Here is a 144,179-nt window from a genome sequence, read left to right as displayed (position 1 = left end):
ATGGCATACACTTCTGGCATATATACAGCAGAGTCTGCACTCCTTGGAAAATACTGAGAATAGCTTCCAATTTGCTGGCAAACAGGCTGCAGCTAGTAGAAAGAAAACTTCATAGAACCAAATCCTTATAAACTGACAGGCTCTAGAAAGAAGTGCAAACAAAGTAAAATATTCCAGGGTCCAGATCACCAGTCCCCAGTCTCCTGATTTTCTCCTCTTTCTTTCACTGGTCTCAAAACATCACATGCATTCTGCTAAAACATCTATTATTGCAGCTGTATGAACTATGATGGCTTAAGTGTAAATTTGTGAGAAAATCTCATGTAGGTTCCCTTTATCATCTGTTTTAAGGTTCCATACTTACTAAAGAAAGAGAACCTTTCAAAAACACCTGAGACACAGAACAGTGTAAAGGATTCTGTAGGAGATTTAGTACTTACAACGTGCATTTCAAAGATGGGAAGGAATATGCACATCTTTCACTAATGATAATTCATATCTTAATATCTCAGTCCTATGGCAGTCAATTTTCCTGGTACTAACAGCAATTCCCACTGACTTTTGTGTGGCCAGGATTTAAAAACTCTTAAGATCTTATTTACACCGGAACATTTTAAAATTGCTAATGGCAAAATGCTAATGATGAGAAAGTTAGGGAGTGCTTCAGAATAGCAAGAACAGCAAAAAAAAAAATATATCAAATAATAAGAAGAGAGTACTGTATACTGGAACTGCAAGCAGCATTTTGATTCTTCTTGTATTCTGTCGGAAAAAAAAAAAAAAAAAGTAAAAAAAAAAAAAAGTATGAGAAACCATGCAGCAGTATTTCAGTATGAATGTATTACACCACGCAGTTTTTTCAGACTTACTGCTTTGCCTTGCCTTATCTACATTTTCCTTTATCCAAATGCTACATCCCTAAACTCCCGGCTGCTTTCCATTCAGTGACATGGTTTGTGGCAGAGTTGCTTTCCTTTGTTTGGACTGTCACACCACCATATGTCTCCAGCATCCTGGTGCCCCTCACTCTCCTCCTCTCCCTCCCTATCTCACCAGTCTCAGAAGGGAATTCACATTACATTAAAACATCCCAATGGAAGCCATGCTGAAACAGTCCCTTGAAATATCTAGGGCAGGCAAATGATTGTTTTGAAAGTAAACTATGTCAGCAGGAGTGGAAAACAGGAGCTCAGTAAGAAATGCAGAATTTTGTAACCCATCTGTCATTCACTGATTTTACAGTTACAATAAAATTGAGTGCCATACATTTGATATGCAGTCTATTACAGACATATAAAGTATAAATGATACACATATATACATGTGCAAATGCATGTATATGCATGTTTTATGATTAATGTCTATTTGACAAAAAGAAATATGAAATAATATTCACTAGAGAATTCCACAGGAATTCCTGTTTTTTTAGGAAACCTCTTCTATAAGATTGCTGAGACAGTTTAAAAGGCCTGTGTTGAGAGGATGCATTCAAATTCCACGTGATTTTAGACCTTCTTCCATGTAAGGCCCAAGTTAAAAGCCATTCAGTTATCTTTTCAATGACTTCAGTTCATGTGGATCAAGAATATATAGTCACAGGTTTGAGAGAAAAATATGATATATTTTCTAGAGTCCATGTAATATTTAAAATAAATTCTTCAAGTAAATTTAAATTTTATAAACATTCAAGAATGATAATTCTTTAGTCTAGAATCTTTAGTTTAGTTTACAGATCTACACATTTTCACTGGAAAATACTGATTCATAAACCCAGAATGGTTTCCCAGAACCACCCAAGCCATGCACATCTGGAGTTTCACAGGTGGGGATTTAAACTGGACTTTTTATCACTTCCACAACTGGTATTAACACATCACATCTTCTCAGTGCTGGGCGGAGTGTTTGTGTTTCACAATTTTTTTTTTGTTAACCTTTCCTAAACAAAAGTCTTCCAGGACATTCCTTAAATTTTCATGTTTCTGTTTCAAAATGAAACAAAATCAATTTTGGAGCATCAAAATGTTCTATGAATCTGAAGTCCCAAATTTTGAAAAATTGTGATTTTGGTATTCAATTTCTTTTATCTCACACAAAACTGAACCAGTTATATAGAGATTTTGCAATAATGTTAATGTTGTTTAATATTCAATTCATAGTTTTCAGAATCTATTAACAATCATGCATTTTTATCTATTCTACAAGAAAGAATTTGTGACAGAAAAAAGAGAAAAAAATAAGTTCATAATACATTGTAGAACACCTATGATTGTGTGTGATTTACTTCTGTGCTTTTAAGAAAAAGAAAAATCATCATTATGCATAATGTCAGTATGGTACCAGAAGTTACGGTTTATTTTTCTAGATAACAGAGAAGCCCACGTAATTTCTCACATAGGTCACAGTTGCTCTAGGGCTGCATTGATTTACACAAATCCTATGCAAATCTGACCTCATTTTTAACCAGATATTTATTCTTTAATTTAGATTTAGAACTTCTGCTTTGTAGCTGTTTGCAACCTCTTTCACACTTCACTTCAGGAAATCAGGGACTCTATTCCTGTGAGGAACATAACCAAACTAGCAGAGATTTTTAGGGGGGAAAAAAAGGTTTTACTTGGTACCACACTCCTTTATTTCCTTAATCGAAAACTGCATCTTTCCTCCTGAGTGGGAAGCAGAGCATGCAAAGAAGTACCTCCCTTCACCCTACGCACACCTTCTTCATGGCATCCCCAAGAGGCTGGGGGGCCGGTGTGGGCAGGCGGGTCCCTGCACACAGCGGTGCCTGGCAGCTGCTGGAGCAGCCCCTGGAAACTGCTCCTGCCAGAGCTTGGTCAGCTCTACAGCCAGCAAAGGATGGCAGAGAACCTGGGGCATGCCATCATCCACCTCCTGCCGGGCTGGACACCTCACATGGCCCCTGAACTGTACATACTCTTGTTTAAAATGTTAGTCAGTTGAACTCTAAAGGCCACAACAGAATGAGAGCAGTGCAATACATTTACACTTGCATGCAAGTGTATGTTTTTATCAACTATTATTTTGCATCAATTAATAAGATTTATTGTAAATATGATTTGTGTTTTTCTGTTTTTCAGGTTTTGAAGCATCTCTGGCATTTGTATGTGTCTGTACTTGCTGGGAACACAATAAATTAAAAAAATATATATTTTTTTTCCTTCAGCCAGTCCCTCCAGAATATCTCCATTTTGCACACAGTTTCCTCAGTGCAGATTCACTCAGTCTGTGTTCAGACCTCCTGCCATGGAATAATAAGCCTCCCTTTCCCCATCCAGATTTACTCTCTATCCCCTTGTTCAGCACACGATGAGACAGACTTTCTTGGGAAAGCCTCTAAGAACTAGTCCATGGAAAACTTGTCTCATCCCACAGGTTTCACTCTGCTCAAAAAGAGATGGGTTACAGAGAGCCAACAAAACAGAAGGACTAGGGCATTTGAGGGAGCGCTGCATAACCTTACCATGGCCAGGCACCGTGTGAGCACAAGCAGGTTTACCTTCCTGCTTGGGAAACCAGGACAGCTTCCAGGCTCCAGGTGACCAGCATGGGTAGTTGGGGGGCTGGATTTGAAGCTAAGCATAGGGGAAATCTTAACTGTAAAATGTGATGACAGCTGCTGCAATTTATTTTCAATCAAGCAGTAAGACTGATTTAGGGATCAGATCAAATACTTGCTCTGTTATGAGCAAGTCTTGAGGATATCTGGGCTGGCCCCATCTTCTTCTCTAAGTTTTAGATTTCATAAAATAATTTAAAATACATTATAATTCCCCAACCCTCAGCATTTTCAGACAGGGATTTCAAGGTCTCTTGTTGCAACACAGCTATCCAGCACTTTCTGAAACTCCAGACCTCTTCTGATGAGAAACAGGATTCAGTAGTTTCCAGCCCTGATTTCACTGTGTAAGTATACCCATCCTAGAATTACAGTGGACAAAAAACAGGCAAGTAACTTCAAGTGCTGATAAACACTTAAAGATTTTACCTGTTAAAAATATGCCAATAAGTAACACATCGAGAAGACATGGATAAATTACTGATCTGTTTCATTAATGTTGTTTGATACATTTCATGATTTCATGTATTTCTTCTGAGCAAAGGATCTGCTTAGGGGCAGAGATTGTGTTATAAAGAGAGAAGGCTTACAGGAAGGCTAGTGCAGTAAGAGAGAAGACGACAGCCAAGTCCTTGTAGGACTTTAATAAACATTTGTGAAGCATATTCAGATTAATTACACCAACTAATTATCAAAGTCCAGTGTCATGCTACCTGAAATGTCAGTGCAAAATGTTCCTTGGGCTTGAAGGCAGTATTGTATGGCAACAATGAATGTGTGAAATCCAAATATGACTGCCACAAAGGCAAACAAGGCATGAGGGAAAACATGAGCTCAAAAATAGATCAATTAATTCAAAGAACACCAACTAGACAGGTGGATGAGTCAGACCTACCAGGCAGGCAGAGTTCCTGTTGAATGGAAAATACATTTAATACAGCATTTTTCACTGTGAAAGACAATGCAACCAAGAATCTAAGCTAAATTTGGTGGCACTGTGCCATGTTGACAGAAACATCCTCAAGCAGAGAACAGGAAATGAGTTTCCCCTTTTATAAGGTTTCTCCTCTTGTGGTTACCCCTTCCCAAATCAAACAGAAAGGTTTTCTTCAGTTCTTAAGATGTTCTTGGAAAAATAAAATAATAATAATATACAGCAAGATATTCTCTTTGATGGGACAAATAATAGATATTTTCTTTTTTTTTTCACTGGGCAGGGTTGGTCAGAAAAATATGTTGAGTAAAATATATCCAAACATACCTAAAGATTTTTAATTGTTCTTTCCTCTGACTGTAAAAAACAAAACAAACAAACAAACAAAAAACCTTTCCAGTACTAGAAAGTGCTAATATCCTCACAACACAGGGCAGAGATGTCTGTCCTGCAGAGATGATATGTCATATCACAGCTGACTGGAGCAAACCAAGTGCACTGCCACAATGGCTATGAATAGCTTATTACAATATTTTTTCTTTTTAATTACATGAATATGTAAATAAGAAAAATCATAATAGAAAAGGCAAATGTAAAGTGGTAAATTACTGTGTATAAATGGTTTTGTGACAGCACAGGATTACATTCTTATTTAAAAGAACACAAGAAGGTGTTTCTTAAATTTGTTACTTATTATGAAAATAATCTTCTCAGAAGTGAAAAAGTGTATTCAGATGTATACCACTGCATTTAATATATGTAAAACCCCCAGCATTTTGGTGAGCGTAATAAACAATTCAGAAGTTGCACACACCAGCATTTATGTTAATTCTCAGTCCCTTCATTGAGTTGCACTAGAACCTGACGCAAGACACACAATTTAAAAAAATCCACTGTCGGTGCCCTTCCATGAAAACAAAGAGTGTCTCTGCTTGACTCTTTTCAGCCACCATATTCAATGGTTAATTAGAAGCCTGTATAGATTTGCAGCATAGGAATAAAAAATAAAATAAAATAAAATAAAAATAAAATAAAATAAAATAAAACTTTGAGAAAATTGTCATACCTTCATCTGCTTTAGATAGTTAGTATAATTGGCTTCAAAAAAAAGAGCAGATCTTCAATTTATCCAAGCTGAGAATTTGGCCTGTAATTTTTTTTAATGAACTGAACAATATAGTGAAACATTCGTTTCTACATTTAAGTTATTTCTGTAATTCCAGTCTTCCAAAGTAATATTTATTGAAGCAAAACACATTCCCACATTCCACTCTTCAAGAGATTTTTAAAGATGTCAACCTATCTATGATTTGGGCAAATTTTAAATGGTTATGAAAATGACTGATGTTGGATGCAGTACCCTCTTTCCCTAGAATACTTCCCTCCACTGCTTTCACCAGGCAAATTTTGTTTGTGGAAATAGCAGGGAATGTGGGGGAGAATGCCAAATGAAGGGAATAGTTCATGTCAAGGACTGACAACAAGGTTGACTTGTAAAACACAAGTTTTGTCCCCAGACTAGGAGTTTCATTATAGATTCTTCAGTGCCATCTGCTGTAACCAGACTTGTTCAAAAACTTCAGAGATGATCAAAGACCCGGTCTTAACGGCTCCATGGCAGGGACATAATGTAACTCTAGGTTTAGGTCTGTCCTACAAAGTGTAAAAGTCAATTAAGGGGTCATCTCAACTGTGTTGTTTAATGACCAAAGATTAACAGCTTCTTCACAACTATAGCCGTGTTCTTTCAGTTTTTTGCTACACTTTTAAAGCTATAGCAAAATACCTTTTACACAACTTAATACCTATGATATTAAGCACTACAGCACCTCCTCCAGCAAGCAGGGACAGAACTGCAGCTGCAGCTTTAAAGACTTGTGAGCAGCAGTCCATTTCATGCTCACCCTCTGAATCTGGAGAAGATAAGTCAAGAAACCATATTTTTTTTCAAAGCGTAAATAGTATCTTGGTGCTGGGGCTCCAGAAATTCAGCACTGTAAGACAATGGCAAAGCCTTTATGACCTCTACCACCAAATGAAAGATTTTTTTTTAGGTGAAGAAAAAATAGTTCTGATTTGCTCATTGTTACCTTAATGCCCTTTCTGCAGTTATTGCAAAGAAAATAATAGTTTATTTATTTATTTATTTACTTATTTATTTTGTATGTCTTAGAGTAAGCGTACAATGTGATTGATTATGTCTGTTCTGTCCTTTGGGATTTAAGCAGAGCTATGGAGCTCTTAAGCTATGTCCAATTTATGTCCAACAACTCTCTGCTTGAAAGACCATTTTTCTAACAAGACTTGCATGTTGGGTTGTTTGTCACAAAATACACAGCATATTTTCCAGTTGAAGGTTTCCTAACCTTCATGTACTGGGCAAACTCCATTTTTTTTGTGTGAACGATGTGTCATGACCTGATTTATATTAGCTTTACAACACTCAAACTCTGCTAGGATATCTATTGCTCTGGAGGCTAGAAACAAGACACAAAGAGACATTTCCTATACAAAAGACCTTTAGGTCTTAATAGGTAAGATAAAGGAAGAGAAAGCATAACAACCTCCTTTTCCATACTCGGAAATTCCTAGTGAGTAATACCTGCAATGCATTTCAAAAGCATAGAGCGCTCCAGGTTTAGTAAAGCACTTTGCACCACCAGCACTTTGTAGGTTTTTTGCACAGCAGCAGTTATCTGTTCTGTGGTATTTGTGGCATTCTCTATACTTAGATTGGCAAATGCCACAAATACCATGATAAATTTAACCACTGTGAGTGATAAATGTCAGGCTTTTAATAGCACCCACTGTCTCCCTGTCACCACATGACCCTATTTGGAGACTGGACAATCACCACCTCATATTATTACTTCTAAAAGAAATAGTGTTTTTTAGCACTTAAAATGATATTATATTTGCTTTGTGTAATGTGCATGGACTGAACAAGCAGAGGAACCATTGTACACTTTATGGCAGAAGAAAGAACCTGCAGGGTACTATTCCTGATCATTTCACATTTTATTTATTTAGAAAAATAAGTTCAAAAGGTAGTTTCCTTTTTCTAGTAGGTATCAGTACAATGACAGAATTCACAATCTCAGTTCAAATGAAAGGGAAGAAACAAATTTGCCCACCCAGCAGGTGACCACTGCTTATGTTATATTTGATCAGAAAGGAAAAGTCTACAAAGTTAGTGCTGCAGATCTTAAAATATTGAATGTGACATCAGATGCAACAAACGTTCCCTACATGACTTTGGGCACTTTTTACACTTCCAGCAGTATGTGATGTATTCCAGCTATATCTGAAGTGCACACTTCTGTGTCCTGTTGACTGCAGGCTGCAAGAAGGATCATTTCACATTATGAATATGATTCTATGATAATTTTGATCTTTTTGCAAAATTCCAACTTTCTGAGGTTTTACCTCAGAGCAGAAAACCAAACTGGGAATTAACTTCAGTCTTAGGAACCAGGCTACAAAATATCCACAGTTTTGTCTTAATCAAATGTCTCTGAATTTTTCTGGCATGGAATATTTGTCCTCCAACCTCCGCTATGCTATATTTCTAGAGGATACTCATATGCCATGTCATACAAACATAGTCTCTGAAACTTGTTTCTGAGTTAGGGGCACTCTTTCATTGCAAAATTAAAGACATATCTTAGGGAAAATATTGGTATGCACATAAATGCACATGTGTAAATATATACATTTTAATGTGCGTATATATATATATAAGTACATATAATTGCTACATACATTTCAGAGAACTCAGAGCCAAATGCAAAAGGCTATCACCAACAATAATATAATTGCTCATTTTCCCATGTATAGGAAAGTTATCAGTACAACATAAGTCTATTCCAAAGACCATTAGTTTTAGCTGCCAAAATATATGGGCAAGAGACCAAAAGCTACTGCATTACTGCGGTTTGCCTGGTTGCCATAAAGAGTTGAGCTGCACAAGATAGCTCCAATTCAATTAAATCATTTCCACACCAGTAAGTGTTGTAAGGCCTAAGACCATTTTATAAACCTGTTCATCACATATTAAAGGCTTTCATTTCTACAATACAAAAAAAGTCAGAATTAAAAAGTATATCTGGGCAGCTTGTAGTATATCATTTTAATGGACTATGATATTTAGTAAGTCATAATAAACATTAAATACCTATTATATATTAATTCCTGCAAATACATTTTTTAAAATATGGATCAAATAAATCATTAAATATTCATAAGCCTATAACCACAAATTGTATTTCTCATGACTCAGACATCCAGCTGCAAGAAACACTTTCTAGATTTCAGTGAACTAAAAGAACAAATTAGTAATTTTATCTCTCCATAGCTTAGGCAAGACATATAGCTTTATGAATGTCAAAGATATTAATATAAACAAAAGGATGAAACTGTTTTTCAAGTAACTGGATTATTTTAAGTCCTTTATTGTGGGAGTTACTGGCTATATTACAATTAAAATAATAAACTACTCCTGCATATTTCTTATTGATTATATCATGAAGAATGAAGGAATGTTAACATTATGCATACACACAAACTATCTGCTATGAGTTCAGTGTATTAATTATGAATGAAACAGTACAATAATAAAGTTGCTTTCATAACCAATTCTGAACTAGTAACTCATTTGATTAATGATATTAATTTACATCATTGGTTACTGAAATGATCAAACTAATGCATCAGATAATGGAGTTAAAAGTTTAGCACAAGAGGGTGTTTTCTATTAAGCCTGTAACAGAATACAGAGGATGAAATGATTCCCTTTAATCTTTAACCCAGACTAAAGTTACAGCCACAAAAATGGCATGATTTAACTGATGGAAAATAATGTTTCTTGCATGTGGAGTCCCTTGTCCCTTGACAATGAAGGATCACCCAGTTTAGCTGGTAAATTCAAGACATAATTCAAGCTAAAGCAGTAAAAAGTGTTTTTTTTTTGTTTGTTTGTTTTTTCTTATGCCTTGTTCAGTGTTTTGTCCTTAAAATCTGCTGAGGTTTCTATTTCTGCAAGAATTCTACTCTCCTCTGGCTTACCAGAGAATCAGAGCACTGCAGTGCATATTGCACTGGCTTTTGAAAGAAACAATTTTGTAGAAAATATTAGGCTTTTCATACTTAAAAAAAAAAAAAAAAAAAAAAAGTACATCTAATAGTTGATGTTTTTAATAACCAAAAATACTTAAATAATGAAGAAAAAAGACTCAAGATGGACAATTTTCTTGCTTTAAAATAACGTTTCTTTTTCTGTTTTGGGTTTGTTTTTTTTTTGATGCAGTGGAGATTTAGCTTTTGAAGACAGAAGCTTATGTCCTGAAAATATTCAATACCAAAATGCATCAATTACATAAACATGAGGATATGGCTTGATTCTCCTAAACTTCTCTTTTTCTTGACATCACCTGCTGTAAACCCCAGAAGTTGACTCCAAAGCTCTCCATAGCTGGCTATGTGTGAATTATTCCCTCATGATGGAAAATAAGATAGTCACCAGCTATGTTAACTTTTTGCTGATGTCTCCTAAATTCATTTCACACACTTCACATGGGACAGCTTAATCACAAAGTAAAGCTATCTTTTAACTATATAGCAGCATAATATTTTGTTCCAACAATTAACATTTCTGTATGCTGAGTTTACAAGTGTCAACAGTCATAGTCTTCCCCAGGAGAAAAAGCAAAGATAACTGGTGTCATGTCAGCTGCCTGAATTGCTTCTTTCCTGAGTACAATGAGCGAGATTTACTAATCATCCTGTCTTATAAATGATTTTTTTTCTTTATCTAGTGTCTTGATAATAACAGAGGCCTGCCCAGACTGATGGGGCTGGGCTCAGCTATCAGCAGAAGAAAGCAACAATCTCTTGCTGCCCGGGCCTCCTATTCAGTCTATCCAACCAGCAGAGAAGGGGGGTTCCCTATTTTTTTTCTATTATTGTACTATTATTGTAGATTAATCTGACTGTCACATATACTTATGGTCACCTAAGTTTTTAAGTATAAAGCTGTCTTATTCTACATTAAAACCTTATCACGCTCTGGAATTCAATTGTTCAGGCTAAACAATATTAGTGCTTTGCCCCAGGCTGGCTTTTTTTAAGCTTTAGCTAAAACAGCCTTTTTAGAGAAGATTTGTGCAAAGTAGACAACTATCAAATTTATGATGACTGTTGTACCAATTTTTTTGAAAGAGCCTTGAAGCACTAACATGAGACTTCTGAAACATCTCCTTATTTCCTGTCAAAAAGCCATCCTATTAAGCAGAAACATCGGCTTTCGGATTCTTAGCATATACTTAATAGAGGTGTTACAAGCTTTCTGTTCTGATCATAGTCCTATCTATCAATACTCCTTAAGTGACAACATGCTCCTAGATCTACAAGGAAAGTTTTCTGTAAGATCTGCGGATCAAGCAGTGGTGGTAGAACCCCAAAGTCCTTGAGTTAAAAGCAGAAGCAGGCTGTGTTGTTCTGGCTGTAGTACAGACCATACAATTTTGTCTTAGCTCTTCCTGATGTATGTTAGTAGTTCTTAACACTTTTTAGCCCTTATTGCTGAATAAAGTCTCTTTGCCTAGCTTGAAAATCAAGTCAGCCTGACTTCCACTGAATGACCTTCATAGTATTTTACATACAAAGCAAACAGGAGCTGCAAAGTTGAGTAAAAGTACACATGGCTGTGTAGACAGGTAGGTAGACATTTTGCTGTGTATTTATACTGCTTTTCAAAACGCATGCATTGAGTCTGTGTGTTTGGCTACAGCATTAAGCTCCTCTCTTGCATCCAATAACAATCTCATCAAGAGTAGTAAAAGTGCTCTGTGAGCCTTCTTTTCTCACAGTTCTGCTGCCTAGTGAATGGCTACACAGGGCTTGGCAGTCAACTTCTGGTGAGCTCTGCCATCAACTTACACGTAATTAGGTCCTCATTACTTTGTCTCTTTACAACGGGTTACTGAACCACTGTGGTGTATGTAGCAGTATGGAATGCTACGTTATTTAGAAGAGTTTCTTTAATATAACCAGACAGAAGTTAGGTCTGGGATAGCACCTGCAGGGACTGCAGCCTCCAGTAGAGGGGCAGGAATTGCAGGTGGAGAAGAGGGGAGGGAAGAAACTTAAGGCACTCACAGGGTGAGTAATGTATGTCGGCATGTCTCCATGCCTAGGGATGGTCAACCCAGAAATAACAGACTCTCACTGTATGTCAGTGTTTCCATCTCTGCGGTATTTCAGAGGTGAATTGTAGGTTGATCTGGTATAGATAACCACAGGCAGGCTTTGGTACATTTGGGTTTTATTTAATTTGTCTTTTTCAGCCAAATTTCTGAAATAATCTTACTGGTTATTGTATAGGTGCTCTCCAACGAATTTCTGTATCCGATTCTACTATCTTCATGTGCCATACAAAATGTATACAACTGTAATTGAGGCTTGCTGTTAAATGTAAACAAAGGATAAACTTCAGCAGTGGCATCTCTTACCAGAGTTTTGAATCCTATCTTATGTGACTTTACACTCAAATTCCTCTCAAACTGATCAATTGCATTATCCATGTTTAAAAAGTCTAAAAAATTCCCAAGTTCTGCTTCCATAAATAGTTATCATACTTCATATTCCATTGAATTACTCAAGTTTTCACTGTGCTGAATGGGAAAAATGGCAAAATACAGGATAACCACATTAAAATTGAATACACCTGGAAACATGCTATAAGAAGAGAAAAAGGGTAAGGCACTGGTACTGTTTCATCATACCCTACATATACTTAAGCATACTATCTTTTGCAGAATCCTTGGTGCTCACATCCATCTTCATAAACTGTAAATTACATCACCAAAAATGTCCATGGAAATAATTTTTCCACCAGTCATGCAGACAGTGGCTTCCTTCAGTTCCCTCCTCGTGCCCACACACTCATGGGTGAACTCCTACCCTCAGCCCCGACGGTGCTGCCAGCCATACGCCTGCCATTCCTGACCTGTCGGAGCCAGTCAGCCAGGAATCCATGGGGTCTAACTTAACATGCCCTTTGCATACTTGCTTAATGTTTTAAGCCCCAACTAGTTACAATTTATGTCCAGTATGACCCCACTAATTCACAGTAAAACCTAGAATGACCTTTTTGACCAGCCAAATATTTCAAATTAGCAAGCCAGATCAAGCAAGAAAAGTGCAATGGTTCTGAACAACAGCAGGCAAATCTCATTAGCAAATCTCATTTAAGTTTAAATATTTAAAATAGTGTTCAAACATTTTGTGAAGTTCCTATATTTTCAAAATATACGAAGTTTCTCTATGATGTGACTTTCAACATGATGATATACTCTGGAAACCTTCTTGAGAACAGTGGAAGATGTTGTCTTTGCCTTAAGAGATTTGCAGGTTAATTAATTTGCATTATATTGTGAAAATTCTTGCTTGTAGAAGGATTTCAGTAATATTGTGTGCAATGTGAAGTATTTCATATTTATGTTTAAAACTTATTTAACAGCTCCATCCACCTTCTATGCCCAAATGCAAAAATACCTAGAAGCATCTAAATATTTCAAATGTAGATCAGTAGTAGGCAATTACAATGGTACCTTAGTAAATTGCCTTCTAAAAAGTAAATTAGACACAGGTACTAAATATATCTTCAGTAGTCAAAGGGTTGATTAAAAAGTTTTGATTAATTGCAGATCACATCAAATGGCCAGTTTTAATGCCTTTCCAGAGAATAAGTGGGAGGAATAGAAAATGTTTCCTTTCAGCTGTGTAAACAGCCTATTTTTATTTTTTTTAATTAGCATTTCAATATAAAATCAGCATGAAATCTCATCTTTCTAAACACATGTAATGGCTTTTAGCTGAGCACATGCTTAGCTTCACACAGGAAGTTTGATACAACTTTTAGGTATAACTTTATTTTAAAAAAAATGCACAGTTAAGTCATAGTGATTTCTTAAAACACAAAAGTCCACGAAAAGCATGCAATTTATGATTGTAGTATCTGGGTCAAATACTAACAGAGAATAGCAAAGACTATGGATTAAAAACTGCCTAAGCCATATGAATAATAACAAAGAATAGCAAAGACTATGGATTAAAAACTGCATAAAACATGAATGATGATGTGAAAATAATAAAAACTGTATGTTTATAAGGCAAAAGTTTGATTCTTTGCATTAGTATACAATAAAGGCTTCACTTATCTCTGGCTTTGAAGAGATAGGAGAAGATGAGTAAACTGTCAGTTTGAATTAATGTTTTGTCATAAATATTTATAGCCCACAGAAAACAACTGCATGACTCTTAAGGACTGAGATAATTAGTTATAAATTGCATTCTAAACATATCAACATAAGCCTTTTTCAGAGGCTTTGGCTTTCAATATGTTGATATTAATATACTTAGGTTGTAAATAATACAACAACAACAACAAAATCTAAACCCAGTGAGTGAATGTGAGAGGTTTCCTTTCCACTTACTAGGTCTACCTTCAAGATTACTTTTGTAAGCCTTCATAAATGATGTTTCTTTTGTTTCAAGTTTCAAAATTAAAACTATGAAGCATGAATTCATAGTAATAGTAAACTGCGACCTAACATGCCTACATCAGTTAGGAAGACACATGCTGTGAAGGCATTGATGGGAGTTTCCAAATCCCAGGTTGTTTAGACTCATTTTTGTAACCATTTGAACACTTAAAAAAAAAAAATAAAAAGTAAGAAGCATGTGTAGGTTGCAAGTCCCAGATCTTTATTTATAAAGCAATAAATATTAGAAGCACAAATAAATTGCACGGGTGTGTAAACAAACTGTACAATGACTGAAGAGTTCAGGAAGGGATGCCAGAAGACTCCAAGAAGCATATTGTCGTCATCCTGAGTGGGAAGTAAATTGAGGGAAAAGTGCTTAGAAGCACTTGCGGTGGACAATGGATGGACCGGCTTCATCGTACTCCTGTTTACTGATCCACATTTGCTGGAAAGTGGACAGAGATGCTAGAATGGAGCCACCAATCCATACAGAGTACTTGCGTTCAGGTGGGGCAATGATCTAGGATGAAGAAAAACAGCAAAATCCCCTGTTAACGATTCCGTTACTGCACAACCAGCCCACACCACCAGCATACCAAGCTGCTAGTTGTTTCTTTAAGTAAGAATCTCTCTAACATAGCATACTGATCTTCAACAGCTGGAACAATTTATGTAATATTCTTTAAGAAAATTTACAGACCAATTTGCCTGTTTTCTAACACTTGCTTCTCATTAATATAATTAAGTTGATTCAATGGAAAAACTTCTCATTTGTCCATCAGCTGATGATCTCACTTTTGAGTTGTTCCTATATCCCAATTTAATGACAAGGACATTTTCCCCGTCCTTATCCATATATTATAGTACAAAGTCCTCACCTTGATCTTCATAGTGCTAGGAGCAAGTGCAGTGATTTCCTTCTGCATGCGGTCAGCAATACCAGGGTACATCGTTGTACCACCTGAGAGGACGTTGTTAGCGTACAGGTCCTTACGAATATCAATATCACACTTCATGATGCTGTTGTAGGTAGTTTCATGAATACCAGCAGATTCCATACCTTGAGAAGAGAAACAGCAGATCAGTAAATTATACATGAGGTCTTCGTGAAAAGAACTCTCAATATTTATCTTCATTACTAATATGAGCTTCTATTAACTTTTCTGTTGTAAAATTACTTACCAGTAAAAGTTATAGAAATACAAGATATGGAATTGCAGAACTAGCTTAGAAAATCAATATTATTTGTTAGAAAAGCTAAGAATCATAAAGCATATGCAAGGGAGACCCACAACATACAGTAAGAGGTAGACACACAAGATAAACTCATTTACTATATGGCAATGGGAGCAAGTTACACATAACAGAAAACATGAGTATCAGGTTATGTCAGAGTCCCACAAAAAGCATTAGTTGAATATAGTAAGGATGGTAATAAGAAAGTGAAAACAGTCAAAGTAGAACTAAAAAAAGACACTAGTAATTTCCTTTCTTCAGCCTACCTGAAATTCAGAGTCTATGCCATTTATAAACATCAAGGCAAGGGATAACTGAGACATGGGCCAGGATATTAGTACTTGGTGATAAGTAAAAAGAAACCAGAAGCAAGTGTCTGTAGGTTGCATTCCAATTTATAATTTTAACAGGTGCTTCCTGAAAGAGTTAACACTAGATATACAGTAACACGTCAGCTGATGAACAACTGCATTTGTTGCTCAGTACTTACAATGTAAGCATTTGCTATTATCCGTCAGCTGCACCCACAAGCAGCAAAGCTAGCCATTTTGGCCACGGCAATGTTTGATTTCAGTTCATGTAAACATACAAATCTTCATTCCATCTTATTCTCTCCCAGACATTTTACTTCTTTGTGGAGTCAAATATTGGTGTAAGCGTAAGCTTTACAAACACAGCACTGAAAGCTGTTCTTGTCATCAGCAACATGACAATATTACAAGTGTACATTTTTTCGCTAAAAAATTGTAACTCTAAAACCTGGTCTAAAAGTTGCAATGAGAGCCCACAGCTCAGCTAATTACCAGCTGGTAATCATATTATGCAGATCCAACAGGGAGCAGAGAATCTAACTCCCTATTGAAGTTTGGTTTTGTGCCAAATTTAGATAAAGAAGAAGGGGAGTGGGGCACCTTCTAGATCTTGTGATTCATTCGTACCTCCTACTGAAAGGAGAATTTCCTGGGAACACTTACCAATAAAGGATGGTTGGAATAAGGTTTCAGGGCAGCGGAAACGTTCATTACCAATTGTGATCACTTGACCATCAGGCAATTCATAGCTCTTCTCCAGAGAGGAGGAAGAGGCAGCAGTGGCCATTTCATTCTCAAAGTCCAGTGCAACATAGCACAGTTTCTCTTTGATATCACGAACAATCTCACGTTCAGCTGTAGATATATAGAAATGAAATTAAGGTTTGAAGAAGCAAAACACTAGAGAAAGAAGATGGGCCAACAGAGACATGAGGATTTTTACAGAAGAGCAAAGCTGGAGGACCGACCTGTTGTCACAAAGGAATAGCCACGCTCCGTGAGGATCTTCATGAGGTAGTCAGTCAGATCCCTGCCAGCCAGATCCAGGCGCATGATAGCATGAGGCAAAGCATAACCTTCATAAATAGGTACGTTGTGGGTGACGCCATCGCCAGAGTCAAGAACAATACCTGGGAGAGAAATTGTCAGAGACCAGTTAGAATCAATCACCTATGAAATGCTTCAAACCTTTACAATACATTGAGCAGTAACACGGAAAACAAAACAGCATTTTTCAGGCAGCATAAGCAGCATCATTCTGTTTTAGGCAGTTACTGCCATACAGGTCTTGTCAACATTTGCTTTTGCATTTGCTTGCATAGACATTGCCCATTTGGTCAAACGTTCCCATAAAAGAGTTGTTCTGTATGGATTTTAAACTAATCCATATGAACAGCCTTCCACTACAACACTGAGCACCAAGTGTGTTTGTGACAGTGATTGTCTTGATCCAGCAAAGGGCATCTTTTGGGCCCAGTTTAAACTAGTGTAATACTCGTGTTAACTGCGGTATCTTCATAGTAATATTTCCTTGTTCACATCATAATGCAGACAAATCCATGGACTGTTCTTTCCAAAGACTATTTTGCACTACCTTTTCTGCTAATGTTATTTTTAGTCACTATAATCTTAAAAAAAAAAAAGTCTGCAAATTTGATTTGTGTTGTTTTTTTTCATGCTTGGAGTGGGAAGGAAGGGAGGGATGGGGGGTCCTGAATGAAAAAAAAATCTAAACGGTGTGTTTATTTTACCTGTTGTACGACCGGAGGCATAGAGGGACAAGACAGCCTGGATTGCCACATACATGGCAGGTACGTTGAAGGTCTCAAACATTATCTGGGTCATCTTTTCACGATTAGCTTTAGGGTTCAAGGGGGCTTCTGTGAGCAAGGTGGGGTGTTCCTCAGGGGCCACACGGAGTTCATTGTAGAAAGTGTGGTGCCAGATCTTTTCCATATCGTCCCAGTTGGTGATGATGCCATGTTCAATGGGATATTTCAAAGTCAGGATACCTCTTTTGCTCTGTGCTTCATCACCCACATAGGAATCTTTTTGACCCATGCCAACCATAACACCCTAAAAGAAGAAAATACAGAAAAGCATGATTTGAGGAAGACAACATTACAGAGCCCAAACAATTACACCACAGACAACTATGCTATTTTCCAGAAAGGTACAAACATTTGTGCCACTGGAAGCTTGTTTAGGAAAAATGTGCTTCACTAAAATATTAAGTCAACAGAATTTGAAGTTCTCTCTCAAAATCTGTTTTCCTTTAATCAGATGAAAGCATTTTTCCCCTTTTTGTTTAAAACACCATTTATTTTCAATTACCTCTTGTGGTCCAAAAGTTTGACTGACAGTAAACTGCACAATATAATGAGCAAGAAAATACAGATACAGAGATACACAAAGAGAGTTTATCAACATGAAAATAGGGAGTGGAATAAGTCTTCTAGTGAAAAAAGACACAGCCAAAATGGCTTTATTGCTATGATTGCTCAACAGCAAAATACTCACAAGAACAGAATATAAATTCCAGATGTTTTAAATAATAATATAAAAAAAGACAAACTTTTTAACATGGAAACTGTAGGACAAAGAGTGCTGTTTTCATATGCTGAAAGACTTGTCACAAAATAGGGGAAGAATGAAATGGGAACAGAAAAAAGGAGACTTAGAAGGTGGTAAGAAGACAAGATCAGAGACAAAGCAGAGGAGATTCAAGAGTTTGGTACATGGGACATTGCATTGGATGGGTGGGAAGGGCCTTAGACAAACAGCTTCATGCACAAATTGAGCCAACAGAGACACCTTTGAGCTAACACCAGCAGCATGTCTGGCCTAGGGCATGGAGCGGGCGGCAGCTTTGTAGGGTGCTGGGTTTGGGCTCATTAGGAGAGAGGACAGGGTGAGAGTGGAGGGAAGCTGGTGAGTCTGAAATAGCTGGGGCAAAGGGAGATGGTGATAGAAAGGAGACGACGGAGAGCCAAAGAGGGGAATTCAGGGAAGCCCCAAAGAAAACTGCAAAGGCATCAGCAGTGCCAGCATAAGGTGTGAGCGGAGGGAAAGGCAGAGTGTTAGGCGCAGGACTGAAGTGAGGAGTGAGGTGACTCCTGGGGAGCGGGGCGAGCCCCGGTGCCGTCCGAGGGACGGGCATTTACCTGGTGTCGGGGGCGGCCCACGATGGACGGGAAAACGGCCCTGGGGGCATCGTCTCCGGCAAAGCCCGCCTTGACCAGCCCTGAGCCGTTGTCGCACACCAGCGCGGTGGTCTCCTCGTCGTCACACATCGTGGCTGAGCGGCGCGGACCTGCAAAACAGCGCGGCGGCGCCTCCAGACCCCTGCGGGCACGGCAGCGCGGACCCGGACCCCGACCCCCGGCCGGCCCCACGCCCCCGGCACCTCCCCGGCGCGGCGGAGGCGGGAGGTCCCGGGAGGATGCTGCGGGGCTCGGCTACGCTCGTGTGCTCCATCAGCCGCCTCGTAAAGCCCCCCTGTGAGGCTTCCAGGCCGCTAACTCGGGGCATCCCCCCGGGGCACGGACCTCAACGGGAGCGTCGCGCCCCGTCGGGCGGCTGGCGCTGCCCGGGGCGGGCGGAGGAGGGAAGGGGGCGGTGAGGGAGCCTCCCCGTCCCTCAGCGCTACTCACCGGAGTGGCGGGGGGGCTGCCGAGCGAAGGCTGGGTGCCGTCCCGGCCGAGAGCCGCCGCTTTATAGCTGCCGTCGGGGCCGGGGCCGCGGCGGGCCGGGGCCGGGGCCGCCGCCGTCTCCTTATTTGGCCGGCGCCGCGACATGGCGGCGCGGCGCGGCCATGAATGGAGCAAGGCGCGGCGCGGCCGCACGGCCCATGTAAGGCAGGCGCGGGGCTGCGCGGCCCCGGCCGCCGCATGGCCAAATAGGGCCGGCACCGGGCCGCCGGGGGGACGCCGACGGAGGGAGGGAGGCCCCCGGCCCCCGTGTGTGGCCCCTGGGCTGGGCTCCCTCCCGCTGCCCGACCCAGGTGGGCCCGCCAATGTCCCCTTCGAGGTGCTGAGGATGCCGGGGTCTTGCCTTTCGTTTATTTCTTTTCTCAGTGAAAACCCAAACCTGGCCAAGCTGCTGCTTAACCGACGGCCCAAGAGTTACCACTTTGGTGGTACCCACTGAGGCACATCTCCTCGGGAAGGAGCAGCGCACGCTCAATTTCTTTTGAACCTTGATGAGCACACACAGGCAAAAAGCTCGTGCTTCTCTTGGCTTTTGGCTGGCAACATCTACAGCACAAAGCGGGAGCTGTTCGTTTACGTTAACGTGCAGATACTTAAACTCTCCGGGTTTGCTCTTGTAATGCACGCTGGGCCAGTAATGCGTAGTGATATGTGTAAGGCAGAGAAGGAGAGATGGGAATAGCTTGGACCAAAAAAAAAGAGCCGTGTTATTAATGTAATGTGGCAGTTGTTTTCCTGCTCAGTTGTTGAGACATCCACATTGATAATTTGTTCCAACTGTGGAACCTAGAAAATCCATGTATCTTCAAGGGTTTTGTTGGTTTTTGCTTTTTGTTCTTTTTTTTTTTTTTTCCCCAGTTAAAAATAGACGGGAGAGGCATCCCTTGAGTGGGCTTGGCCTGGTATGCAATGGCAGAGATTGTCAACGTGTGTCCCAGAGGAGCTGTGTTATAACACAGAGTACAGCGTCCTTCGGGCACGCAGCATGTGAACCACACAGTGCCTGCCTCTGTAAGATACAACGGCAAAAAGAATCGAGGTTTGGGGCAGAAGGCGAGGGTGGAATGTAAAGAGGGGAACGCAGTCAACTGGATCAACTGCTTAAACACAGGTCAAATTAATTAGATGTCTGCAAGGCGTGACATCCATCACATGGTTGTATACATCTTCAGTGCGGTGGAAACAAAGAGCCTGTGAATGCAACCCAACCTGCGATTTGGGAAGCTTGGAGTTCTTCAGTGTAAGAGCTGTCCTTGCACTGTGATTAGGCTCTAACAAAGGGTACAAGAACTGGAAACTGCTTCTCATTTCTAAGCAGTATCCAAAGGGGGCGTCAGAGTCTCTTCAACTTTAATTTCTTCTGAAATTGGAGATAGTGGAATCAGTTTCCTCATTTCTAACACAATTAATGAGGTGGTTAGCTCCACCCCAGCCCCAGTTTATCTTGGGGTTGTGCCCAGTTATGAACACAACTCCGAAGCAGATGTAGCGACAAACTTCTTGGCCATTGTTAGCTCCTGCTTTTCTTTAAATGCCCTGAGGGGAGACAACCTGTTTCAGGTGAGACACTATTTGTGTATAAAGATGTGTGTGTATATTTTATGTATGTATATATATAAATATATATATATTATATGCATTTTATTTATTTTTTTCCACTCACCAACCTGAGAAAGGAAGGTGTAGGACTGTGAAACACAGTGACCTAACAAGGTCAAAGCAGGGAAGGAGTGTGCTCCAGCGCTACTGCTCTGGGCAAACTTTTGCTCTTAGTTTCCTGCTATTGATGAAAAATCATCCAAAATCAATAGTGGTGTGGGATAAGGACTCCAAGTGAGTCTGTATCTATCTAAATTGATTAGACATGGGGTTAAAAAAAAAAAAAAAGTTGAAAATATTTTGTTGATAGCAATACCTATTTATATAAGAATTCATATATATATATGCCAGGCTGTATACCACAGACTATGTATGCAGAGAGTTCTAATTCAGGCCAAAAAATGCCATACTCTGCTTTAAATTAAAAAAGAAGTACATTTTAATCTATCATAAATTGCCACATATAATTTAAATCTCATTCTTTTTTTTTTTTCCCCTAGCACATCTTTTCTACAGAAACTGTATAATGTGAGGGATTGACCAGCCTCACCGGCACTAGCGATTAGTTTACAGTGTTATCTCAGCTGTTCCTCCATTCCGAGGTGTTACAGTATTTACATAGAAGCCCGCTGCTGATAGCTGCATTGAATTCCTCCCCAATCAGACCCTCCCTGCCACATCCTACATTCCCTTTGGCTAGAGAGACACTATTGAAACTGAGACAAAGCCAGCTCTTGCTGCAAAAGTGACACAAAACAGTCTGTATTTTCTTGTTTCCTTCATAACTCAATATTGGCTTTCTCTACCCTTTCCTCCAGTTTTAGATTTCTAATCCAGGAGGACTCACATCTCGGATCCTCATGCACTTGAGAGCTCATCAATCTCTCTCCTCCCATCTCTCTCTCTCTTCTTTCTGTATACTGCAAGGTCAAATGAAAAGAGCAGAACACAATGCACATAAATCCAAGATCACATCTGCTACCACAAAGCCATTTGAAAAGTCCCCAGATAAACAAAGAAACAAGAACCTACTGAAGTGTTTTACATATAATCCAGAGGAAAAATACTGTAGCATCTGACAGACCAGGGTCCCAACATGCTGTATACATTTCTCATGGACACAGCTACCAGGAGGCACCCCAGCAACAAAGGAAAAACCAGCAGTATGGGGTGTTAGGACTGCAGGCAGATCTGCAGTGGACCTAAGCTGCACATACCCTAAAATAGCTCGAACACTCAGGAGCATGAGGTCTCAATGCCTACGCAATATTAATGGTGTAGCGCAAGTACTATGCGTGATACATGCACACAGGCAAAACTGGATGTGTTACTTAACTAACAAGACACTGCTGTGACTAGAGCCAACAGAACACAAATAGTGGATTATTAGCTCTTATCTCTGCATGCTAAAAATACAAATAAAAAAAAATACACTGCAATCTTACAATTCCCCAAAATCCTCACAATCACTATTCAGCTTTTGAATGAAAGAAAAAGAAATATCTTAAAAGTAAAGCCTTGATTCTTCAAACTTCAAAGCATCAAACACTACCACCGACTTTTTTTTTTTGACTACCACTGAGATTTTTTACAGTAGTTAAAACTGCAGTCAGAAAATGGAAGTGTGTAGAATCTTTCTTTCTTTCACATTGTTCTTTTATTTTCTGAGGTTGTTCCAGTAAAAACAATAACTTTTCATAACACATCAAACCACAGCATTATTTTGATTTCACAGTACAGCGCATCCTGACCTAGTAGGTCTTAGAACAGAAGACTTCTGTTCTCACTTCAAATCTGCTATTTCTAGATCCAATGGATCATGACATATAAAATCTGTCCTAGCACAGAGCTGAATGTTACCTCTTTTAAGCCTCAGGCCAGTGTAATCTTTGGAAGAAATTTTATTTTTTCAGAAATAAGAAGCAAATACCACTCTGACAGGTTCCATTTTGTCTCGTGACAGCTGTTTTGAGTGATATGTGCTTTAGAAATATAAGAAGCATTGCAGTATGAGTCTTATTGATGGGCAGGAGTCCTGATGTTAAACATACAATATATATCACGAATATCACTGTCATGAACGAGTCACTGTCATGAAGGAGTCAAACGTGGTTATCTATGCTTGTGTAGCTATGAAGATGTCTCTGTGCTATGCAGATATACACAGAGAAGCCATAATCTGCAGTCACCACCAACAAGCTAAAGTTGTTCCCCGTGAAATCCTCTTTATTACACATTTCCAGTCAGATTTTGAAACTCCAAAGTAAGAAATCTTTCTCCACTTCGGCTAGATGATAGTTTCCCAATTTAATAGCCACACTGTCAGGCAAACTTCTCTAGAGAATTCATCAAATATTTCCTCTTCTCCGTTATGTCTCATTCACCCTAGTGATAGCCTGTGTCATACTTAATACATTCCCTGTCTTCTCAGCATTTAAAGCCTTCGCATAGTTGCAGGCTGTTATCATCTCTTTGCGTCTCTTTCTCTCACTCACTCATGTACTGCTGCACATCTATAATTAACCTAAAACATCTTAAGTGTGCTCTGAAATGATAGAATAATGAGGTGGGCACTGGGAGGTAGAGATGCAGCTAAAGCGTCTTGTTAGGAAGCTGAGAGAAGTAGGAACAGGCAACATAAATGGAGGTGAAAGGAGTTTATGCTGTGGGTCTGACCATCATGAATCATTACTCGCTGCGTGTCACTTACAAAGAAAGGCAGAGACTCTCACTCCCATTATAGACCCTTTGCAGCAGAAAGAGGACTTAGGGAGAGCCCAGAGACTGTAAAAGCACTGGGCCAGCACAGGAGGAATTTCTTGCTTCCCAAAGTGCTGGCTTCTCACGAGACACAGCATAGCAGGTATGACGGGTAGGATGCTAGCTTTTCATACTGTGAAGACTGCAGGCTGCTCTGAAATAAAATACAGCCTGGGGAAACTGCTACAGCTTAGTCTCCTCAGCCTGTTGTATGCACTGAAGGACAAGGAGTAGTTCAAGAGGACAGAAATACATCCCGAACACTTCAGCTGTTTGCAGCATGTATCTCGGTTGCCAGTCCTGTGCAGTGTCTCTGAGATATTACCTGCCTTACATGAGAATGTTGACAGGCAGATTTTCTAACAGACCCTAAGTCTCATTTCAGCTAGTTTTTGTTGTTGTTGTTTTTGTTTGTTTGTTTGTTTTTACTTAGAAAAAAAAATCTGACCTGAACACCAGAAAAGATGGGACATGAAAAACACCTTTGTAGATGTTTGTTCAGTACCACCCCATCACCACTCGATGAGTGTCTGCCTGCTAGTACAGTATCAACAAATAACAAATCCAAAAGCAATGGGCACTTGCTAGATGTAGAAAGGGTGGTTTGAAGTTCTTTTATATGAGGAATATTTCCAAAAAAATACCAACGCTTAAGGCTAAATTCTACCCAGCCAATTAAAACTTGTAATAATTTTTATTTAAACTGCATTTCCTTCTTATATGTGACTGCAAAAAGCTCAAATTTGCAAAACGCTTACCCAGCAAGCATAATGGAGTGACCTGGGACCTTAGCAGGTATTTCATTCATAATATGAATTATGTAGGTTAATACCTACATACTGAAAGATGACAAAGGAGATCAGTCAGAGACAGAGAGAAGACAAGAAAGCAAGAGACTCCAGAAGTTGCAGCCAAATGCACTTCCTCACCCTGATTTATGTCTCAGTCCACCTTCAGTCTCCTCCAAGTTCATTGCGCTCCTGTTTTTTGCCATAGATTCTGCACCTGTCACAGTCTATAGAAAGTGATCAGGACCTCATAGCCTATCTGTGTATTGCTTTTCAAATTTAGTATCACAACTGCTACCATACCACTGCCATGAGCAGTTGCAAATCTATTACCAATGACCTCTTCTGGCAGTGTTTCTAGCACACTGCCGTAACCTTAAATTTAATTTATTTCTCTACTGCAAGTCCTTTAGCAAGGTCTCCAATTCACAACCACTTGTACTAATTCATGTCAAAGCCAGTTTCTAAAAACTTTTCAGACTGTTTCATACTAGGAACTGGATCTCTTCCCTTCTTCACTGCTTCTAATGTTCCTCCCCTTGAGTTCCCCTTTTTTATTTATGATTTTATCACGTTCCCCCATCTTCTATTTCATCACCCTCCTCATGTAATTCCCATCTTTTTACATATTTGAGAACTTTATGCTCTCCAGTAGATTGTTATGTGCAGCCATCTATATAAGATGATAAGAAGATAAGAGAAATGAGGACTCAAACTGTGTAGGGAAAGTTTTCCAGAGAAAAAAGAAACATACTTCTCTTCTTCCCCAACTAATGTGCAGTTGTAAGAAGATGAAATCTAATACATGTATCTTTTCTTTACTGGCATATTGCTTAGGATTGTCTTATTTATAACCCACCACATTACTTTGGTCTCACCAATCTGTATGAGCTGTCATTTGAAATCCACTACAATGCGCAGAGTTCAGTAATCTGAAACAAAAAGAACCTGAATCTACCAGCTGCTGGAAAGCCTTGTGTGCTTTTCCAGATTGCCTCTCAGCTGCCTTCTATTTTTCAGAATCAGCGACAGATGTCTCAGAATTACAGGAAAAGCAACAGCGAAGCTGTCTGTCCAAATTGCATTCTAGCTAAGGAACTTTTAATGAATTTGTTCTCAAATAGGAATACGTAGGGCTCTCTGAATCTGTGGTGTAAACAGAAAAAAAAAAAAAAAGCCACAATTGATAAATACATCCATCCCAAGAAATTCCATTTTACAAGTCTGATGAGTTCTGCTGCTGTAGAAGGAAAAAAATGAAAACTATAGATTTATTTTTCAGAAAGACAGTATCTGAATCATCATAAACAAAACATGTCACAAATAATTGTAAAACAAAATAATAAATCGTAATCATGAAACAAAACATTTTAATCAACAAAAAATATATTTTCTGTTTCTGAGTATTTTCAGGGTTTTTACCTTTTAGCCAAATTCAGTAGAAAAATATTTTTATCTCAACTTTTTCAAAGGATGGAAAAATTACTAAGATTTTGATCATCAAAATAAAGTTTCTCTGGAGTCTTGCTGACCATTCGGATCCCTCAGGTATTAAGTGACTAGCTAGAAATTTGTAGGAGTGTAGACAAAACTGTTCTTTTTTCCACAAAGCAGTCTGATAAAAGGACTTTATGCAATAAGAAAAACATACCACAGATGTAAATGTATATATTGTTGCTACATATCATGGTGCAAATCCAAATTTTATATACTTTTTACAATTTATTTCTCTTTACGTTCAATTAGAATTGAGGAGAGAGGTAAAGCAAACACCGGACCAAAATTTTTTCTTTCATGATGGCATCATAACATGAGTAGATATTTTTGTGCTGGCAACAGATAGGATTTTTTTTTTTTTCTACTGGCTTTTGTGAATGATTAATTGCATAGTATGTTTTAGAAAGAATATACAAATATTTCCAAAAATAATTTCCTATAACATGTTAAATCTTCAGTAATGTAGTCTTCATTTCAGTCCAACATTCTCATAACATGTTGAGTACAATTCAGAAGATTTCATACCAGACAGACATTTGTCATTTTAACAATAAAATGTGTAACACGATAACAGTACTGACATGTACATAACAGATTTTTCAGATCTCAGAGAGCATTTTCTAAGCTAATCCTATTGCGTACACACAGGGTGAAAAAATACCATAGAGAAGAAGCAGAGTTCAACTGAAGTGAAAATAGCAAAACCACATTTTGAGCCATTCTAGAATGCTTGGCGTTGGAAACAATTTGAAGGCACTAAAAGGGGATTACTTGTAGGGTTTAATAATTTCCTAAATAGTATTCTAGAATGACATTGGGGAATGTTTTCTACTAGTATTGTTTTATCTACTGAAGAAAACAAACCAGGGTGTACCTCATTTTTCTTGTAAAGAAGCTCTGTTTTGGACAAGGCTAAACATTTACCAAGGCATTAGCAAGAAGTTTGTACTGTCTCTTCTATACATTTCCTGTAAATAATCAAAGGATTTCACACTTTGCTTAACATGCTTCATAACTATCACAGAAAAATGTAGGGTTGTTTCTGGGTTACCTCTAGAATAGAATGCTTGATTTCAAATGTATTAAAACAATTCGTTCTAGTTAAGCCATCCTTAACACAGGAAGACCCGTTACTGGCTCAGTCAACTTTGTAATTACTTATGTTTGCTATATAGATTTGAATTGGGCATGATTTTTCTTTCACTTGAGTCCCCCTGGCTGTCTTGTTTTCATATTTTCTTCCTTAAAATAGAATGGCACTTTTTTTTTCTTCACATTCTACTGATTTCAACAGAGATACAATGATGTCAGTCAGTCAAAAAATCTGGGCTGTTTTCTTTGTACTACTTGCTAGAGATGCACCTTCATTAGACCGTATGACATTTTGAAAGGTAATGTAAAAAAAAAAAAAAAAAAAAAACCAAACAAACAAACAAAAACCTCTGAAATATTAATCATGTGATGAGATACCAAAATACTGGTGTCACATTTTCAAGTAAAACTCATGTATATTTCACCTGAACAAAATCTCTCAGCCAACATTTGATTTCAATTTATTTATGGACTTATCCCAACTTTTAACTTACTTTTTTTTCTGAATTTGACTAGATATGCAGTCTGTGGGTCTGCAGGCCAGGTCCATAATTTCATACTAATGTACTGATGTTGAAGACAATGAAATTACATAAAATACTTGGATTTTTTCCTGAGTAAATATACATTTTATTTTAGAATCTCACAGTTTGTCCAGTAAACTATTCCTGTGCTATAAACAGACTAGGTTGGTGTTAAAATTCACTGAGACCTGACATTAAATAAAAACAAATTAACAGCTAAATAATCCTAAACTGTTTAAGTCAAATTTAAATTAGTATTTCATATAAAGATGTTCAATGTGTCCTGCAGATAAAGTAAGAGCTGTGGAGCCACATACTCTTGCATTTGAAAAGTCTCTCAGGGATAGCTAAAATTGTGTTTGTTGTCATTCTTCCTGTAAGAATGGCCCAGACAGAAACTGTCCTGAATCTGGGAACAACGATCGACTCGGGGGAACCATTACAAAACCTGGGAAAAAATCTGAAAAAGTGTGTTAGAATTGAAAGGTTAAATGAAGATTTAAAGGATAGGTCACTTACCTAAAATCTCAGTGACTCAAGATCAGAGGAAGTACCAGATGGCATCAATGAAAATCTCATTGGCAAGAAGTTCACCATTTAAGTCATTTGGGGAAAATGTTGCTGAAAATACATTTTTAGTCTGTTGCCTTAAGCACAGTAGGAGTTCAGGAAAAAAAAAAAAAAAAGTTTAATGGTTCATAAAGGGATTACTTCCCCGTTAAATAACTCCTAAAATAATACACAAAACACAACCAAAGGCAGTCACCACAAAAAACATCTAGATACTTTTCTATTTTGCAAAACAGTACCAAAACTACAGGCCACGTTGTTGCCTCCAGAGGAATTACACTACTGAAAAATGATAGTTTCTCAGTGCAAAATGTCTTGGATAGACCAAGATATTGGACAGATATCTGACAAAGCTTGACATTCACGAAAAGTCAAATAGAGTGTACTGCCCTTCAAAATGAGAAAAAATGGCCCTAGAACAAGGAACTCGGTTAAACTCAGTAAATACAAGGAAAACTTGCATGCAGAATGAGTTTGCTAAGTCAGCCGTATTTTACAGAGAACACTGGCACACAGACAGGGTCTGGCACTGACATTATCTTCCACTAGAGATAACCAGGACCAAGGTTTCTAGGGATTCAAACTATATTCAGACTGACTGACAGAGCTAAAGGGAAAATAAAAATAGCATGTTTATTTAACTTTGCTTAACTGCATGACGCTTGGAGACCACATCTGCCATGGCCTTGAGCGCACTTCCAGCCCATACTATGGCTGCCCAGCAGCCCCTGGGTTCCCCCCTCCCTGCCCATGTCCAGGCCCTCACATCAGCCCTGGGGCCATCAGCCCCTGTCCCAACAAGCCCGTGGCAGAGCCAGGCTCCAGCTCCACAGCCCTGCTCTGCCCAACCATGGGCCCCTCCAACCAGGACAACCCATGGGCTGAAGTTGGCACATCCCCATCCCCATGACCCTGCCCAGCCACGTCCCCTCCCAGGGCCATGTCTGAGCCTGTTTCCCCTCACTATCCTTGTTCTTGATCCCCACCTGAACTTTGTGTCTCAGTCTGGCCTTGTTGTTATGGGCCTGCTGGACACCAGCGGATCTGCCCAGCAGATGGACTTCTTGACCTCAGACTTGACTCATCACCATGATATTCCATTATGGAGTGGAGTATGGATACTCCATCTGGACTCTTGCTCAGATCTGGATCAGATAACCACCATTTCCACACCTGGCCTGAGCCTCCCTTAGGCCTGGGACCTGCCTGGCAAGATCCCTGTCCTACCCCACTTGCAATGTTGTCCCCTGTGGCTCCCCATCCTCTAGGGAGCAGCCAGCTCTCACTGCTCTCTGATATGCATGGAAACTACTAGATTCAGGTTCAACTGGCCACAAAACCAACCTGTCCTGAAATACCATAATTACTGTCTTCAACTTGCACCCAGAGAATGTAACCTAATGCGGTACTCATTGCTGGCTGCTTGCCTGTCAAGATGCTAATTAGAAACACCTGACATCATCCTCTTGTCCATTAAGAAAGCACAAGTGTTTTCAAGGTGGCAGACTGACTCATTTGCAGTGCTTTACTCCTTGTGTAGAAGCAAGAGCTCAAAGAAAGAAGCAAAAGCTCAAAGTCAAGTGTATTTTAAAAAAGTCTTGCTTGTGTACCCAATGTATATATTATTTTGTGTCCTTTGTTCAGAAACTGTTGTTGTTAGTCATATCAGATACAGATCATTCCTTCTGTTGTGAGTTCATAAAACAGTATTGGAGACTATTAAACTCAGGATGAAAATGCCAAGTACTTATTTTACTAAAAATAAAGTTGTGTAATTCATGGTTCTGCAAAAAACAGAAATCTCAAAATACACAATAATATAAAATATTCAAATCTGTCTAAATTAAGTTCAAAATGTGTATTTTCAAAACCATACAGGCTCATCTATTGGTACCTATATTTTCACCAAGAAGTCCTCCAAATTTTTACCAGGTTACTAGGTAGCATACCTAATCATACACAGCATTTAAACCTATATGTATCTCTGTCAAGCATAACTTAGTACAAAGGCTGGGCACACATCATGATGGCAGTTCCCAACAGTGTTCAGAACATGTACTGGATTTTGAGATGAAGTTGCTGCCTTTAAATTATTTGGAGTCCCTCTTACTCTGTCCCACTGAAGTTGTTCTGCATAATGACACATAAAAATCAGAGGATCGGGAAAAGAATGTAAAGTTTGATAATACTGCTTTGAGGTTCAAAACACTTAACTGGCAAATGGAGGGAAAGTCCTGCTTTACATAGACATTAGGTTAAAATAATAAAAGAAGATGCCCAGGACACCTGCAGCCAAGTATACCTAATGGATTGCAGAGTCACGTTTCATCTCTTTTGTATTCTCTCCCTTTGCTTTTTCATACCCAGAGGTCCACATCCAACAGAATGATGGAGAAATTTATCTGTTAAGCTTCAAAGGCATTACAGTGCTTAGGATGCTACCTAACAGCTGAAGAGAGCATTAAATTTATATTGCACATCCCAGCAGAGTACTCTAATCTGTAATAAAAGGGAGAAGCAGTTGCCTCTTCTCTACCTCCACCTCCTTTTCTATGCCCAGGTGCACTTAAAAATGAACTCAATGACAGAAACAGTAAAGAGTAAGTCCTGTATAGATTCTCAGGAGGAAAAGATACAGTCAAACTCTTCAAGAATTTCAGGTTCTGTCTCCCAAATGAGCAGGGCTTCTATCTGCCAGATACACCAGCTGAAGCATACCAACTCCAGAAAGGAAGGGGGTTTCAGACACATCACAGGATTAGTGCTTCCAATACATTAGCTCTAAAGGTCTTGTCATTACTTCAGCTTTTTCTAGCACGTTCCAGTGCCTAAACCATCTCGTACATTTAAGGTGGAACCAAAACATCTATGTCAATTCTCTAGATTTCTGAGTGACAGGCAACTAAAAATTAGCTACTTCAGCACCTCAAGCCTTAATTTTAGCATACTGCAATTATTTCATGGAACTAGCAATTAAAATCTATGATGGCTTCAAAATACACTCAATTTTAAAGGTAAAGGCCATTAATACATCATCTCTTGTAAAACATAAATCGTGTCATACCTTTTGGAAACTGAAAAGAAATACTACACCTCCTGTAAGTCATCTGCTCTGTTTCCTTTTTCTCTCGTTGATGATCAAGCTGGTTCCCACTGAAGGCCCTATGACATATCAAATGAAAATTATCTATATGACTGCTGTAGGAATTACATACACTATCTACCACACTGCTATACCGATCATACTTCTATGAGTTCTAAGTGCCCAAATGCAAGAAAAATGGGCATTAATTACAGAAGCTCAGAAAGGTTATTTTATGTATGAGAGACAGTCATGATAAAAAAGCTTAAGGGGTTGATACAAACCACACTGAAATTGTTAATAAACTGTCTTCGTAGACTTTGGAGTAAGCCCACAAATAGCTATCTATAGATATTGCTTTCTTATCAGATTAAGGAGGACATAACTACTATTTATACTTAAATAAAAAGCCTAAATGCCCAAGAATAAAGAAATATTTATTAAGTTTAACCGTAACTAGCTAATTTACTCTGGGCATTATGTATCACTGTATACCCTACAAACCTGTTAATTTAGGTTGTCATCTACAAAGAAAACTGCAAGAAGGCAAATCCCAGCAGAAACTGGACAGTTAACACCTTAGGGCTATTCATATTGAATTAAGTGATTGAAATTATTTTGTTGATAGAATTCAATAGCAACAGGAAGCGAGTGAAATGCAATACAAGCATAAAATACATTCAAGATAAATAACAGGATGAATCCTGAAAATACCATGTCTCAGCATATTCTGAAAATTAAATAAATTGGGCTGCAAGCAGATAAACTAAGTAAGCCCTTAGAGCTTGACATACCAGGAGGAAAAGCTAGAATATACATTGTGTTAGCTACCAACCTGCTTCTATCCTAAAGTTAGTAGCTTTCTATCTATAAACACAGGTCTTCCACTTTGGTATTACCAAGTTCCTAGTTACTAGCAAATGTTAATCTCCCAAAATTCCTGTGAGATTTTTATAGGTAGGCAATGAGACATTATATAAGGCTAAACAGGAAACTTTTGGTCAATCTGAAAATGAAAAATGAATCTTAGAAGTATTACTCCAATGTTTTAAGCTTCTGTCTGGTAGTCCTCAAATTTTCCACTTATTACTCCATTCCTACTGGCGTCTTGGGACATGCAATTTTACAGACGACCATAAAAACTAGTTTGAAAATGATAACATTACACCACACTACCTTCGTAGGCATATCTGTCAGCAAGATCAAATAGTTGTTGTAATGATGAAATCACTTTGCTCAACCAGATTCTCCAAGCTGATCAGCTTGAAAGTCATATAACGTTCTACTGGTTTCAGCAAAGCTATATCCAGCTGAAGCCATAGAGGAGTGAGATTCCAAGTTAAATTATTAGCAAGGAAAGGAAATATTGAAGGGCTTACGTCTTTGAAAAAAATCTCTCTACAATATTTAAATGAAAAGAGAAAAGATCTTGGAATTCCGCTTAGCACAGAAACACGAGTGGGTTGAAAATCACAATAGCTTTACTTAAACTCTCATTTCGTCTTTTGGATCTGGAACTGTTATGAAAATGCAGTTAGTTATCAAAATGTCACTGATGCCAAACCAACTAATATGATGTCACAAGCAGATTAATTATTTAAGCTGGGAAAATGTCATGTGGAGTAGATGAACTCTGAAAGAAAAACTAAAGGAAGAAAAGATCCTGTTTTACATGGTATCATAGAAAATTGAATCATCTAAAAGAATGTTAGAAATTATAAATGTAAGGTTAGATATGCTTGTTAGTAAAATGTAAATCGAGATAAACATGAGGTTGTTCCTTTTGAATATTCATGACTGTGAATGACCTTTTACTTGTAAAGCATATTAATTTAAATGATTAAATATAGCATACACCAGCCTCCATCTATTCTTATCTATTTATCATATTTCACTACTCTTACAGGAAGTTAAAGAAAATGAACTTTAAAGTATTATAAAAGCACAGCTTGTTTAATAATGATCTCTAGATTCACTGTGGCAGACACTACCTATTTTTCTGTTCCTGTCATCTGAGAACAAAAAAAATGTGAAAGAATAAAAGAATCAGTGCTAATCATCCTAAACTACTTAACATCATTCAGAATCAATCCCTCCTATAAGCAAGAGATCATTTCTCACTGTAGAATTACACACCACTACTACTGCTGCAGACCTAGTTTCTAATACTAGCACAAACTGTGTGAAAAGAAGTTCTGTTAGAATGAAGTTAAAAGAAGCTTTGTTACAACATTAGTAATGAAAGATGTTTGGAGTGGTTTAGAATGTAACATAAATTCTTTTTAACCTAGCTGCAGAATTGTATATGGCCTGTATAAAATGGTAACCAGTTTGTAAATGTATTTCAGTGATTAGTTTCAAAAAGATGAGCAAAAAAATACACAGAAAATGTAAGAAAATGGAGAAGTGTAACATGAACATGAGTAATTATTGTTTCAGTTAATTCTAGTGTTGGTCTAGTTATTCCAGAGCTGCTACAAAATCTACTTTTTTATCAGATATGGAAAAAATGATGACGAAACAAGAAGGCTTATAAAACTCAGGTGCTCCTTGGAAGAAGTGTGTTTGGGGATGTTTCGAACAGTGGTCTCCAAAGTGAAACATGCAAGACAATCCACTGGGATGCAGGAATAATGTATTTTTGTACTATTGAAAAGCAAAACAAATTTATTTTAAATAGCATTATTTCATCTTTGTGCCACTCTTTTTCATTGGTACTTCTGTACATTTTATCGTGTAGAGAATATAGTAGTATATTCATATAATTTATATATTAATAAGTATACATATACTGGGCGGAGATGCTTGAAATGTTTTTGATAGGAGTGCATGCTAAAAACAAAAACAAAAACAAAAAAAAAACAAAAACAAAAAACAGTTTGAAGATCCCTGGTCTAGAACACTTCCTTCTGAAGTTCCATTCCCATATGGAAGTCATAAACACAAAGATGGAGTCCAAAACCTGACCAAAAAAAAAAAAAAAAAAAAAAAAAAAAAAAACATTGTAAAGAGATGCTTATAGAGATCACTTGACATTCCAGTTCCCAGTGTGTCTGTCACAAGTCCTTCTGAGATTTGACATCACAGACACTGCCTTGACACAAGAAGTGCTCTGTGGTATCAACCAGATAAGAAACAGAGCAAAATGAGGAGCAAAATAACTACAACTCCACTGTTCCCAGGAAAGAAGCTGCTAGATTTCAGCAATAACTTTAAAATGTTTGTACATTTCAGGTTCCATTTTACCAGTTAGTACAATTGTTGTTGGAAGACAGACAGTAACATTTACGACTGATTTCAAAAAGCTTATTCTGTGTGAGAAAAGAACATTACCACAGACATATTTTAAAAGCAGCTTTCAACAAATTTTTTTTTTTTTTTTCAAAAGTTTGTTTCAATACTGTTTGGTTATTGTGGAGCTATAAACGAGGGAAAAAAGAGAAAATATCCAAGTAATTCTGCTTGTGCTGAATAGGTCAAACACAAAATTATTCTTTTGCTCCAGCACTTTGAAGGCTCCCTACAGGCAATCCACCACATGAACCACAAACTTGTTCTAGGTTTGAGTTTGGGTGCATTTATTTCTCCTTCATCTTCCTTATTCAGAACACATACTATGGTCAGTCAGAATCACATATTTCCACTTTTTATCTTAAAATGCATTTTAGATAGACGTTAAATCTACTCTACATTATGTTACAGCTGTTTGGAATGCCATAGCAAAATTCACATCTACTCAGTTCAGTGATAATACACAGTGGCAGTTAAATGTTTCAGAGAACAGAATTAATAAAAAAAAATAATTAAACTTCTATTTATCATCACCTAATTCAGCATAAGATGATGCTTGATGTTTGAGGCCAACTGGGGACAAGGGTCTTTTTGAAATACTATCCCTGTTCACAGCTTACGTGATCTTTTTTACTATTCAAGATTCACACCCTGAAAACTTCTTCTAAGGATTCAAACCCCTAGCTATTCTGATAAAAAACAAAGACTTCAGTTATGGCAAACTTTATTTTACAGTGTCCTTTCTATTGCAGTAGCTTACTGGCAAATATGAATTCAATTGTCTTCTGTTCTGAAAAGAGCAAAAGAAATTATCAATCATACTTACCCTTCCCTTTGTCAAATTTTAGACATGCAAATGGTGGAATGATTAGAACCTCTCAACAGATTGGCTCTACTTTCTTATTTTTACAGAATACATAATTTTCCCCAAATACATTTTCAAAAATAGCTAAGTAGTTTGGGGATTTTCCAATATCCAACCTGAGGTAGACGTTTTACATGAAAAATCTCTGACCAAATGGCCACAGTTTTGGCAAAAATAGAGGAGGTCTCTAACGATCAAGGCCAGTCTCCAGCTGCCATAGAGACCCATGCAATCAATTAAACCTCTTCAAACTGCCTTCTAGGTGTGATCATTCCTGTAAAATGCAGTTACTATCACCCTGGCAGCTGGTCACTATACAATGTCTTTTGAAGCAAGAAAGAAAACTTTTAGAAAACAAATCTTGTTTTCAAATATTTACTTACTATTATATAAAGATAACAGAACCAGCAAACATGGGACATAAAAAGCAAAATAAAAAATACTTTCTCTATAGACCTATTCAAATTCTTGGAAATCACAAGTATTACAAGTAAATGGTTGGATAATGCTTAGTGTTCAATGGATCATAAAAATATGCCAAAACAGAAGGACAAAGTAGGAGATAAGGAAAGTGTTTACAGAAATTCTTTCTTTATTTAATATACTTGAAATCAGTGCATACAGCCCACCCATCAGCAATGTTGTTCCACTGAAAAACTGTTGTTCACAAGAAATTAATACAAAATAACATCATAATACAAAATATTTCTAAAGTCTATTGCAAAGGAAATAAACTAAAAAGGCACCGAAACATATATATGAAAACACGGACACTCCAAAGACCTCAGATCAGAATTTTACTTCTCTTACTATTGAGCAATGTACACTGGAGATTAAAACATTCACAAAAATAAATTTCCAATTCAGAATCTATTCTTCTTGGGTGTCTTAGTCGCACCCATTAGGTGCATTCCATCATCTCCCACTTAAATAGATTTTGACACTAAGCTCAAATCCTGAGATAAGCACTTAGCTACCTTCTCCATGTACACAGTATCATTACCCATTTTGAAAACAATAGCTGCAACTTGTATTTTATATTCTCAGAGACAAGCCTCTGAAGTGTTAAGGTTTCTAGACACTCTAAAGAGAAATGTAAACACTGAAATACTAAGAAAAAAAATTTGGAGTTAAAAAATATGAGATTAATAGAGTAAACAATGAAATTCCATTGTATACAGTTGAGTGCTTGTCTGATGCAGGGCTGTCCTCATTGCTTAACACGGGGACTTGCCATTGCGCACATTCTGAGCACACTGCCTCCCCAGACATGCACCCTTCAGCAATGCTTCACTTAATTCATCTAGTCCTATTAAAGTAGCCAGAGGAGAAAGGAATCCATGAAGGGCACACATGAGTATGCTTATGGGCCAGCCAAGAAACACCAGGACAATGAGCCAAAAGAATGACCACACTATGCAGTTGCAGTCTGTCATCTGAAACCTAGCAACAGAGGAAAGAAGGGTTAACTTTGATGGCAAATGTATATAGAAATATACAGATAAAACTCAATTTTGTTTGGAAAATCTTATTTTGAGGGGTAAAGGGTATTTTCAGCCAAGAAAAATTTGTTTCCTATATTTAACAAAAGTCTGACATAACAAGCACTAAGTCACATATGCCTCCTGGGAAACTTCCTAAGGAGGAAAGGAAAATATCAGATTCCCTTTAATGAATAGTCTTCTAGACTAGAATGACTTGGATGCAAATTCTTAAAATAGCTCTACAAGTTGCAACGTTCTGTTTATGCATGAGAAAATAGAGCTACAGATGAAAAAATAATTGACGTTTAGAACATAATGCAATACATTAGGAAAATCCTGAGGTCCAGAAAATAGGTGGCCCATGAAGCTGCAGAACTTCACAGGTTGTCAACAGGTAACCAACCTATGGAGGATGCCTCCCACTGCTTATTCTCTGGTTTAATGAGAAATAGTTGCACACAATTGTAACCAGCTTAATTTTTACTGTCTGCTGGTTCTTTTCATTATCACTTACTCTCTGTGCTGAGCTTTGAGAATATGTGCTTTTTTTTTTTTTCTAAGCAGATCCATCAAGCCTATCATCCACCAAGACTATTAACAGACATCTCCCCAGTGACTGAGAAGTGTCATGAGCTGTCAGAGCATTTTATTTCTGCCTTGTTCATTCTTTCAGCAATCTGGGAAAATGCAGATTTAGTTATATGTATGAAAATGCTACACAATCCAAAGCACAACCTGGAATTTCCAGCTAGTCTTGTGAGATGTGCTGCAGCTAAATAAACCAAGAAAAAAAGTGAATTGACCATACATAAAGCACTGGACCATTTCTCAGTACTTTACTTTAATGATTCATAATTGGGATTTTATGGCAAAAATATAAATTGTTGGGATACTGAGGAAATTCTTTTAATATAAAAAAAAATCATTTAATATGTACATCTTGGTTATAATAGGATTACTAAACACCCATATATAAAAATATGTATATATAAATATAAATATATTCAAATATATATATAAACATAAATATATAAATATATATAAAGGTGATAAAGTATACATTGAGGAGAGGGAAATGGAAACAAAAGGTAGAGTAGAGAATTTTATTTTTTTTTCTCAGCCTAGTGAGCTATCACTGCAGGTGGTAAAGTATTATTGGGTTAGATAGGTTGTTCTAATTCAGATGCTAATAAAATGCATGAACACAGCAACAGACTGCTCTGATGCTCAGACTCTCATGAAAGAGTAAGCAGTGCCATGTAACATGATAGTAACTCTGGAGTTGAGGATATCCTAAACAGTTCCACTTAGCATTGTTTCATTTACAAAACATTTAAAATATATCCAGAAAGAATAAATATGACCAGAAATATTTTTTTTATTGAATAACATAATTCTACCTAGATAGTGACTCATGGACTAATTTCATACTAATGTTTCATACTAACATCCTAATGCTGTTTCTCGATTACTATTTAGGTGAGACAACAGTAGCATACAAGCAGCACACAGAGAAAGGATGACATGCATTTATCTGCTGAATTTACCCAGCCTTATGATATAGTTCTGAAAAGCATACAAATGTGTCAATTATCAGTAAAACCAGAAAAATATATGGCTAATAGCCTTACCTTTAAAGCACAACTCTATGGTCCTTTAAATGAGCAGAATTTTTCTTCCAGTCATACACTAAAGCAGAAAAGCAAGATAAACACCTTGTTTGACAAAAGCCCTTTCCTCCTCCTTTCTCACCTTAACTCAACCAACCCCCAGTAACCAACATGGACTCTGCCAGTGGCTTAAATGCTAGGCCGGGTACTGAGAACAGTGGGCTGCTTCAAACACCAAATGTCCCAAATGTCTTCCACAAATTGAGGCACCCCCATGCCTGGCCTTCCCTGACAGTCCCCCACAAACCTTCTACCTTGGGTGATCTTTGTGTGCAAAACACACCGCAGATGAGGACAGGCCCTCACGGCTGTGCATCAGCCTCCTCCTCGGGGCAGGGGATTTCACACACACACAATCGCAGAATGGCTGAGGTTGGAAGGGACCTCTGAAGATCATCTAGTCCAACCTCCCTGCCAAGCAGGATCACCTAGAGCACGTTGCGCAAGATAGCATCCAGGCAGGTTTTGAATATCTCCAGAGAAGGAGACTCCACAACCTGTCTGGGCAACAAGATCACACCAATTTCACCACACCAAGGCCAACCTGGTGTCACCTGGGCCAGCAGCCAAGGGCAAGGTGTGGGACCAACGTTGCCTCACCTGGGGCAGCGGCTCTGCAGGACCTGGGGTGATGTGAAGCAGCCAGTGCCTCTGCTGGCAGGGGTGGTGGAAAAGAGCCACAGGGAGCACCAGGTCCCACCACGCCTTCACCTCAGGGCAGACCCCTGAGTAACTCCTCACGCCAAGCCCTGGTTACAGAGAGGGAAATACAAGCTGTTTTCCAGCCATCTCTTAACCTCTCCTCCCTTCAGCGCCACCTTCCAACGGCCAGGCCCCAGCCGTTGAGGCTGAGTGGGCCCAGTGGGCCAAGGGGTGCCAGCCGCCAGCGGGAGCTTCGAGGTGGCCTGGGCCTGGCTGTGAGGGAGGGAAACACCAGGAGGGAGATCCCTGGGGCTCAGAAACCCTGGGCAAAGCAAAAAGCAGGCGGTGGTGGAGCTGTTGCTTATGAAGAGGTGGTGGTACAATCACGTCCACTCAAAAATAAGTGAATAAATAAAATAAATATAAAAAAAATCAGCACTGAAGCTGCTAAGCAAGTGTTATCATTGAAAATGTAGGTGTATGAATGTTGTGATGTTCCCAGTTGTAATGTTACTGGTATTCCAGCTGAAGTTTTAAACACCCAGTGAACTTAAGTGGAAGAATGAATTTAAATAAACTGCACAGGACATAGCAAAACACTGGTATTAAATCTTCGGTCTCTTCTTCACTGTACAGGTCCTTACTGTTGGAAAGCTTATTTTTTTTTCTCCTGATAGAAAACAGACTAATCTTCACTCTGAGCATGTACTCACTGAATAATGTTGTAAAGTAGTGTTCAATTTCTGATCAGCTTTGGTAAACAAGCTAGCGAATTAAAACTGTCTTCAGACATCTCAGGTGTCAGTATAATCAAGCTGTCGTAAATCTGCCTTCAAGCCAGAAAAAGAAAATACAGTCTTTGTTGTTCTATTGAATGACTTCCCTATTCTGAGCAGATTTTACTATGTTGATAGTCCATAAAATTTAATAATAACACTAGAAATATGTTAAAGACTTTTCTCAGAAATATCAAAAAGATCATTGCAATTGTTCCTTATCCCCAACATCACTGGTTTGAAAAGGGTGTTGTAAGACTCACTGCTTTTTCTTCAGCTATTCTTATCTGTGCAGTCTAGAGCTAGACCTGAAAAAAAAAAAAAAAGACTTTTGAGACTGTCATGGGACGTAGACATAAAAATCTAAAACTGTACCCTGAAAAATCTGCACAAAATCCTGTCTAATCCCAAGAGGCTGTATGGCTCATGAGAGGCCTTGATGTATATAGACCAAATTCAGAGCCAGGAAGCAGCAAACAAGGTCACTGGAAGTTTGGCAATTTAGGCAGATTACCTTAATACACATTTCTACTTACATGCACAGTGATTCCTTTTCACATTACATCTTTCACAGGCATACTATATCCATTCCAGAAAGCAAACATGGTTGATGTCTTTTCTCTCAACTCTGTGTGATGTGATCAGATTGCAAAACGCTGCAGCAAAAACCAGCAAAACTCAGGCAGCTAACAGTTACCAAGTAGGAAGAAAAAGGTCTGGTCACCAGCAGACTGAGATAGTGAACTCATGTCAGAAGGTGGAAAGTAAGGGTAAGATTCCCACTTAATGCTTAGCTGGCTGACTTGAGAAAGAAAGCTTTTTCTCTGCTTGCATGAGGTTGAGAAGAGTCATAAGCAACAGCCTGTTCCCTACCTTCTCAAAGGAGAAAGGTAGCCTAAGGTGGAGACAGGTGCCAGCTGGAAGACTGTTTGATCAAAGCAGATGAGGGAAAGACTAAGGATATCCATGACAAGTGAGTCCAGTAACAGAGATCTCCTTGATCCCAGGATTCTTGACCTGGTTTTTAGCTTTGGGTCCCATCAATGTACTCACTGTTGTCTGCTAATTCTCTTGGAACAGTGCTACAATCTAGATTCTGAAATTGACATATGAGACATCCCAAACCCAAAATCACTTATAAATGCTCCAACTGGGCTGTCGGTTACCTAAACTTTCTTGTTTGTATTCTTTGGGATAACATGAAGGGAGAGTGAGAACAACTCAGTGTATGAGTCAGTGACCTCATTCTCTGAGAGCGCCTTTCCAGACTCCAAAACAGAACTCTTGAGATACAGCGATCATCTTTATATCCAGTAATGGCCACCCCGCCTTCACAGGAATATTGTTTTTTAACTAGCTCCTTACTATAGACTCCATTGGTATGTTTTACTGCTCTCCCCATAGGTACAAACTGCTGCACAGAAGTTCTGGGAAGGAGTTGGAGCTGCTTGCCAGGATACAGTCAAAGTCAGTGCCCTAAACTTACTGTGATGCTTTTCTCCAGGAAAAGTTGAGTGCTTCACTGGAGTGAAGTGCAGCTGCGGTCTAAATGGCACCACAGAAAAGATCAAGATCTATTAGACACATGGGGTAAGAAATTTGCCATTTTCATACCCACGTAAAACCTGGTACATAAACATGCACACACACACATATTTCTGAACTAATCTTTAGTCAGCTGCACATCTATCCCAGTTTTTATATCTAAAATCACTAAAACCTTTTCCTACTTGTGCATATATACGTATATATTTGCAATTGTATTTATAGTTCATTTAAAAGATCTTGCTAGGTGAAACATAACTGTTATTAGATTCATAAATTAAAGCTAAAGCACTGTGGTATATACATGCCTTACTGCTATGCATTACGGGGCATATCATAATACGCTTACTGACCTCTGATCTAATGCCCACCCCCCTGAAAGAGAGCATGGACATATAGTCATTTATAGTTCTGTATGTTGTAATAATACCAAAAACATTTTAAATCCTGATTTAAACTAGTAATTTACTGGATTAGCTTTACCTTATATTAAGCAAAATACCAGGTTTCATACAGACAGCATCAAGCATATCATATTAGTTATTGTAATAAGAAATTCCCTTAAGAATTGACTCTCTTAAAAAAAAAATTACTGATACACAAGATGTGTGTGTGATCCCCTGATATTCATGTGGCTCATCTAAATCCACCACACTAGCTAAGTTTTTCTTTCCAGTTGATAACTGTTTCAGCTTGGAGTTACAGGGAAGGTACTGTGTCTAGGACCGAGAACCGAGATGAGTCAGGACCAGCAGCTGTCCTCAATGCCTCTTCTCATTACACAGTTCAGACTGACAGAGTGCCGGTGGGTGAACACTGCAGGAGCAGAGAGCAATCTAGGACAACTGCCCCATTCTGAAGTATCTATGTATGCAGGAGTACGATTAGCTCTTAGTACATTAGAGATCAGATGAGTTGAGGAACAGGGTATATGAAAATAGAAGTAGAAAAGTCCTTGCCTCTGTGCAAGCACTGCTGTGCAATGACTGAAAACATTGGTGTGTTATCACCACTATTTGCATCAAAAATCCAAAACACAGAATCATATAGGCCTCTACGAAGAAAATTAACTCCTTCCCAGCCAAAAAAAAAACAAACAGCAAGACAACACTTCTGCAGTTGGGCTTTTCTTTTTCCCTAATTGTCTTGTTTCAGTGTTCTTGCATGTGTCCTCAAGCAAAAGAGGATTACTGTTAAGGCTCTTTCTCCCCTTTATGACTCAGCATGCAAAACATGTGGTATGTCTCATTTTAGAAAATGTGGTATTGCCCGATAGGACATGATTGCTGCTGCCAAAAATCACTCCCAAAAATAGGGCAAGTCTGCACTGCTGTGGATTAAGGTCAGAAAGAGAATCTTAGTGCCTCTATGCTGAGCTTCCCTCTACCCACTTCTGCTGCCCCTAAACTACTTCCTTTACAGTAGTTACGATACATTATGTCCCTAATGACCGTCACATCTAAAAATAAGTGCTCTTGACACACAAGAGATGTCAGGCTAGCACAGCAGGATGCTGAAGCGTCTCTAGATGTGTAGCAGGGCTTCTCTTACGCTGGATTGCAGCAATTTAGGAATTCACACTTGATAAATGCAATAAGGGCGGCTTCTTTTTATCTCTCACAAACAATGCCAAGAGTGATATATTCCTGACCCTTATTTGGGTCTCTAGCTTATTCTTTTATGCTATTCTCTGGAATCATAAAATTCCAATGTTTCATCAGGCAAATGTACACTGTGGCTCTATATGCTTTTTTACAGATATCTATAGATGAACCATGTAATTGACAACAGTTGGCTCAACTTTTTGCTTCAGTCTACATTTTCCTAAAAATGAATCATACATGTATACAGAAATGCATTCTCTGTTTCCTCTGATAATGTTTTTCAAGCAAAGAGATAATGTCTGAACTCTGGAAAGTTTCTTACTTGTAGCTGAAATAACTCTTCTGCTTTTTATTTTTATCTTGTTTTCCAGACACAACAGCACAGCAACCAGCTTCTCTGCATTACACTTAACTAATGTTATTATTACTTGATTCAAAGATCCATGTCCTTGCTCTGTTTTTTTTTCCAAGGTGATAGAAAATCTAACAAAAGCTATATGAAACTATTTTTCTCAATAGCACCGTATTACATTATCCCTCATATGTGCCAGATTAAGCTGATTAAAGCCCTTCCAGAGAAAGGCCTGGAGAAATAATCTGCCCTTGTTACCTACCATAGGAGTGGGAAAGATCATTTTCTCATTCCAATAGCAGTATTTAGTGCCCTGAAATATTGCTATTTACAAACTGAGATTGAATAACACGGCAGGTATTGTTTCTTCCTCTTTTCTTGCATTCTTTTAACATAGTGATTGTGTAGATACATCTGATGGTAAGGAAAAACTTTGTTTTTGAAGGTTGAGAATTATACTTTTTCAGAAACCACACAAAAATTAGGCAAATGCATGGATTTACAGAGGATGCTTAGCTGAAAGACCTTTAAGGAAATTCTTTATTAATTTGCAATTTTAATAGCTTTCTTTTAAAATGTGTTTCTTAGTACTACAGCACACAAACATTGTACAGAGTTCTTTCTTTTGTCAGGTTCTTAAGCAACCAATCCTCTGAGGTACAGGACTGTATGAAAACTACACTGAGAAACCACATAGCAGGGCAAGCACTAAGGGATGTAAAAACAGCCTTCAAAACTCCCCTGAAAACATTCGTTTTCTATTGATTGATTCTGCTGGGAGGATTACCATGTTTGGCAAAGGAAGCTACACTGCCATATGTCTTAACGGCATTCACAGCTTCTTGACTGCTGTGGGTCATGATTCATTTGTTGGCTAGGACATTTACTTTTGTCTATTTGCTCTACGAGATTCCAAGTGTTACCTAATTCTCGTTTCAATAGAATTGTAAGTCATCTTGTTTATCCAGTATGTGAGCAACATCGCCTGAAGGTTCTCTTTTTTAAAAGAATTCTGATTTCAAAGAATAAAAGTAGTCTTTCCTGTCCTGTCAGCAAAGGCCTTCTGTCAACAGTACTTAACATCTACTCCACATCAAAATACTTTTCTTCAGGACTGATACCCTTTTATGTCCCATGAAACAGCAAAGACCCAGTTTAAGAAGGAAGTGAAGTGGCAGAATGCTTGTTTCCCTGTTTGAAAAATGTTAGAACCTTACCCGACACATACAGCAGTACTAACGCAAAGTCAAGGTAGGCTAGGAAAAAACAACAGCCTTGTCTTTCGGAGTTTATGGATGCTGTCATTAAGATCTCCAGCTCCTACAATCTTTTCCCTTGGCAATTTTTTTTTTTTTTTTTTTTTTGGCCACATTGCCAAGCCATTTCAAAGTTCCATAAACTAAAGCAAAAGCAAACCATGCTCTGAAACGATTACTAAGGCATTTTCCTAGATCATTTCTAAACCTGCACTTACTGCATTATTTCAGTCACAGATGGAAATTGCTGCATAAATACAGGCCCCTATCTCAGCTATGTACAGATGAAGGATCAGTAAGAAAGTGAACTGCTCTTTGCTCGTTTTTCTGGTTGTTACAGAGATGAGTAGTACATTGAATTACAGTGTCATTTTTATATCAACACAAAATAGAGTCTAAGGAGTTGAGCTGTTGCTGAATAAATCTGGAAAGTACCTTCCAAGTTGTTTCACAGGCTCAGTATAATAGAGAAAGATTAGACCAATTAATGGAAGTGCTGGCTAAGTAAATATGAAGAAAAAACACTAACACTTCTTTACTTTCATTTAAAATGTCCTTAGTTTTTTATTGCATGGCTTTGGAACAATAAAAAAAAAAAAAGTGCTTTTAAATATTTTCCTTTTGTTCATATGTTTAAAGGATCTTCTCTTCACAAAGATTTTGTTCTCTAGGTTTTCATGCATTGCTATAATCATTCTGTGCAATAATGCTTGGATAGTGTTTTGTTTTTTTTAACTGTTCACTTAAAAAAAATCATATATATATATATAATGATTTTTGTTTGAAATTTCAATTATCTCAGGAGTTAAATACATTATTAACATCTAGACCTCATTGTTCGCTAGAATAAAGATACAGACATCAGAAGGGGATGCTAAATTCCAAGCAAACATTGCCTTTGGAAAACAAAGTGCGTAGATCAAAATTAACATTTTCACTTCTCCCACCAACTCTTTTTCATAATAAAGTTTAAACAGAAAATCAAAACTAAATATATTTTCCTGGAAAACACTAAGTTTATGCTTTACCAAAAAATAATAAACAGAACCAATTTTTTTTAAAGGCCTCCGAATCTATAAAGAACTTTCCAACCATTGCTACATGATAAACATTATTTTCCAGGCTTCTGAAAATGCATTCTCCCAATGCTTTCACGTCCCTGAAAAGTGTAAAGTTCAATGTACAGAAGACGGCAGCAAGGACTAGCCAATAAAATCTTTGTCACAAGTCCACTCACCATTTTAGGCCATCACTGAGGACTAGAAATTTAACTGTATACCTGGCTGTTCTACAAAGACACAGTGAGTCAGAAGGGACCACATATGCAGGCCTGCACATGGGATGCAGCATCACACAGGTCAGTGTGCTCTCAGACGAACAGCAAGATTTCACCACAAACCACATACCAATCAAGAATGTCTTCACAGTCCCTTTCAGCTTTGGTTGCTTTTTCCGTCGTATTTATTGATAGAATCTCTGCCAGTTAAATCATCCCTTTTCGAAAAAAAAAACTTCCAGAATCCTTTACCATTGTTTCCTAAAATTCTGAAGCACAGTAAGTGATTGTCAGACTCATATTTATAGAAAATGGTTTGGAAAACAAAGATGACAACCCTCAGCTGAGTTTGTCACATGTTGCCTGAAGGCCCTGTATTATTCATCCCTGCTTGAACATGTGAACATTACTGCATGAAGCTTACCACCCTAACATCGACTGCTACTTGTCCTCCAAGGGCAGACAGTTTGGAAGTAAGCAGTACATTCCTTTCCACACAGAACAAACAGTGAAAGAATACAAATCTGCTCAAAAGAGTATTCTTGCCTGAGATGGCTCAGCAGTGGATGAAAAGCAAACCAAAAAAAATGAATACTATGTGCCAATAGTAAGTATTATGGTTTGTTACTCCTGAGCTACCCTCTAACCGACGGAGGATAATTCCTGGGGGAAAGGCAGGTGAAATGAGTGCACAAGGCAGGTGCATGAGTGCACAAATATATAATACATGTGTTTCATTGAGCTTGGCTTACATTTTCTTTTTTCTTTTATTATACTACAAAAATACTAAGAAAAAATAAAGACCTTAAGTCCTAGTAATAGGTTAATGTAGGTTGATGAATCTCTAATCCATTTAATGAGGAAATTCTTCTGGCAGATTCAGAACTGCAATACTTGAAACCCAAGTATTTCCCCATTTTGTCAACAGTCAAAGATGTTCCTATGGCTACTCCTCTGTTTGAAAATCAAACTTGGAAATTCGTAAGTCTTATTGAACCACTGGAAAATTTGCTAAATTGGCAGATATTTTTAATGAACCAGGGAAAAACCTCTCACTTGTCACTTTATGAAAGATATCTATTTGGATATTACTCTAGAAAACCCACTCAGCCATTATGTCTTTAATATCAGTATTACACGTTTTGTAAATCCTTCATTCAGTGAACTACTTTAATATTTGTTCCTCATAGGGCTTTATCCTGTGTCCTCTTAAAATGAAAGAGATCTTATTTCAAAGCCCTAACTTAATGCTGTTAAAAAGCTGCATCTTAACTTATTGTGTGAGGAATGATTCAATAAAGCTTTTTAAAAATTTCAAAGTCCCATGGTAATTCACATTGCTCATATGTGCAATTAAATCTTACTGAACTTGAGCCTATGCCTAAGATGCCATCTCAGTGTATATAAGTACAGTTCTGTGTAAGAAATTATCCACTGTAAAATATTAAGGAAACCGTAAAGACTGTCTGGTCAATACTGAACACAGTTAATCAGTAAATTTTAATGTATAACTCAGTGATTGAATTAAACACCAATGACTTAAAAAATATTCACAACTTGTATAAAAGCATCTTTACTGAAAAACTTATGAAAAGGAAACTATATCATTTGAGGCAATTAAACACATTACATTACTGACAAGAACTCAGTAAAACGTTTGCCAATCATTTTGCTTGTCCACAAAGTATTCAGTGAAAATATACAAAACAAGGTCACATTACACAAGCAACCATTTAAAAAAAGTCAATGTAAAAATAGTAATCATATTTCTAACTGCTTTTTCCCATCTGTTTTCCAAAATACAGATATGAGGACAAACGTCACTTGGATCACTTTTCAGTCTCATCTTCAGGTTCACTGTCTTCACTATCACTGTCTCTTCCGGGGTGTTCTGGCATTGTTCGATGTTCAGCCACTTCTGCCACTTTCAATTCTTCTTCCTTTATTTCTTCTACCTTATTTTCTTCTTTTGCGTCTTCCTGCATGCCTTGCACTTCAACTTCTGCTTCAGTCTCTTGAGTTAGAGTCACTTCAGCTTCTTCAATCATGACAGGTGGGGGCAATAAACGCTGAATGATAGAAAAAGAAATAATTTTCAGTTTTTACAACAAATAAATCATTTTGGTATCTATTCCTATTTTAGCCTAAACTGTTTGTTCACTTTAGATTTAACGATTTGCATTAGATAAAATAACAATAAAGCCTTAAAATTTCAAAGCCTTAATAGGCTTCTAAAGCCCTTTAGAAAGTGCCTATATAAATAAAATGAAGAGTCATCTTGGTTCACACAGAGGTCTTACTTTTTTTTTGCATGAAAAGCAGGTGTTAAAAACTCAGCGCTTCCAACTCAAGGGTATCAAACATTTCATTATTCCAAAGAAACACACAAGTGACTGGACCACAGCAAAGCCCTATTTGGAGCAACAAGCACGTTCCCACCAAAACCTCATCTATCAACCATTTTAAACTCCAAGATAAGCTGGACTCCTTTTTAAGCCTGACTTTAACAACCTATTCCAGTAATTCAGTAATTTCTCCTCAAAACATCTTATAAAGTGTTATATGGACATTATCCGTATTTATGCAAGTTCATCCACAGCTCTAAAAGTAGAACAAGTTCAAATAACAGGTAAAGAAATACTTAAATATTTTTCACATAATACTTCTGTAAATGTATTTTAGTGTGTTCAAAGCGCTTTGCTCACAACCAAGAATGTGGTTTGCAAGTACAAAACATTACAAGCAGCAGTTGTAGCCACGTTACAGACCTGGGGCAAACAAACAAAGAACACAGTGAGCTGAAAACTATGATGAATGCTATTCAACTCCAGGCTGTATAGAAAATCTCATACTTCTTGCAGCTTGGTATTATTTAATGACATGGTAGATACTTGCTTGAATACTGTGAAGCATTTCAATGAAATGAAAGCTTGATAAATCTCCTGTGGATGATTGTTTGGTTATGTTTTGCTTAAAGGCAATTTGGCTTCTCACGTACAATAAAATGTTTAATTATTGTGAAGTCTTATCTTCAATTAGATGACATTAATATTACAAATTTCTGACAAGCATGGACCAATCTATGCAGCAATTATGACTACCAGCAGAGATAAGCTTTTTTTTTTTTTTTTTTACATACTTTGAAGTTATGCTGTTCCCCATAATCCATTTGTTCACAGAAAAAGAATGTCTAAAAATCAGAGATCCTTTAATACAAAAACATGCATCCTCAACATATGAGACTTCTGTAATGAAGTTAGATTCATAGTGTGCTTTGTGACTACTACTGTGAGGGCCAATGGAAAAGAAAAGGAACACCATGTTGTATTAGAAGGGGTAAAGAAAACTTTATGTCCACAGTCTTTTAAATTTTTTTAACTTTACTTTTTGGCAACTGTTGCAAGAAGAGCGTGATTCATTTCCATAGTAGGAAACCAGTGTTTGTTTTTTTTTTTAAACTAATTTTAGCTAGCAATGTAAGATTAGGATGCTAAAAGGAATAGCTGGTATTAGCAGAAGGTGCATATTCAATTAGGGAATCAAGCAAACCCATCTTTTAGTAAAATTTGCATGCTACCATCTGCTTTTCAGGACATTCATACACTTCTGAGTGTAACCAACTGCACAGTCCACTGCATCCTCATTAAATGCAACCTGCAATATACAGCTACAAGAAACGATTTTACTGGTGTCATTCTTCTTCCTTATACCCTTTCTTTACAACAGACAGGTAATTCAAGCATTTCCCCAAAATAGCAAGAAAGCAACCAGCCTACCTGGCAAAGACTTGTTCTGGGTAGCAAAGTACTTAAATTTGACCAAAACTATATTGCCCAGAAGAAAAAAAAGTTCCATGATTCATTGAGATAAGTAGTGAGGAGGAAAAGAAATGTTCCATTCATAAGTACGACATTAAGCTGAGAGAGAATTTTGGGTTCTGATCTCTACTTATTACACAGTAATGATACTAGATGAAAGTCATTGGAAGAAGGAAGGAAGAGGTGACAGAAAAACATCCCTGCATTAATGAACAGAACCTAGATCTCATAGACAAGCACCCTATTCAGAAATGCAGAGTCACGTTCACACTCTTTCCACAGTCAGCTAGAAGAAAGTGAGTAGTGTTCCCTTTACATCAATTTCTTCTGCCTTTGGAAACTCTTCAGAAGAGCAAAAACCAACAAGGAAGCTACACAGAGTACCATGTAAGAATAAGTTATAAGTAATATAACTGTAAAACATCTAGGTATTAAATGTAAGGTGTTGCAGTTCAGGGATAACAAAGACCTCTCTGTTTCTGTTTACTATCAACTATCCCTAAGCATCTACAGATCCAAGTGTGTTGACTAAAGGCAGCTTTCTGTATAGCATTTAAACTGTTTTAAAGCTCTGCTCACGTGTTTCTAATGTTTTCTGCTCCAGGGATTAAGCAGTGACAAAATTAGGAACAAAAGTGAGAAAGGATCTACCCCTACTTCTGAGACCATACTACTTAGCTTGGTGCTGAACTAGTACTGATGAAAAATTCCACCAGACTAAAAACACTGCAGCTGCTAACCAGACTGGATAATACAGCCAGCTAACTTGGTTAAAATGGTTTGAAGACATGACATAGTCTCTCTATACACTGCAGCCATGTCATGAAAATATCTATTACAAAGCATTATTACACCATGCGGCAGTGCTGTAATATTACTAGCTGCACTTACCTGAAGCATAATGCACAAGTTTACCTCAAGTAGGTATCGAACAGACTAGATCTTCAGTATTAATAAGGAATTTTGTGGCCCAGACAGAATTATATCAAGCACTCAGCACTAGTTATGGCTGTTTTGCGGGCCTTAAATTGGGGCCTAAGTTAGTAAAAGATGCAACTCCTGCTACTGCAAGATTTTAGAGACATCAATATTCTCACTCTCAGCCATAAAACCTTCTTGAACTGTAAACATAAAAGAACAGTCTCAAACCTCAACAGTATCCCTGGTTACTTACTGAAGTTGATTTTATTTTAGGTATGCACCTTCCAATAGTAAGAAGGCCCTTACCTGTTGGTAGTGGCGTGTACTCTGTATCATGTGCATATACATATTGTACACAAAGTTAGCCATCTGAGGCATGTTCTTAATAACATGTATTTGGTGAGATGGTCGTTCTCCATTCTAAAGAGGAAAAAAGTAGAAATTCAGCAAGCAAAGCAACAAAACCATTATCCAAAAAGTTGTTGTACTGTTTTAGGAAACATAAACCCAGTAAATGAAAAAAATGCTTTTTAAAAAAAGAAATAGCTAAATTCTTTTGAATGGTAGGAAATGTGGGACTTGCATTTTGGGTGACTGGATTAATCATGACACTGCAGCCCAACGAAGAAATTTCATTTCAGAAGGACAGGCTGGGTTCCAATACTTAATCCATAAAGTACATTTAGGACTCCAATCATTTAACTCAAGGCATAAGTAGTTTCAGTTCACATTAGCCTACTTGTCTGCCAGAAACCATCTCATCCTTGCCTACACTCACACTCTCTCTGACCATGTACACTTGTACACTCCATTCTTTGTTACAGAGTAGACCAGTTTCAACAGAAAGGCTCCCTCCTAAACATGTCAACAGCATTTAAGACCACGTAAACATTTCTAACTGAGTTTTGGATTCATGCAGGTACCCTTCTCAAAGCTTCAGACAGCAAAGCAGACATGTTCCTCCAGTTCTTATTTGGTTGTTTAGCATCCTACTCATTGAGAGTCCTGTACTTAAATACTTGACCTTTTACTAAAGTTTACTAGTACAATATTACAAAATTTTTGTATTTACATACCTAGCTCAGCAACAATTTTAATCGTTATCCTGAATTACTCAGTCAAATGCAATTTTACCAATATTAATGAAAAGCAATTAGCTTTGTATTTTTTTTTTGAGAAGTGACATTTATTTGTTTTGTAACAAGACAAAAATTTATAACACTGTAAAACCCTACATATTTATCCTAAAATAAAAATACAGAATTACTTTCACAGGTAGAACTTAGGGAAAAAAAAGCAGGTATGACTGATAAATTAGTTTTGTGAAATAATCAATTAAGAACAGCTGGTATCATGATCAAAGTTAACTCCAGGGACATAACTATCCAAGGAGCACTGATTTAACAGTGAAGACACTGCAGTCTAGTCTCTTATAGCTCACTTAAAGGCAGGCAACAAGTATACCCCATTGCAGGCAGCAACATTCATAGTACCTGTTCCTACCTGTCTTGCTGCCGGAAAACATTCTGTGGGAATTATATGGAGGTGAAGTGGTCTAGCTGTGAGCTGGCTGAATGCTGGAGTTAGTTCAAAACAGTTCTGAAACAGCGATACTCTTGCAAAGATATAAAGCCCAAGCCTGGCTCTTGACATGGCAACAACTAATCGTCGGACGTCCCTTCAAAAAAAACAAATAAATTAGTCATGTATCATCAGTGAGAAAGAACAACTCCAATAAAAGTAACAAGAAGTATGCAGAAGTCTTAATTAAAGTAACTATAAAGGCACCTGCTAAAATACTATTTCGTTTTCAATTTTTCTTCCTACTATAGTTTCAATAACAAAATCCTAGAACATTTACATAAAAGAGGGCTCACTATATTATTGATATAAAACTCACCCTTTAGTTATAAAGTCTAGAAAAACAGTTAAGTTTTATAGTTAAGTTTTACACTGGGAACAAATCACAACTGCCTGTCTGTATCCCTGAATGAGAAAACATGCGTTCCATAACCCATCTCGCTGCTGCTGAATAAGTCTTCCCCCACCCAACCCCAAAACTGAAGCATAAACATTTTAAATGGCACATGATGACACAACTTTGGCAGCAAACACTGCTGATACAAAACAAAACAAAAAGCTCACTTATGGAAAATAATCTATAAGAAATTTTAAGCCTGCATTTATTCAACAAGCATTAATTACATTCCTATTAATCTACTTAAGGTGAAACCAAGTTCAGCCCACCTGCAGCAGTATACACTTCTTATTGTGTAAGAGCCATTACTAAAGGATAAAGTGGATGTAAAAAGGGAAGCAGACAGTTGTAAAAAGGAATTGGGTCTGAATTTCATTCAACATATAGCACTAAACTTCATTTCTACTAAATACTGCAGAGGTTGAACACTTTTGCATAACATTTTCCACATCAGAAAGATGTTTATAATATGTGCACCTTAATGTCCCTACAAGAGTATTTTCTTACATACCTAAGGTGGCCTACAGCTTTGGTACGCACTAGTGACAGGAGGATATAATCATTTTGTTGACCTTGAAATCTGTCCACAGTTGTTACCTAGACAATCAAAAAACAACAAACAAACTCCATAGGTTAATATTTGCCATTTCAATTACAATGTGATATCCAAATTTTAACATCAACTTCCTATTCAGATTGTATTAAATAAGAAGAGAAATGAGAATGTTTTAATTCTGTTTTAGTTCACCTCTAACCAAAGATCAAACTCCTCTTTCTGGGAGATGTGACTCTATATACTATTTCTCTCACATTTTTATTCAATTAGGACAGCTAACTGTGGAGTACTAAAAACAAAAACTTGTGGAAAGCTACGAGTTTTATAATATAGAACTTTAACCTGCAGACACCAGAATTTCGTAAATATATTTTTATTTGTTTCGTAAGATTCTTCATCATGCATTTTATCAAATCGCCATTTCTACTCTGGGTGCATCTTTCTTTCTTTCTTATTTATTTATTTAAAAGGAAGACAAAATTAATGACAAAGAATTATTCTGTCCCACGTAGTCTGTGGGACACAGACTACATGAGACACAGACTACAGTCTCTATCGAACTTCACTGATTTTGCAATTTCCTTGTATGACTAATTACAAACAGGCAAAAAGAGTAGTGAAATTCCACAGAATGCAAGTTAATAAGTATGTGCTGTTAATAAAGGAATACTTGCACAGAAAGCAGTGAATCTGTTCAATCAGATGGAATAGATTCAATCATGTCATGTTCTATAACACAATAATCATGAAAAAGAGAACCACTCCAATGATCAATATATTCTGAAAGACACCTTGTTTGGCCGTCCGATCAGTGGATTATTTCCACACCGCTGGTTAATGACATCACGGATCAGGTGCTTCTGTCCATTGTATGTTGTCAGGATGCTTATCTTGTCTGCAGGGTAACCAAGCAGGCACATATACATGAATAGTGCCACAACATACTCTGCTTCGCCGAGATTCTTAAGTTTAAAAGGAAGGAAAAAGTTATTAATTTTGTAAGGTCGTAAAGAACAACTGTCTATTCAGAGAAAAATCTCAGTGCTGAAACATTTATAGATCTGATAATTTCACTTAATAAAAGTCATTTTGAAAGAATAAAAATCACAAGCAAGTTTAATAATTTAGATCCTTCTTCAGACAGAAAACCGCTAAAAATTTCTGTCAATATTATTGTTAGGCAATAGATTGACACTTTCCAGTATCAACTGAGAAGTACTCAGTTTTATTTCAATTAAAATCTAAATATTTAGTAGTCCTCAAATATATTAAAATGTTTAAAAGAAGTGTTAATATTTGAATTATATTCAAAGACTTAAATATTTACACATTTGCACCTAATGCATTTATATACTTGGCAGCCCAAAAGAACCTCCACCTTAATATATTACTACAGAACTCAAGAAGTGCTAATACAACTTTTTTCTTCTACTTAATATACCAAAAAAACACCTCTTATTTAAAACTGTGGAATTATAATTTGTTAAGAAGCATTAAAAGCTGATAGTCTACAGATACCAGTATTTAAATGTAAGGGGTTTAAAACAAAACAAAAAAAAAAGAGGCAAACAAACAAAATCTGTTTAGCAACAGTTTAACAAGGTTTCATATAAGCAAGCAAAAAAAAGTTGCAACGAATCACTCTCCAGTATGCTCAAAAAAAGAACTCACTGAACTAGAATAATGAAACTCAACAATTAATTAGGGAGACAGACACCTGGATTATCAAAACCAGTTATTTCTGTTTTAGGCCACACCTATTCAATCTCAAAGTATCTAATGTTAAAGTATATTTCCTAACTTTTTTTTTTTTTTTTTTTTTTTTTTTTTTTTTTTTAACTTATAATATACGGCTGTCCCAGAGCATCACTCCTCTGGTTGTAAGAGCTTTTGTCCGATTTCCAGAGTTAACTTATTCGTAGCCTGTTTACATCCATTTTCTGTGAGCAAAAATATCTTTCAAGTTGAAATGTTATTCTCAATTGTGGATATTTATTCTTGTTATATTTATACAAGGATCTTATCGTCACTTGGCATGTGTTTGACCAGGCTGGACATGTCAGCCTCCTTTATTTCTTATTATTATTAAGGGGGTTCTGCTTTACTTGAGAAATGGAGTTGCAATACATACCAAACACCTGTGGGTATAAAGCTACTCTACAAATATTAATCCTCATTAACTCTGGAAGGAAATGCCCCAAATCACAAAGAGAAATAATACATGGCAATCTGTTAGAAAAACTATTCAATGTCACCAATGTACCCCACCAGTATCTCTCTACCCTAAAGATATCAAAAACCAAAAACAAACAAACAAAAAAACTAACTGTAGGACATACTAAAGAGTTTGTTCAGAATAGCTGTTGTAGCAATAAACGTCTTTTGTGTCCTTGTGACTTTTAATCTCCTCAGGACAGAAATGAAATAAAGTAGTGCTCAATTACCCTGTTAAGGCACTAATTGCAGCTGTTCCAGCAGACAGCTTTTTACTACTTATACGCTACAGTGTTATAGTTTAAATTCCAAAATCAAAAATTCTCCCCTCCAAACAACCATCACCCCAAGCTACAAATGAGAAGCAGTGGACTATGGCTCTCCTTTGTTTTGTTCACTAACAGCATGCTAGCTTGTATTAAAAAAAAAAAAGGCAAGAGGAACCCAAGCATACCCTATGAATACCTTGCAAAAAAAATAGATTAACATAATTCTCAATGATCTCTGTAGGCAAAAAAATGACCATGCATATTACTAGCTTAAACTATATTGTTTGCATTCCATAACATTAAACAAGATATAAGGTGTTAGTTCTATATTTGTATTAAATTCATTAACTTGCACACAGATCCAGCTTCTAACTTTTCAGAAAACCCAAACAGATTATTTAAGTACCAGACTGTTCCCATCTTTGTTTTTAAAGCAAAATTTTAGTGAAGAAGAATAAGAAGACTGAAAATATAAGCACCTCATTACAATTGTCAAAGCGTTTCCTATTTTAAACAAATAGATAAAGGCCGTTGTTGCTGGCTTAATTTGAAAATTTAGTCAAGAAATTTCAAGGCTAAGCTTTTCTTTTGCAATTCACTTCGCCCTCAATGTCTCTCTGCTTCTTATGCATGCTTCTTGTAGTACTGTTTCATTCTTTTATGAATGGGCTCTTTTGCATTCTTATATACAGATCAAATTAAATCACTGCCACAGAGCAAATGTTGATCCTTCATATAGAGAAATGCTACTGCTTATTTTGTTATCATGACAGTACAGCAGCCTTTAATTTGCCATAGGCCAAAACAATGTTTCATAATGAATTATACACCAAATCTCTGCCCCAACCCAGTAACTTTGAGAAAATGGAAACAGCAAGCAGTCATTCACTTTGAGCAAAAAAGCACAACATAACACATTATCATCCTTTTCAACATTCGAAAATGATAACGAGGAGAAAAAAAAAATCATTCATGTGCATTGCTGTGTTATCTGAGAACATAAACATCAGTTTACAGTATTTTTAAAGTCTTCATTGAAGACTTAGTAAGCCATATCCAGATTAAATAAAGTATACACTATTTCTCTTACCTGATAGAAATAAGGATTGGGTTCAGACTCTCCCACACCATTGAAGTCTTCTACGTTTATAAGCTGGAAGTCATACAAAAACCCAGCGTTGGCTGTTCTGAACTCCGGCATAAGCTGGACATGAGGCAGATTACCCAGATTCTTATAGCGCCAGTTGTAGAGGTTACATAAACTGTCCAAAACCACACAGACAAAAATAGTTAAAAGTGAGTTCTTGAACTTAGTAATTTTTTTTTTTTCCATTTTGTCTGGTTCTCTTACAGAAAACTGTAGATTTTACTTCTTTCTAGAAAGCACACAAATTTGGCTAATTCTTCACATTCTCATCACACATGGTTGTAACCTGAATTGAATTCCCCCTTCTCCTGCTCTATGGCTACAGGCATCTTATACTACATCATAAAGAACTGCTGGCAGAAACTGAAAGAACCACAGTATATTCCATTTTGCAAACTGAGAACAGAACACACAAACATTCTAATAGCAAAGTTTTCGGAAAGGGTTTTGGCAGTTGTGTTCAAACGCTGCAGCTAACAGAAATTTCCTGTGGTAACCGATCAGAACATTGCCACGGATAGCCTTAATTTATCTGTGGATTCCCAAAAAGGGAATGTGATTTACCTCTTTAGGAAGAACTTGGATATTAGATCCTGGTATTTAAGCTACCAATGAAGAAGCTAGAGACAAGGAAGGGAAACTAAGTTGCTAGACTGCACACAGAAGCAATTCAGTTGTTTAACTACTACCTTCCTTTAAATATTGTTTCCTGCAGCAAAACACTATTGTATAGAGAATTACTCTGGGACCTCTCAAGCCTGAATTTTTTTCTGCCAATAACCTACATTATGACCTTGAATACTTAATTCCTTCATTTCAATTTCATCTTCTGTAAATGTGCAAGAAGGTAGATGTAGATCATTACTCACAGTTATTTCAGATTAATCTGGGGAAAAGCCTGACATGCCCCCCATTTCTGTTTTGTTTTGAAGGCAGAACAAATCATTAATGCAAAACAGTAGGCTAAAATCGTCATAAATTTGGATAGTCATGATCTTGCAGAAAAATGTCATGCCACCCAGTGATGTGATGCAGTTGTGAGTGACAAGCTCACACCACGAGCTTAGAAGGACATTTTATTTAGAAACGAGTTATCAGTCTGAAATAGAACAAAAGCCTAAAAAAAAATCCCTAACAGTTTGATCACCGTCTTCTCCCCACAAGATAAGCTGCACATTGAGAGGTAAACGGGCAAGGGGTCCCTCACATTTGAGAATTTTGATTTGTCCCTTTGATGTTGAGCCAATATGTAAACAATTTCTGCCTGAAGGATCTGAATATACTCTGCATGTGATTGGAGATAGAGTTAACTTAGCTACAGGGCCCGTTTGACAACTAACAGTTTTAAGCCTGATCTAAGTAAGTGTTGATGAAAAGTATACTGTAACTACACAGACTAGCCAGCTTGTAACACAAGAGGTCTGCCTGCAAAACACAAAGAATCATCTCATTCACAGAAGCATATGTCTAGCAGAAACTCAATAGGGCAGTGTCTCAGCCTTAAGCCTGCTCTGCCTGATCAGCTCTCCATTGAAGGGCACCAATTTTGCAAAGAAATCTAGGAGGCATTTTCAAATGACAAAATTTAAGAAATATTAATACTTCTTCGCAAGGAAGAAAGGAGTAAGGGCAAATGGATTTTCTGCATTATTTGTTGTAAAGACTCTTACTGCAAAAAGAAATTTATTTTCTTATCTTGTGCCTTGCCATGTATTAACTGAAAAGCAAAGGGAAGCTGACAAAACCCTATACAATTCTCAATCATCCCCGATACTTACAGGGAGAGTAATATAACCAAAATGCCTCAATCAGAAATGCAGAACAATATCCTAACCAGGTAAAATAACAAATACTTCATGGGGAAGTTACCTATGAGCACAAAAGTAAAGACAAATTGTAGGAAGGTATGGAAATAATCCTTGATCAAGCAACTTTCTTCACTTTGCAAACATTCTGCTGTTCTCTCTAAGTTCTCTGAGATGTTGTAAAATAGTAGATAGCAAAATAAGCTTCATTTATCATCATACTAAAGCATAATTTGCTTTTTCATATCATCCTGAAAATAACTGTCGTCCATATGGCTAGAAAATAATATTCTAAAAGCCAACATTTGTTAAATGAAAAAGAAGTTCTTCAAATTGTTCGTTCTACTTTACACCTAAAAAGAAAAGACTAGGATTTAAAACTAAGCATATTTATATGCGTATATATATCTATGCATATACATATATGATTTATATGGAATCATTTTCTCTTGTTTGGTTTTATTTTTCCTTATTAATAAGATGCCACAAATATGAATAAATTTGACATCTAAATTGTCATATTGAAAATGTCAGTTAAATGGATAAAAAAAGAAAAGCTCTCTCTTACTATGAGGAATTAGTATAGATCTACACACAAAAAGGCATTATGTTCTTGGGAGAACAACCTGGCTGACAATCAGGCAGAGCTGAAGCTCAACTGAAATCCCATAATAAAAGCATCTTTTTGCAGACCTCACAAGGAATAGCAAACGTTTATTTAGCTTTGAATATATTAATTCAGAAAAGGAAGCTTGTAAAAAAAAAAATGGCAGCTTCTTCCAAGGGAAAAAAAAGACAACAAAAAAAACCAGACTTAACATTCCTTCAAATATCATTTTCACTGAAATACTCACATATATATATATACACACTATATAAAATAAAGTAAAACTTACTGCATTTCAGCAAAGTAAAACCTGCCTTCTAGTCTAAGCTAGTCTAGTCTAAACTGAAAAAAATGGAACAAAATATAAATCACAGTTTTGCAAACTCCTGCCTTGATAATCCAAAGTTTCCAATACTATACATGCATTTTTCCATTTTTGACCTAGTAGTAGCTACACATGCCGTTTTCTTTAGCTTACCTTGCTCTTGCTCTTCCTTGTGCATCCAAATCAACAGTCGGTACTCCGACACGAACAAACCGTGTGAAGAGGGACTGCTCCATGTTGGAGTATTTTTGAAAAGCCATGTTCTTAATGACTGGTGGCAACTGGTGATGGTCGCCAATCATAATCCACCGCTTCAAACGACTGAATCCATCCTGAGGGTTCTAGAATCAATTACACAATTGTAAGTATTACAATATAATCAAGGACTCAATTACAACACATTAATAGTCAAATTAGCTGTCTAAGCCCTAAGTTTTATTCTTAAGCTACACTGAACTGCAATCATTTTAAAGACAACTATTAACTTCTTTCTAATCTCTCTACTGCCTGCCTTTCGAGTGTTTTTGTGGTTCGTATGCTTCTCCTGTTCACCTCTAGAATTCTCACATTTTCTCTTCCATGAGCACGATGTGCCTGCCACCATGGCTCTTGGACTGAAAGCCCTTCAGTATGTTATGTATAGCTGTTTCCAGTTCCTCATCATCCTCTGTGTACCTATGTTAAGTACTGAGAAAGTGCATGAAGGACTATTTTAACAGAGGGATGTAAAAGGAACAGATGTGTGGGTAACATTATCCTGGAATCAGAATCCTGAAGATTTCTGACTGCCAGTTTTACAGTTCTGACCCTGTTATTTTAAACACTCCTCTGATATTTCCCTGCCCCCATGGGAGAACTATTCAAGACAGAGCCTGAAGTTCCTTTTCTTGCCACTTGAAGATGAAGAACTCTGAAGCCCTCTCTGATCAGGGAGCAAGGAAGGAAACTGAACTCTAGACTGTCCACCTCATCAAGCCTGAAGATGCCGTAAGAAAGAAAGAAAGAAAGGATGAAAAGTATTTTCAATAGCAGGGAAAAACGCTTTATTTCTTTTTCTCCAAAAAAGGTTACCGATTTGGAGAAGTTCAAGTATACTATGTAATCATTCTGCTCTTATGATCAGTTTTTATCTCAGACATCAGAGAGCTCTCTATTTTTTTTAAAAAACTTCTTGCTCTGAATTGCAAGAAATCAAGTACTACCACTTTGTAAGCCTAGTTCTCTTTTTTTAAGCAAACAAAAAAAAATAAAACAAACAAAAAACAACCAACAAAACATAAACAAACCAGTCTCAATTTTCAGTGGCTATTTGAATGGCTCCTCTAAGAATGGTCATGGGATATCCCACAGAATGTATCTTTATCGTAAAAAAAAAAAAAAAAAAAAAAAGTTTGCCTTAATTCAGAAGTCTTCAGCTTCTCCATTGCTTATATATGCTTATTTCCCTTCACTAACCTGATGCATCATGTTATTCAGTATTCATTCAAATAGTTAAAAAGCACTACATGATGATTATTTCACTAAATGGAATAATCTCATTATAAATGAAAACCACGGAAAGAGCCATGCAGGAATTATTCATTACACAGCACTGCAATAGCATTAAATTCAAGACTGCCAAAAGGCAAAAACAACATTCTGGAGTGTAACACTTGTCTTTAAACAGAGATTTAAATAACTTAAGGTTCTACAGACCAGCTTGCATGAGAAGCCACCCAAACTACAACTTATGCTTACATACCGTTATGACACAGAGATATCTAACTAAGCAGAAATCTCCTTATATTTCAGGTTTCACTAATTTCACTGCTGTTCTAGGGACTAAAATGAGGGCTCATTAAGTCCACGGGACATAAAGAAACCAAGTCCATTCCACTTTATTATTGTAATTGCTGAAATAGTAATTGAAAAAGAGCAAAACTGTTCCTGTTTTATGATTTGCAAAAAGCCTCAAGTTTGATTGCTCTCCATACACCCCCCAAAAGACAAAAATATGCGCTCCTCTTCAGAGTTCAAGCCATATTCAGGGTTTAGAGGGTGAAATAATTAGTTGCCTCTGTGCTCAGAATTATCAAAACTCAGTCATCTTTACCACATAACAAAGGTGATAAAGAACCACGTTAATGGCCCCAAAACTGAAGAAACCTGCAGTAAGACTGAACACAGGACTTGGGCTTTAATAGCAGTATCTTGGATATGCACATTCTTTTGTGCACTAGGCCCATACTGAGTTACTTTCCTGCAATTGTATTTGAACCTCTATTGTTAAGGAGCAAAGTGAAAAATTATGACTATAACCAATATTTCATGGAGTTTCTGTCATGCCTTTTTCAATTTACATTAAGTTTCTTTTGGAATGAAAATCTGAGCTTGGATGTGGTTTTCTAGGGGAATTTAAATCATTGTTTTTCAATGAAAATATTTGCTCCAAGCAAAACGTCTGAAAAGGAAACTTACTTCTAGAAAATGAATAGTCTCTGTATTTTTTAGAAAGCCACTACACTAAGAATCAAATGAATAGCACAAGCTGTCTTAAGTTTCACCAACCTCCCACACATCATCTTCTGATTTGCTGCTACAAAGTTTGCACAGAGTTCCTGAGGGAGCCCACACTTCCCTCCCAATGGTGAAATTTTATCTCACGTTAATCTGAGATTACAGGGATAACTTGAAAGGGGTTGAAATTGTCATTTAAGCCACAGATGTATGAGAAGTACTGTTTGCTTACTTAGGAAGGCCTACAGCTCTTAAAAGTAGGTGGTGATGCATCTCAAGCTCAGGATGCTAAAAGCAACCCCAGAGCTGGGCCAACAATCTTCACCAGAGGCACAACAAATCTAAAGACAGGCTGAGCTTAGAAGTATAAGAGCAAATGTTTTTAAGGAAAGATATGCAACTGTAGCAGTGTTAGCCCTCATCAATTCCTTATATTGCAAGAGTAGGGGACACATTTCTTTGCATACAGAGCTACTGCTATCTGGCTTTCTAAAGACTGTCCTATAAACATCCCACATGTCACATTAGCTTCAGTTTCCTTCCTTCCTTGTATCAACAGCACCCTTCCAGCTGCAACCATATCTCATACACATTCTACTCAACCATATCACATACACATTCCTTTTATAGCTACCAATTATTGGTTTGCCAAACAGTATAAGCGGCAGTTGATACCAGACTAAGCATTTACCAATTAAACTAGATAAAAGGTGCATAATTATCGGCCCAAAGTAGACAAAGTAGAAGTAGTAACTTTTTGCTGTTTGTTTTTTGGTTTTGTTTGTTTTTTTTCCTCTCCCTGTGGTGTTATAACATCAATTAGAATGTCTCCTCTCTAATGGCTACAGTTTTCCTGAAAGTTTTAGGTACTTGGTACCCACTTTATCTCTGTTAATTTTGACTGAAACTGAACAAGCAACACTGGCAGTCAAGATGACAGAGAGCACTTATGATCTTGGGAAACAAAAGTTAGAGCAGTTATTTCATAATAAAAAATAATTTTTAACAGTTTTTAAAATTATCAGTGATTTAGCAATATGTATTAAATGAGAAAGAATACAAGTGACAACAAAGTGACAAAGCCAGGAGCTAGTTCACTTAAATATCTTCATGCTTCCAATGTGAAATCCTGATAATACTACTACTTAGTCACAGGTACACAGGACAAACAACTAATGAAGAATAACATGATAATTCTTATTGTCTGCTCCATGGGAAATACCAGTTCTATGTTACTTTCCACACAAGATACTTTCCTTTCAATATTTGGTATTGTTCAAGAACACAGACTTTCAGTTATCATTTTTTGTAGCAAGCTTTATAACTCAGGTCTAACCTGCAACAGGAGAGGTATAAAGGTCTCTATCTCCAGAATCTGTGCAGACTCCTCCATTAAGATGTTGTCATACTGAGAAAGAAAAAATGGAGATGCCCATCAGCCAAGTAATACAAGTTAATGTTGTTATTCAACCTACCAAAAGGAAGCATCAATTACTTATTTAGGAAATTAAAGTTTTTTCATTAGTAGGACAATTATTGGTGGGAAGATGAGGGGGTTTTGTTTTTGCAGGTCTTTAGTAAATGAATACTTATGGTTAACACCGCAGAGTGAAAACAGCACTGCGTCATAGCTTTTTTTCCTCAAACTGTTCATTTTTTAGGTAAGCAAAGTTATAATAGACATGTTTTTCCCTAATTCATCCTTTATTTTATCACCCAATCATATCACTGCAGTTCATCTCATATGGCAAAGCTAACTTTTTTTTTTATATGTATACACTATTAAGCATTTCAATATATGTAATTTAAAAACAATCTCATCTTTTACTTACAGAACCAGAAGTTAAAATTCTCTTCAATAAAATTACAATTAAAAACATAGAGGTAAAAACATGCAACTCAAAATAATCTAGATGCAAAGAATTAGGAGAGATAAAGGTCTAAATGAAGCAGGGGGGAATGACAAAAAGAAGAAAAAGAAAAAAAACAGTGTAGTATCACTAATGTCATTACTTTGAAACCTAATTCAACTAGGTCATGTCGTTTCAGAGCAGCGTGGGTACAAGTCATAGCAATGATTTTTGCTTCTTTCACCAACAGATATTTGGATCTATCCAGGCCACTGCGGAGAAGTTCAAATGCTCTGAATTCCTGTGGTAGAAAAAAGAATTTTGAAGAACAGAATTAAAAAATAAATAAAAATACTGCTTATGAAACATATTCACTGAAACTATCTGTCCACCTTTTTAGTCAAATTAAGCACGAAAGTTATGAGTATGTACTGTTAACAATTCCATCTTGGATTTTTATTTATTCATTTGTATCCTAAACCTGGAGACAATAGGATTTCAAAACATAAGCTTGTTAAAGTATATCCAAGAATTCTGCAACCTGTGTGCATATATAAATTCTCAGACAATTATTCAGTTGATTCTCAGGAACACTCCCCTCAACAATTTTGCTTTACTGCTTCTTATTTTCATTCCGTCCTCCACTCCCCCCCCGCCCCTTTTTATTTTTTAAACAGCATCATAAATCACATCTAATATTAGAAAGGCCAATACAGGTAATATGATGAAATGATACCCTGATAACCCTTACCCTAGAGCTTTTAAAAGCCTCTCAAGCAATTCTGGGAAAAAAATGTAAGATAAACCATTTATGTTACACTTTTAGGTTATCTGATTAAAGACAAATCACTGTAAATACAAAGACCCTGTAAAGATCAGGGGAACAGTGAGTGATAAGTGCACCAACTTTAGTAACCTAATCAGTGAAAAAGAAGCACATAAAATGGGTGCTTCCTAAGCTTAAAATAAAACAGATTAGACCCTTGTCTCTATTTTGAAGCACACCTGAATTACTCAAAGGGGGAAGTTCTCACCTGAATGCCCTGCAATCTAAAGAAGCTGCCTAAAGGCATATATTGCTTTTAGGATTTAGGGCAAACTGTATTTTGGAACTGTGTAAACTTTCTTTAGGATTAAGCAGATTCATTTAGCTTTCACAGTTACATGTCACTTACCTCAAGCTGAGTGAATATTTTCTTAATATGTCTAAAACAGCCTTCAGCAATCTCCATATCTTCTTCATAGGATTTGCCTTTGAAAATTGGTTGAGGAGCATTTGCAAAATACTGGTGAAAAGGAAAGAAACTGGACACATCCGTAACATTTGGCAATTTTCCACCTTTAACTTTCACTTTGCTGATATATTCCTCCCAACGAGACATTACCTATAATAAACAAAAGTGTCATGCAGACATGTTTTTAATATAATGAAGTCATTGGACAGTTATCATCTTGCACACTTACTAAATAAAATAACCGTTTTTAATCACAAAACCAAGATGTCTACATTAGCATTTGATCTTGTATCAGGAGGACATTTTCAAAGCTGTGGTGCAGTGTGTTGACCTTGGCTGGATGCCAGACCTACACCCAATAACTCTACCACTGAACCTCCTCACCAGGATGGGGGAAGAAAATACGATAGAAAAGTTTGCAGCTCAAGATAAAGACAGGGAGATTACTTACCAGTAAGCCAGAGGCAAAACACTTGACTTGGTGAAAATTAATTTAACTTAATGTCAGTTAAAAATGGAGTAGGACACTGAGAAACGAAGACAAAACTAAAAGCACCTTCTCTTTGCACCCTCCCTCCTTTCCAAGCTCAACTTCACACTCTTATTCCTAACCCTTCTACCTCCTTTCCACCCCTCCTGACGAGCTGTTCTAGCATGAGTCCTTCCCCTAGGGTGCAGTTCTTCAGAAAACAACTTCTGGCCAGGAGCCTGCTCCAGCTTGGGTTCTCCAAAGGCTCCAGCTTTCTTTAGGGTACCTAAATAAAGGGTACTGCCTGCTGTGGCATGGACCTCCACAGAGTGCAGTGTGAGTACGTGTTCTCTTGTGGCCCTTTACAGACTGCAAGGGGACAGCCTGCTTGACCATGGTCCTCTCCATAGACTACAGGAATTCCTGCTCTGGCACCTGGAGCTCCTCGTCCCCTCCTTCTGCACTGACCTTGGTGCCTGCAGGGTTGTTTCTCTATCTCCTATGCCCCTCCCTGTCCCCCCAGCCATCAGTCCTCTTTCACAGCTGGAGCGATGTGAGATGATTTTTCATCCTTTTTTAAACATGTTTTCACAGAGGCACCACCAGCATCACTGAATGGCTCAGCTTTGGCCAGCAGTGGGTTTGTTTTGGAGCCAGCTGGAACTGGCTCTATTTAACCCAGGGGCAGCCCTTGGCCATTATTCACAGAGGTCACCCCAGCAGCCTCCACCTTCTGATACCAAAATCTTGCCACACAAACCCATTGCACAAGCAAAATTCCTGATTCTCTCTGCTTAAAATACTTTGATTTAAATACCAAACTGTATTCCTTCAGGAGGAAATTAAACCAGAAGATGTGCTTTAGCTGTGCTCCTAGCAGTCTCCAACACCTAATGAATATTTAATAATGTTTAGGAACACACTACAGCTATCCCAAGTTAACTTCTCTAAAAATATGTGTAGTGTGGGGATTTGGTCCTAAGTACCACTCCCCATGTCTGCTTAAGCCATATTACTTGCTAATGTGGACACGGTCAGTGACAGGTACACAGGAGGAAATGAAGGATAAACAATATACAGAAAATCACTGTTCTGTACACTGTGAATCTTATTTCAACCATAAAAGCTTTCTAGAAGGAACATTAAGTAGCTGATCTACTGTTTGTCTAAAATATAAAGCATCCCACAGATTTTGTTATTTGAAGGGGAAACTCCAGGTTAGAAAATTTGCCAGTAGTCATAAAGAGCAGGAATGTTAGCCTTTCAGTTTGTGAGTCATCAGGCAGGATTTAAGACAATAGCAATACAAATAAGTAAGGTTATAATTATGGCTTTAGCTATTATTGTATTTTGAACCACCAAAGAAAACACTGTGGTTTTGGTTTTTTAAGACTCAATCCTGAAAATTTCACTGTAATTTTTATAGTGTGTTTCCTAACACATTGAGGTCATGCAGTCCCTGTAAAGCTATTTCAGTCCTTACTTGGTATAAGAAAAAGTGGCCAGCTGTTTCACAAGTATAAGAAACATCTCCTGGGACTCCAAGACTCTCTTGCAATCGCCCAACTTCTCGTAGAAGTTCAAGTCTTCGAGCCAGAACATAATTAACTCTTCCATACCTACAAAATGAATTAAGGTTAACATATTTTGTATTTCAATTTATTTAATCCCAAGTGGTTTATTTAAGTATCAAAATGAGATATCACACCTACTAGTAGCTTGCAAAACATAAACATTTGCTACCTGCTGACTATTTCTATCTAGATAAACCCTAATAATTTACAAAACCATGCAAGAACTATTACTGTAAAAAAAGCTTTTTTATCCTATCACATCATTAAAAGTTTCATAAATATTAGTAAAATATTCTCATAACAGGAAAGCATTACTTCCTACGTGCTGTGTAGGAACCATTACACATTATACAAGCATATGCAAGTTACAGAAGTCTATGGACAATCCATCATAACTGGAACTGATAACCCAAGTTTCTGTGTAAGTCTAGCTTCCTTTGGTGATATACAAAACGCCTTGCAATAATGCTTTGACCACCATAACAGACAGATCTGCATCCACACATAGGAAGTCCTGTACTCACAGCTGTCCATTGAAAACCTTTTATGGCTGATTAGTTTGTAACTTACTCCTTCCAGTCTGCTTTCTCTTATCTAATTCATTCCCACTTTTTTCCTCCCCTTTAAAAATAATTAAAATAATAATTAAAAAAATCAATGTATCACATTTATTACATTTTCATATTAAGATAACAAACATGAAAATTGTTGGAATTACAAATGAGGGAAACAGGGCATTTTCTTTTAAAAAATGCATATCTAGTTAGAACCTCAAATATGAATAAAGGCTAAATTTTGAGTTCCTATAAAGCTTACTATTCATAAAATAAACTTTCTGCATAGAAAAACAAAAGACAGTCCTTGGGACCTCAATGGGTTCTATTGTCTTATTTACAAAAGTTAGAGAAGCTAAAGCTAGTGATTTTAATTTACTAAGACACAACTGACGATCATATTGTTAGCAACTGGAAAAAACAAGTTTCTCAGGAACTAGGACAGTTAAGATCATCGCAATGTTATTTTTTTCTTGAGCAAAACTAATCCATCATTATTACAAGTGACTGCAACCATTTTTTTCCACGCTTCCAAATGTCCTCTTATTTCTCACAGTTCAAGTCATATGCCCTCTTTTATATATTCATTCCTTGCTACAAAAGTTTTCTTTAGCTATGATTCCCTTTGTTTCTTAAGTGACAGTACCAGTTTAAACAGGTCCTCTCCACCTTATCCTTGTAAAACTCACTGTTTTGCTATGTCTGCCAAGGGAGCAAAATAGGACAAGAAGCTTACATGCAGAATAAATTCTTTTAAGCAGTACTGTGCCTTCTAAAGCAGCCTAACACAGAAAACATGAATTCTAAAGCAACTTAAAAAACAATAAACAAACACAGAAGGCATACAGGAAATAAACTTCTTGTCTGGAATTATGCTGGATATTAATGGAAATAGACAACAGAACGTCTCAGAAAAACCTCCTTTTAATGATGAACACTACAGTTCAAGGAATATTATTAAGTCTTAGATATTACTAAATAAATATCTACCATGACATCATTTCACTAAGATCTTGGTTATCAAATTACTGGAAAAAAATTTATTATGTCAAACGATTCAAATTTAAAAAAAAAATCCCTAAGTATTTCTTTTCCTAAATGAAACTCGAAGATGTGTATGTGAATAACTTCTAGTGACTATATATAATTTTTACTACAACTTTTAGAAGTCAAGGTATTGCTATAATAATACATCACAGTCCAGTTATTTCCAGTGCATGACCCCTATACCCTCGCTTGCATTTATGAATGTGTGTAATCCTATTGACGTCAATTGGACTAACATGTAACATAAAACATACAAGAGTTTACCAGAACAGGTTCTCAAGTCTTTGTACTTGATAGCTTGACTTATGAGTCTATTTTTCAAAATGTATTATTTACCAATGAAACAAGCAATTTTGTTATTAATCAATATTCTGAAGAACTAGAAGCACCAAGTTTTATTTCACATTTACATGTACACAACATTCAGTACACCAGCAGAGGTGCTATCATATTTGCACAAAAATTACTAACCACAAAAATTTAACTTTATCATTCAAATTTCTCCCACAAAACAGGTCAATTTTATAAAGCATGTGTGTACGTATAACATAGTGAACTACTTTTATTCAAGCAGATGAATTTGTGAACAAGCAATTGCCTGATTTTGTCAATTAGAACAGTTTGGCTACTGATCAAAGAATCAAAATTACTTAACCCTATATTGAAAACAAGTGTACTCTACATAACTGCAATTCAATAGCATGAGAAAGGTAAAACTTGCCAAGCATAGCTCCTTGCTCAATGACAAGAGAGGTAGAATGGATTCAACATGTGGGTCTCAGCTACAATACTCATACAAGCTATCATTAGCACCTCCTTTCTCACCTGCTGAAATCTTTCTCTGTCTCTAATTCCTCTTCTCCGTGACCCAGACGCAGGAGGTGGCGTTCATCAATGTCTAGAGCCATGATTTTTTCAAACAGCTGGTTCAAGGCCTAAAGATTGACAAGAACAGGAGAAAAGGTAGTTTTTAGAAACTCTTGCAGGGAAAACCAAAGAATTACTTGTAGAACAGTCAGCAAATAATGCCTATTTCGGTATAACAAAAGCCAAAGCACACATGAAGCCAACACTGAAGCTAGATTGTGTTAATCTTGACAATGGACATATCAGCCTACTGAAGCTCTTGTCTTCACTTCCTTTACGCAACAATTATATTTGATTTTACACCTTTCATTAAATCACCTAGTTAAAAAATCTAGTTAATAAAGTTATCAATTCATATGTTTTTCCTCAAGAAGCACAGTTTAAAAATAGTTATTTTTAGATCTCTTAGAAACAATACTGCTCATTTAACTTTTACTGTAAATTATAAGAGTGCAATCTGGTGGTGATTGACAGGTACTGTGACTATTCCACATGGATAAATACATTTTGCTGAACTTCAAGGTTTACTGTGGCTCCTGCCTTAAACTATTCAGTTTTCTAAAGCTTAGTATCAACAGCTCAATTCAGTGTATCCTAAAGGAGCTGAGTCTATAAGCACTGGATCGTCAAACCACAAAACTAAGAGTGAAGTACAAGCGGAGCTTGCTCACGTTTAAGTCAACTGGAAGTCATGCAAACACGTTTAAGTACATAGTCAAGGCACAGGAAATGAACCCTGCTGAGGTAATAGCGTATTTCCTGAAGTTCAATTTCAAATATTCACATTAAGTCTTGTCCGCTAAGAAGAGTTACCTACCTGCCTCAAAAACTATTTACTTCCTTTACTCCACAACAGAAATGCTCTCAACTCTAATACCTGTTACTCACCCACAACCTGTTGCAGACTGGCCTGTATTATTCCAGATATTAACTTATCACCAAAAGGAAGCTACACTGTTGACCAAAGAACGGTCAATGGAAGTACCTGATCTTACTCTGATGAACAAAGATGAAATGCTTTCCAAATGGTAAGCTCAGTTAGGATAGCTGATAAAGGAGATAGGATAGGCTACTTAGGGAGACCAGGAAATAATGACTGTAGTTTTCAAAGAAACCCTTCAAAATCACAGATGGCTTTAGAATAAGAATCTATAAGACTATTATTATTATTTTATATGTGGTCAAGAATTAGCAGGTAGACTCCATCTCTTATGAATGGGAAGCAAGCATTTATCTGAACAGGCCATTCTACCTTTCCTGCCTTTCCTTGGAAGCATGAGGCACACAGCAACTAGTGCCTGAGAGAATTACTTAGTACAAGTCAACTTTGGCATGCATGCAGTAAATGTGCAATTGTAAAAACTGTGCAGATACTTTTTTTCAGAATACTTCCTAATTCCTATCCCCTAATGAGGTTAATATCCAGAAAACCTCTGATAAATACCTCAGAACTACTATCCTTAAATTCAAAATTTTCATGGCATATTTTAGAATTGGCGAATCTGCTCACAAGCTAACTTAAGCTTTCATTAGTAAGAAACAACTGCAGTCCTGAACGCACTGATTCTCAGTATCTGCTGCTCTTCTTTATTTTAACTACAGAAAAAATTCATACATGAAATATCTTACCTGATTAGAGTGGGTAACTATAAGAGTTCGTTGTTCTGGGAAATTATGATAAAGATTGGATATTATCTGGACTGCTACGTCAGTTTTCCCTGTACCAGGTGGACCCACTACCTAAAACCACAAAATAAAGAGAAGAAAAACAAACAAAAAAATGCATATGATTTATAAAAATTCTGCACTGGACAGAAATACAGCTTGTTGGGAAAAACAGAGCAGTCTCACAAGACCTCCTCAGGCAAAAAACAAGCAACAGTAACAAAAAAGCATGCTGTTCATCCCCAAGACAGGCTAAACATAAGGGAAATAGTGAAAAAAAAAAAAAAAAAGAAACAAAGAAACATAACTGAGAAATAATAAGGTGAAGTAAAGAATAGAAGACAGACTCCATTCTCTTCATTTACTTAAAAATCTACAACTGATGATACGATACCAAGAGTTAATGTTTTTAAAGGATCAATTATACGTGTATAATTTCTTAAAGTTGTTGGTAAAACATTTTAAAGGTGTAAATAAATATTATAAACAATATTATAAACATCTCAAAAGTAATTTCTTCAGTGTTAAGAAGCAAATACCTGCTTTCATATGTATCTACACATAATATAAATTGCTAGAAAATCGTGCTTGTTTTATTCAGACAATCTCATTGCTAGATTCAAAAACAAGCAGGATTGTATTTCTCAATCATATTTGACAGGAACAAATGAAATAATGACAGAAAATAAAACACAGGCTTATACTGCATAACTATTTTCTCAAGCAGTCTGCCTTCTCTCCTTGCAAAAACAAACCAGGTGATTTTGTCAAAAAATCGTAAATACATCCTCCAAAAGAGTTGACTTAGTCATTGCATTTCCCTTTTGAACTACCGGACTCCCATTCAGTAACCTCTTCTTAAAAAATTAGTAAATATGTTTTTAGCAAAAAAGTTAAAATTATACATATATACACACACATATAAAGACCATCTTCTCAAAGATTTATATAAGCTGATGGAATATCAGACACAGTAAGTTTGTTCTTTAAAGCCCTCAAAACGTGAGATAGATGGTAGATTATGATTCATTATATACTGCAATAGAAAGTCATTTATAGCTCAACCAATATTAAATGACACTAATAAACAGTATGCAGTGCTATTTTAAAAAATAAAATGAAAGCAAAAATTAGGTGACAGAGATACAACCTCCCCCTCATTAGCCCTGGTATTTTGTTTTAATTATATACTAAAAATGGTAACACAGATTTTTAATTTCTCAGTCTTCTTTCCTGTTGACAATAATATTGATATAAAACAATACTCCTATTCACTGGTGTGGGTGTTCTTACACAAACACTCTAATTATGTAAAACCCAGCACTTCAGATCATTGGGTTAATTTCAAAAAAAAACAAACCAAAACAAACAAAAAAAAACAACCCACCCTCCAGCATTGTTAAATAACCAAATTTAAAGAATCTATCACTGTGACATTTTCACAGCGTTCAAAATAAAAAACTTCTCATTTATGAATAAACCTTAAAGTTGGTACCCTATCAACATACAGAGAGTACTGCAATAGAGAACACACCATACTCAAACACTACAAAGAACTCAGGAACTTTTATACATGGTTTAAGACATTATGAGTGTCAGCACACCTAGTAAGGCAGTGACAAATGGCATACAATTCTACTGAAATTTATTTTCTCCTTTGCGTTGCACTTTTCATGTGCTAGGTACAGAGTGCATAGGGAGTATTAAAAATATAAGGGAAGGGAGAACGAGGACTATGTACTAATGAGTACTAATTAAAAAAACTAAAAAATAAAAATTAGCATTAACACCCATATAGTCCAAGAAGAGATTAATAGTACCAGAGAAGTCATTGCACTGAGAAGTCACTAGCAGGACAGACTGTACTTCACTGCAATGCAGGCACTTGTAGTCAGCTAAGCCTTGGAGACCTTTGCAGATATTCATTGTTCAGAAATTACTTTCCTAACAAATCTACAACTCTTTTACAGCTTCTTACATCTAGAAATCAGCAGGATATAAGGGATTGTACATTAAATTTCAGAAGATAGAAGAAAAAAGCTCCCTAAGGACAATTCAGTAACTTTAATTTTCTTTAATGGAGCTAGACCAAACTAAAAATGACGCAAGTACTTTAAAAGAGGAAAAAAAAAAAAAAAAAGACAGACATAGCAAAAGCTAAAACTAGCAATCTAAACAGTCTAAAACTAGCAATTCAAGCACTGAAAAAGTTAATTTTGGTTGTTGTGGAAAGTCTTCAGTCATTAGGACACAGGATCCAGTTATACAGAGATTAAATGTATTTCTGAAGCACGATTTAGTGAAGATCGGAGGATGCTGAACATTTGTTATTTTCCTATATTTTAAGCTACTAATAGAGTAAGTACCCTCAGAGAGGCTACAGAAATAGGCATTACAGGTATTATATTGAATGCACCTGAAGCTAGAATCAAGTAAGAGCATAAAATGCTTAAAATAGATAAATAAATAAAAAATTCTTACCATAGTTAGCCCAGGCTGCATTCCTGCTCGTATAGCTTCAATTTGAGTGTGGGTAAATTGAATAGTATTGCTGTAACAAAGAAAAAGCACAGAAAATTGACATATTTTGCCAACAGTTTTGGTAAAAGCAACTACTTAAACATTTTTAAACCAAATTAATTGGCTCTATGTTTCTCCAGAACTACATGCCTACAAATGTTTATATAAATTAAACCAAAATTACAATTATCTTCTTTATAGATAGACCCGGCAATTTTGCAATTTCTAAGCAAGACTGCAAATCACAATGGCCACATGAAAACAAAATCATCCCACCTAAAACGATGATTTCAGTTATTATTGGTTGAGAGTGTCACAAAATTATTTAGCAATGATTCTCCTTTTTAACCCTGTAGTAATAGAGTGACATGATGAAGTAGAAGGTTAAATGACATTACTAAATTATCTGGATATAGAGAAAACGTAATGACTTTTTTTTTCCTCTCTCCTTTAAAGAAGACAATCTGACAAAGGATTGTCAAAAAATTCAATTTCAGACCTGCTATTCTTCAAGCAAGAAGAGTTCTACCAAGGCTCTCCCTGCTTTGCACACTTTAAGCACATACTTATGGCACTTATCTGAAGTAGGAGTAGACCTAAGTTAAAATACTCACACTGTATAAAGAAAGTTTGAGTATATGTATGGATTGATTCCTAATTAATTGCAGCAAATTATTGCTGATGCTATCATTTTGCAAAGGAATTTTATTATAAGTAAAGGAATTATTTATAAAGGAATTTTATTATAAGTCTTTGTACGAATAGCTAGCTACCTGTTACTGTAATCACTACAACAGTTTAAGCATGATCAGCACTTCTTTGCACTGATTAAGTGTTCAGCAAATCCAGTAGCCAGGGAAAGTAAAGAAAAAGTTTTCCAAAAAACTGCTGAATTCCTAAAGGTGCATTTCTCCTTCCCTAACACATTCATACTTCTGCAGATATCATAGCTAGGAGTAGATGTTATACTCCATTCCAGTTCCCCTCACCCCTACCCCCATCTTTAACATGCAGGTCTTCACCTCTAAAAGATCTGTAAGTCATTTATTTCACGAATAGTGTCACACGTTTGTCCTGCGACTGTGCATACAACCTAGTGTTCTGATGATATACAGTATTTTACATTTCTCACTGCTTTTAAAACAAATTATTGAAAACAAATGGAAGCTTTTAATGTATTTCATTCATGTAAGAGACCCTTCAGATTCCAGTGTTACAGAAAAAACAAGTATTTTGCATACTCATACAAGAAAAATACTTATTCACCACTGTCCTTACTAGGCTCTCAACTGTTATAAAAAGTCACTAGTTAGAAAAGATCAGTAGAGAAAACAAGGGCAACTGCATGAAGCATTAACTTTTCAATACTAATATTCAAAGTCCTGACAATACTAAAAGCTGGTCTCTCTCCATGTTTTTCAATGGAATATTTTTAAATAGAGAGTGGATAATAGAGTACTTTGATTTAAATACAAAGCATAATAGTCTCATATCCAAATCTTTTTTTGGTAATGAAATCAAAGTGACATTTGATTTATAACGTACAACATGCTATTCTTAGTTCTGAAACTGAACTGCTATGCATATTACCATTTTCAACCAAGTTCACATGCATCTATTACCGTTTCGGTTGGTTATATGGATATGGTCCCCTGTTTGGAATGACATGAGGCTCTACAATCAACGTTTTAGTTTCTTCAGGTTTTTCTTCATTCCCATCATCTTCTTTTCGTTTCTTTCCTTTACCCCCCTGTATTGGGAATGTTATCCTGTAACACATAATATAAATGTGTTTCAACACATGCACTATGACACTGGACTGTCTTAGACTTTTATGAAGAAAGTTTTTTTTGTCACCATAAAGATAAACTTTCACAAGACAAGGTAACAAGAGGCGATGAAGACAGCAAAATGCTGATGAGGACATTGAAAAGGAAAAAAAAATAAGTTGATGAAGCAGCCTTTAAGAAAGCATATTTGACAAAAAGTATGTTAAAAGTGTACTTTACATAGCTTGAAAAGGCAGGGGCAGCGCTGTGAGACAACTGGAAGAACACTGGCAGCAAAGAATTTAGAAATAAAAACTTGAGGAAAGGGAGATAGTTAAAAGCATTTCATGGTAGAAGAACTCCAACAGCAATCCAATCATATTGATACAACAATGCAGACATCTTTAACATCAGTAATCTCTTAGTCTCTTTACAAGGCAAAGATACAGCAATAGGAAGAACAATAAATAGCTCTTCATACAGTGGAAAATCTGTATTTTGATCTAAGATCTGAAAATTAACAACAGTTCATCAAGGGAAATTGCGTGTGGTAGCTTTTCATGATTCCTTAAAACTATCATATTATTTCTATAGTGTTAGTACCTTCTCCACATACACTGCCGTGTTTCAAAAAAGCTGTTAAAGCTTGTGAAGCTCCGTGCAATGTGAAATTCAGTTGCAAAAGCACAAGGAAGCCAACAAGGAGGAACAGAATTTTCGAATCTAAAAATTGGCCACTAAAATTCTGGGCTGGAAAACAGTACTGGTGAAACAAAATACGTAAATCTCACTTACTGGCCACAAAGGTAGGCATCCTACTTCAGAGACCATTTCTAAAATAAGGGAAGCATTACGGGATATCAAACTTTAACTGATGTTGAAATTGCTGTAATTTGCTTCAATGTGACATATAAGGAAATTTTGTAATTAAAAATCACTAGGCTGAACTTGAGGTGGGTAGATACCATAACCAACGAGGGAATACTATGTGTCTTGATGCTATTTCACACTGTTGCTTTTCTCATAAATCCAATAGCCTTGACCTACAAGTAACACTCTGATGTATGTTTGTACAGAATAGCAAAGATGGTCCTGAGCCTAACTGTAGTATACAGCTACCTCAATTATACAATTAAGTCTTGATACTAACATATGAACATCTTTTCTTAAAAGAAAGAGCACCTCCCTTCAAAAACTGAACTCAACTGCATGTGACAAGGCAGCAAGAATACCAGACGAGGAGTACTTGAAATTTTGAGATCACCTGAAGGGGGGTACTTGCAGATCTGGATTGTCAACAGTCACTTTAATATTATACCCAGGAAAGCTAGCTTTTAAGTGATCAATGGACAGGAAAGTGTCATTAAAATCCAGAGATGCAATCTGATTTGGCATTTTTGAATAATGTGCACTACTTGGGTCTCCATATCCAAGAATGATGTCATGCAGCCAGTCAGGAACCACACAGTCTGTGTTCATCAAATTCCTAATAGTCTCCAGAACAGCCTGTAAATTGGAGAAGGGAAAAAAAAAAGATTGGAGGGTAACTTTTTAACTGAGAAAGTATGACATATTGAAGTCTATCCAAGTTATTCTAGGTTGTTAGCACGTATCAATCTTTCAGTGACACTTATTTTTTAGATTGACTCAGTATCTATACAGTGTATATATGCAAAAACAACAACGTCAAATTCCTAAACTGTCCTGTCAGTAAAGAGTTACTAAAGAGCACATATTTCTGTTCCACGATCTTCTCCAGGACTTTCAGAAGGCCATTCTGTTTGTATCACAAATGCATTAGAAATTCTGCATGCTTATAACATGGGAATATAAGCTTATAGCCCTGGCACACATACGCCTTGACTGAAAAGGCCAAACACAACTAATCTGTACACCACCTCTTGAAAGACTGAAATGAAATTATAAACTAATATTTATTTTTATTTTTTTAATTAATGCTCAAATGAATTAAGATTGTTCTGATTTTCAGTTACTCCAGCACTTAGCTGTAGGAAGAAATTATCACCTGCTGACAGGCTCTGAGATCCTAAAGTGATCCAACTCCATTTGGAAAGGCTACCTACACGTAAATAAAATGAACTAGTTTCAGCCAGGAAAACTTCATTTGAAGTTTCAAAGAGCAGTACCTTACCTTGAAGTTGTTTTCTTTTGGTTTTCTTCTCATTATAATATTAAATGTCTCATAGACATCTTCTGCTCCATTTTGTATTGTATTGGTCATGTCTTGTTGATACTGGTTTGGGTCCAGAAATACTCTGTATGTTCTGCAATCCCCTTTAAGTCTAGGTTTGGGTTCAGGTCCTGCCCGTAATGAAACGGTAAAATTAGAATTTGACATGTTGCCAAAAGTAGACTAGCACCCAAATAAATGACCCATAATTGCTCCTGAAACATATTTTAGACATATTCATATAATTATTTTCTGCATAGCATTACAAACATTGTTTCATGTTTTTATGCCATTTCTAGTAGAGTTTTAAAATACAAGCTATTTTATTCCTACACCAAAAATGTACTAGATGTATTTAATTAAATCCACTTCTATCAGATTGTACCAGAGGAAATTAACCTCTCTTGGGACTGCATATATAAATATATTTTTTTTTTCCTCCAAGGATGTGCTTTCAAATAATAATTCAGTGTTATTTACAAGAGAACCAAGTTAATAATTAAAAACCAACAGAAGACAGACATATATTTCAAACAAGTTTTGGTGCATTATACCTTCTTCAATAACACGGCCTTTCTCATCCAGCATGCCTTGGATTTCACAGCCTCTGACATACACCAGGCCAGTTTGCTCAACAAAAGGTCGCCGTCGGTCAAACTTAGTGCCATAAGGTTGTGTGGGACGTACCGTAACCAAAAAACAGACATCATGTTTACGTAGACCTGAGTCCAAAAAGGAATATTAAATGAATTGATTGAATGCCATTTTCCTTTTCCGTTCTTCAAATAGACGTACTTTTTAAAAAAAACAAAAATCTACCTAGATCATAATGTATTCTGTTTCAAACTATCCCTTTAACTCAGAGGATAAAGCACCGTAGGAAGTTGTCTTTTCCACTACTCTTACACACTAAAATCTGCTAGGAATTCAGATACAAGGAGAAGAAACTGATTGCTTTTTTCATGACAACACACTTCATATTCTGAGATTATTCTGCTCCAAATAATCTTATCTCAAAAGTAACGCATCATTAATCTCTTATTCTTGTTGCTTTCTTCTGGATTACTCTCAATTTTATTTTTTTAACAACAATTTAAGTGTGGTGCCTAGAATGAGCATAAAATTCCAAAGTTACTTCAGTTATCTTCTTAGTAGGGTATAAGGTCATTTAACCAAGTTATTTGTTTTCCATGCTACATTACATTTTATAGAGCCCAATATGATTTGGTAGAGTGTTTTTCCCTCAGGAGTAGCATATTGTTGTGGAGTCACATTTGTTTTTGAACCATGATGAACTCCGACTTTTTCCCTCCTGCACAGCTACTGCCTAACAAGTTATTCTCCAAACATACATTTGTGCAGTAAATTGTTCTTGTTTAATTTAATGTCTTCTATTCATCTCTGTTGAATTACACCTTACTTTTAAAAGGTCTTTTCTCCACTTCACTGTTGTCATTTTGAACACTAATCCTTTCTTCCAGTATACCTACCAATTCTCACATATCTGAGAGATAAAATTTAGTAAACACACACTGTATTCCACTACAAAATTAACAGAAACTTTGCACAGCATTAAGATCACTGCAGAACTTCATTTTATAGACCTTCTTTATCTGAGGCAAGTACTTTCTCCTTATTCACCGGATGTTGTTATCCAACTTTATGTAGTTTCATCAAGACCTTGTTATGCCAGACAATTAGTCATCAATTCTTCACCTCAGTCTTGATTCAGCAATAGTTTTCAATATTTGTTTTAAATACTACCTAGCTTAAAGCATTACTGCTTTTGATCTCTCAGAAACTGCTCTAGTGTTTAAAAGCAGGGGAGGAAGGATCTACCTACATTGGTAAAGTAGAGCCACAAGAAGGATATTAGCTGCTGGAATATTCCTGCAATCTAACAATATTCAGGACACGGTATGTTGCTGAATGCCAGAGTTTTACCATGATTAATTAAATAATCATAAATTAAAAAGAAAAGCATATTAAAAATAACCGGAAGAGAAAACATTGGAAAAACAAAATTACACTAGAGGCAAGTATTGGCTTTTAGAAATACATAAACATAAAATTCCTTGGAGTTAATCCTATTAGCTAGTTTAATAAGGGGATAGAAAAATTTGTCTGAGTCATTTACCTACAGAACCTAACACTGAAGTGCTTAAAAGCATATACAATTCTGTTGAAGCAGAAGCAGGGTAAGAAATTACATTTCAATTTTACTGACAAATTTGGATCTATCTTAATCTTTGTTTCAGGAAAATCCCAATTTCTTGGGCTTTGAATTTGAATAACATACTTTTATATAGTGTATTAAGATGGACAAGTCTACCTCAGACACAGAACCCTTTTTACAATTAAAATTAAGGCAAAGGATATTTTGATAAGCATTTATTTTGAGCATCTTATTTCAAAGAACCACACTGTACCTTCCCATTCATCTTTGATGCTATCTCGGACATTCAAATTAATTGTGACATCTGCTCGGACTCGCATAGGCCAATTTTCACCAATATTGGGCTTTGCAACCTCCACCACTGTGAAAGAGACAATGGGTTGTGCCATCCTAGCCCATCCACCAAAAACCACGCCTCCATATTCTGATAGCCTTAAAAAAAAGGAAAAAAAAAAGACCAAATAGTTTTGTTAGTCATTATCTGATAACAGATTCAGTTCCTAAACTGTGAAACAGTCAACTCTAAGAAAACAGAAGTCTTAATTTTACATGCTACTGAACTAGATTAACATAATCCTGCATTTTAGAATTGAAATATACCATGAACTGATTTATTTTTACATTTCAAGAAGCAAAGGCAACTTATGCTGGCATTATTAAAAAAAAAAAAAAAGAAAATCAAAGTCAGAGAGAGAATAAGAAAAAGGGAAGATAACAAACAGCAAATAATGAGTATAAGAGAGGCCATAACAAATGACCCTTTGAAATATAAAGAGGATCAAAGTGTGGCAGATGGTAGATTCAAGAATACTCAGTAACACATTTAATATACAAGAAGAACTGATGGTAGAGTTTCCATATTTCATGAAGTCAGAAATGCTCAGTTCAGTACTTTTATGTTATATTGTTGTAAACACAACAAAGGTTGGTTGTTAACATCCAACATATGTTCTTAACACATCAGGTATATGTATTCATGCACTCTTGCAACATCACCTCACAGGATGGCAACATCTTGTGGAAGAAGTTAATACAAAACATATTATGTATTTAGTACGCACACAACATCAGTTATTCATTCTCAAAGGCACTTTGATTACAATTGAAGTTGAGCTGCACCAGTTTATAAATATTTTGCATCAGTTAATAAATATTACCATGGTTTCATCCTACTGACACTGTCTTCAATATCCTGTCTGATCTCGTAGGTGGACTCTAAGCGGAAGAGATTGAAGTTCCTTAGCAGGTAATCATGAAGAGTCAAAAACTGTAGATTCAGTTTGGGAAGTGCAAGACAGCCTAAGGTGGATAGAGATGGTAGGGAAGAGGTATTTGATGGGCAAAGAAAAAGAACATGAATTAATATATTGGTTCTACATATTCATAAACATATTATAATGCACTATAACAGCTGGAGTTATCCTAGGAGATTCTAAGAACTTCTCTTTTTAAGAATATACTTCACTAAAAAAGTATACATTTTTCTCCTTCCCTCCCCCAGATTTTCAGGTTTTCTCTAGATGAACCTGCACACGATTAAAGGAACTTTCATCCTTCTGGCAGTCATACAGGGGACTATTAAAGGACTGAATCTTTTGCAGTTTTCAGACTCCCATGAAAATGACTTTATAAAAAACAAAACAAACAAGCATAAAAAACAAACATAGGGTAAAGTAATTGTACTTTGCAATTCAAAAACAAAACCAGCATTAAAAAGAATTTAAAAGGCTCATTTACTAGTGAACAATGCATTATCCAGCAATTCTGACTCCAATCCTTTACGTTTATTACAAACCACAAAAATCATTAATGTAGACAAAAATTTTAAGCCAAGAAACCCATTTTTAATAAACAACTTTTCTCAAAAGTTTGTTACTGATTATAGGTTTTTCAATGAGAATGAAAACACAGGAAAATTAGGTTTAACTCTAAGAGTATCAAAACTCCTAGACGAGTCCACATAACTACTTGCATACCCTTAAGGTAGTCTTAGATGTGAATCTGCCATAATAAAAATTGTTAAATGTTACTTATTTATCATTACTGGACTACTCTTCCAGTTTGACACCTGTGCTTAACACCTGTGAAAGCATCAGGCATTTGTAACATGCAATATTATCCTTGAAACCAGTACTACGCACTGGCTTTCACATGCTCTGAGATACACTGGCAGTAAAGAAAGGCGACAGAACACAATTTCTATTCTGGAAAGCCACATGGTGATAAAATACTTTAACACATTTCCCAACACCAAGTAACAAGCCCTGTCCTGTAAAGCTAGTTATATGCACAAAGGGCAGGGCCTGAAGCAAGTCCTCTTATGGCTGCACAGCATTTATCAGACAGATACTCTTCTCTCCCATTTTATTTATTCATTTTAAAGAAAGAGAACAACACTCCTCTCTTTCTCAGGCTAATTAGTCTTCTCTGAGTTTTAGACAAAATGAATTTTGCTGCTTTAAAGACCACAGAAAAGAAACATCTCTTCTCGGGCAGATATATAAATGGTATTTGTATCATATATGTATGCATAAGATCCTTTGTTGTCCATAAACCTATGTTACCTAAAGTGGTTAAGATTCAAATGTCTATCATCATTGGTGCTTCATAGAGAAATCACCCCTCTAAACTTTATCTGCTTAATAAAATTTGTTAAGTCTTATATCCACGCAAAAAGCCCACCAGAAACATACTTCGTACTAGTCTTTGAGGACATATAGAGTAATTTGGAACTTTCGTGTTCCAAATTCCAATTTTTACAATTCTAATGAAAATTCTCACAATCCACTTTAATATTTTCAGCATAACATTTTAAAAAACACAAGTCTTTTAAAAGAACTAGACAAAAATACATGTGTCATGTTTAAAATTATGTAATTCCTTCCTTGCAACACCTGCAGTTTGCTTCCTTGTTCATGAGCACATTGAGCAAGACCACTGGGTTCTGAATTTAGAATGCACACAACTATCTTTCACTGACTATGTGTACACTTCTGCAGACAACTGATTTTCTGCTGCATATTTACAACCTGTTTCACCTCACTGTAACTATCTGGTGGTATAGTGTATTTGTTGCCCAGATTACAGGTAGAGAATTGGCTTTACGTGAACACAAACTCTTGGATTTTTCTTTAAATATACTATTTATTCACTAACTAATTTCACGTCAGAGTCACAACTCAAAAATCTGAAAGCTGACCCTTCGCTAAGATACTGAAATGTGCCAATTGCTGCCTAAATTCTGAAGACAGGATAAGCACAGATATCAGAACTGCTTTTTAGAGCATTTACTGCCCTGTTCCGCCTTTATGGAACACTTATCATACCTTCTCCGGAATAATATTCAGTTGGGACAATATTTTCATCCCAAATAATCTTCTCTGTGGGATACAGAGGCATCTGGTTGAGTTGCTGAATTTGAGATATTCGTCTCTCATGACGGGAAACCTAAAGGATGCATTTAGAACATTTAAAAGTCAAAAACAGAACAATAAAGCTATCTTTGGAACACTAGTATTAATCCACAAGAACGCTGGTGGTCACGAGCCATTTCCTCTGTTTTATTTTTTTTTTCCGGATTAAATATAACTAAATCCATACAATTGCATTGAAAGATGAAAAAAACATACTCCAACTATCAATCATGGCTCTGGAATCAAACAGTCATCTGATGAAAAATGGCACAACAGAACTGAAAATATTCAGTGAATACTTAGCAGAGAATCCACTTTAAATGAATTTAAAAATTATATATATATATTTTTTGCATTAAGCACATGTTCACATGTTCAATAGCTAACTGTAGCACTGCTCATCCAGCAATAGCTAGTCTTAATTCCCTCAGGGAGAAAAAAAATCGATTCAATATTACTATACTGTCAGCTAAACAAATATCTCTTCATAATATCAGCATGCATCATATTCCTACCACCTAATACTTTTAATAAAATCATATCAACATTTTTTGAAGGAAACAACAACCACAAAAAAAGTTATGAAGGATACTGAAAACAAATATGCCTTTCTAATATTGATACTAATATCAATATTAGACACCTACAGTAACTGTTAATACACTGAATATCCAAAAATAAAAATCATGTGCATGAAATGGTATTACAAATAGGTTTGGGAAACCAAACAGATACTGAGCAGCTAGACTTACTTTAGCATTTTTTGTTTTTAAAAGAGAAAAATGGTGACTATATAAATAACTTTACCGGAAGAACCCAAACCTGTTGCTGGGCTCTGCTTATCGACCTTTACAATTATGCCAAATATACATACACTGATTTCTTAGGAAAACTACTTTTATACACTAACATTTCCAAATATTTAATTTATAGGGTTTTAAACCCCATCTTAGTATCTAATTTACTGTTATAGCACTGCTGTGGTTCACAGGTGGTTTAACAAAAGGTGCTAAATAGGTACTTTACTACAGTGTAGTTGCTAAATTATATGAATGATGATTTTACCAGCAGCTCTAGCAGAAAATCCTTTTCATAGCTAGTATCATTCCCTTCAGGAAGAGGAGGCAGTAAGCAGAGGTATGATGCCACCTGGTGGAGCGTGTTTGAGCTGCATAGTAGAAGACGAAGAAGCTTTAGTCACAAATACTGAAACCTGTGAAAAACAGGTTATGGCTATCTTTTTTTTTAAAGTACAACTATGAAATTTCATCAGAATAAAAAAAGCTAAATTAAAATAAATGTAGCAGTAATTACCTTATAGTAAGTAACCTTTAATTTTTTAAAAAAGCAGCTAGCTATTTTCCAGGAAATTAATACTTTTTCCACATATTAGAAAAAATGAAAAGGTTATTTTTCTTACAGTGGAATTCTGAGAGTTCACTACTAATTTCTACTAGTGGACCCAAACTCTCTATTTCTCCCTATTTCAACACATGTAAAGGCTCCAAAAAATGAAGAAATATGAATTGGTCTTACTAACATGAAGAGTCATACAGGAAGATAGAAATTTGTTAAATTAAAAAACTGAGAAGAAAGAACATCAATTTTATGTCAAATTTCATTATAATACGTTACCTGAGGGGTCCGAATAACTTCACCAGTGAATCACGAGTATCTACTGCAGCTACATTTGAGAGTGCGAAGTCATATAACTCTGGGAAATGTGCAAACGCTGTTCTCTACAAAAAATCCAACCCCCAAAAACCAAATGTAAGCACATTAATGAAGTAATTAAATAACAATCTAAATATTTGCACAAAACAATCGTTTCTTCTGATTCATAACACAAAGTACCCTGTGGACAATTTCAGACTAGAAATAAAAAAACAGGTGAAATCTCCATTTTTCTGAGCACTACCTATTTATTACTCCTGGACTTCTAATATACTGTCTGATACACCACCTATCAGCATTTGTTCTGTCATTAAAATAAAAACATAAGGGGACAGACACGTAGCCTTGCTGACAACTAAGAAAAACAAGGAACAAATTTATTTTAACAGTGCTTCCTTGAATTTTGTTGTCAAAAGCGATGTGAAAAACTCTGATAAATGTAACTTTCCTTATATAAGTACAGGTAATGTGAATCTTTATTTTCTATCTCTTATGTAGAAGGAACCACTATTGCTATCATGTGTGGACTGAACTTGAAGAAATGGTACCACCAACTGCATAACCATAAATCAAGTTCCTACTGCACTGAATGTTCACTTCTGAATAGATTTAATGGGAGCAGTTCACCTTAACTTAAAAACATCAAAAGTGGTGGTGTTTTGCTAGAGCGTTTTATTTAGTCTTAGTCACATACATCAATTGAAGTCTTCCATATAGCAGAGAAAGTCAAATTACAACTATTCCTGAAACTCAACATGAAAATTAAGGGGTTTGCTTTGGGAAATAGCCTAATTTGTACATAGAAGAGTTGTAACAGCAAAACTACCTCCATCCACGCCCCTAAACACTTTACCTGTAAAGAAGTAATTCTATCATAGTGAATTGTCGTCATCTCATTCTCTGTCAAAGCATTTCCAGTCTGATCATTGATTTCAAAGCCAGTGTAGAATTTAAGCATATCTAAAAGCTGAGACATCGTGCATACAAGTTAGTGGATTAACAATAAGAGATACTCTATCACAAAAAAAACCCACCATTTAACACAACAAATCTGGGCACCATGCACAAACAAGAGTTTATCAGAGTACTTAAAGAAACAGACCATCTAAATCTGGTATCTAAAGTTGGCTGATGCACAAAATAATTCTGGTAGGTATCTCATCAAGCCATAGAAACTACAGCACAGACCACAGCCAAAGTTGTTTCTTCTACAAATCAGTAATAGAAGCTAAGTATGCTACTTTGACCTAGCCAGAGGTTCACTGAGACGCTGAATTCAATTTCTGGCTTGCTGGTATCAAAAGGGAGAGGTCTTGCTTCAGTCCTGCCATCTCTAATGCCAGCCCTGGAATTCATCCTAATTTGCAATGATTTTCTTCTTCCAAATTACATATTGTCAATCAGATGTGTTGCTCGCTTTCTGTTTCATCAACAATGACCCTCAGAGAAACTGAACACGTGCCAGAGACGGGGGACAGTAAGCCTCAAGAAAAGTAGCTGAGAAGCAGAAAGAAAGAGATCTTCAGATCCTTAGCAATATACTGTCTATGACTGAGTAAACTCAAGGACAGTAGTGAATAACAGCCGCACTGTATAATTGTCAGAGGTCAAAATGAAGGAGAGAATGCACTGGTGACATGACATCTGTTATACATGGGGTAAAGCAAGCTGTTAGTTCCACTGCTTTCTGGATTGTACTTTTCAAAACTGCTGAAAAACAGCCAGAAACGTAAAAACTGATGCACACAGATACAGGTAAGAAAGGACTACTATCTGAAGGATTTAAATAAACATATAATTTGCATCCATCAGAAATATTCATAAAAACCTATGTTAACAATCAAACATAAAATACAGCAATTGCAATATTCAGAGTCGCATCAGAATGAAAGAAGTTATTTTCAACAACTTCCTATTTCACCTGGCAGAAGAGATGACCTTCCTTCTCTCTCTTGGCAAGACTAGATAGGTAACAGTGAACAACAAGATGGGAGTCATCCAACACTGTGTTAAACCAGCGTCGTGTGGGAAGCAAAGCCTGTGGCAAACAATCTCACATTAGTACAAGCAGTTCTTCAAAATTTAAGAAATCTTAGTTTCTGAAATTTCCATTTCAATAAAGCAGATCAAGGTAGATTGCTGCACAGTTATTTTCATATCTAATACCCTAACAGAGGTCTTCATATTAAAGGAGCATTTACCTGTGCAAAGACACTGGTTTTTATGTGGGTAGGCTGCTATGAACACTGACTTTTATAGGTCTGGTAGTATGGCACAAGCTTATCACAGGGCAGATTGCTCCTACTAGCAATAAAACTAAATTAATTACAGCAATTGTTCTACTACTAAGTGTCTGTATAATCATTGTGTATTACATGATACATCAAACTGCTGCAATATTGTTTTAAATGTGTGCATTCTACACTCATTTCAGTCACTGCTGCTTCAGCAAATTCTGTCTTATTCCAAAGTGTCTTCTAAAGCTTAAATTATTTTAAGTAAATTGTTACTTGTGTGAAGTGGTGTCATTTAATGTTTTACTTCTAATTCTGGTACCGTGAAGCTTAAAGTTGTCCCATTTTCTCAGTACCTGCAGATACAAAAACCTCACTTGGCCTCCTCATATTATTCTGTAACAAAACTAAATCACCAAAACTGTTTCCTGTAAATAATGAGTTCTAGTCAAATAAAAATAACTTGCATTTCAGAACTACAGATTCCTTCTGGGATTATAATATGCAACACAGAAGATATTTTAAATAGCCTATCATGCTGTGGGAGGAGCACTCCCAGATTAATCCTAATGGATTAAAGCCTCACACACTTTCCTCAATTGCTGGAATTATTACTAGTATTCCCACTAACAGTCCTCAGAGAGCAATTTAGGATCCTAGATTTCTCTAATAGTTTATTTGATTTATAAACATTGTCAGTTCTCAATATAGCTCCACTGTTACAACCTCCTAGTTACAGACGCAAAACCGCTATTAAGCAACCATAATATGCACAGCTGTGATATAACTGCCCGTTAACTGGAATAAGGCTAAAGTGACAATTTTATGCACATAACAGCTAGAAACAGCCTGGAAACAGGCTGAAACAACTTAACCTACCTCAAGATCTATCATGAGTTCAATGAATCTCTCACAATAATGAACTTTGTCCATAGAAATAGGACCTAGATAGAAATAAAAATCTTTGTAGTTGACTCACACCACAATATGCTTATATTTGAACTATTCTTTAAAAATATATTAGATGTTGCTAATACACAGTATTAATACAGTATCACCTTCTAATGAGATTAGAAAACTAACTAGTACGTTCTTCTCTTTTTCAGAAACAATCCTTTCCTTCACTACAAACTAGAAGATTTTTGGATATAAAAAAATAATGAAACCAGACTTTTAGAAGGGAATTTATTAAACATCCAAACTCAACTATTTTGTGATCTTGTGAAAACACTTAAATGAAGGGCTTAATAAATTAGTGTGAAAGTGAGATTGGTGTTAAGATTTTCTTCAAATGAAGCAGAGTCAGATGAGCCATCTTAGATCTAAAAAGGAACAAAAAATGATCTAGAAAGTGGTACTTTTACCAGTATCTTAGCCATTTTACATTGAAACTTCACCAAATGAAGCATCGATGGCTACATTGCACAATGACAAAAGCAGCTTGTATAGTCTTTAGGTGGACTGCTGAGGAGCTTTTAAGATCAAGTCAAAACACAAAACCAAATCTGCTTTAATGAACATCTATTTCCTAAAGCCCTCAGCGTAACTGTTAATGTAAGTCTTTGTAAGACTGATCTTCACAGAACTGGGAAGATGGAGGGGTTAGGTACCATTTTTGAGGAAGTCCTAATACACAGAAATTCCCTTACAGCTCACGAAAACTCTTAGCAAACTTCAGCTCTCAAAAGCAAAAGCAGAACTTTGAGAAGTGATTTCACCCAAATAGTGTTGTGCTTGGAGTACAATAAGCTTTTTTTTTTTTTTGTCAAAAGGCTAATGCCTTCCTGTAGAAGCACTTTTCCTTTCTAAATCAGGCAAGCATGTAATTTTGCTTGTCACAACGATTTATAAATCAAGAGCAGTCAAATCTTACAGAATTTCACTTCACTTAGTTTTTGTTCTCACCATAGATCAACAGTACTGACAGGATATAGTCTTATGATATGCATTTATAACATCTGTTTAACAGGACATCTAAGCACGCACTTAAATGCTTTAATGCTGTAAGGGTATAAGCACGCAATGAAGAATATCACTTTCCCAAAATATATTTTTTAAGTCCATACTGAAAAGAAGTAGAGGAGGTTTAAGGTAGCTTTCTGCTATTTCATTTTTAAAGCATATGAAAATTTGAATACTAATTTTGACATGAAACCCACACAGACAGTCTTTCACTGAAACCCTATATAAATAAGGTCTCCAACATCAGGTTGGTATCCTAAGGAGTAGTTGCTTTTCAACAAGAGAAATATTTAAGGCTGATTATCAGATTATAAAATAACAAAAGAACCACAGTTACCTGTGACAGGTATCGATTTCAGCACAGAAATAAATTTCTGAATGAGCTGTGAAAGAAATCTTCTCTCCCGAAATGCTCTAAAATCAGACATATGACAAAAGTATTAACACTTCTCAAAAGCAGACTAGAAGTACGTCTTATCTTTCATTAATACAAAATTAGCTGCTTTAATATTTGTATAATGGTAAGTTTGCTTGAAACCATACCTAAACTGTTTAGATGATAACTTTTCTCCTTTCTTTTGGGCAGACAGATTAGCAGAATCTGTATTTTTAACTTCCAGCACAGAATTGATTAACAAGCCATGCTTCTACAGAGTAAAAGAGAAGTAGGCTACCACCTATGCGTTACCACATTGTAACACAAAAAGTACTGGAACACTTATCTTTGTTAAGATACACATAAGTTTATTCACACACTTTAACAGCTGTTCAAGTAAGAGCTAAGTCCTTGCTGAAGGTCATGAAAAATACATGAGTAACTATATGAATATTCTCATACAGTTCTCATATTATAGCTCTAAAATTTGGGATCATAAATTCACTGATCAAATAAAATGTTAAGTTAAAATATTATTTTGCATAAAGACTACTGGAAAACAAAAGTTTCCAGGAGACCACACACGATCAATCTTTATTTGAAATCTTTAGAGGCTTCAGTTTATTTGTTTTTATACTATACATTTTATTATTACAATAACTTCACTTAGCTGAATTATGATGAGTTCATTAACGGTTTTGGCTTTAACAAGAAAAAAGATTTCTGTAACATACTGCATTCTTGCCTCTTCATTCATTTTCTCATCATTTTTCTTAATGAGATTCCAGAATTTTCTTAGTTTTGGTGTCTTTTTCAGCTCTTGTTCCAGTCGTTTCTGAAAAGGTAAAATGGTATTAATTCACCAAGAATTAAGAACTCCCCCATTTTCGCAAGGGAAGTAAATATTGAGAGACTCAGTAATTTCAAGTACTAATTCTGAGAAATATCCATAGAAATCACTGATACATATCCGCATAGTGCAACTAGTTAATCCAGTCCCACCGCATTTATCATTCTCAGTTGTCTTTTTGGTATTATTCCTCCCTGTCCTATTCCTGTGTTTTCTGTTCCCACACAGCAGGCCTACTTCCCAGCCCCAGTGTTCTCATGTCCTTGTCTACAAATTATAGCTCAGAAATGCTATAAGCATCAAAGCTTTGTTTTATGAAAAAAACAACAATTACAAATGAACAATATAATTACAAGGAAATTTACAGCAAACAGGAAAGGGAGTTTTACCAAAAATATAATTCCACAGCAATGTAGGTAGCTTCATACATTAGACAAATAACTGTCACTACACAATTCACACCCCAGGACTCCCATACTGCCTAGAACATCACTGCCAGTTTACAGTGTTATGCTTACAGGTTGTAGAGCCATCCACATTGGTAAGGAAATGAGCTGTTGCACCTGACTTCTGATCAAATCCACTTCCTGTTAGAAAGTCAGAGACATAAAAAGTGTTTTTAAGAGCTCTTATATTTTCTCATGTGCCAGTCTTGCAAGTATATTCTTACAAAGTGGATCAATGGACATTACCATCAAAGTATATGTATGTTGCAATATTATACTTCACAATTTCCTAACAAGAAACTACACAGTATCTCTCCCTGGTAACACTTAAAATTGTTGGTGACTTTCTCATTTTAGGTTCTTTTCATGGATTCCGTCAACTCTTAATACTTTGTGAGGAGCTTTATCCAGGTAAGTATTTTAGGATAGAAGCTGAGAACTGATGTTATTTCTTCAGTCATTTCTTGCCCTTCAACTGAGTTTTCTTACTATGCTTTCTTTTTACTCAATTATTTTTTAAATCTATTCTAGAGGTCTCAGTAAGCCCCTCAATTATCAAATTTCTCCCACTTCTACATTCTTCCAATTCTAAAATCACTGATTTCTCTGTAATTCAATGCTCTTTCTCCAACTCTGCCTGTGATCTGCATCCACAAAGTTTTGCTTCTTTCCTTAACTACTGAAGAATCATAGAATCATTAAGGTTGGAAAAGACCTTCAAGATCATCTGATCCAACCATCACCCTACCACCAATGTCACCCACTAAACCATGTCCCTAAGCACCAGGTCCAACCTTTCCTTAAACACCCCCAGGGACAGTGACACCACCACCTCCCTGGGCAACCTGTTCCAATGCCTGACTACTCTTTCTGGGAAGAAATGTCTCCTATTTCCAACCTAACACCCCCCCCCCCCCCGCCCCACGCAACTTGAGGCCATTCCCTCTAGTCCTATCACTAAGGTACCTGTGAGAAGAGGCCAATCCCCAGCTCCCCACACGTTCCTTTCAGGTAGCTGTAGAGAGCAATAAGGTCTCCCCTGAGCCTCCTCTTCTCCAGACTAAACAACCCCAGTTCACTCAGCCGCTCCTCACAGGACTTGTGTTCCAGGCCCTTCACCAGTTTTGTAGCCCTTTTCTGGGCACATTCCAGGGCCTAACTTCCACCAACATCTTAAATATATCCTCATGGACAAATATTCCATATTCAGCATTCTGAAACTTCACACTTTGGTGCTCCCTATTTAAAACATCACTGTGACTATCCTGTTCTTCGCCTCACAAAGTGTAGCTTCTAACAGAAGTATGCTTTTGCAAGCACATTTATACCAGCTTACGTACTGCGTTTTATGAGAAATGTCCTGCAGACAGGACTACGTAGAGTCACTATCAAACTCTCCTTAAAAAGGAAGATTAATAAACTAGACACGTGAGGGTTATGATGATTACTGGCTCCAATAATCATCCCTAATTCCGAAATCAAATCATACACTTCCTCAATTGTTTTGTGAGACACTATTTAGTTCTTTGCTTGTGCAAACCCTGATTTTGACCAATATATCCTATATCTAATACAAAAGTCCAGTTACAAAAGAGGTAACAGTACCATGTCTCACATAAAATACTTTTATTTTACTCTCCACAATTGCAAACTAGGATCAACAACTGTGCCCAGTTTCTACTACAGACTGAGAACACAATCTGGCCAAATGGTTTCTTAGGACTAACTCAAAAAATTGCAGACAAATATTACTTAAAACATAAATTCAAAAGTGAAAAAGTTTGCCGTCTGTCTCAACTGTTAATAAAAAACAATGGTTGCAATGTTGCGATTTTGCAACAAAACTAAAAAAGCACAGTAATAACGAATCTGCTTTTAAGGGTAAGCCACCTTTTTAAATATAAACAATTTTAAGCACAATTTGAAATACGTGTCTCTAAATTGCAGTAAGTTTCATTACTTCAAATTTTGAGTCTCTTACAATCTTGTGTCAACATAAATGTGGTAACAGAAACAAAGCAAGTGTTGAAAGGGTAAAAGCCCTTCAGTACCACCATCGTTTCTAAATGGAAATTTTGCTTTATCTGTCTCCTAAGGAATTACTAAAACTAAATTGCTGCTAACTCAGAATGGTGTAACCACAAGTATTAGTTGCTTTTAACTTACCAAACTATTGAAGCAATGATCAAGGAAAAGCAGGAGGACTGTCTGTTCGTGTAGAGAGAATTCACTGTCATTCTCAACCAGTGATGCTTCCAATATGCATTTGAAGAAGAAAGGAAAGTGTTCTGGTTTTTTTTTGAATGTCTAGGAATAAAAGAGAAAGTTAATCTTGAGTCAAGGTGATACAAATTATTTCAACTTTCATTCATATAACATAGATTGAGACCTCCACGTTTGTTTAAATCTGTAAAAGGAAGAAGAATTTATTTCTCTCTCTGTCATTTATTCTGACCAGGCAGAACAAGCAAAACACTTGATATCCTCTAACAATATCCTCCTGATTAGGGAACCCCAATATACAGGAGAGCTTAGAGGAACTACTGCATTCTCTGCTTGACCTTTAACACAGGTGATGCATAGGACAAACTGAACAAGAAGAGCAAGTGGAGTGGATTGTGTTGTGGAAATGCTCAACTGATGATCACACAGTATTACTGTAAAATGACACAGGTTAGAACAATTCCTTTAGACCCACAGAATTGGTAGATTTTAGCCAAAACTATGGCAGCTGTTTAGTGATCTAGAAAAAATGAGCAAGCAAAAACAACAAAGATTAACTACAGTTGTGGAACTTGCATTCAACTGCCTCAGACGGAAAAAGATAGTGAGTTACTGTGGCAATAGTTTCTTTAAAAGGGCGGCCACGTACCAAATAACGAATTTAACTAAACTGCTTGGATGGTGACGTGCACCTGTCATTTTGCTTCTAGCACCTACGCCAAAGCAAAATAGAAGACACAGACATCACATGCACAAGTTATTAATCCTTTGTGTTTTGCCAGCACTGAAGTGGTAGCACAACTACCAGAGTAAGTGTGCTTCTAAAGCGATGCTTGCATAGAATTTCTAAGTAGGCTCACGTCATTGAGACGTCCTGTGAGAACTGGACTATTTGTAGAAACAACACATTATTTCTGAACCTACTACTACACAAAACAGTACAAATAGAAGCAGAATAAGAGATTACTTCAGGATAAAATTTCATGCAGAAAAGCTACAAAACCATATTCACAGGTTTTAAACAAGACAGTATTAGTTAAAATGTCAGACTTCCAGTGGTGCCTTCTTATACCCCCAGATATAAAAATCCTCTCTTTTTTTTACAATATCAGAGAAATAACTTCTCTGCAAATGCCAGACATGTTGAGTGCCAAAAAAGCAAACGCTGCTGATGTAAAAGCATCATGCAGCAGAACAAAAGACTCATGCACCGAAAAGAATCAGGTGATCTTCCATCCATCCCCTGCCTTCTCAGGAAAGAACACACACTTTAAAATACCATACGAGACATTCCAGCTGAGGTACCATTTACTTTTAACACTACAAGATTTGCTACCTTCTGTCATTGTAAGTGAGCACACTGCAGAAGCTGCAACTTGTGGATAAAAGTCAATTCTAGCTGTAATTGTAATTGGTTACCTCCCACGCAGGGACATTCTCTCTGAACTTCTCATTCACCATACAGCAGATTGACATTAAATATGCCTTACTGGACACCTCTGGAGAATAATTCATCCATAGGTAATTTTCAAGATACTGGCTGTGAAGAGACAAAGAATATTTCATTAGTTGCTGCCACCCACATAATCTGTCACTCATGTGAAAAAGCAGTTATCCGCAGGGTTGGGTTTTTTTCTTTTTGCCATCTTTGTAGTTTGTGAATAGTTCCTGAAGTTACCTCTCATCTAGGTCACTGCAGCAGAACTTTTAATGGCAGACTCAGATAACTGCTATAAGAGACAGATGAGTTCTCATCAGGAAGAAACACCACTCAAGGGGGATTTCAAATGTGCTAAGTAGCCACAGCTCAATGCAAAGTCAGAACACGAACTCATACTGATTTTCCAGAAGGAAAAAACAAAACCCAGTTGTCTAAAGAATGTCACTTACAGCACTTCCTAGCATAAGATGCAAAAGACAACTACTGTACAACGCTATTTGTATTATTAAACACCTCTTACTATACAAGAAAATGGAATCATCCAGAGATTTTATGTTTGCAATCATCAAATAAAGGTAGTAAATATATATATATATATATATATATATATATATATATATATATAGTGTGACTAAAAATCTTTAATGTTATGGGAGAGATCAAGTGATTTCAAGAAAGTAGGAAAAATTACTGGACACTGGGAAATAGCAGCTTCCTAGCAACATGCATTTCTTCTTCATTAACATGGCACATTTCTCACAGAAGAAACTCTTAAAATTACAGCTTAGAGATGAGAGGCAATTTGGACACACAACTGTCTCCCTCTTCTAACTACCTATTGAAGCTACACAGGGTAGCTACTCCTGAGGAGGCACTCTCTAAATTCATCCTTTTCAACAGTGTACTTGCATCCTGTGCCATCAGAAAGTCTTGTTTCTTCCCAGGCCAATTGTTCACCCGCTTTCCTATTAATGCCAGCTCTAACATTCTTTTTGCCCTTCATGAGACAATCCAGTTTTACTTATGTACTTTTTCTACAGCTTATTTTTTTTGATGTCTTATAGTAAGCTACTTCAATCACTTCAGGTAAGACAAGTACCAGAGGCAGTGGGGAAAAAAAAGCAGCAAGGGCTTGTATGTAGCCAGGACCGGAAGACTCAGTAAGGGTGAGACAAGAATTGACACTTTCTGGGGGCTCAGCCAGAATGCATAGCATCAAATAGAGCAGCTGAGATAACTTCAGAGGCATATTCAAGATGGAACACATACTGCTTCCCAAGAGCTTGAATCTGCCAACAGTAGGGGAAGAAAATCCACAAAATCCAGAGAGAATTCCATACTTCATTTTTGCCCAGGCATTTTAATAAACTTCAATACATTTTATTAATAATAATAAAAAAAAAGTAACACCCTCAAGTGAGGATAAACATATGTGAGCAAGAATGGAGAACTGGAAAATCTTAAGTTCTCTTGCCTTCTCATACATAAGGGACAGATGAGGAAAGAAGAAAAAAAATAGAAAAATGACTTACAGGACAAATGGCAGTAGATGGGGCTATACACCAGAAAGTACTTAAGTTACATTACAAGCCGATAACATTAAGAATGTTCACAGAAAGGATTAAAACGCTAACTCCACAGTTATTATATTTATCCTAAAATTCAACTCTCCTCACTGAATTTTCCTATTTATGCAATTCAAGGCTTTAGTAAGAAGGAGCAAATTAGTATGCTACCTTCAAGCAGATTCACTGTTCTGCATTTGTTTCTCATCTTTATGAGTTCCTACAGAAAAACAACTTAAAATTTCACTCAGTTTAGCTTACCTGAATTCAAGAAGCATTATCTTTCTAATAGCAAACCTAAAAAAGGAAAAAATTAATCAATTAACACAGAAAAGAAAGCTTTCCATACACATCTTAGCTTAGCTATCCCCCCCCCCGTTATATAATAAAACCTGTTGAAGCATCTAGAAGGTATCTTCCCCCCCCCCATTTCTAGGCAACAGCAATCACTGGAATACAGTGCTTAACTGCTATAACATTGTGAAAGCTAAAGTTCATGGAGGATCATTAAGTAACCAATGAATTTACATTAAAAACATATATCTAGATTTCTCTTTAAGTATGAAGACACCACTTCCAACAGTCTTGAAGATATTAAATTGCTGGAAGCTGACAGAGTATTCTGGAAAACTGCAACTATATATTTATTCAGTTTGTAATGGTATCACTTCTCAGTCAATGGAACTGCAAGCTTGGTCTGATTCTTCGTGGCAATTTTTTGATGACTTTCATAAAGCAGTCATAAATAGGATTCTCTCCAGAATTCAAACTTCTTCTGAAGAGATCCAAATAGCTTTGGTTACTACTCTAATACACAAAGCTGTAGAAAACAGTTTATCTAGATTATTTTGTCTCTATCATCTAACGTTAAAACTTACTGAAATGAGACTCTCCCTGGTTAAAATAATTAGGAAAAAAGCAAAAAGCTAAAGGCACCACAATCCTTAACTGATTTTTTTCTTTACATACCTTGGTGACAAAGGAGGGACCAGCCTTCTATAACCATCACAACACAAAACTAACGCAAATCACAACATACTGGCAGATCAAGGAACCAAGCAATATTACATCCAACCCTCATATTCAAGGAGCATAAGCCCATAAGCTTTCTTTTTGCCACATTCAGACTTTGAAAAAAAATATAAGGATTAAATTACTAGAATGAAATTGAGCCATCTTCACCTGCTTTGAACATGTTAATATATTTCAAAGCATTCTATGGAACATTAGAAACAACTGCAACAATGATGGAATGCTAGTCTATATGAAAGTGACTAGCATACTTACTTTGACTTGACAATTTCTTTTGTATATACATCTTCAATGACCTATGGGAAAGAGTAATTCAAAAAGTTTATACTTCATGAAATGGTTAAAAATGCATTAAGATGTTCAATGCACTCAAAGTTACTCTGTATTAGTTACTCTCTGCTTAGTACTATTTGATGAAATATGTCACAACAGCTAAGTCTCAGCTCTGATGAGACCAAAACCTTCACAGACATACATTTCTGACAAAGAAAATGAATCAACTTAGGGAAAAAAAAGCACCTAACGATACAGAATTGATAGGACCTTAATTCAAGTTACTCAGAAGAAATAACCTACATCTCACTGAGAGTTTATGTAAAAGTCAAACAGATATGCAAGCCTTATTATTGTTGGTTTACTGTTGAATTTAAGGAACACCCTTTGAAGAGTCAAATCTGTATCAACCCAGTCATCAGTTGTCACTGTTTCTTTTAAATGACAACTAACCAGTTCCAGCCACTCCTACCCAGTTGTTACCATAGGAGTAAAATAATCTGTTCTATCCGCTGCAATATTCACTTTGACATAACATGACAAAGATCTGTAATTCAGCTGCTTATCTTCATCCTAGCTCTAACAATCGCAAGTACTACAAAGAGCAAGCAAACTGAGGCTGAAAATGGAGATATAGCTAAATAACCACATGAGAAAGAAACCTAATGTTGAAGGACCCTGCACTACAGAAAGCCATCACAAAACCAAACATATTAGGCCAAGCTTTAAACACTCAAAATACAGATATCCACCTGAACAGCACTCAGGTTGTCCACTCAAAACTCTTTGAAGAATTTTTAAGTATTACAGTTCAGTATTGTGTGTATCTTTCACCCTCTGATTTTTAAGAGTATCTCCTCAAACATCTTTTACGCTCACAGGTTCTTTGCTAAAATAAACTGAACACATAGTACACAAAAAAAAACGCACTGCTATTGCATACCATCATAACAGTGCATACATTTATAAATTACAAATAAATAACAACCAACCTATAACTACAGTGTGTTAAGTAACTGTTGACCTTTCAAACAGTCTCACATACTCTTCTACAATACAGGCATCACCAGAGATTAGCATGACAGAATATCATTGATCTTCATCCCTTCACACCCTGGCACAGTTCTGGTAGAAGTACTGACCTTTGAATCAAAGCACAATTTTTTCTTCACATGCGGAGCCCAGTATTTATTTGCTAACTGTATGAAAAAAATAAAAAAAAGGTTAGAATATACATTTTGAGTTGTAATGACAGAACAGCTCTGATCCAATCCCCATGCTTTATTTCACTATTTTTTTGCTTAATTCCAGGTTATAACTACATGCACCAATGCTGTTTTTCCAACAGCAATGCTTTTCAACCACTGAAGGTTCTACGCCTAAACATTTTCTAACAGAAGCGCAATACTCCGTGAGAGTTTCAGATGCAGACTGCTATATAGTAAATGCTTTTTGTTGTTGTTGTTCTTGTTATGCTACCCCTAACACATCCCTCTGAAATACACCAGGATCTTTCAGTGGCTGTAAACCCCTGCCTGCAAGCCTCAGGCAGAGGCGAAGGCAGTGGGTCGGGGCCTAGCAGTGCCACTGGAGCCGTCACTGCATCGCTACCAAGCTGCGCTGCCAAGGCCTTCCCGGACCCCGTTATTCACGCTGTAGAGGAGGATGGAAAGCACAATTTTCAGGGCATGTATAGCTACTTTATGTGCCAGCTGCAAGCCAGCCACTGTTTACATATTGCAACAGATCTGATTATTTTTATAGCGCTCTAGTCTGAACGTTTGGGGGCATATGCTCTTCCGTGCGTGACACAGGCCCTCAAACACCTCCGTAGCTCAGGACAGTGCCCGGCCCTTCCCCAGCACCCGCGGCTTCCAGCGGCCATTTGAACGAGGAGCTCGCACCGCCAGGCCGCACGGCGGGGCCGGGCTCCCGAGCAGGGCCGACAGCGGCCGGGGAGGCTTCTCCAAGCCCCGGCCCGGCTCAGCCAGCCCGCGGGGAACCCCCGGTCCCTCCATCCCCCCGGTCCCTCCTCGCCGAGCCCACCTGGGTGACGAACTCGGCGTTGATCTGCGACACGGTGGGCGCCACGATCTTCTTGGGCGGCGCGGAGGCCGCCGGCGCCGCCATCGCAGCACCCGCCGGGCAGCGCCCGCGTCTCTCCCTCCCCTGCCCCGACCCGGTCCCGTTCCCGTTCCCGGCCCCGGCCCCGTGCCTCCGGGCGCCGAGGGGAGCGGAAGGCAGCGGCGGTACGGAGCGGTTCCGGGGCGCAGCGGCCGGCCGGGAGGGACGGAGGGAAGGAGGAAGGGATGCGGTGCCGCCACCTGCCGCGCTCTCCCGGCCCTGCAGCCCGCTCCCGGCCGGTGGCGGCGGGGCAGCGCCCCCCGGCGGGGGAGGGACGGGGCGCCTCGAAAGGATCCCGGTCGTTCCCTTCGGAGGAGGGGGGTGGTCTGCCGGGCGTCTCTGCCTCTTCCCTGGCCGTGTCAGCGGGTGCCTGTCCTCGTTCCCTTGCACCTAATGGTACGGGCAGCCTCTGTGGGGGAGCACAGAGCTCCCCATCCCGTGCCCAGCTCTCTGCAGGGGCAGTTCCTCCCCGCCGCCGTGGTGCCACGGTTTGTCCTCACCACACTGGACAGGGGCTCTTAGGGCCGCTACTGGGGCCAGCCCAGCATACCCCATGGCACCCGCAGCCTAAGGGAAGCTGCACCCGCCTGGGCAGGCCGAGGTGGAGCCCAGCAGCCCATATGGCCCAGGGAACCAGGCATGGAAAGCCTGAGCAACCCTGTTTTGTTTAGAGCAAAGGTTGCGGTCCAAACAGTGTACAGGAGGTACTGTGGAAAGGACCTGTTCTTATTAATGTCGGACAGCACCAATATCCCAACACTGCTACGTGTTCTGGTCGGTGTGTATGCCTATATACCTGTGGAGGAGAGGGGAGGCAAAGGTAAGAGGGAAAAACTACATGCTTACACAAGTCGGCAATTTGGTAATCATTTAGACCTGTTAGCAATTAGCTTACTCTATTTGGTACACAGATTAATTATGGAGGAATTTAACAGAATCTCTAGAGAGGTTCTAGTGCTTTGTTTCTTTGCTCATTATCCAGCACCTGCCACTTGAGTACTTTAAACTTCCAGGCAGATATCATTGAAGTCTGTTTGAATATGACCTCCTTTGTTTTGATATCAAGGTGATCTCCATTTCATTTCTTCAAGCAGAGGTTAAACTAAATATTCTTTTTGAAGTTGAATTAGAATGTGCAATGGGAATGGAAAAAGTAATGACAGTGCCTTGAATAGGATCAGACAATGGCTGTATTCGAATAAATACGCCCACTGCATGCCTTTGCTTTAAAGCTTCCAGAAGATGTAAGTTTCCTGTATGGAAACAAGTGAAATAAAAAAGTTTAAAAAGTACCGGTAACAAATTATCTAACTAACAAGGACTGAACACTATTTGTCTAATAATTGAAGCCTTTAGAGAAACATGCATTGGATGAAAATATGCAAATGCAAAGCAATTAAAATACACTTACACCAATGCACCCTGTCTGACACTTAAATTGTGATAAAAGCAAGCAACTTAAGGTGCTACAGTTTAAATTAGTCTGGAGTTTGCAGCTTCATGATTGACTTAGGCTTATCAAAATCTACACTTGACACCAAAAAGGGTAGTTATACTTGCCCTTTCTCCATCACTTAGTACACCATCTAGCATCCATGGACACATATAGAAAATATGAGTAAAATTTACCTAAGCTCTGAGCTGGCCGGATGAGCCACGCTAGCATGTTGCAGCACTCCAGCTAATGTGTTAGAAAGAACACTGTACGCAGCACCATCTTCCACCATTAGCTTGTATTATATCTGACTACTTCAGAAATCACTGTAGCTTATGTTTGCATGTATCAGAACAAGTGGAAACGGAACAGCTTGAAAACCCCTTGGCTTTCAAAAAAGTTGGTTTTCAGATGAGAGCTGTAAGTCTGACTTGTGTTTAAGACACAGCATGGGACACTTAGAGGCTATGATGTTTTCATGGGATCAGAGGTTACAGTAGTTAGTCCTTAAATTTCTTTCCCAGTAGCATTGCCACCCACAAGACAACATTTTAGGAGCTATTTCCATACCGAAAAGTAGGCAGGCAAATAAATCTTGGAATTGGGCTGATAAAACAGCTTTGCAAAGCTAACTCAAACCCGCTGACCTCTGTTTATGATAGATCATCAGTTGTGTCAAACCCCTGAAATTTCCACATGGTATCAAAACTGTGAAAGCTCAAGGAGCTTTGCCATGTTTCCCATACTTTCAGCCTTTGGATGTCCCAGTGAGATTAGTTGTCTTAAATTTCATAAAAGGTCAATGTAGCAACCGAGGCCCTTCCAGAGGGCAAATCAGAACTCATTTAAGTGCTCTGAATGAGCTTCTGGTATTGGAAACTAGTATTAGAAGCCTAATGCTAGGTCATATGATTACAGCCCTCAGTGGCAATGCCAAATAAAGCAATAAAGATCTCATCCTTATAAGTAATGTATTAAATATTTCTCTATAAGGGGTAATGTTTAGTTACATTAGCCCTATGATAGTACAGTAGATGAACAGTGAAATTATTTAGTAATATTTTGGCAAAATACGTTGTTTTCAAGTCTCAAGAGCAGCTGAACCTTTAAAAGGGAGTTGCGGTGAGACCAGACATAATGATACACACAATCGCGGGTGTGTCCCCATCTGCGACCCTCACCCCAGCTCACAACTGTCTATTAAGACTAATCTCCTGAATGCAACGCTCAGTTTCCCCCAGAGCAGAGTCACGTCTGTCACTTTCCACCCCAAACTGCTTTGTAGTCAAGGGAAAAATAAAACCCTGCACCCCATCTTCCCCAAAGCCTTCTGTGAAGTTCCCCAGCTTTCTGTACTCATTGACTTAATGCGTCAAAAAATCAAATATTCTTTTCAAAAATCTGTTAATTCATTCATGAAGACATATATTATTTAAAAAGTCACACATTTGAGTAGATGCTGTTTTCAAGACTGTTATACATTTCTAGGCTGCATATAGTCCTGGTCAATTTATATTCAATGCCACTTTCTTGCTTAACTAGCTCTTCTTGTTTTGGATGCTTGCCCTTCTATATTACTGCAGCCAGCAAAAATATGCTTCTCTCCTTTTCTTTGCCAAGGTCATAAATAAGCTGGCCATTGCTTTTATCTCAGCAATATTCTTCCAAATACAGTATCTGTGCGTTAGGAAGTAACTAGGGATAATAAGCAGGGGCTGAGTCTGTCTTCTGTCTTGCCTTTTAGATTATTTTGGGTTTTACCTAGAGTCACAGAAATAATTAATTTATAGTGCTGAAACTCCGAGAAATTCATCTATAAGTGTTTCTAATATTAATTGATTTTTTTAGGTTTGTTATTATGTTTGGGTCTTCAATGAGACATAAGTTAATTTAAAGCAAACTGCTGATGTTTTGGTACTCTAAAACAATTCAGTAGTTTGATGTCGCTTCTGTAAGAAATCTGCGGGCTTGTATCTTTGCTGCAATGCTAACTTATGTGCATTATCTAACTATTAATTAGAAATACAAGGACATTGCAAGTTTACATAATACATATGCAATTCAAAGTACTCTGCAAGGTGTAAATATAATTCTTAATTCACTTTTAGTGGAAAAAGAATCTCAATAATATGCACACATCTTATGCCATGTTTGAATTACAGCCTGTTTTTACTCCAGGTCATACCAATATGGCTGTCTAGCAGAGAATCCCTCCTACAGAATTTTGCTAAATGGAAACACCTTTTTTCTTTAAATACAAGCATAACTAATACAAGCATAAATACAAGCAATAACTAAAGAACTCAGACACGCTAAGGAGTAAAAAGAAACCATCCAATACAGACTTAAGCCATCATGGTTAGAAAGCTACTGCAGCTCTTTAAAATCAGCTTTTAAATCTAGCCTGATGAATTATACACTTAAACACAAGAATTTTATTTATTTATTTATTATCTCTGAAGAGCTCTGGAACAGAAAACTCCAAACATTACAAATGTCAAGTCTCATCACGCATGCAACCTTGCACTTACAGCTTTTCTTTTAACTGAAGAAGGAAAGTGACTGGATATGCAGCATTTTGAAATATTACTTCCAAAATTATATGAAATAAGTTTTATAAAGGGATGGAGGAATGAATGGCATGGAAATGGAATAATATGTACATTATTCAAAGAAGAACAGAAACCTCCTGTGTCTCTTACCTGTTGAAATAATAAAAGAAATGTATTGATTTAACTTGCTTTCAGGTTAAAAAATAATAATAATCAGAAAGCTTCTCAAAAAAGATCACAGGAATCTTTCACAGCACGTATAAAGTTTAGGCACGATGAGAGGGGTTATTTCTTTGGATATAGTTTATCTTCAATAGTAGTTAATATTCACTAACTGTTCAGTCTGTTCATTATAATTTTAATTCAATCACGTTGTACTGCTTTTACAATTTTATTTATGTGCATTCTTCTAGTCCAAGAGTTTGTCACAGTGTTCATCTCATTAAATATGGGTACTCACTCAGTAAATATGTGTACTTCCAAGTATGTGTACTTCCACTCAGTAAATATGGGTACTTTCAAAAATGATGCCTCAGTTTAGTAACAGATGCTTCTTAAAATATTTAGAATTTTAAAGTGTAAAGAAGCCGTCAGTAGCATTCTGATTTGTGTATAAATATTTATTTAGCACACGTTCTGGCCAATGTACTGCCCTTGATTTTTGTGCAAAACTTACAGTAACTTCAATGGAAATTCTGAGCTCATGACTAGAGAAAAATATGGCTAATTCAGCAACCCAGCTGCTTTTATATCCCAGAATAGCAAGCAGTGCCTCTAGTGAGGGAGGTGGGGAAATATGGGAGTTTATGTCATTCTTAGCTTTCTGTTGCTGGGCTCACATTTCGCTAACAGCTCAACTTAGCACAGACTCTGGGGTATCCTAATTCTCTTCAGAGACTTTTAGCTGGATTTTTAGCAACTGGAGCAGAACAGTGGTATGAATATAAGAAATCAGTGGCTAGTACCTATAGCTCTAGAAATATTTGCTAGAAATCCTGTGAGTGCAATGTGATATGTGATAAAATTTCTGTGGGGAAAGTGCCTTCTTAAATCCATACCACAGCTTAACCTCTTTAAACATACTGTTTCCAGCTTTTCAAAAACGTCTTTTCTTTTTGAGTATTTACTTATTCTACTCTTTCTGTCACAGAAACCAGAAATTAATAACAGAAAGACTACATCTAGCAGAAATTCTCTGCTGGTAAGAAAATTGTAGACAACTCTCTTAGGAAGATTTGTAGTACTGTGAAATCCTAGAGTGTATGAGTTGAAAAACCTCTGGGTTAACTACAGTGTCACAGAAGAATGACAAAATTTCAGATCAACCTTTCAAAATAATATGACTTAGATTTAGTTATGTAACTGACTATCCATAAGCTCAAATACCCACAAATAAGACCTCGAAAACTAGAATGGTTGGAAAATCAGCACACTTTAAGTATTAAGCTAAGTGTTTCCAGACAAGTTGAATTTGCTCTGTTATTTGAATATGCATTATATTGTTCTAAATGACAGTACATCAAGACAAGAACTTTAATTAATAACCTCTCCCTCTTAAGTGTGCAACTCTATCTTACCTTGCTTGCTGCACACTATTCAAGCACTTTATGAAAGCAGCATTATTCATTTCCTTTAATCTTTTTGCAGGCTCTCAATGTATTAGCTGAGTGCTACACAAATAATAACTAGTTCTATTTCTGCAAAGCTCTCCACATGGTGATATTATCCCTGTTCTACGAAGGGGAAACCGAGTAAGAGTTTATGGCCAAAAACAAAAACCCTCAGCTATGACTACTTAATTTTACATGCATTATACCACATTGTAAATTCAAGTACAGGCTCTATTGACTACACCTGAAACTCTAAGATAGTATAGCTACAAGTCATATACAGGGTCTTGAGCTGGCAACCAAAACTGAGGAATGCACAGTGACAAGATGACTGTGGGAAGTCATCTTCAAATATTTTCCTTAACATTGCATAAGAACTTTTCAAGAAGATGAGGGAGAGGGCCCAGTTTTTCAAGTCCTAAAGGATTTTTCCTTTCTAGTAATTTGGTAATTCCCTGCTGTTAATATTGTAGACTTGTTTATAACAAGATCTTCAACACTAACATGTAGAAATTTTGTTACTAGTTATTTTTAAAGATGTTCAAGACATACTTTCCTCCACAGCTGTAAGATAAAGCATTTTAATTTGCTTTCTCCTGATTTCTAAATTCTATACTTTAACCCATAAAGTGTTTCACTATTGCATAGAATAGCGTTCCGACTAGCACAAAAGGCAATCAAGGCTATCTTTTTTTAACAGTCCTTATACCACAGGCTCAACATTTCTAATCAGGGAGGATTTTCAATTTAGAGAGCTCCTCTACTGCATGCATCCTCAGTAACCAAATCAGATCCTATTTTCCTACTACTCTGATCAAAGCTCTAAGATGCCTTAGATTTAAAAATAATAATCATGAAAAAGAAATATATATATGTGCCACTTGATATGTTTTCAGAAGCAATGCTATCAGTTCGGCACTAAAAGTGGTATTCCTTCCACCATATTAATTAATACTAGGACACACAGTACAAAATACAAGGTAAAGTTTGCTATGGCAAACAAGGTTGTCATATTACTACTTCAAAGTTGCCCTCAACGTCATGAAAAAAATCATAACATATAAGTCTTAACAACTATCCTCAAACCGACAGCCACACTTGAAGTGTCTAAAAGACAGCAAATTTCCACACAGTTTATAAAACCTGTGTTGTCACAAACAGGAGTCTCTCTGTTCAACTGTATTTTTGGGATCCTCTTCAAATCAAAATAAAGTAAAAACCGAGGACATCATCTGAGTTTCTGTAGCTCAACAAGCTGTGTTTGCAAGCACATACCAAGCATTATAATGTATACTCTTCCAAATAAATAAAACATACAGGTAAAATAACACAAATTTGCATGCCAGGAAGGTAGTGTTTTCCATGATTTCAATAGAAATTTAGTTAGACCAATGCATTAGCAATATAAATGGGAGACAGCATGGGTAGTTGGCTTCTTTAGATAAGGAATAGATTTTTTATTATTTTTATTTTTTACAGTAGTGGCCCCAATTTTCTGTGTTCCTCTCCTTCACTACGTCAGCAAGACACGTTCCAGTGCCACATCCTGTGAAGCAGCTTGAGGCAAAGCTGGATAGCCACCATTTCCATATACTCTTAACTACCCTAAATACCCAAACCATTCAGTGGAGAAGGAGACACTGTCTCCATCACAGCTGGTCAGCTTCTTGCATACTCATGTACTGCTTCTCACACCACACTTTCAAATGGGTGGCCCCAAACTCACCAGTTCCTCAGCCCCATACGTGGGCCCTCAGACCTCTTTCACATATCTTCCTACCAAGACGCACATCCCCTCTGCATATACTCTTCTAGTTTAAAAGCCCCACTCACCTGCACGACATATTCTTCTTCATTACTCATGCATCTCATGTAGAGCCCCAAAATTTACTTTCCCCATAGTCCTCTGTAGTCAGACATTCGGAGAATCATGGAGTTTTTTGGGACAGGTTCTCAACACACCATTTTGCATATACTGTGGCAGCATATACGTGACAAACAGCTCTGTGACCTTCCATAGGTCACATGGGGTTTCACAGATCCATACAAATTAGGATCTATATATCCAGTATATATATATATATATATATATACACACACATATACACACACACACACTATATATAGTGTAGTATACTATACTGGAAAGATTCCAGCAAAGAGGAAAAATTTCAGCCACATACACAAATTATGTCAGGTGTGCAACAGAATCAAGTCATACATCAGCAGATCCAGGAAGAAGACAAGAACTGAAATGGCAGAGTACAAAAGCAAAGCAGCATTCAAAAACTTGTGATATCTCATGGCAGCCAATGTTCATGTTAGAACAGTGGTTTCTGAACAAGGAAATGATCAGTTCTACTTGTGTGTGATTTTGTTGGTGTAAGGATGATTAATCCTCCATTTTCATGGACTTCGAAGATTTACTTTTAAAATCGATGCTAAAAAAGATACTGTTTAAAAGCTGCTTGACAGATTTAGTCTGTATATGAAGAAGCCCAATTAATATGCTTAGCCTGGAGAAAATAAGGTATAGGAGAGCACAGAAGAGTCACATCTGTAATTTCAGTTTTCCTTACAATAACCGTCTCTCAGATGCATCTCATCCATAGCTACTGGATGACAAAACCGGGCTATTAAGTTCAAACTTACACTTAAAAACTCCACATAACTTTGTGTTAGAAATAGGAACCATGACCCCTTTAGTTACTTACAACATCTAGACATTCTGAACATTATGACAAGGGGCGATTAGGACCAAAACTATAGTCTTTATTGATTCAAGAGTCATCCAACTGTACTTACCTAAGCATTACTCAAGTGAGGTGCTGTTATGAGATGACAACTCTGAGTTTTACATCTGTGCTACAAGAAAGACAGGAAAACTAAGCATTAAATCCAACATCACAGTTTGAAGCCGAAGGTCTGATTAATTTCAATTAAGTTTCTTCTGTGTCTGTTTCCCATTTGCCTCATCAACTTTTCTTGTTGGCTGTAGGTACAATAGCAAGAGTAGATCACAGACAAGTGACAACCTAATCGCTCAGCAGCTACAAAAACAATAAAATGCTTTTTCTGTGTTTTCTGATGGCTTTTTTTTTTTCCAGTTGATTTTCTTCCCCCCATACATATTTTGCAAGTTGTGACTTTCTGCAAAAACTGCAAGGATAGCACAGCAATCATGTAAAGTTGCAAATGTTTTAAAGCTAACCATAGCTCTATTTCCTAGATAGAAAATGGACTATGTGGTCAGATAGCACTGCAGTTCCAGGGAATTTAGTACTGCATACTCCATTTGCCTTACAAAAAAAAAAAGTCCTGTTAACCTTTCTCAGTTTATATATAAGTATATAATTAATATACAAATATTGACCTTTTTTATATCACATAGTACTTCCTCAAAGCTGAACTCAGTTTGATAAGTTCACCTGAAGGAAGTTCAATATTAACACAGAAGGACCCACCCTTCTCCTGTTTACAATATACTTCAGAGATTGAAGGCTTAAACTTGCCTGGGATCACGATGGAAAATGACTAACCTACTAATGACCAATGTGAAATATGATTCTTAACACTGGGAAAATCCCTGTAGCTCAAATTCACAAAGATGCTTCCAGAACTTTACTGTTGACTTCAAGAGACAGGATTTCAATCTTAGATTTTTTCCCAACTCTTAGAAACCTCTTTACCTCTTTCTAGCTGTTTTATGCAGTAATTCTGCTAAAATTATGAATTTATACTGGCATAAAACTTTTGATAAAAAGAATAGAGAGATAGATAAACAAAAAGGTCATTACTGCCCCTCTGAAATCCCACGGAAACCAAAGATTACATTAATTTCTAAATTAATCAGACAGTAATACTTTCTACCTGTCTATCCTTCAAAGTTACCTTTGTGTATTATCTTCCTCCATTTTACTCAAATTGGTATTTTTCAAAACATACCAAGCTTATTGTTCTCAAAACATTACACTCAAATTTTATAAAATGACTGACTTCTTAAAACCAGATCTTACTCTCTTTAAATATGTTTATACTTTACTTCTATGGCAAAAAAAAAAAAAGGAAGAAAAAAATTAAGCCTATTTATTCTAACATACAAAGTGCTATTTTGATTCCTAGTTTTAGACTTCTCTGCATACTGAATATTATAATTTCAATACTCTAGTTTGCACATAAAGTATACAACAAAAGTGCAATATAAATAAAATAGTTTATTACAAGTATTTCAAGAGCTCTACAATACGCTTTCAAAACATTTTATACAGTATTCTCTTTCAATATGAAACAATTCACATGGGGAGAAAAAAACCTCAATATATAACTATAGTCATTCTTAAGACACTGAATTAGCCTGTCATACAAAAATCATAGTAACTAAATGTTTGAGTATCTTTCTTAGTTGTATTCTCTCTCAAAATAGGAAAGAATAACACAAAAATAAAATAAAAACTCCCTTCATCCTTCATTTATACCAACTACTATAAAGCTTATGCCACAGCAAGACCTACATAAGTTGTTCAAGAAATAATAAAAAAATCAAAAAGTTTACTTAAATAAATACGTATCTATTTAAATAGTGAAAAGAATGCCGTGTATCTTACAGTTATATTAATTTAGATATAGGATAAAAAAAATCATGTTTCAACTATTCAGAAGCTGTGTAACAAAGGAAAATACAGTAAAAGGTAGTTTCTTCAGAGGAAAAACAAACAAACTTCATTCTTGTTCTTGATGAATAAAGCTCCACTGCACTTACACTTTTTGCCAGCCCCACACGTACAATGGGCAAAGCTCTCTACTTACCAGAAGTAAAAACTACAGACTCTATTAACACAAAACCAGAATTTGAGCTAAAAGTCATTTTCAGTCTCTAATATTTAATGTAACACGAACATGACTTCCCAACAAAACTGCTTGTCTGAGCTATTATCACAACTTAGAGAACACTTCTTTTACTGGTGCAATACGCATGTCAGAAGGAACAGATAGTAACTGCATGCGTAATATTAATGATAATTTCTTGCCCTCTTTGCCTGTAGAAAATTCAGTATAGCATGAATTGACAAGAAAAAAAAAAGAGAAAAGTTGAAAAAGCAAGAGATATTGCAAGAAGTGGAAACAATGAAGTGGTAAAAAGGATTAAATGATTATCAACCATGCTACTTTAGCATTGTCTACTCATATTTTACCGTAAATAAGTTAAAAATGTAATTCCTCACCCACAGATCTCCAAGCATATTGCAAATATCCAGTTCATTTTTCTCTTTATTAACTGTTCTATAATGCTAATCAAGTTTTTCTCATTAAATATTCTTTCCCCCTTCCACAAATTTTTTTTTTTTTTTTTTTGCATCTTCTTCATCTAAATTTAACTGTTTTTTGTTTTTGTTTTTAAAGCATGAACTAAATACAGCAAGCATATGCAACACTTGCATATTTGTTTGCAATGTACAGGGAGCCAGAAGAAAGTAAAGGAACCATTTCCTGTATTCTGGAAGTTACCTTGTTAATCTTTACTTTTGGATATTTATCGTTGGGCAGCGTACTGTCATGAAATACTATACAGGAAAAGGTAGGGAGCTCTGCAGATTGCTGCAACACCATCAACAGTGTAAGAATGTAAATTTATAAATACATTTAAAGAAAAGAAATGCAAAGTAGCTTTTTTATTGCTTTTTTGCTTTGCTTTGTTTTTTTTACCATCTTCTCACTGTCATCACATATTATAATCAAGTAGACAGTTCTGAAGACAGCAAATTAACTCTTCATCAGGTCTTCTCCATAACATAAAAAGATAATCCTTTCAGTCAATTATTCAATGTAACATAAGCCTTTTAATAATTATGCAACCAAAAATGTTAATGTATAATTTCACGGGACAGCATCCAGTTACAATGAAAACAATATGTTCCCTTGTTGTTGCTCAGTGGAACTCAGCTTTAATCTCTCTTTAAAGTGAGTAAGGTGATGTCTCTTCAAATGTGGGGACTGTCTAAAATTTTTACCACAAACTGAACATTCAAATGGCTTCTGTCCAGCATGCATTAGGTAATGTCTTTCAAGCTTAGAAGGCGATTTGAAAGTTTTAAAGCAGATACTGCACTGATACACTTTCTTAACATCACTTTTTTCAATCCCGTCAGAAAAATCATGCCAATAACTATAACAGCTTTGCTCTGTTTCCAACAATTTACTACACAAATAAGGCTGTGTGTTTCTCCTGCTGGTGTCAAGAACAAAGTCCCCTGACTCAATTTCAACTTTGATTTCAGCCGCTTGGTTTGACTGAATCAGTTCAAAATCTTGAAAGCCAGCTGCCTGTGAAGGTGTTTGAGAATAACCTGAATAACCCACAGGCTGCGAAGACTTAAATTCAATGTGATCTCCCCGATGATTGAAAAGTTTGTTCAGATTTTCAAATTCTACCTGGCAAACAGAGCTTTTATAGGGGTTCTTTTCAGTATGGGTGAGCTGATGTCTTTTTAAGTGAACTGACTGTCTAAATGTCTTCCCACAAACATTACAGCCAAAGGGCTTCTGTCCCGTGTGTATAAGATAATGTCTTTGAAGTTTGGATGAAGATGGAAAGATTTTTTCACATCTGTCACATTTACACACTTTGTGTCTGTTATGTATATTTTTAGTAGGAGCTGAAAAAGCACAGCGAAGTACTTCTGGATTATCAAAGAAGCCATCATCTGATGAACCATAAAAAGCATCATCCTTATTATGCACTGAATCATCGATGTTTAACATGCGCTCACCGGTAAGCATACCTTTTAAATTAATTCCTACTTCGAGAGGTTGTAGGTGCTCTTGCCAAGATAATGGCATGGCAAATACTCTTTTCGTCCGATTACTAACTGCTTTGTGCATGTCAAGCTTGCTACAGCAGTCCTTGAAAAATTTAGTAGAAGCATTCTTATCAGAACGCTGATCTCTAACTGCAACCAGGTCAGGACTTTTAAAGTAACCTGATTTCATTTTTTTCCTGCCAGTCACAGAAAAATCTGATGCCTTTCCTCCAGTATGCTTCAGCTTCATCAGGATCCTATTTTTCATGCTGACTGCATGGCTGAAAGCCGTTGTGCAGTTATTTGAACTTTTGCCATCTCTCAGGTAACAACATTTGTGCAATTTTAGAACCTGCTCTGTTTCAAAACACTGCTTGCACATTGGACACTGAAAGGGTACAATATAAATTGAACAAACGTCACGTGGGTCATTCTCCTGGGACTTGTAAGGGTCATTCTCAGAACTATCCATCTTTCCTTCCAACAGTTTCTGTGGTCTGAGATATTTAGGAGTCTTTCCTTTGTATTTGATATTGGGGACAGTCTTATTTCTGGCATGGAGCTGTTTGTGCTTCATGAGTTTGCTCTGTATTTTAAACCCCTTCTGACAAAAGCAGCACTGAAAAGGCCTTTCTTCTGTGTGTGTGAGCTGATGGACTTTCAAATGGGTTGACTGTCTGAAAGATTTACCACATGAAGAACACTTAAAAGGTTTCTGGCCAGTGTGAATAAGGAAGTGTCTTTCTAGCTTAGATCTTGAAGGAAATGTCTTGTTACATGATTCACAAGCATGAGTTTTCTTTCTCCTTCTGGTACCATGCAGATGATCTGCCTTGAGGCACTGATGCAGCATCCACCTCTCTTCAGTTGTAAAAGACTTCCAGCACACAGAACATCGAAATATGCCACAAACGACCCTGTCTTGCTGGGAATCCACAGATTTTCCTGCTTGCTTGATATCATTCTGATAATTTGCATTGTGAAGCTGCTGATGCTTCAAGAAAGTAATTAAGTTTTTGAAGTTTCTATGACAAACAATACACTTAAAGGGCAGGTTATGGGTTAATTGATGCCTCTCCAGATGGACTAACTGCCTAAACGTTTTATGGCACACATGACATTCAAATGGCTTTTGACCAGTATGTATCAGATAATGCCTAGCTAATTTCGATGGAGTTTCAAACTGTTTATAGCAAGTGTCACAAATATATGGCTTTTTCTTGGGTATCCTGTTAGCTGTTACACACTGCTGTACTTTTAACATTTTTAAAAAGCAATTACACCTTGCCTACTGTTAATTTCTTCAGATAAGTATTTCAAGTGAAATCATCAATTGCCCACTAAGATGGAAGGCTGTAGAAGCAGCAAATTTTCTTAGAGGAGAGATATTCTTAAATCCCACAGGTCCCTAAAATAAGAAAAAGAGTATTACTTTAGCCATAATTGCTCAAGTTTGTCCCTTGTTTTCTACATAAGAGACCAAAAACATCTGAATTAGAATACTCCTGACTTAATTTAGCTTAAAATGCTTTCCTCGTTGCAGAGTATTTACTTGTTCTGTTACATGATATGGAAAAACTGAAACTTGTTTCATCTGAAAAGTAGTCAAGTCATCTGTGCTGTAATGCAGGTATTACTCAATCCTGCCACTTATTTCTAGGTCATATACAGTTTAACTACCTTATGATGCTTAGGCTATTTACAAATAAAGGATATTCTTTAAAAAAAGAACAAAAAACATATTGTAATAAATTTCTCCCCTACAACACTACTTCTAAATCCCACATACAGCTTTATAAAGATAACAAAGAGGTAGGAGCTAGGGATTCTTGCACTTCAAAATAATTAAATGAATGCCATGTTTGTGGGAAATGAATATTAAGAACATATTGAAACAAAACAAAACACAGTTACTATTCACATTTGTGTGCTTTGTTTTGTCAACTGAATGCAGAACAAACAGTAATCGTTTTTGCTTTATCTCAGAATGGCAAACATCAGAGCCAGCCACCAAGCATAGAGTGGAACCATAAGCTATCACCAGAACAAGGATGGAACGCAGGCTACATTCACTGTATCACAACCAAGCTAGAGTGCCTGAGTTGTGATACTTATCCATGCATATGCTCTTTTGTCATCATAAATATAAACATTATCTTAAATCATCAGTGAATGTATTAGTATAAATCAAAATCATGGAACAGTCAATTTTGAGTTTCCTCAAATTTTCAACACTTGGGCAACCTACTGTGTCTCAGCTGAAGAACAATGATTTGCAAACAAAAAATAACTTCTCATGCACTCAATTACTTGCATCTTTATTAAAATATTCACAGGAACTCATATGAGAGACAACCTCCAACAGGGTCTTAAGCACTTCCACTAAGGGGGTTCTTTAGCCTCAGCAGGGTTCCCTCTCCAATGTCTGCCCTTCTCACTAAGCTTCTCCTTGTGCTCAGCTGAGCCCTGCTTTACTACAAAGTTACTTCTCTTGTCCTTAACCCTACTGAATGTGGAAAACAACTAAAGGTTGTTCTTTGTGACAACCGTGTATTCAGTCTTCTTTCTGTCCTTTTTTTTTTTTTTTTAAATAGAACAACCTTGTTTTTATGCTTACTTTTTTAAAGAAATAAAAGATTGGTGTTTTTAATCATCTCTGGACTAATTTCAATTGGTCACATCCATCCTAAATTGCAGCATCTAAGGCAGATGACATATTTCAGTCCGCAAGAGCAGGATGAATAACAGCATGAAAATACCTTAGCGTTATTACCTATATTCCCTAATATAAAAAGGGAGAGTGATGTAGGGAGCAAACTTTAAAGCAGTAGCATAATAGCTAAAACATGTGACAACTCTGTGGCAGAATATATTTTTGTTAACTATAATTTTGCTACTACAAACTCAAAAGTGGTATTTTGATACAAGTCACAAATCATGTATTCTTTCTATATACCAGCAGAATACTAAAAGCACTGCTTCTTCCCAAAGAGGCAATACCCCTAGTTTTTAAAAATTCAGAAATACCTGAAAAGTCCATTTAATGTAATTCCAAAGAATAAAAGCCTACTCCAGTGTAAAGCAAGTTATGATGAGATTCAAGATGTGCACAAAAGACTGAAAATATCTGGTAAATCAAAGTTTTTCTTACGCTTAATAGAAAGAAACCTGGTCATCTGGTAGGATCCTTCCATCCCTCATCAATACGATCCTATATAATTGTGGGCCTTATTAATAACGTTTGGATGTATGCCTTCAATGCAGTTGTCATTGCATTGAGGAATTATGTAATCTCACTCCTTTGATAGGACTTGCCAATACCGCAGAGCAGCTGAGAAAGTCAACTTTTCCTTTCCTATACTCTTCCTATACAATTTTAACAGCTACTCAGTTGCAGTCTTTTGAAGATGCACGACACCACACAACACTCTTAGGAGACCCCTTTTTCCTCCCAGTTGTCACGTCACGTGAAGGTAGGGAGGTTGCAGTGAGTATGTAACACCAAATGCCTTCTAGTTTGTGCTACAGTGAAGCTACAGACAGGTAGGCTGAGAAAAGCAGTGTATTTCTCTGCTGTGCTGGAAATTCCTGTACAGCTGTGGTTCAAAGCAGACTCCATTAGCAGGGAAAGAAAACCTCCTGAGAAAGAACTGTAAAGACTGATGAATTTTAGCTAACATGCTGTCATACAGATCTAATTTACACATCAGGAAAGTACTCAAGCAGTACAGTGACATGCAAAGAAAAAAGTCCAAAGTGAGAGACAGCTGTGGCATATTACACAAGGGATTTTGTATTTAGCTTATAAATGTATTAAAGATTCTACCTGATGAATGAGGAAAAGTGTTCTGTAGTACAAGGTATCAAAAGCAGAGCAGAGCTTCTTACTGTGGTCTTCTGCCAATGAAAGACTGAAGGCTCAAATGAGGGAAACTTAGGCAATGCAAAAGAAGGAGAAAGGTGTTAAGATGGGCATTACTGTGCAGCCCAAATATATTTTCAAATCCTATTTAATAAGGACATTTCTGTGTATCTATTTCAGGGTGATCTGTGCCTTGCACATCTAAGGAATAAACACACTGCTGCTACAGATCAAAGAACAAAAGGCAAGCTCAGAATATTCTCTTCTGCCAGCCCTAGAAGTACATAGGCTCGTCCTAATTAGAGTTTAGATTTAATAGATACAGATTTAATTTATGGACTGGGCCCAATTTAATACTAAATTGACACTACTTTTCATCTTGGTTGCAAGGTCATGCAAAAAAACAGGATGAAGATGTAGGCAACTGAAGGTTCACAGACCTTCTTATGTCAAGTATTACTTAAGTACATATTATGTTTATTAACCTTCCGAATGACAGCAAGCTGCAACAAGCTGAAAACACAATGGAAAAAAAATCTGAATTCTAATCTTGCCTTTACTAATCAGAGAAGATTCAGGGAAAAAGAAAACAACAAAAAACAGGAAGTGCACTTTAAGAAAAGGAAACACAGGATTTTCTATTTACAAGGAATAATCAACTGAAAGGGGAACAACTCAGTAGGTAACAGTTATACAGAAGAAACCTGGAGACTAAGTTGGAACAGAAGCTGGATACGCCAATAACATGCTATTATACCAGGATGTATAAACAGAAATAAAGCTTGAAGGGCACATAAGTCTGCCATGCTACTGCTTAGAATTCAGCTGGAGTACACTATCCTGTTTTGAGTACTGCCCTTCAAACTGAGTCAAGTACGTAAACTAATTGGAATGAGTCCAGAGAACAGGATCGAGAACGATCAGAGCTTAAATGCATAATATAAAACATTAAAATAACTGGGAATGTTTAAGTTAAAGACAACACCTGATTAAAAAGCAAAACAAGCACCAAACAAACATAAAAGCTGAAAACAAAAATGAAGTCGCTCCCAAAGACATTTATAGCTGTGACTAGAAATTCAAATTATTGGAGAGAGGATTCAAGTATGTTATCCTTATAGTTACACAATTTTTCTTAATAAGCTTTCAAGTAGGTTGTGTGGGAAGACTGTCCTACCTCCAGCAGTGGAGGTCTTCAACAAAGGCTGTATAACGATCTCTCAGTTCCCTCACTCATGTAGCAGACCCTGCTTTGATGCATGGGAATAAATGAAAAATTAATATCCTGGCTTGTTTTCCTATGGCTCATTAATATAATTCAAAACAAACCACCTACAAGTTGAAAATTCAGTGTTTTCAATTTGCCACTAAAGGATTGTTCTGCACTGTTAGTGTGTCCTCCAGACCCTCTAGAAAAGCTAGTGGCTGTAGCCTTCCTGACAATTACAAAATTTAATTCTAACAATAAATGTATGAAGAAAGGTAAAAACAGACAGGTGAAAAATGTAGCTGCTGACCTACCAGACACATAGCATGCAAGAGAAACAAGCATCTGAGCACTGAGACAGGCACACTGCTCACTGGATTTCCCCACCAGTCTTCCCTACAGAAAAATTAGGTTGCAGTGTTGGGGGCACACAGTTTACCAGCAGTGTAATCATCACCTTTATACAGAAATCAACATCAAGCATTACAGCTCCTCAAGGCTAGCACATCTCATCTTCCCTCCTCCATTCTCCATGTATTTTTTTCAAATCATTCTCTGAAACTAAAGCACAGATGAGGGGGAAGTGGGGCTAGTTTAACAGCAAAACTAAGTTCTGCAGAAGGGGCTTGGGACCTGGCACAGACCCTTTCCACCCCAAAACGCCAGAACAGCTTCCTTCCCCCGCTCACACAAGTCTCTTAAACACAGTTAAAAGCAACCAGCGAAGCGGCTCCTACAGAAAGCAGACAGCGAACAGCCCCACAGCGGCCGGCACCTATCCCACGGCAGCAAGCGGGATCCCTGCTAAAGGGCCGCGCCGGCCCGGCCCCGAGCAGCCCACCGCCTACCGGGGGCGCGGTACCGGTACCGGTACCGGCAGCGGCACCGCCCGGCGGCTCGGCTCGGCTCGGCTCGGCTCGGCTCTGGCCTGTCCTGCCCTGCCGCGCCGCGCCGCGCCGCCGGCCGGCCCGGGTCGCCGGGCTCGCATGCCGGCCGAGGGGAAGGTGCAGGGGAGGGAGCGACCTGAAGAAGCAGCCACCACCTTCCTCAGCCTGCCCGCGGCGGCCCTCGCCTAAACGCTTCCGCCCGGATGGCGCCCGGCCGCCGGGCCGCCGGGAAACCCGGGCCGCGGCTTTCCGTTCCCCCGCGAAACCCGGCCTGGGCGGCCGCCTCCTGGGGCTCCCCGGCGCCGGGCACCCCAAGGGGGCGAGGGGGTTTGAGGCCGGGCCGGGCACGGGGCCCCTTCCCGCGGGCGAGGGTTTTGTCCTCACCCAGCCGTGCCGAAACCCTGCTGGTGGGGTGATGAGTTCTGCGTTCCTGATGACACACGTTGTTCCCCACAAGCAGGACACGTTTTATGCTGAAGCATCACAAAATAACTGATTCCCAGTGGCCGCAGGCTGTTCGATGGAACCCCGCTGGTGGAATTACAACAAGGCCAAAGCCTGAGGTCTAGGACGTTGGGAAGCGACACTGGGAAAGGAAGAAGACTTTCCGAAAAGATACCCAATAACTTTTGCGCAGAGCAGTAATAGTTCTGCAGAGTTCTGCCTTTCTTCTGAAAGAGAGACCAAGGAAATTCAGGAGGTATGGGTGGAAGAACGCAGCTGGAGAAACTGGGGGTGCCAGAGGGGCCTAGGCCCGCAGCTGCAGCTGCTGGGCTGTGACTGACCTCAGGTCTGCCAGACAAATGCCAGAACAGCCAGAAAAAAAGCAGAAGCTTTTTATTTCAGAAAGGAACATGCCGATGGTACAGCAGAGAATAAGAGATTCACCGTAAAAGTCAGTTAATAATTAATAAAATGCAAGAATATGGATGAGGCTGATACTGTGTTCAGACTGCTGATTATTATGCTGACGGGCACTGTTCTGCTCTACTCCCCTTTATCTGAATCCATCTGCTTTCTCCAACTCTCTGCTTAGACCGTAGCAGCTTTGGGACAGAGCATTCCTAGTCACAGGTACATATTTACCTTTAGAGTAAATATGGGTGGGTTTCCACAGTTCTGCCACTGTTGCTCCCACTCACACAGCTCCCATACTCAGATAGCAGGACCGAATGGTGCTGCAGTACTGCACAACTCCTCTTCACAGAAGAGGGGATTGACATTTTTGTACAGTGCCTGGAGTAGTGGAGTCCTGAGCCCTGACAGCATCTTAATAGAGTAATTATAAATGGATACCCAGAAGTGTCCTGATATAGTATGAAAAAAAGTTCCACACAATGAGCATTTACCTTTGCTGTTTTCTTACTGTGGTACATCACTGAGCAGAACTCAGTAAATTATTGGATATTTATCTAGAAATGACTGAATATTTATCTGCAAAGCAGAAATATCCAGCCAATAAATACATAAATAAATAAAAATGAATTTGGGAAATGACATAAAGATTCAAGTTTCAAGGCAAAAAAAAAAAATATATATATATATATATATATGTATATATATATATATATCTTAGCCTAATGACATTGTGAAAAAGTTTTCCTCATGGACAGATTGCTTCACACATGATTTTCAGTTTCTTTTTATACACTTCAGTAAATGGAATCATAGAATCATAGAATGCCTTGGGTTATAAGGGACCTTAAAGATCATAGAATCATTAAATCTTAGAATGGCCTGGGTTGGAAAGGACCTCAAAGAACACCTAGTTCCAACCCCCATGCCATGGGCAGGGATGCCACCCAATAGATCAGGTTGCTCAGGGCCTTGTCCAACCTGGCCTTGAACACCTCCAGGAATGGGGCATGCACAGCTTCTCTGGGCAACCTGTTACAGTGCTTCACCACCCTCTGAGTGAAGAATTTCCGCCTGACCTCTAACCTAAGTCTCCCCTCTTTTAGTTTAAAACCATGCCCCCTTGTCCTGTCATCTGGATGATCAAAAAGTCACTCTCCATCTGTTTTATAAGCCCCCTTAAAGTGTTGAAAGGCCACAATAAAGTCACCCTGGAGCCTTCTCTTCTTCAGGCTGAACAGCCCCAGCTCTCTCAGCCTGTCTTGACAGGAGAGGTGCTCCAGCCCTATGATCAACTTTGTGGCCCTCCTCTGGACCTTTTCTAACAGATCAACATCCTTCTTGTGCTGGGGGCCCCAGACCTGGACACAGAACTCCAGGTGGGGTCTCACAAGGGTACAATCCCCTCCCTTGCCCTGCTGGCCACTCCTGTGTTGATGCAGCCCAGGACGCAGTTGGCCTTCTGGGCTGCAAGCGCACACTGCTGGCTTATGTCAAGCTTTTTGTCCACCAGAACCCCCAAGTCCTTCTCTGCAGGGCTGCCCTAAATGAGTTCTTCTCCCAGTCTGTACTCATGTCGGGGATTGCCCCGACTCAGGTACAGCACCTTGCACTTGCACTTGTTGAACCTCATTAGGCTCACGTGGTTCCAACTCTCAAGCTTGTCCAAGTCTCTTTGGATGGCTTCCCTTCCTTCTGTTGTATCAACCGTACCACTCAGCTTGGTGTCATCTGCAAACTTGCTGAGGGTGCACTTGATCCCATTGTCTATGTTGTTAATAAAGATATTAAACAGTACTGGTACCAGGACAGACCGCTGAAGGATACCACTCATCACCGGCCTCCACCTGGATATCAAACCATTGACCAACACTCTCTGGGTGTGACCATCAAGCCAGTTCCTTATCCACTGAATGGTCCACCCTTCAAATCCATCTCTCTCCAATTTGGAGATCAGGATGTTAAAACCATCATACGGATGACAGAATGACAGACCTCATAAGGATGACAGACATCGTAAGGATGTCAGGATGACAAAACCATCACAACACAGGGTTTAATAACTATAATTCTCTCTTCGGATAGAGGACAAACCCAATCACCTCTCCCTCACTGTTGTTGAATTCAGATAGATATCGTGTTGCTAAAAAAAATAATCATAATTGTTTACACATGATTCTGTATAGAGTAATGAAAGAGAAGTTAGAAGCATTTACAAGCTTAAGCACTTTTTAAGGCCCCAGTAACTGCAGATCTGTTCTTGAAATGTATTTTTTGATAACTAGAAATAACTGCCTATAGAACAATTTCTCCTTCATAGTTAGTGATATTAGAAATTAAATCAGCCTCATCACCAGTGGTTCTAAATAATATCTGACCTAGTTTGCGATACATAAGCCAAATTTTAACACTACAGGACAAAATTTATTTGCAGTGAAGTTTAAATGCTCAACAGCTTTAACAGCGCTGTTCACTTCAATAGTATGCAATTAAGACTACCAAGTCTTGCAGTTAAATGGGGATTGGACAGCCTATATTTGAAAGCTTGGAAATGTTATATGGCCAGAAGTGAGTGATTTAGCCTTCTAAGTGTCAATTTCCTGGATATAAAAAGTACTTAATATTTGCCACATGAATCTCAAAAGGCTATTCAGGAAATTAGTTAATCATTTAATGATTGTAGATCACCTGAGTATGTATCTTTTATTTTTAAAATATTGCTTTCATCTTAAAGTATACTCAGTCTTAGCAGTTTGTTCTTCATGAAACCTCTGGGCTGATCTGAAACAAGAATGCAAGCAGCTGAATTCTGCTTGTTCCCCATAACAAATTAATGTAGTAGATCCACAGCTGGTGTAGATTGTTGTAATTCTCTTGATTTTAATGAAGCTGTAGGAATGTATACCAGCTGAGGATCCACTTGTATAATTCTGGGAGTTAGCACAGAGTGTAATCCAAAAATACTAGATTCAGTCTCAGAGCCCAATTAGTACAAAACAGAGTAATTAATTTTAAATGTTCTTGTAAACAACCTGTCAACACGGGGAATCAATTATTTGCTTTTATGGTGCTAAAGAATGAAATATGCACAGTTGGTAGGAAATGAGGTTGCAATATTGTAGCAGCAATGCAAGACCTTCTAGGAGTAGAAATTGGTTTTATTTTAAATCCAAAGTGATTTCAGTTGTTCACTTACACTCTCATCCTATATACTGTTTTTGGATATGCCTGTTTGTAACCTGGCCGTGGTTATTTTCACCATCCTGTCCCACTTTGGCAAGTCATTGGGATTTATTCACTGTCCTTTGCCTCCTTGTCTGGGTGTCCAGGTTCTTGACCTTCTAGTCTAGGTGCTATGAATACATGCCATTCTTCAGCTGTTTTTTTCCTTCTGATGCTTCAATACCCAGATATTGCTATCCATTCTCCATGCATACAAACCTTAAAATTTCTGTAACAATTATCTACATACTGAGAATATGCAGAATGTGTGTGTTTCAGTATACCCCTACTACCCCTGTTTTATTTAACTACATAAGATTTTATTTAATACATATTAATAGATACGAGGAGCACACTGAAGCAATCTGTATGATTGTTACCTGACTTGGCACTCAAGAAGTTAAACAAATCTGGCTCTGGTGATAGCTGCAGTGTCACATGGAAGATTTTTTATTATTATTATTATTATTTCTCCAAAGAAAAGAAAAAAAAAAGAAGGGAAAAAAAAAAAAAAGGAAAGAAAATTCCTAAACTTCCTATGCTTTCTTTAAAGAAAAACTGGGTGGTACTCTAATTTTGTTATCTAGAACTGAACTTCAAGATCTTGAAATGTTGAATTGTCCCTTCTTTTCTGAAATAAAACTTTATTTCCCACTTACTACAACAACATAAACTATGTAATCCTTTTACCCTACCCTAAATGCATATTACTCCTCTTCTAACAGAATGCACAATGTTTGGAATAGGTATTAGCATCTCAGCTTTAATATTAATAAAAAATGAGTGATTGTTTCTTTTGTGGGTGTACACTTTAGTAAATTGATATGAAAAAACAGATCTTGTTCAACTAATTTTCAATTTTCTTTAATTTTAGAAATCTAAGATTTTATCTTAAAATATTGTAAAGATGCCTCTGCAAACTGACAGCTGGTAATTCAATTTCATGAGTTGCACAGACAGTCTGTGAGTTAACTGCAGCACATTATAATTAATATTGTGGCTGCTTCTGTAAGGTGTTCCATACTTTAAACACTTCCTGTATATGCAATGTGTTACAGTGATTTCCCTGGTATTATTTTTATTGAATTTTAGACTAAAGAGGCACATAACATAGTATATAACTTGCTAATGTGTCAATTAATGCCACCTCAGGGCTGAAGTAAATTGCAAAGACTTTTAAATCTGTGAATACACATTTCATGCTAGTCTTAGCTTTCTTCCTTCTTCTCTTGTCCTATTTTCTGCCCTTTTTTTTTTTTTTTTTTTCCTAAATAGTCCATCTTAGAGCCTTCTGGTGCATAACAATGAATTGCCTTGAGGGGAAATAGTTGTTTAATGAATCTCAGAAATATGTATTCTACATGTGCAAGCATCATATTTTATTTGATTAAGCACTATGTATGGCAACAGCTCTATAAATTCTCTTTGTAAACTCAAAACTTTTTTAAGAAGAGTAAACTTTATTCAACCAGACTTGTAAGCAGATAGAGCATCATATCAAAAAAAAAAGTAATAAAATAAATTTAAAAAATCAGTTTTAAAAGAATATGATGAAATTTCACAAGCAACAGTTTAGTTCTGTGAAATGTAAATACAGTTGTATTTCAATAACATTAAGGTATAATTGTGCCTAAATGCAATCACTTCCATTAGCTTTTTGTCTTTGTCTAGCAATATATTTTGCTTTGCCTAGCACTATATTTCAAGATAAATTTCATATCTACTATATTATATTTAAAACCAATACAGAAAACAGTTACTTTGGATGTTCATTTGTTGGGTAAAAAAAAATAAATTAAAAAAAAAAAAATTGCTGGCTCACAGCCCTTAATCTCTAGAATCCCTTAAGAATCCCTGCTTTGAAATGAGTTGCAGGCTCTATCAATTATATCTGTTTAAATGGACAAATTTAATTACTACAAAAGAGCAATCGATTTTTAAATTACCACTGATTGCACAGTGGGTATCTCAGTGGGAAGACAGGTACATGCAGGCTCTCAAATGGAATCAATGTATTAATTAATCTACAGATTGACATACTCCATAGAAAGTTTCCCTTCTCTTCACCTCCTTCCTGTCGACTCATTTGTTTCAGTTTAAAAGGAATCTCTGATGATCTAGAAGTGAAAAATTCATATGGAGTATAAAGTTGCATATTCTGTGTATAATATGTAAGTTTTTGTTTCCGACTTTGCACGTTCTGTGACATTTGCTAGCCTAGATAGCCTCTACATGATAAAGCATTCCTTACAACATTGAAACATCTAATTATGCAATATCATGCCGAGGTATACATATACAGGAGCGGAGGTGAAAATGACTGGTAAGTCAAAGTGAAATTAAATTCTTTTGTGCAACCAGTAAAATGAACATAAACAACAAAAAAAGATCTTGAGAAAACAAACAAGCATCCCCAGTACTGTGTCTAGTACTGGGCTCCCCAGTAGGAGAGAGATACGGGCATACTGGACTGAGTCCAGCACAGAGCCACTCAGATGATTAAGGAGCATCTGTTGTATGAGGAGAGGCTGAGAGAGCTGGGGCTGTTAAGCCTCGAGAAGAGAAGACTTAGCAGGGATCTCATCAGTGGGTAAAAATACATAGTGGGAGGGAGTAAAGAAAATGGAGTCAGACTCTTCTCAGTGGCAAGTGAGAGGACAAGAGGCAATAGGCACAGACTGAAATATAAGGAATTTCATTTAAATGTGAGTTTTGATTGTTTGTTTTCTGTGAGAGTGGTAAAACACTGGAACAGATTGCCTAAGAGGTTGTGGAGTCTCCAAATTTGGGGATTTTCAGGGCATGGCTGGGTCCGTCCCTAAGCCACCTGCCCCTGCTTTGGGGAGAGGCTTGGGCTGGATAATCTCCAGAGGTGCTTCCCAGCCTCAGCTGTTCTCTAATTCTCTGGATGTTGTTGACATGTTTAACGTTTATGTAAGGGACTTGCTGTAATATTTCATTTCTAAACCTGCTTTCTAGTCATGACGTGTAGCTTCTTATCTTCAGAGGTTGGTTTTTGAGGCCTAGACCTCTTAGAGAGCATGATACCTTTCCACTTAGATGGTACCCACAGCTGTCTATTTCCTTTTGCAATTGATAACTAGAAAATGTCGATTCTTCAGGGTCTTATCGCTCTCCCACAGTATAAGCTTATCTTTTACCATATGTTATTGAAGTTGCTAGCTTTCTATTTGTAATTTAAGTATTCTTAAAGCCCCGTAAGCAAAGGGATATAAGCTTGAAACTCTGGTCAATCCAAAAAGCTCCATGTGACCCAGGATCTTCCTAAAATCTGGAAGCATCCAGTTGTACTTCTTTTTATTTGGCAATCTGATTTACTTCTCTTCACAAACCCTTTCCAACCTTGCTCTGGTGGGGACATTGGGGCTTTTCTAGGACAAAGTCCAAACTACCTTGTTTGCTTGACTTAAGTCAGCTAACATCACTGCACAGACAGATGGCATAAGCAAGCTGCCAGGCTTAGACATGATGTTCCAGGGCTTGTCTTCACATAAAGTACATCTTTGCGTTAGCTGTAAGACGAGGCTTTCTTGCTAGTAGTACTGAATAGGTTTCCCAGAACTAACCCTGAAAGCTTATCAATAGTCAAACAGTATGGATATGTAACATATGTGGCTTCAAATCTTACAAGTATAAGATTTGTTACAGGCTGCTCCTGCCCAGCAGTGTGGTCACTACCATATAGGTATGTTTGGGATTTACACACAAATTCTAAAAACCTTGATGCATTCCTTGGTTTTTAACTTCTGCTTTATCTCTTGTTAAGAAAGCAAAAAATATTATGAACACCTTCCTGGGCTTTATGGTCTGTTTGGTAACTTCCTGTGCAAACTCTTGTTTCTGTAAGCCAAACTGAAGATGCTTTACCCCAAAGGGTCAGGTTATGTTCCAGCAAAAGCATGACATAATTTTTCCATCTGTTGATGAATTCCAAGTTCATGTGTGGCATTTGTTGTAAAGCCACCCTATTTTCTGTAATAACAAACTAATAATTTCAGAAAACTAATCAGAATTCATAAACTGTTGGAGATCAGCCAATGAACAAAGGAGACAATCCCAACATCTAAAAGTCACCTGGCAGAGACCAGTGCAGTGTATAGAAGGATCAGACACTGAAACACCAGTCCAAAGAGAAGGTCTCCTTATTGAATGAAACAACCTTTTTATCAGGAAATGCTAATTCACTAAAACTGATTTTTTTTTTTGAGCTACCTATCAGTTTTAACACAACATTTTTTGGTGAAGTTACTTCCTGTGACTGAAACTGGAAAGTGAACCCCCCTGCTACCTGAACAAACAAATAGCTAAGGCATTGATAGAGGATGTGGAAAATCCCAGTTCAGATCTCTGCTTTGAATCTGGTGAAACTGGAGTTTAAACCCATGTGTATGTGATGTGTGCCTGAGGCGTGGGGCTGCTGAGTGTCGCTGTTTCACTTGTTAAAAAAAGACAATTCAGAGTTAACCTACTTTACTGTAGAATCAGATTTCCTGAAATCTGCCCATCTCTAGATGTGTGTAGCAGCTCTTATCAGTGTAAATTAAAGTATTGTCATCTCATAAAATACTGCCCCATGTTTACACAGCATTGCATGTAATATTAAGCAGCAGCAAAGTTGCCTCTGCAAGTGGTCACATGTGTTTCAGATGTTCATCAGAAATTTCTGTCTGTAAGGTGAACCTGTATCTATAGAGATGTACTTATCAGAGTGAAGATGGGTGTTTTCAGGGCACTGTGGTTTCTAGAGTGGCTTGTTATGTGGAAATACTGAAATGAGGAAGATCTAAGCAGAAGACTATTTTTATTATTATTATTCTTTTTATTTTTCATTTTTCTCCCTCTGTTCCAGAGAATGAGGTATTTTTAGTGGGAGCCACACATAAACTTTATTTCTCTAATTTCTCAGACCATATTTTCAGCTGTCTCCATAGGATAAGTTAGCCAACCCACCCTCTCAGTAGAAAAATGGATAAAAAAATATTAGTTTGATTTCAGTTTATCAGTTTTGATCAGACATTCAAGTGGAAGAAAAGTGAGGAAGATCAAACTGTCTATCTATTTGTACTGTATGTTTGAACTTTAGGATAGATCCTTTAGCAATGAACAAGTCAAGTTCCCCTCTACCTAAAATTTAGTTGTCTCATGATTAGATTTCAGATAGTTTGAAGCAGCTTAAACGTATCACGTCTTTATACAAGCTCACTTTCAACATATGGCTAGTAAAGGTTAAGATGAAAACAGTGTCCTGAGATTTCGAAAACCTCTGACATAAGAACTTCAGTTACAAATGATGGTATAGTTTGAAGTACAGGGAAAATAGAAAACCACTTGGGGTTAATATTCCTATAGAGAACATGAAAGATTAGTTTGAAATTAAAGGCACTTTTCATATCTCTAGTATAATTGAAGCAAGGAAAACAGTTGGTGAACATGTCACTCACTTTTTAGACATGTCACAGCTGTCCACGTGCTTGCCACATCACCCCATTCAATTTTTAGAGTTTTTAATATGAATATCAATCCTTCTTTTCATAAATGTAACCTGTAAATGCCAGGAATCCCTTAGGACTTTTCTCAGACTTTATTTAATGCCCTACAAGAAAGGATGTAAAAGAGACCTTTCTTTTGTAAAGTGATCCTTTAATTCTGTTCAATATCCATCATTTTCAAGGCCAAGTAATCATATTTAATGGATCCTAAATTACTCTCTGTCAGGCAAGGATTCCCTCGATAATATTAACCAGTAGAGAGGACTGACACTTGGAGGGCTGAAACTACGAGTTTTTAATGCAAGCAGCTTACAAGTGCTTTGACTGCAGTGGCGTTCACTAGCACTGCAGCAGGTAGGGGTCAGTGTTTCCATTTTGACCTATGCTTTCATGGGTTTTAGCCTGGCAATAAATACTCAAATTGGTTTCTGTCAAAAAGCAGTGCCTAAGGTGACCTGCAAAAGATTTTTATCCTTTGCTGTGTTTGTCTTCTATTTTTTTCTCTTATTTAACTGAGGGTGTGTATGTATATGAAGCCTAGGTTTCTTGGCACATAAAGATGCTGTCAGGGAGCAGCAGGAGCAGGGAGCTCTGTAAGGGAGGGGGAGCAGGAGCTGAGGGTGACCCAAGGCAGGGCTGTGATGGCACTGGCAAAGGTGCAGTCCTGTAGCACCAAAAGAAGAGCAGAGCAAGTCTGGTGATGGAAATAAGGGCCGGCCAACAGTCCAGGGATTGCTAGACAAATCTGTAGTGGTGAGACAGGTCAAAGTCTGAGCGAGACTTGTCCAAGTCAAGTCAGTGGGTCAGGGTCAGGCCTGGATCAGTAAGGTCCATGGCCAGGCATGGGATCCTTGGCAGGGACCAAATGCAAGGACAGTGGTTTGAAAGCAGTTTCTGAGCAAGGGGGAGCGACCACCCCCCTTCTTACAGTTCTTTCTCACACAAATCTTTTCTCAGCAGTTTGAATCCATCTTGTGCAGCTGCACCATTTCTGCATTGACTTGAGTACAGAGAGATGAATCCCTTGGAGCAGAGGCATGGGGCTGCACTCAGGGTACTGGTAAATGTCTGCAATTTTTCACCACCTCAGCTTTTGTTACTGTTTTTTTTTTTTTTTTTTTTTTTTTTTCATATTGATCAGCTTGTTCTGCTGAAACACTTAAGAGTCAAGATGAGGAATGTTATGTCTAGTCTTTCATTTTGAGTTAAAGTATTTGTAAAGGGAAGGTTGCTGTGCTGTGTGAGAGGTGGCTGGGAAGCAGTCCACTCAAAATAGTGCCTAGAATTTTATCTAGAGAGCTATTCACTAATTCAAAAGTTATGGCATTGATATTTTAACAATGACACTCTTTTCCCAGGTATTCAGTGCGCACTTAAGTTGAACAAGTATTTAATAGAAGCCATTTAAAGCCCTCAGAACAACATTATCAAAACTCTTTCCATCTCACTTGTTTATCTTTCAGTAGAGAATGGTGCTGGAGATTTCAGGTTTTGAAAGCATGGACTATTATGGCTTTGACAGTATGGATAATACTTGCTGTGGAGTCAAATGGAGAATAAGTTGTTATACCTATTGTACAATTGATCCCTGCAGTATTGGGGAATGGATCTGCTCTGCATTACTGGAATTCAGGAGCAATAATGGGATACACTGAAAACCCAGTGTTACCAATGTATGTTTTTTAAGGAACTAGACTATTATGGACTCCAAGAATCTGGATAACATTTCTGAGTTTGTTGACCAAAATTTTCTGTTTTCACTATGGATCAGTCATTTAAAAATTGATCTCACTCCGTTATTTAATTGATTACAAGTGTAGGGTAAATGCTTTTCAATCTGATGGGAAATACTCATCTTCCACATAGAAATGGTAAAGCATGGAGGAAAATGTGACTTTCAGATTTCCTCTGCGCTTCAGTTACCTTCTGCAAGATGGAGAAAGCAAATATTTTCTTGATCAAAATATACTTTAAAATAAAATTGATTATTACTTGTGAAGTGCTGAAACACCATGACACCTAGTGGAATGTAATGCCTGTGAATGAACATTTCTGCTACCCAGAGAAAGGTCTTCAGTTGTTTCTCCTAGAGTCACATTACACAGATGTGGCTAAAGGTGGCAGTACTAAATTTCAAGTCAATGATTTTCCAATACTTCTGTATTCAAAGCTTTTTCTGTATCATTCCAATAACAAACAAAACATCCAATAAAGAAAAAAGGAAGTTGTGCCACACCAATGTATCCCACAAACAACCTAGGTTTCCTCAGAGACAGGAAAAACAAGGCAATGGGCAATCACTTGCACAAGAAACAGCTCAAAAATCTTTTGTTAAATAAATTTTCTTAATACATGTTCTTTCCATGAAGATTTACATGAAGTCTTCGGGAGGTGATGATTTAGTGTATAGGCCTTGGATGGGGAAGACATTCATATCTGTTCTATCTGATTTGGAGGGAACAAAGCTGTGCTGAATGAAAAAGGCAAAAAGCTTATATTTGACTTCCAGTACCCTAGTCAGCAGGAAATGGACTTCTTTATGAGAATTTCAGCACCATTAAAGTTTTGAAAACTAGTTTATTCATTCCAATTGGAAAGGAGTGCAAATGCCAAAAATGGCTACAGAAAGAGAAATTATTGTCATCTATGTAGCTCTATTATGCTGTACCTTCTTCTGCTCTGCATTTACCACTTTTTGGCACTTTAAAGCACAATCCATTTCTTACACATCTTCCAGGAGAAAATCAATATGAAACTCTAATCTGAGCTATAAGTAGTTGCTACACTGAACAAAAAAAGTTTGATACACTGGACTGCTCAACCAAATAAATAATTTAGGTAAGTGAGTCAATGGTGCTGAAAAGCAAGTCTTCATTAATGGACATCACTGAAAGAGCAAAGAAAGCAAAATGAATCATCACTCCATTGCCTTTAATAATATGATTAAAGAAAAAAGGTACTGAATTATTAAGAACAGTAGGGATGGAAAAGGAAAAAAGCAAAAACCATAAAGAGTACCACTTTTTAGAATGATGAGGAACTGGATACTCTTGCTGTTCTGCAGGGTTTTGTTTTTCTTTTTATGTTTTAACTCTGAGAACTGACAATCATTAAGTCCTTGATTCTTCACCTAGCAAAATCACAGGCATCTTCTTCCCTCAATTTCAGATAAATCAATGATTCATGTGATTTACATATAAAAGTAGATTAGTGACTGGATCTGGAGGAGGCCCCTGAAGAAGTATTAAAATCAAGTCCTGTTCCTGCTGAGGTTAATAGCAAAAATCAGACAGACTGTAATGAGGACAAAAAGAACCTCCAGGATTCTGAAGATGGGACAGGAGAGTAACTTATAGACATTATTCTCTTTAAAGAGAAATAAAGAATTAATACACAGAATTGAATTCTAGTAAAGAAGGTATATCTCAGGATGATAGTAGCATGCTTTTGAATCCACCTTCTAAATAATGACACAAAGCCAATTTGTTCAGATACATTTCTTCAAGAAAAGGCTAGACTGACCACCCCATCTTATTCAACTATTCTAGTGTATATAGCTCTATATACAACCTTACGGTGTACACTTAAATGGGATGTACAGTTCAAAGTTTTCTTGTATGCTGGACTGGATTTTCTCTCACAAATGATCTGATTCAGCTCTCTGGATATAGAATCCCTAAGTAATTATACATTTGGATATAGTTTTAAATTTGCAGCTCTTCAAAAGAATATTGTAAAAACCTGAGGTAAGTCCTTGTCCATGATATCTGTGCTTAAAGATTTGCTTAGTTTCACTTGGTTATCTAAGTATGTGCTTTTTACATGCCATTAAAGCATGATGAAAGGGTGTGCTGGGGATTCTATATTTTAATTTGATTTGATCAGTTGTAAATTTTTATTTCTTCTGAATTGGATATTCTAATAGCAAGGGTAACCTCACTGGCTGTATTGCAGAGATCTCTGTTATTATCACTACTAAATTCCAAGATATAAAAGCATGCATTTATTTTATTATTTCATTTATTCTCATAAATTTACTTTGATAAATTTACTTCATGCTAACCTCTGCTGCCTAACCATGTAGCTGTATTGCTATAACCTTTGTCCTTAGTCCTCCGCCAACTGCTCTATGTTTTGTTTTGTTTTGACATCCTTTTGCTATGTCATGTCTAAATTGGATTGTCGGCTCTCCTAGGCAGAAAATAGAGCATTCTGCATGGCTTTGGTACTATAAAAATAATAACAATAATTGCAGTCTGATCCCAATCATAAAAACTTCCGTACACCGTGTCCAATATTGAAAACATGTATTACAAATTGATTGAAGAAAATGCAGAAGGAACTGAAACATATGGTCACCAACAGATGTGCTCAGTATATGACCAGCACAGCAGCATCCTGTATCATTTGGTATGTACATACCTGGGAGAGGAGCTGTTTAATCCTTCTGAGTAGGTTGCCAGAACAATCTCTCTGTGTTCTGATCCTCATTTAAAAGACTGAGGAAAGATAAGGACATACATCAGCAGCTGAACTGCCCTTACAAACCTCACCTAACCTGCAGGCTATGATCAAGGCACTCCAGCTCTGTATTGCTGAAGATTACATACGGATACGAGAACATGTTGCTTAATGCATTGCAGACAGAAACTTGTATACTACAGTAATGACTACAGTATCAAAATCTCTCCTTGGCACAGTATTCTACAGTGTAAATCATCATACCTTCCAGAATGAGTGGCAACAGAGTTGGATAGGTATCTACTGCTTATTATTTCTTCCTATGCAAGGAACAATGGCCCATCAGGTGAGATGGATGACAGATAGGTGAGAACAGACAAAGGATGTGCTTTGCTTGTTTTCAGAAGTGACTTATGTAGAAAGGACAGCAGATAGCAAATAACGCTTCAGTAGTTAAAAAACATGGAGGACCTGCCTCTGACTGGAACCCAGAAGATTTTAGTTCCAGGCTCATCAGGAACAGGATGTATCCCACAGCAGTTTCTCCTTCTCTTTCCTCAACTCCTTCTTCTTCACTTGTTACATACATGACCATGGAGCTCCAAGTCACATTGATTCAAACTCAATCATTTCATGACAGCTAAATATGCATTCTCCAACTGATTCCTCTTTCATAAAGTGAAAAGAAAAAAGAAAAAACAAACAAACAAACAAACCCAACCAAGCAACCACCACAAACAACAAAAAAAATAAGGTATAACTGAGCAGCAAATGTCCATAGATCCACAAAAAGATTAAGGTTCTTACATTGTCAGTTTGCCAGAACTGGTAGAGGTCTGCTAAAAAATTCTCCTTCCTCACCATGGCACTTCTGGCTTGTTTCCATATTGGCAAACTGTCTTCATTTTCTGGCGCAAAGAAGAAAATTTTCCTAACGTTTATGTTCTAAGATACTTAACCCATTGCTTGGTAAATTTTAGGGAGTATCCAGACCTTGGATTAAATTATATCAGTTGCACTTTAGTATAGTTCACTGGACTTAGTTGCAACCATGCAAAAGACTTTGGGGCTACATGTTTCTAATTTTCTTGTCTTTAATTTTTCCTGTGTCCCTTCACACCTAGTATTTTATGTGGTTGCAGAGCTGCAGCTGGCTACCATAAATTCCAGTGTACTGATGATGGTGTGAAATCAGTGTGTTGGCCAGTAAGGCCTAGGTTTTGAAGCACAACCTGAATATGTCTGCTTATACCTGCACTTTCATGTTGTGAAACATCAGTGAAACTACAGGAAATATATCTGTCTACTTGAAAGACACAAGAAGGATTCAGCAATATTTGTCAGCCTACTACATTTTTTTACTTATTAAAGAGAATGGTATCTTGACAGACTGTGATATTATTACAATTACCAGCAAACATGAAGGCAAAAAGAATAGCTAATTTAGACTGACATAAAAACCCCAATAAAATGTCCTATTCAAAATTGTCCAATGTGCTTAAGTCCACAGGTGACAAGCATTGTTTTCACCCAAGTGAGGTGAGGAAAAGAGTAGAAAGTGGAGAAACAGAAAACTATGGTAAACAGAATCATGAGGAACTCAATTATTTGTGTTGTGTCATCTCTGCCTTTCTCCATTAGGAAATAATATTAGGAATTAGGAATAATCTCTTGTCTAGAGATGTGGCTCTTAACTGAAAGGTATCAAACTTCTGTCTGTGTGTATGACAGTCACTGAATCCAATGTTTTAGGAGATGCATACAGCCCTTCTAGTAATTCTGGAAATAGACCACAGTTTGAACTTGCCCTAAATAGTCTGTTGTGGACTCCTGGGAATGATGATGATGAGTCAGGAGTTACTCAGGTAGTGGAGGCTGCTGTTGACCAGCATCCCAAGCTGAAAGTAGTAGTCACCAAAAATTGTTGCTATCTTCAGGATATTATTTAAAGAAATCATCTTGGCCTCTGTGGTCAGCTGATGTTTTTTAGAAAGTCAAGAAAAGTGCCTAAGGGTAGCTGTGTAAAAGCCTTTCAGTGCTGAATCTCTGATCTTTTGAAATCCTCAGTTATCCTGTGGGCTGCAAGACCAAGTAAAAGTTATCTGAATATGAATAAACAGCAGACCCAGCTTTTAGAATTAATATCTCTTAGGGGTAATCTCATTTATACACATCAGACACTACATTATATGAAAGGTAATTCATGCAGGAAGATGGTAGAGTGGCTACGGCAACTTCTGCTACAACCTCAGAGCCAGCTCATCCAAAATTAAAACTGTCTTGTTATCAGCTTTATCACTTCACCCAAAGGAAAGCTGACAGCTTCTAGACAACCTACTCTCGAAGTTGTCCTCTGGAGAACACTCTCCCCCTGGAGCTTGATGTGTGGCTTTTGGCAATTAGAGCCAAATCAAAACTTGGACGCACAGGAGTCTCCATTAGCTCTTCTCACTGAATATTTCATTAGTTCTAAAAGTGTGGGTTTCCCAGGGCCAATGCTCAATGGTAATGTTTCTTCTATAATATTTGATTTTAAAAAATAACCACCTTCGCTTAACCTTACCAGGATTACTTGATCTAGTGGGTTCTGCACAGTAGCATTTTTCACTGACAGTCTGTATATAGTGATAATGAGCCTCGGTGTCATATGGATTCAGCTTTTTTCATTTTAATCAGATGCCCATCAAATAACAGACAAAAACATTCATGACAAAAAGGCAATAATCTAAGACTTTGAAGTACTTTAGCAATTCCAAATGCTCTCTAGAAAACATGGATGCAACTGGAATCATAACTGAGGCTTGATTCATCACCTCTGTAATACTGATAGAAAAAGCATTCTAGAAAATGTCTAGCAAGGATACAAGTGTGTGAGTATGTTGGTGATGTATGTGGTTAAAAAGCCTTCTGATTCCTTTAAGGAAAAGCTGACGTATAGCAAACCATACACAGACCTAGGCAAAAAATGGAAAACAGACATTAGACTGTTTTTGGACAAATTCCTATAATGTTAGTCTTGCAATGCATGACTCAATTTCTACACTATGTTTTCTTAAATCAAGGTTTTCAAGATCAGTAGTATTTTGTTATGTGAATAAACTTTTACTAAAGAAGACAAAAGCTATCAACTGTGAGACTAGTGGCTGTGCCACCTGTGACCCTTCCTGTCTTTCTCATTGCAGACTTGAAATTAATGTTGTACCTTAAATATATGAGATTGCTTAAATCACATCGAGCCCTCCTTAGGGGAATGTTAAACAAACAGAGACCTGTTAACATAACATTTATCACTGGCACACACTGGCAGAAATAGTCTCAGAGATTTTGAATAAATCACAAAGGTATTTCCATCTCCTCATTTTTTTTATTTTTATTCAGAAGACAAAGTATATGGACAGATGACTGTCTTAAGTGATAGGTGGTAAAGCTACTATAAATGTCAGATTAATAACAAGACTTACACATTCCAGTAAAACTTTACAATGTGATCAGTTTAGCACTCATTATTTATTTATAGTATTTATATTTAATCACTATGTAAGACAATAGTAGCTAAGCTGTGCCTGTTCCAGACAAAGCTGAAAGTGTTTGGAGCTATTCCATCAGCCAATACCACAGTAATTTCCATCTTTTGAATCTGTCTCAAATGGAATAAAACTGTCCAGTCATGCTGTGGAACAATATTTTCTCAAATGCGTATCAACTCTTTTGGAGACCTCTTAATTTATATTCTACATATTAAAGTGCTTTTCCAGAGGGAGGATGTTGGAAGGCACTAAAGGGAAAGGAAAAGAATCTTGTCCAAATATTTTACAATTCACTCAAAATCCAGTTAAGTGCTGAGTCCCTGTCAGTTTTTGTGACTATATTTCAAGCCTTGGTTTCAAAACGTATGCTGTTCCAATCCCAGCAGAAGTCCCAACTGGTTGGTAACTCTTACTCCACCTTTGATCAAGTCGCACGCGTTCACTCCAAGCTGTCAGGCAGCCTTCATTTCCTCTAAGAACCCATGCAGATCAGGCCTGGTGGGGCTGCTGCAATGCAGAAATCACTTTTTTTTTTTTTTTTTTTTTTTTTTTTTTGCACAGTATGGTATACTAATTTAAATCTCTCCCCCATCATAACTTTGCTCTTTGTAAGACAGCCTCAGCTATGTCTCCACTTCTGCCTCTGGGAATACAGGCTATACAATTTCTAAAAGTACTGTTAAGTAACAATATATAACCTAACAAAAAGTACTTTGTGAAGCTCTTTTCAGTCTTGTTAATAAGATAGTCCAAGTCCTCTTAATGATTTATGTGTTGCTCAAAACAAGAAGGAAGCAAGAAATCCTGGCAGTTGACGACAGTGTCCTAGAACCATGTGAAGCTCTGAGGAAATAGTAGGAAGTGGCTATTTTGTGGTGTCTTCTGAGACTGTTTTCCAACCCTACTTAGAGTTTAGAATACTGTGGAAACACTTCTACCTTACTTGGAGTTGGACTCAGTGGTGGGATTTGGACTTGATGACCCCCGTCGGATATTCTGTTCTGTTCCTGAAATCAGGCAGCTGTAGATCAAATAGTGTACATACATCAGAGCTTTATAGGGAATTGCTGGTAGGTCACTGATATGCAAAGCTAACCTTTCATTGTCTTCGAATGTTTCAGGATCATTTAAATTGCAATTCTGAAGGGAAAGAAGGATGGAAATGTGAAATAAAGAGTCTATGGGCCTGATTCATGAAAAAGCTACAGACCATTTATATAGGAAAGGAATGCATGAAAATCCTTTACAGTGTGCCTACGTGATTTATTAAATTCCTTTTCCCTGTGCATTCAGTTAACTGCACTTGAAAGGTATGGAATCCAGAGATGAGAGAAAAAGCCAGAAGAAAATGAAGTAGAGCATTGTAGCTTGCTCAAGGTTTGCGCTCAGCAGGCAAACAAAGAGGTAACTGGGGTAAACATAGAAAAGATTTTTGAGGTTCAACAGGCTGCCTTCAAAGTGCTCGCTGAGGATGAGTTCATGAGTGCTCAAGGTTCTCCTATACAAGAACAAGAAGTACTGCTATATTGGAACATGAAAAATGATGCTATGCTAGTTTCTTTCTTTCTTTTTCTTTCTTCCTGGAACCAGGAACGTGTTCTGAATGTACAAAGTGGGATCTGGCAGTTAGTTATGATTTACTAACATATAAAGTGGGAATTTCCTTACTCGCATTACAGACAAATTTGTTTAACATCACATTAGATAAAACATTCTTACTATCACAAGGCAGATTCTGAGCAGACAAGCCAATGAAGAACAGAGTTGGAAGGATAATACCAGACCATATCAATATATGCGAGACTAGAATTTCTAACAGTCCATCAGTGAAAATTCAGGTAGCTAAGGAAAATGTAGACAAATGGCTAAAGAATATATTAGAGAGAAGGGAAAAGGAGAATAAGAAATACAGAAATTTATTTGTCAAACAGATAATAAAGTGTATGGAGTTTGAAGGATTTCTTAATTTGAACAGAAGGAAAGGAGAGAAGTTTTTGTAGGAAAACAGGAAGTCCCTGGAGAAGGAGAGAGAGAGAGAATACAAAAATCTCTCAGCATCTCTAAAATCATTGCAGAACTCTAAAACTATATGAGCTGGCAGACCAAGATATTCAGCCAATGTAGAGAAGAACAGAGAAACTGCATCAGTATATTAGCATGGGTTGTGCTGGAGTCTAAATGAAGAGTCTAAGCTGAATGAACTCTGTGTGGCCTGAAGGGTATATAGCACTGGCAGGACAATTAAAATCTGGATGCGTCCTAGGATATGTTGTAGAGATTGAACAAGTATGTAATGAGTAACAAGAATGAACTAAGCTATGTGGGATGAGCTGGCATGGAGGTAGAATGAATGTCTGCATATATCAAACAAATGGTTTGGTTGTATTTATGATTTACAAGATGAAAAAGGAGCTTTTTTTACCCTTGTTTTGCTTAGCAACAGCAACAAAAAGGAGTACTCAGCTGGGACTGTCAATTGCTCAGCTCATTAAAATATTAAGAGAGAACACATCTTAGCAGAGCTCTGAGCCTGCAGAGCTGCCAAAATCAGCTTCCCAGTAGCCAGGAAAGAAGTGCTGCGAGTTTTTCTCCTTTTTCTTTTCTTTTTTATCCCTTATTGTCACCAGTCTTGGAACATACCTCTTCCTACAGTTAGTTTTTACTAGCTGCTTTTCCTTTGTCTCAAGTAAAGGTGGCCAGGGCACCATGTTCCAAGGCTTCTTCGACTGATGATATACATTAAAGTCCATCCTAGAAGACTGACCTGTTGCAACTGCTTTCTTTTCCTCAGATCCTCATGTAGGAATAGCAATGCAAAGGTTCCCCTGCCTTCCATGGCAGCCTGATTTATATAAGTGGAATAATATGACCAAAACTAAGAAGATAACTAAGGGGTCTGGAGATATTGAGGCTTGCTTGATTGTCTGGATGCCAGAATACATTGATAAAAGTAGCAACACACAGAGTCTCACTAATTAGTCTCACTAATATCAGGAAAGCATATGTTAAGTGTCTTGATGAAGTGGACCTTTGATCAGCAGTTTTAATGTACTTTAGGGAATAAATCCTTACTGTTAAATAAGTATTTAAACAGGTTAGTCCAATATCAGTGCAGAAACTCTCAATGAAAGTCAAGGTTTCTTAAGGAAACGTGAAAATCATTTTGTTTGATACAAAACAGCTCAGAAACCTGCACAAGTGGTTATTTGTACTGAAAAGTTTGTACTTGAAATAGCAAAGACTAAGACAACAAGCAGAGAGAGAGAAATTTGTTTTCTTCTTCACTTGCTTAATTAGTGACTGGCCCATTCCTGAAAGGGAACATAAAGTGTTCAAATACATATTAAAAACTAAAATAAATTCAAGGAGATAGTCTTTCAATAGCATACATGGTTTCAAGGCTTTTTTTTTTTTCCCCTATGAACACAGCTTTTCTGGTCATTTCCAGTCTTTGTCAGTTGTTGATCAACAACATGACCAGCTCCTACCAACATGACCTCTGGTATCTTACTGTGTACTCATGGCACCCTTCTGGTTCCAGCTGTTGTCTCTGCTTTTACATCATTTACTTCTCTTACCAATGCTTGTCTCTTTCTCTGGGTTGCTAAAATATTTACTAAGAGGAGGCTTCCTCTTCCTTTTCTGCTTTCTTATGCTCCTGCCTCCATTGCTCTAAAACTGAACTCTCCAGTTTTAGAGAGCGGCCAAAGTATCAATGACACTGGGCACATGCTTAAGCACCCAACTGGATACTCTGATTAAAGCTTACAGCAAGAGCCAGACACTCGGTAGGTCAGTGACTCCCAGTTATAGCATCCCACCAGCTAATACTGATTCAAAACTCTTCCAGATTTTGCAGTAAATACATTTGGGTATGGTTGTCCCATATCCACATGAATTTTACTGTCTCTCCATCCTGGGTGGGTTTTGTGCAAGGTCCAACCCAGCTTAGGTGTTTGATGTATGGAGAGACTGCACGACTATGAAGTCTGAGAGGCACTGGAGCTGAGAGTCAGGAATGTGAGTCCCTCCCTCAGTAGCCCCTGCCAGCAGATGTAGTACGGGCCTTCTCAGTGTCCTGGGAACTTGGCATGGCTGATTTAAGGACACATTCATGGGATCCGTGTCTCACGATGTGCTTCATACAGAAGCCATTTAGGTCTTCAGATTCTACTAGCTGACAAGGCACCTTGTACAGCATCCCAGCATCCTTGCTCTCTTTCCCACCACCATCACATTTTGGGAGAACACTTCCCACCGCAGATGTGGTGGCTGCATGTGGCAAGGTGCAGCTGGAACGGAGCAGTACAGCATGGAGAGATGCTCGTATGGAGGTGGTAACTGGAGGCACTTGTCTTAGTTTCAGATCTTTTGATCTTCAGAGTGAGGTGCAATGGCCCACAGCTGATGACTGCAGAAATGGATGGCAACATAGGATCCACAGTAACAATCTGCTGCAGGCTCCTTCTAGGCCTCGTCTTCTTACCATTTGTTTGTGTACTGGGTACTGTCAAATTTCAGCTGGGAATCCAGCCTGAATCTGGGAGCTAACAAAGGAGTCAACACAGGCAGGGCAAATGCTCGTCACAGTCTCTGGTGCCTGCATTACTCCAGCAGGAAGCGAGGCCTTGAAGTAAATGTGATGAGATTCTGCTGTGCCCCATTAGTGCTGCTGTAACAGCTCATTCAGGCCTGGAGATTCAGTGGATGCCTACTCTGCATCTCAGTGACCACTGGGACAACCTGCCACTGTCTGCTTAGCTCTAAATCCCTCTGAATCAGACGTACCTCATGGGAAGCGTCCCGGTGCAAAGTGCAGCGGTCCTCAGAGCACCAGTGTGCATCTAAATCCAACCCGGGGCCTTCTGTGCGGTGTTACAACGCGCTAGCATAAAAGCCTCCCCGGCAGCCTGTTTCTTTCAAATGCTTCACAAGTGCCAAGTCAGAAAATGCTAGTTTTGTGGAAAGAAAACAGCTGTTTATTTTATTTTATTTGAATGATGGTGTGGATTTTAATTCAGCAAAGACATAAAGTATGTTGGTAAATTGTGAGCGTGTGTAGGTGGGTGTGCTGGTGGGTGTAGGGAGCATATGGAAGAAACTGCAGCATGAGAAAGCAACCAACAGAAGGGTTTAAGGAAGTATAAGACAAAGCAGACTTCTCTCTTAATATATTTTAACTCTTCTTTGGGCAACGCTACCACCTTTTCCTCCTGCCCTCCTGATAAATTACACTCAGACCACTCTCTATATGCCGCGGTTGTATGTCCTTTATAGCTCTAAGACTGAAAAGGCAACACAAACACAAAATTAACAAGGAAAAGTTTACACGGCAGAAAAACCGTACATTAAGGCCCTGCGTTTGCTCGTGTTACACTCCCCCCGCCTCCCCTCCACGCATGGAGGCGTCCCGCACCCCGTCCCCCCTGCAGGCAGCTCCGCCGCCCCCTGCGCCCCCGGGCCGCCTGCCCCCGCCGCGGCTCGGCTCGGCTCCCCGCGGCCACCGGCCTGCCCCGGACCCGGCGGCGGCGCCTTGCGCCTCGGGGCCGGCAGGGGGCAGCATTGCCCGCCGCATGCCGCGGGCCCGGCGGGGCGGGGAGCGGGGGAAGGCGGCAAGGCGGCAAGGCGAGGCCCGGCTCGGCTCGGCCCGGGGCCATGACGGCTGGCCGTGGCGTGGCAGACGGCGTTGGTGCTCGGCGGCGTACGGTCTGGCGCTCTCTGTGAAGCCCCGACCCACAGAAGTGTGAAAGAGACAAGGAACAACCAGGATTTTTTTGTTTATTTATTATTTTTTTTTCTTGTTGCCCTTACCATTTATTTGAAAGTTCTTTTCTGGTAAACTTTGGAAATCTTGGTCCGAGCTACCAGATTGCGAACATTTTCCTCCCAAGAAACGTTTTGTCAGAGATGCTTACATGACTTGGGAGCTTAAATGCTGCTCGCAGTTGAAACAAGAATTACGTTCCCAGGCACCCAAAAAAGGGTGCTTTGAAAAGCTCACCCGGAGTGCTCAGGCCTGGTAGTGCAAAGGGCGATACTTCAGTACTGGGTCTCCTTGCTGAGGGACATGTCAAAGCCACGTACGAGTGTGGAAGGTGCACTCACCCTAGCTCGGATCCAGAAAACTTATCAGGTGTTTACAGCCTGCATTTTTAGACACACCTGGTGTCAAGGGGGCTCAGTGTTTGTGCACCAGCTTACTTGGCCTTGTGGTCCTCAACCTAATTCATAAGGTCCTTAGAAGTGGCCACACAGGAAGCACTAATGTGGGGCTTTCCTTTTGTTGAACATATACCGGACAGCACAAGTCCATACTGGGGAGAGGGGAGGAAAAATAAAACCAAAAAGGAGAAACAGGAAAACAGAGAGAGGGAGGTTGGACTTGGTGCTTAGGGACATGGTCTAGTGGGTGATATTGGTGGTAGAGGGATGGTTGGACCAGATGACCATGAAGGACTTTCCAACATTAATGATGCTACAATTCTGTGAATAAAGACCTATGGTGGTGAAAAGGCGGTTACCCACCATGGCTATCTGAAGACCAAAGACATGCAACAACATCCAATGGTAGAAGGGAAACAGCAGTTTTCTCAATTCTCCTGCACTATTTGCAGTCTTCCCCCCAACTCCCAACTTCTGTAAAGAAGTAGTCATTTGAAAAGCCTAGTAAGATTAAAAACAGTTTTCTAGTTTTGAAGATACAGAGAAACCAAGAAAATGTGCCCTCAAAAGTCAAAGAGTATGTGTATGCTATGTACTTGTGTGTATGCTCCATGCTGCTGTATAGTGCAGGGACAAATACCCTGGACATGCAGCTTGTACAGCCACCCTTCTTCCATGTGGCAGATGGCAAGAGATCGGACTCTATGCTCCAGGCTCCTGCGTCCATCGATACTTGCAACAGCACCCCCATTCCATGTTGGTCTTCTGGGTAGACCAGAAAGCTCCCACAATGTTGTATTTTAAGAAGTCTCTGTGCCTTACAACTGACTGAGGGCTCAAAATTATCGACCTCATCAACTAAGGGCTTAACGAGCATTAGGCATGTTCTTCTTTCCAATAACATATAGTGCTTACAGCATACCTCCGTGTGCACCTACTGCCACTTAAAAGAGAATCTTCACAACAATCTAACCCATTAATCATTTTACAGAAGGGAAGAGGTCATAAACATATAACTTACAACCATTGCAAAGTTCAGTGTCAGCACTGGAATTTAATAGGTCTTGTCCCTCAGGTCTGAGCTCACATCAATTAACTTTATGTACACTAAAGAGATAAGTTTTGTGTTTTTTTGACTTGAAACAAGGTGTCTCAGAGAACCAGAAAAAAAATCTTTTAGACAGAATTTGGTTTCTGGCCAAACATTTTAAGAGATGTAAATTGCAACAAAGTCTGCAACAGAAAGGTTTCCATGGTCCAAGGATTTCTGGTAATTTCTGAAAATAAGAGAATCTGAACGGAAAATCTGACCTTTTCAGTAAGGCAATAAACACTTTGACATGATTTCCTTGTGAAAAAAAAAAGGGAAACAATAAACCCCCCAAACTTCCCCCCCCCCCCCAATAAGAACAAACAAACAAACAACACAACATTTAAACTCTTTTATTTTCATTCAAATAGGAAATAAATATAAATTTGAAATGATAGTTGTTGTAAGGCGGAGTTGAAATCCTTTGGCCAGCCTCTTTTGTGCGTTGAAATCGCTTTGTGACACACATCAAAAAGTTTGGCCACCCCTGATATATGTGCATATTAGAGTGTGCGCTCGGGGTTTGAAATACAGCGTATGAAATCGCTCACAGCACATTAAGAATGCTCAGCAATGTGCAATTTTAGGGTCGCACTTTATGCTGTAAGACGCATTGTGCTGTTAGCAATCTTTTTTCTCTCACTAAGCACACATTATTTGAGTTTTCTAGTTGAGCATACACCTGAAAGAATCTTTATTTTTTTAAAAGAGGACCATAAATTATCATCAAAGACTGGAGTCTCAAATCAGCTGTTATTTGAACACTATCTGCTTCTTCTGAAAGTCCTATATCATCCTTACATCAATATTCTTAATAGCAAAGCATGAATCCAGAGGATGTATTAAATTAAAGCTGCATTACCTACAAATTGCACATTGATGACAAGGTTTTGTTTTAAAGAAATTTTTGTCCTCTTGTGTGGTTTTAGTGTGACCTTTCTTCATTTCCATAGTTTATTTTCCTTTTCAAAGACTTTCAAAGCTGACTGCTTTTCATCCATTTTTTTGTCCCAATAAAAAATAGAAGTCATTGTCTCCACTTCACTGCACTCTCTTTCTCGCTTCCTCTACAGGGGTTGATCCACCTGTCCTCTAAAAGGGGGAGAAAACAGCTTTGGGGAGCACCTGTCAAATACTAAAGTTGTACAATGATGTGGTTGTGTGTGTGTGTGTGTGAGAGAGAGAGAGGGAGAAAAATCAAATAAAATCCAGAGCTGAAAAAATAATTCACTGTATGTAGCACAGAAGAAAAATCATGATGAAGTCCTAAGCTAACTCACATAATGCTTTCAGGAATCAGAAAAATGACACTGTCAAAACACAACATTAGTTTTCAGAAGCCTCCAGGCA

At 37.5% G+C, this 144,179-nt stretch overlaps 3 protein-coding genes and 1 long non-coding RNA gene across 4 annotated transcripts; all 4 read right to left on the bottom strand.

Moving 5' to 3' along the window:
- Positions 1-14,255: 14,255 nt before the first annotated feature.
- Positions 14,256-19,405, bottom strand: ACTC1 (actin alpha cardiac muscle 1). Its single transcript, XM_040559160.1, has 7 exons — positions 19,257-19,405; positions 18,768-18,916; positions 17,355-17,679; positions 16,572-16,733; positions 16,267-16,458; positions 14,935-15,116; positions 14,256-14,576 (listed from the first exon to the last, which is right to left on the bottom strand). The coding sequence occupies exons 2-7, from the start codon at positions 18,894-18,896 to the stop codon at positions 14,433-14,435; spliced, it is 1,134 nt and encodes a 377-aa protein (XP_040415094.1). The 5' UTR covers positions 18,897-18,916; positions 19,257-19,405; the 3' UTR covers positions 14,256-14,432.
- A 16,389-nt stretch (positions 19,406-35,794) lies between these two features.
- LOC121071379 lies at positions 35,795-39,611 on the bottom strand. The gene is made up of 3 exons (XR_005820556.1): positions 39,136-39,611; positions 38,497-38,554; positions 35,795-36,824 (listed from the first exon to the last, which is right to left on the bottom strand). It is a non-coding gene; the product is annotated as an uncharacterized LOC121071379 (long non-coding RNA).
- A 7,857-nt stretch (positions 39,612-47,468) lies between these two features.
- On the bottom strand, positions 47,469-99,842 carry AQR (aquarius intron-binding spliceosomal factor). The gene is made up of 35 exons (XM_040557928.1): positions 99,575-99,842; positions 98,671-98,727; positions 97,511-97,551; positions 96,485-96,520; positions 94,637-94,757; positions 93,161-93,301; positions 91,067-91,135; positions 90,433-90,533; positions 89,660-89,736; positions 88,240-88,304; positions 87,048-87,164; positions 85,980-86,093; positions 85,088-85,191; positions 84,518-84,620; positions 83,366-83,486; positions 81,197-81,338; positions 80,293-80,471; positions 78,418-78,585; positions 77,825-77,994; positions 76,937-77,178; positions 75,526-75,672; positions 73,865-73,934; positions 71,348-71,458; positions 69,677-69,786; positions 67,160-67,295; positions 65,148-65,357; positions 64,136-64,273; positions 63,459-63,530; positions 59,780-59,967; positions 56,833-57,004; positions 54,051-54,221; positions 53,215-53,300; positions 52,229-52,403; positions 51,032-51,145; positions 47,469-48,055 (listed from the first exon to the last, which is right to left on the bottom strand). The coding sequence occupies exons 1-35, from the start codon at positions 99,656-99,658 to the stop codon at positions 47,816-47,818; spliced, it is 4,392 nt and encodes a 1,463-aa protein (XP_040413862.1). The 5' UTR covers positions 99,659-99,842; the 3' UTR covers positions 47,469-47,815.
- A 3,678-nt stretch (positions 99,843-103,520) lies between these two features.
- ZNF770 (zinc finger protein 770) lies at positions 103,521-113,310 on the bottom strand. Its single transcript, XM_040557929.1, has one exon. It carries the CDS (start codon positions 113,308-113,310, stop codon positions 111,142-111,144), a length of 2,169 nt encoding a protein of 722 aa, XP_040413863.1. The 3' UTR covers positions 103,521-111,141.
- Positions 113,311-144,179: the final 30,869 nt, after the last annotated feature.

Source organism: Cygnus olor, chromosome 5 (genome assembly GCF_009769625.2).
Source record: "Cygnus olor isolate bCygOlo1 chromosome 5, bCygOlo1.pri.v2, whole genome shotgun sequence".
Lineage (NCBI taxonomy): Eukaryota > Metazoa > Chordata > Aves > Anseriformes > Anatidae > Cygnus > Cygnus olor.
This window is presented reverse-complemented; position numbering and strand designations above follow the sequence as displayed.

Excerpts from the sequence above, each read along its gene's own strand:
- ACTC1 (XM_040559160.1), bottom strand. The coding sequence starts at position 18,896 with ATGTGTGACGACGAGGAGACCACCGCGCTGGTGTGCGACAACGGCTCA. Across the intron at positions 16,734-17,354 it reads TGCCTCCGGTCGTACAACAG|GTATTGTTCTTGACTCTGGC; the intron begins GTAAAATAAACA and ends TTTCTCTCCCAG. Across the intron at positions 14,577-14,934 it reads CTAGCACTATGAAGATCAAG|ATCATTGCCCCACCTGAACG; the intron begins GTGAGGACTTTG and ends TCTTCATCCTAG.
- AQR (XM_040557928.1), bottom strand. The coding sequence starts at position 99,658 with ATGGCGGCGCCGGCGGCCTCCGCGCCGCCCAAGAAGATCGTGGCGCCC. Across the intron at positions 84,621-85,087 it reads AAGTTATTCGGACCCCTCAG|CTCAAACACGCTCCACCAGG; the intron begins GTAACGTATTAT and ends TCTACTATGCAG. Across the intron at positions 77,995-78,417 it reads AGGCCGTGTTATTGAAGAAG|GACCTGAACCCAAACCTAGA; the intron begins GTATAATGCACC and ends CATTACGGGCAG.
- ZNF770 (XM_040557929.1), bottom strand. The coding sequence starts at position 113,310 with ATGTTAAAAGTACAGCAGTGTGTAACAGCTAACAGGATACCCAAGAAA.